This window comes from Nesoenas mayeri (genome assembly GCF_963082525.1).
Source record: "Nesoenas mayeri genome assembly, chromosome: 4".
NCBI classification, from domain to species: Eukaryota; Metazoa; Chordata; class Aves; order Columbiformes; family Columbidae; genus Nesoenas; species Nesoenas mayeri.
Window position 1 is genome coordinate 18,568,376 of NC_137540.1, and position 121,896 is coordinate 18,690,271.

At 43.4% G+C, this 121,896-nt stretch overlaps 2 protein-coding genes across 7 annotated transcripts; one reads left to right on the top strand and one right to left on the bottom strand.

Moving 5' to 3' along the window:
• Positions 1-65,874: 65,874 nt before the first annotated feature.
• NOCT (nocturnin) lies at positions 65,875-73,351 on the top strand (the record flags this gene model as incomplete). The annotated part of the gene is made up of 3 exons (XM_080343426.1): positions 65,875-66,052; positions 71,194-71,463; positions 72,516-73,351. 3 exons carry the CDS (start codon positions 65,875-65,877, stop codon positions 73,349-73,351), a joined length of 1,284 nt encoding a protein of 427 aa, XP_080199552.1.
• Positions 73,352-79,174: 5,823 nt separating this feature from the next.
• Positions 79,175-118,026, bottom strand: ELF2 (E74 like ETS transcription factor 2). 6 transcript variants are annotated; one of them, XR_013922071.1, is made up of 11 exons: positions 117,892-118,026; positions 110,224-110,418; positions 109,100-109,265; positions 90,319-90,432; positions 89,199-89,336; positions 87,005-87,088; positions 82,740-82,932; positions 82,001-82,354; positions 80,578-81,544; positions 79,563-79,756; positions 79,175-79,343 (listed from the first exon to the last, which is right to left on the bottom strand). XR_013922071.1 is itself a non-coding variant. In XM_080343523.1 (9 exons), exons 2-9 carry the CDS (start codon positions 110,293-110,295, stop codon positions 80,917-80,919), a joined length of 1,749 nt encoding a protein of 582 aa, XP_080199649.1. In that variant the 5' UTR covers positions 110,296-110,418; positions 117,892-118,026; the 3' UTR covers positions 79,763-80,916. The 6 variants fall into 6 exon arrangements, 3 of the variants coding, with proteins under 3 accessions (XP_080199649.1, XP_080199651.1, XP_080199650.1); XR_013922070.1 differs by having other exon boundaries at positions 79,175-79,756; positions 80,585-81,544; XR_013922072.1 differs by having other exon boundaries at positions 79,175-79,756.
• Positions 118,027-121,896: the final 3,870 nt, after the last annotated feature.

Sequence of the window (121,896 nt, forward strand, 5' to 3'; positions counted from 1 at the left end):
TTTCTCTCCTCTCCCATTCCCTGGGGCTCTTCTGTCGAAGACTGCATGTGTCTCCATTTGTCTTCAATCCTGTTTCTATGCTGCTTCTGATTGCCACTTATGCACACAGAGGTCTCTCTTAAGCTAACTAGTGGGGTCCTGCTGGGTAAAATCTTACTTTTTAAGAAAAAAAGAAAAAAGAAAAGAGAGAAACAGAGTAAGAACAAAGCACTAGTTTAACTTGAAGTCCAAAGCGTCTTTCTTTTCTCATACTGTATATGCTATTGTTAACTTTTATCAGAGGAACAGATATTTCAGGAATCGCTTCAGAGTTACCACCACAATGATTGATGACCGGTCAAAAGAAACATCCAGAAAGCAATAAGCTGTAAAAAGGTGGAATGCACTGAGCCTGGTTGAGGGTTGCCTAGCTGTGCCTTTCAAATTTCTTTCATCACATCTGTGACTCTAAGCACTACAGGGTGAAAACAGGCAAGGACTTTGTGGAATATTTGGAGGTGCTGATAGGTAATCCATATTGCCATTGCTACCAACCTGAGGATAAAAGATTTAAAGAAATGGAAACACAAGGACTTGTGGGGGCTGTGAAAGAAAAAAAAAGAGTAAGAACAGTGAGATTTACGTTAACCCATTGAGAGTGCACTGGAAATCTCTTTGATGAAAGATTGAAATTGCTTTGAAAGAGACTTTATTGAAGAAAAAAGCAAGTGGCGTGTACAGGGAGGGAGGGAGGTTAGCTGGGTCACTTATCAGTCTGTCTTGACTTTTCCCATTCTTCTCCTGAAATTATGCATATGCTGCATGAGTGTGTCATATCCCAAATCTTGCTCTGAAGTGAAACATCACACATGGAGGAAACTTTCTGGAATTTGATTAACTTGTGCTGCTTCAGTGTCAAACCCAAAGGCAGTTTGTGTATAGCAGGATGTAGAAAAAGGGGAGACCACGGCACAGAAGAGACTGAGCTTATACGGGGGGTATGTACACAAACATGCCTTGCAACAAAAGCCTACCCTGTCAACAAGGTGCTGGCATTTAGCCAAGACTCAGCCCAAATCCAGCTAAGCAATTATGTGCTACCTACATATATATTCCCTTCCATTATCTCAATACAGGTGGTTCAAGGTTTTTTTGTTTGTTTCTTCCTGGAGTTTATCCTGTTCTGGGTACAGAAGGAACCTTTTTCATCCTGAACTAGAAGATACAGAAGTGAGTTCTGACTAGAAATGCCTGCCAGTGAGCAGGGCTGACCAGCTGCTATTTGCCATTAGGTTCCCATTATAGTCAACAGATAGCTATAAACTAACCCAAGCAACCAGTATCTTTTGGAATAAAGGACACTTATGCAAATATAAGCTTTCAGCATTACCTCTGTTAAGCTAGCCCACTTTGATTTTGCAGGAAAAGCCTATGAAAGTTTCCTCTAACATAGCCTGTTATGGCTTTAAGAATGTGGGCCAAACTGTTAAAACACCTTAAAAATTATTGAAGTATAGAAAAGTAGAGAAACATGTAACATCAGCTATGAAAGCAATAACAGAACTTTGATACTGTAAGCCAGACATGTCTGAATTTTGATATTTAACTCATACATCCTCCAAGACTTTAATTCTTGTCTCTTTTTTTGGTGTATGTTTCTTATATTTTCCACTGCAGATCAGTGGACTGTTCACGAGAGGCAGGAACATTTCTTTGCCTTGGTTCTCTCTTCCCTTTTTGCTAGTCATTGTTAAAGGTTTGTGTTGAAAGACAACCTGTGACACTGGCTTTCAGCAGTTTTAAGGCTGTTCTGTCACACACACACCCCAATTGCACAAGATTGTTTGATTTGAGATACTTGCTTGCAATGTAGAATCTAGAAAAACTTACACTGCTATCAAAACTTAAAGCTATCTGGCACTTGAAGGGAGTTTGAACCATTTGTTGCACTACTAATCTTTATGAGGCTCATAAAAAAAATAGTCAATTAAGTTTCCACCTTGCTTGCTCCACTGAAACTCTTCACTAGATTTGTAGAGATGAATTTCAACCTAAATACACTGCAAAAGAGAGCATAAGTCAAAGTCATATCATCCTGTGAAAAGCATGGGAACCTGTTTCTACAAACAGGTTACATGCAGAAGTTTGTAGTGATTTCTGCAGATCCCACTGAGAAATCAGTAGTCTTTCAATCAAACACAATCATTATGCCAACAAAAGAGCAGGGACTGATGCTTATGACAAAGCAAGAAGACCTAGCTTCCATAAGGATGGCTGTAGGGATGCAAACTTCACCTGGATTTAGGTTTTACTACTTTAATAGTCAGGTTGGTAGAGCATGCCAGCAAAAAGCACAAATCCACTTGCACACAACTCAGCATGAGATAATTTTTCCCCTGTACGGCTAAGGATTTCTTGTCTTCCCCGTTACATGGCCTGTATGCATGCAGTATGTTTAAAAAGAGAGAAAACCTTTCTCACCAAGACTGGTAGAAAAGTGCTGATGGGAATTTTGTTTTAGCTTCTATGTATCTGGAAATATCTCTCTACTGACAAATCAGGACACCTCCCCTCTGTTGTTTGCTATTAGCATCCCCATCAATCTATACCTAAGAACTATAGTCTCAATGTAGCAGCAAACTATACAGCACAAGAGAAAACCTTCACAAAGTCCTTCCTTACTGCCAGACTTCTCATTAAGTACAGTAAATTTACATTTTCTTCTGACTCACTGCACTATTAAAATGGATGTGAGAACCTTCCTGTTCTTAGGAATTTGTCTGATAAACCTGCAACAATGTCAAACATGACGCAACACCACCCTAAAACAAGCGCCAATTCTGAACGTAATCCTGGGAACGATGAATTCAGTAGAAGCAAGTCTAGTCAAATCCGTTCACAACAGCTTCTGTGGACTTGGTCTCTTGCTGCTATGAGGTCAACCAGTTTCTGTGACAAGCATGACCACCAGTACCCCATCCAGGACAGCAGAAGCCCATGGTACAGCAGAAGGAGTGCCAGGTGATGCAGTAAATGAGTCAACAGGATTTACCCCACTTGTTAACGAGAATCACTCTCTCTAGTACAAAGATGTTGCAGGTAAGTGCAGGTATCTCTGTGAGGTACCATCCCACACTTCTGAAGCGTGCCAAAAGGGATTCATGGCAAAAGGTTGAGCCCATGAGGTAGCCAGATGAGTACCTCTGTCACAGCAAAGCCTTCATCAATTCGGCTGACTACCCTGCTGTCTTTTAACACATGCCTTCTGAGAGGCTTTTTGCCCCATCTCAGGCAGACTGAGGAAGTTCAGGTACAGTTAAGAAACACATTGGCCAGGCTGCTGCTCCTGCACACCTCTGCATAGGTCAGCAGCGCTGCTTACCATCGCATGGAGAAGAGCCAGACCCCATCACCTGTTCTCTCAGCAAAGAGAAAATAAAACAAAAAAACCCAAACAAACCAAACAAAAAACCCCACAACGTGCAAGCTGCAGTAGGGAAGGGACAACCCTCTCCATCCAATGGGTGCAAAGTAACCACCACTCCTGTATAGGAAAGCTGTGTCTTGTAGTGATCCTACCCAGATGAACGGCTGAAGAACAACAACTCTGCCCTCACAGTATCAAGCAAAGGGACACCAAAAGAGAGTTTGACCACAGAAACTTGTACGTAAAATTAAAATAGTGCCTTAGAGAGCCCTATTTTTGTTTGTAGGTCATAGTTATCTAACGGTACTCATTTTTCACAAGGATGCCTCTCTCTGCCTAACTCATTGGGAGGAGATGAGACTGATTAGCATCAGGATGAAACAGTCTCACTCAGAATCCCAACCACCCTTTGGTGGGGGCCTCTGAGGACTTCAAGCAGGGTTTGGAGATGAGAGTGAGAGAAGCTTAAAAGGACACTCTGAAGACACAAAACAGCATGTGATCAAAACCAAACTTTGTTTAGAAATTCCTCCTGATCCTCAAAAATCTCTCAGTCATCCAAAACAAGAGCTCACAATGCCAAATGATCTGCTTGATGCTCACCAGTCCCTGGATTTTCTAAAAGTTGCAGGCATATAAACAGTATGGTAACTAGCATTCACATCATGCATTTATGCTCCTCGAGTTTGAACGGCCTATTGTAACTATGTTAAACTTGTACTCTGAGAGTACACAAACCCCAAGTAACTGGAATTTTAGGTTGTCCCTTAAAGATTAGAGAAAAATATGCCTCTGCAAACAAAGGTCCAAGCATGGTAGTTGATTCTCAGCAGCACTGCTGTGCATCCACTTCCACTCTGTACAGCCACGCTCATATCTGCACCAGCTCATTTCAAGTCTTTTATCCAGCTCACACTTGCTTCTCCAAGACCATCCACATCCAGCAGAAGCCATCCCTCCACTAGACACATGATCTAGAGGCTTTTTCTTCAGAGCCACACAATTCCTTTACCCCATTCCCATCCTCCCAAACATATTATAAACAACAGAAAGGGCAAAACAGTCCAAGAGACAGTTTTAAAACCAAACAGCTTCAAAATTGTTTGAGCATTAGACCCAGGGTTGAAGATCACCTTTATATTACCTTTAATGCTTGCAAGACAAAAATTAAAAAAGGTTTCAGAGGTGTCTAGTGGCTACAACTGTCCATAGTCTGTAATGTGTAACATTTGTGCTCTCTCTCTGAGACTAGAGATGAGCTACCATATGTAAGTGAGGCAGGATAATAAATGCATTAGCAACACATCTGCCTTTGAGAGGGCATTGTTCCTTATATTTTCAGCTTGCATTAATACATCTTTCTTGCTCAGTTCACATAGTTCTTTCACAGAGAGATATCATTATCTTTTCAAGAGACAAAATAGAAGAGCATGTCTTTGAACATGGATCAATTCAGTGATATAAGGCATTATCCAGTAATAATCCGGGTTTTTATGGAACCTCAAGGGATTCAACAACTATTACACGCAACTGCTCAGCAGAGAATACCATACAACATTTGCACCTTAACAAATTATTACATCAATTTTCCATATTCTGCATGATTCTCCACTGAGCCACATTCTTTTTCAGAAAATCACAGCTTTCCAGTCACAGACAAATTTCGATTACACCAGCCAGGACCACTAAAGTAATACCTACAAAGGAAAACACAGACTAGCAGATGCACCTGTTACCAGAGTTCCTGAGGAACAATTCCATGTCATGCCCTGGATTCACACTACTGACTGCTGCCACTGAACTCAGCAACAAGAAAATACAATCCCCCGCTTTTGGATACAAACCACTAACATGCCCTCACCATAAGGGGCTGATGGGTCACCCAAGCAATGACTTAATAGGCACAAGCAAATTTAGGTCAGCTGGATGGGGTGCTTCAGGCTGCTATTACATTGGCTGCAGAGGATTAGCCACTGAAGAAAAAACAAGCATCTTGGTGTATCTCACAGCAGGCAAATAGCCTTCAGCTGTGGGAGGCATTAACAGACCCCATCGAAGTCAATGGAGCTGTGACAATTTACACAGCTCTGCCCACAGGCCTGGGGCTTCTTGCAGGGTTATGTCTCAGACCTTTTTTTTTTAAGGTCCGTTACTGCTTAGTAATGAAGAGCAAGGGTAAATGAGTTGTATTAATAGAATAACAAAGTGATAGCACGTGCAGATAATAAGTGCTGATTTGAATCATAATGCATAAAGAAAATGAATTTGTTTTATATAGTGATCAGCACACTTAAAAAATACTGAAATGTGAAATATATTAAGTTTTAAAAGACACATCAGTGGCTGCAATTCCTCAGACCTTCCCCAGGTATGAAGTTTCTAGGTATTTACTTCAACGATCCTTTGTAAGATAAAAAAGAAAAGTAGATATTTTGCTTTTCTGAAGTAAAAAGGATTGATCTTGCAGCTTGATTTCTGCTGAAGTAAGCCTGCAAGTTTCTTTAGTAATTTCACTGCCACCGATCAGGAAAAAGTACATTAAGGTTAACAAGTGTTATGCTCACTAATCTTAATCTAAACTAATAATCAACAAGACAGATCCACATATTCTCAGAAGGATTTAGTTGTAAATATGAGCTTCATTGCTAAAACAAATTAGACATTAGTTCAAATGCCTGCAGGATCTCCTTTCTTTACTATTAAGGCTAGAAAAACGCTCAAAAAAGACATGAAATTGTACTCACTTTCTCAGAAAGTCCTCTTTTCTGCTTTACAGTCTATGTCCTGATAAAAACCTCCATAACTTGCTGGTTCATTTAAAAAAAAAAACAAAAAATCTTTGACTCAGTTTATGCTATTCCTCCTTTTTCTGATACATTAATTCAAAGCAGTGTAAGTTGGTGCTCCTTTTCAAAAAAAGGTGTCCCATTAGACTCCAGAAATCTGCGAGTAGAATGTACCATCACAAGAACTTAAATTAAAGCACCTCAAAGAAATTACTCTGCTTTCCCTAGAAGCTAAGAGTCTCAGCTAAAAGGCAGCAATTTATAACAGGCATGTTTCCAACATGATTGTAGACTGGGAATCATGTTGAGATAAATCCTATTTAAAAAAAATGCTGAGAATATCTACCTTTAGACTTACATGTTTTGTCTCCTTTTTGCAATGAACTAGAAGCACACAAGGTCAGATACTGTTTCTCAGGAGTAAATGGTTTCCGAGCTTGACCTGATCATTTATGGTTGTGACCACACCTGGAAGCTGTTACCCAGATTGGGCTCTGTTCAACTTTTTTCTTCCTTGAAGCAAGTCTTTCTTCTATTTTTCTTTTTTTTTCCTTTTTTAAACTTATAATCTATATAAAGCTTTGGAAAAAAAAAAAAATAAAGCTGTTGGTTTAAAGTACTAAGCTGCATTGATAATGCAGAAGTGTAGCTTACCTTGAACCACCTACACATTTGAAAATAAGAGTTCCTTGTATTCAAAGAACTTTATTTAAAAAAAAAAAAAAAAAAAGGAAAGTATGAATTTTATAGTGGACTAAATTTCATGCTCATTTCTTTATGAAATGCGCTTATTCTGGACTAGAAATTGGTATTCATCTGATCAGATTTAAACATCTGTATCTGACTTGGTTGTCAAGGCTCTTTTAATAATCAATGAAAATTAAAGTGGCACTTCTAGGGTACAATTAATCTCATACCAAAGCAGGCATCTAAAGAAAGTTAGGTGAAGAACACTTATTTCTCTCAGGAAAGCCAAGCTGGCTAACCCAAATGTAGACAATTGCCTTGTACATGCATAAAGCTAATAAAATAAATTCCACCCAGATAAGCGTTGCTTATGAAGTGTAATTAAAAAACACACTGTTTATCCACCATAGTTATTCAGGCTTATTCTAGATAGAAATGGGAGTCATTGCTTTATACATTAAATCATCTGTTCTCCATATTCTGGGAAACTTAAAGCTCTTATTGTATTTTAGAAGAGGAGAGATGCCTGGGATGAATAATCCAAAGAGAAGACAACAGGCATACAGTGAGGCAGCTGACCTCAGGAACCTTGTTTCAAGAAAAACAGCATGTGGCTGGTGCCCAAGAGATGGTCATACTCAGGCACTAGGTGGCTCCTGGCATGCCCAGAACATTTCCCAGGCTTCCAAGAATAAACATAGAGGAAAATATTCTGGTGTGAGGGTGTGAAATTATTATCTCAATGAGGTTACCACCAGCCAGCAGCTGGACGGTATTTCCAAAGGGAACAATGCAGAAGATGAATCACGGGTGTGCTGCTCTATCCACTGCTCAGAAAAGCTTTTCTCAGTTTGGCACTCCTTTTGTAGTGATAGAAAATATAGACTGAGACAACTATTTTATACTCTTTTTTCATATGACTCTTATTTGGGAGAGGAAATTATGTGAGATATGTGCCAAAGATCACACAGCTGCAACATAAAACCTTGATGTTTGCAGAGTCTAGTCAGGACAATTCCAAGGGAAGAGTTGTGGGACTGACAGCAAGTAGAATGCAGGATAAGAATTTGGGGGGAAATGTGCTTTAGTTGGAAAAATGTGCTGTACAGTTAGTATGGGCTTTAAGGATAAATTGTGGAGATAAGTAATGTTAATACTCGTTTGTTGATCTGCAGTATTTCAGACCTTTGTATAAACATGTGTTACTGTTTAGCCTTGGGCTAGCAGCTAAACAGTAGACAGTCACTCTCTCTCTTGCCTTCCCTTCCCCAGGAGGGAGGAAGGAAGGGAAAAGGAGGAAAGACTTATGGGTTAAAAGTGAAACAGATTTAATAGAGTAATAATAAGAGTGAGCAACAACGTGAACATCATTAAATACACAATGCTGTACAATTATCCAGAGCAATACTTAGCCACTGGAACACGTGCTCCCAGCAACAAACGCCAGAGACTGGACACTGAGACCACAGCGAGTCCAGGAAGTCACAGATATCGCAGCGGCTGTAGGGAAGTCACTGCAAATGACGCACCTGGAGCAGGAGCAGAATCCCTCACAGGCGGTGGCCAGCAAACAAGAAGCCCAGCTCCTGGCAACTTCCCGCTTACAGATGGAGCGTGACATCCGTGCTGTGGAATACTTCATTGATCAACCTGGATGCCAATCTAGGTGCTGTCCCATTATGTTCCCTCCCAGCTGCTACCTTGCACCTGTAGCTGAACAGGGTAAAAATTCCTTTGTCCCCCTGACAACAGACTAGATTTCAGTGAGTTTTTACATTCTTTTCGTACTGAATTCCAAACACTAGAAAGATGCTGGAAAAAAACATTAACTCTATCCCAGGGTGCTATCTCATTAATTATTCTCACACTAAATCCAAAACAAAAGACCATGTTAGCTACTAAGACAATTTTCTAACTGCATGGAAAATTAACTCAATTTCAGCTAACTCAGCACATCACACTGCCACAGTACCCTAGAGAATAAAATTAGTGAGTGTCCTGCATCGCAATGTCTGTGCTTTTTGACAAATTATTTTTTGAAGATAACATAGTGGACATAGATCCCACTTTTTTCTTCTACTCCTAAAATTATAAGCTTATTCTGCATGTGGGCTCTTTTTGCACTACCTTACAACAAGGAATATAAATACTAAGGTAGCAAAAATGGAAGCACTATCTTCACACCTTCTCAACAGAGAGAGATCTATTTTGACTGATATCCAAAAAGCTGTGCTACCACGCAACCCAGAATTGAGCCCGAATTACATCTGCATTGCTTCTGTAATGTTATATCTACACATCAATGTCATATTCCTGCTATGGGGAAAGCGTTTGTTTTTTCCCCCATAATAACAGCAGCATTTTCTTCCTAATTCATTCTGGATATTGGAGTATTACAGGAAGGGGATGCTGTTCACTGCAGCTGGCTGTGAGACACACAGAGACTCTCCACATAATGCTATGAGGACAAGGGTCACTTGCATTACTTACAGTGTCTGTAGCTTACACTTTTCAATTAGGAGGTAATCAGCATGCTATTATGACTAGAAATTGTTGGAATGACCTTTGGACTGTTTTTTATCTGGTGAATCCCCGGGGGCAGCTTGACTGAAGGAATGACAGGAGAATGAGCTGAGCTAGACTCATGATAAATAAGAACAATTATCACACTTATTATCTGATAAATAATGTATCGTGATTTGCCATTAATCCATCACAAAACACCTACTTCAGGAAAAAGCCTGCGGCCTGACTTGCTTTTATGCATCCCCACTTAGTGTCAGGTATTTGTGTTAAAGGAACATAAAAGGAGTGTTTACTCAGAAGCAGAAAGCCGCCTCTGCATCCTTGATCATTTCAATCAAGGAGGATGAATTATGGCCCTCATAGAAGCAACAAATTGATTCTTCTGACTCACTGCTGCCTGTTTAAGTATCAGAGATCCATCACAGGAAGAGGTACTAAACACTCTACCCTCTAGCTCGGAAAAGACTTCAAAGCACTTCACACATTACACAGATTATTCTCCATTTTTTCATGGGTAAGTGCACTGAGAGAGAGGACAGGCAGGCCAATTTTCTCCAAACGCAGCGCCTGAATGGCAGAACCGGGGCCTGCGAGCAGGGCAGCCTGCCCTGGGGTTTCTCCAGGGACTCCCGTCTCCACATGTGTGCTGCTCCCCAGCTTCTGGTTCCTCACCCCAGCCACAGGGCTGGATCGGGACATTGCATCACATACTAACATACATTAAGGAAATCAACACTGATTTACATTTTCCACAGGGTACATTAGCTGCAGCCCCTCCATCAGCTGAGCTGTAATTGCTGCAGGGATCAGGGGGACTGGGCTTGAAATATCATCTTTGTTTCTGCCTAATTTTATTCTGTCTGCTTTTGTGAATGAAGATCTTTGCTTTCAAGCATTCCAGTTGGACCCCTACATAAAATGTTCAGTCCTATGAGTTAAGTATTGCCATTCATATTCGTATTAGATACTCAACTTTAATGGAAGCGGCTTAACTAAAATCACATAAGGAATCTGTACTAATGCCAGCACAAAACCAGATTATACACTCCTCTTGTCCCTGTCACAGATACCTGGCACACAGAGGTCTCTCTGAATGAAGTCAGTGTCCAGAGTAAGAACTTACTAGATAAATAATACTGTCCTCTAGGAAAAAATACAATAATGCAGACTAATCATGAATTTACTAATCAGTACCTGGCAAATGCTGAAAATAAAAAGAATCTATTAAATACATTCTAAACGTAGGAGCAAAGGACAAAACACTTTTCTGCTATGGGCTTTCATTACAGCAACTCCAATAGGCAAAAATGCATTCTAGCCCCTGATATTCAGTAAACAACCTGGACTTTTTTGAAAATTCACTACCTTTTCCCAGGATATTTAATTTATTGATTCAATGCCATTTTTAAAGTATGTGGTTTTCTTTTTTTGTTACTATTAATATTTTTTCCCTTTCAACTTATTTCTGCTTTTTCATCCTTCAACCCTGGTCCAAGTTATAGTTCTAGAATTGCAAGTTGATATTTAACAGCTGTGCATGTTTGCTCAGGCATTTTAAAAGTCTTTCACACAGCTGTTCCTATTTTTTCAGTATTTTCTTCATATATTTCATAGCGTTTGTCTTCCATCTTCACATTTCCTCTTGTGTGCAGCTGATCCTTCTAAAACTGTGCTTTACCTCCACACCAGAAACGATGAAGCCCTAAGTGAATCACTAAGTATGCAAGCTAATGAGGAAAAAAAAAAGGGGGGGTGGGAATCATATAATATCACTAGTGGGGAGAAAAACTTTTTTCCATTCCAAAACACCGGACCATTTGGCTGCTTCAGCTACTGTATTTCCCAAGTCTAACCCAGAACTCAGCAATATCTCTTTAAAAAGTGTTTGAACGTAGGCCTTCAGGTAATATGCAGTTTCAGGTAATTTACACAAAATCAGAGGCAGAAGGGGATGACAGAGAGAAAGGGAAGACTGAGGAAAAGGCCGCAGGTTACCAGAGGAAAAGACTGGAAAAAAGGAGGTTACTGGCAGTGAAAGAGTCTTAGGAAATTTTACCTTAAATTTTACTCTTCCATGATCTAGACACAAAACCCCTCACAGTAGTTAACCTGCAAAGTGGGGCTTTCTGATTAGACACACCCCTGAAAAGCCTCACTTTTATTTCTGAAAATGCAGTATTTAAAAAAAAAAAACAAATGTTTTACAATGACACTGTCACTTTTCATGCAGGTGTTCAGCTGTATTTTCTCAATGGTCAAGTCTAGAAATCTTCACGGTCAAACATATATCATCTTAAGGATGAAAATTAATTGTTTAGACCTTTCACTCCTTTGTTGAGCTCCTACCCTCTCATAAATAATTTTTGGAGGATTAGTTTGCTATTAAACATTTTTCACCAATAATCTGGCTCAGATGGAGTTTTTATTTAATGAGCTGTATTAATCATCAATCTCCAAGTTTCCTAAAGCTCCATTTTACTGGAAGAGTGATATCTTTATAGAATATTCTTGTCACATTTTTCATAGACCCATTACGGTTACACCAAATGCGTAAATGCATTTTGGGGGAAAGAGATAATCTCAGCAATAAATCCAAGATGGCCACTTAAAGGTAAGTACTTTTCCCATTTAAGTACTTTCTTTGCCATGTCTACTTTCATGCTTCTGTGACCAGCACTCTACAGTTTCAGATTATGGGGTTTTTTTCTGGGATTACCTGTGCCCAAGTATGATATTTCTTGCTTTTAAATTTGAGTGAAGCTTATTCAGCCACTTGAGGAAAATACTTCCGTTATTCCTTTTCACTACTGTATCATCAATGCTAAAGGTTGAAAAGAGTAATCTGGCAATAATTGGAAATCTTTGTGAAGAGACCTGAATCTGATCATCCTGTTCAGCAAATTCCTTAAAATACATGCAAAATTATGAGGGTCCCATTATTACATTCGGCTTCTGTTCCCATCAGCCTCCTCCATTTATTGTGTGTCAGCCCTTGCCCTTTGCAGGGAAGGCTCCGGAGAGCACAGCTGCACGGTGGAGGCATTTAACTACCAAACCATGACCAAGGCACTGGTGTATAACACTGTGGTGACAAATAAAGAAAACACACCACCACGCATAAGACTGTTGGGAGAATTCTGTTTTCTGAAATTTCCTGGAATTTCCACAGTAAAACAGAAATCAAATTCATTTGGGGTCAGGCTGTGAACAATATCTCATATTTGAGTAGAGAGAACAGGTAGAAGTGAGGTAATTTTGTTCATGTATCAGCCCATGAAAGAAAATAATCAGGAATTTGAAGGCAGACAGCACTGCCAAAGCAGATGAGCACACCCTGGCTGAGAAAGTCATTTCTCCTGTTGCTCTTTGCTTGTAGTGCCATTATTCTCACATTAAAATCCAGCAGGGAAAAATACTCAAGCAGAATGAAGCAGACATTGCTATAAGGCAAAGTGGGGGGAAAAGAAGGTTTACTAAGAAAGCATGGTCTGGCACAGCACTAAAAGCTGAGCAGCTCTTACTCAGGGCACCCTGTGTCTCCAGAGAAGTGCTGTGCATCGCAGGTCCAACTGGCATTTCTGGGGTTCAGCTGCAAAGGGCTCATGGGACCCAACAGTGCGCAACATCTCTCATGGCAGCTCCAGCACCCAAATAGTCAAGCTGGAAAGTAAAGTAACAAAGAACATGTACAGCTAATGTTTTCAGTGCCAATCTTACACACACAAATAAGAAGTGTGACAACACAGCAAATTAAAGGCTAAAGATGATTTAAATTTAAAAAAATAATGAACCAATAGGGTGATTGGGAGAGAAAAAAAACTGTATAAAATCAGGGAACAGGTGCTAGAAGGATCCCACAGTTTTTAAAGATCTAGTAGATGGAACTGATAGTGGCAATGACTTCTTAAAACTCTTTGAGACCTTGCCAAGTCTCAAAGGGTTGAACTGAAGGAAATAAGCTGCCCATCTTTAGGGAGGAAAACTCAACATTTGAAAAGACCAGAAATTAGAAACCCACATTCCGGTCACTGACAGATGCACAAGTGCAGCAACTTTGAAGTACATTGGGAGAAAACAGACCTAACACCTTGGACAGCAAAAAATGTATAAAATGCTTCTCCAGCATCTGAGCAGTTCTGCTGAGCCACTCAGGGTCTGAGTCACTCTTGCTAGAGTACTCACACTCACAGGCCTAAGCTGGTAGACAAGGGATTAAACCTGAAGTGATCCTTCTGCTGGATGCTAATTTTCATCAGCTTGCATTTCATTAAATGTCACTCATCTGCATTGTGCAGCACTGCACTACTATACTTATCCAGCCATTAATTGCAGAGCTGGTGCATGACAGCAGAGCAGCTTGCTGTCCTCTTTGCCTGCCCAGAAAACCCCCGTACCCACATAGGTCAGCAGAGCTGTAACCAGAAACAGCAGAAGCCAGAAGCTGCAGAAGCCTCCAAGTAGCCAGAATCTTGGCACACAGTGACTCTAAGTGGATTTTTGGATCTAGGAGCACTACAGGTGACAACTCTGCAACCCATTGCTCTTTTGGCCTCACTGCCTTTATCTTCTCTAGTATTTTGACCTGCCTGTCAGCCAACTTGCTCTGATTTTAGCACAATACTTGAAACAGGAGTGGCTCAGCCCACAAAGTCTGAAAAGCAGCCGCCCAAGCACAACAGTTTTCAAAAACAAACAAACAAACAAACAAACAAACAAAAATGAGAAATGAAAATTGCAAACAATGTTCAATAACTCTACTATTTTAACCAATACTTAAGGCCAAACAGAATAGATGGCAAGTGTGAGACGCAGAGTATTTGTGGAGCATTGTTTATAAACTCAGTCACTCTGAGCAGCTCCCGCTTTGCTGCTGTTGCAGCCTTGGGGTTACACGCTGTTGTTTTTCTGTGACAGCTTAACAGATCTGCAAAGCAGCTGAAGAAACAGGGCAGCTCCAGCTCTGCCCCGTGTCCCATTACAGCCCACCTTCGCTCTGCACAGCCTGACTGCACTGGAGGTCGTTGTGGCTGGAGATGAAGGCGATGCTCCTCTGAGTATCATCTGTCATTCCTGTTGTCACTAGAGAATTACGAAGATCAGCTCTATCAAAGACCCACTCTGACATCCTGGAAATAGCTTCATGTGCCCCATCAATTCTGCAAGAAACTTGTTTCAAACAAAATTCAAAGACTGAGGAGCACACACAGGTTAAGAAGAAGCCAGAAGCTTTCCACTAGCCAGCAGAGTCCACACACCACACCACCTCCCAGAAGCTACAGGTAAAGAGATCAGCATGGGACCTGATGCAGCTGAATGCACACACACACACCCCCTGCCATGACCTGTTCTCATTTCAATATAAATAATACCCACCCATCACAGCAAAACTCATCTCAGGTATGCAAAGACTGCACTGCTGTCTTCTGCATTGCAAAAGGAATACAGCTGTGCAGGGGCAGGAGGTACCAGGGGACCTTCTCTTCCCCCTGTACCTCACATATCTGAAGTAAGGGAACGATGTAGACAAAAGCCTGTGATTAACAAGCAAAAAACTCTCGTACCAGCACACTTATTTTCCATTATTTGGCCTCAAGAGGTACATTTCAGGCCTATTTGGTCATCTGCTGAAAGCTATGTTGTATTGGCCCTAATGGCTACTTTTCATAAGCCTTTTACAGACCTTTACTGTTATGCCTGCACTATTAGCAGCTTGCATCTCACTTAAAAGTATAGGCCAAATCCTACCATTGCTGGAAACATCAGAGTAAATACACTATTCTTTCCCCATTTTTAATAACACTCTCAACACTGTAAGGATCTATTGCCCTCCAGAAGTACATTGAAGGGTGCAACAAACTCATCTCATTTTCACTCCAACTGGAAACTGATGCATGGGATTTTAATTATTGATTCACTGGTGGTTTGTTGGCTTTATTTTTAAAACACACTACTCTGTGCATGCTTGTTATTGAAAACAAGCTCTGCCTACACAAAGCAACTGCAGGATCACACACTGTGGGAAATCTCTGTTTGATGTACTGTACCATAAATCTCTCGCACCTTTTAGCACCTTTCTCTGGATTCATACACGTTCTTCGTTGGTATTGTTGTGGTTTTTAGGAAATCCAGAATCAAAACAGACTAAAACCTACTCGAAAGAATTTAGAGCAGAAAATTGTTTTGGTTTAGAACACACAGCTATCACAAAAGGAGCTTTAATTAAGAGGAAGTGAAGAAACAAAAGGGCTGATCTTTCAAGACCAGAGATCAGTGGTGAATTTCAGGATCAGACGTTTCAAAGACTTCAACCACTTTAAAGTCACATGTCCCAAATTTATGTGCCAAAGGCTTCATACCCCCATCACTGCAAACAGCTAGGGTTAGACTCCCAGCTGGTGTCAGCTGACCAATGCACACTGAATTCAGTGCAGACATACTGGTTTACACAAACTAATAGTCTCGTCCTTAGATTCATATGCTTGTACAAGCTGTAATTCTTCATCCAGGTCAATAGGCTGTAGAGTTTACTTCCATTAGGACTAGTTTTCACTTAAAGTTTCAAATGATGAGATGTACATGTTACATCCCAAAGAATATGCATAGCTGCATGAACAACCTCAATTGTTCCCCTAGGTTTAGAGATAATTTTTGAGGATTTGATTGTATAAGAAAAATGGAAAAGATAAATGTATACCTACAAAATAAGAGAGAGGAAAGTGCTCATAACTCTCACGATAAGCAACAATTAATGATCTTTTCACCAGCCACTTCTGTCTTACTAACACACAGGGGAATTACAACAGTACCTGCCACAGCCTCACACCAGAATGTGGAAGCCCAGCTAGCAAGCTGATTCAGCAGATGTAATCATCTACCTTGTCAAAAATTATTCAACTGAAACCCCCTCTAGTTACAGCAGCATAGAGCTCTGCAAGTAAATTAGTCAGCTCAGAGCTCCATATTGCTGCAGCTTAGCCTGTTTCCAGCATCTAAGCTACCCAAGTGTGGTGTGTTTATATCACATGAAGGAGTAACCTTGCCCTCAGCTGTGCCCTCATGCAGTTTCTATTTGACTTCAACTTTGTACTAAGGGATAGTAGTTTATTGCTACCTCACACTACCTTCTGTGGCCAGTGTGGAAACAAATCTTCACTCTCCTCTTTCCTCCGGTGTCCTCTCACATTCTCAACCATCCGCTCAGGAGAAGAAAGGCGCCTAGCATATTTGAATCAATCCCCCATAGCGACTGCTTCCTGCTGCAGGTATGTGGTCTGAGACACAATGTCATCCTTAAAGGTTATGTCCATCCCGTTCAATTTCTTTAAGAAAAAAAGAAATTTAAAAAAAAATAATGTTTTTCTCCTGAGAGGGAAAATGACCTTTCATAGCAGAAAAACATACTAGCTGCACCATTAACGCTGAGGAATCAAGTCCTCACTGCTTTGATTGAAGAGCTGTGTGAACAGCCGTCCTCCTCTCGCTGCTGTGAAACTGGAATGCTGCTTTCTGTTCTATTCACATTAGGTGCTGTCAGTTGCACTTAATGCACTTAATGGTACATGTGCCAGTTACTGTACATTGTAAGATTTCCTTTTATTTAATAGAAGGACCCTTTTCCAGCCAAAAGTCACGACATTTAATGTGCCACATCAAGGAACGCCAGACATGATCTGCTACCAATGGTTTCAATATTACATATGTACCCATAGCTCTAGTAGGTGTATATCTTAGAGAAAACCTTTTAACAACATATGATATGCCATCATTATAAAAGTACCTCATCACCTTGCTTATGACACTCAGTTTAACTGATACAGTTCATTATTACTTAAGTTGCTCTGTGCAGAGATGTTTCTTCCTACTCCAGATACAAAAGATAAGCATTTGGCCAATTAAGCCATTTCAATAGGTAAGTATCCTTGATCACTTTCATTCACATATCTGCAGATCTTCATTCCTAAAAAAAAGCTCTGACTATATGTGGGTGAGGGGGAATACTGTATTTCTCAATTTCTTTCCTTTTTGTGACAGAAAACACAAACTTTAGAATGAATAATCCTTTTTCTTGCGATGCCTAGTTGTAAAGAGAAACTGACACTATGGATTACTGTAGGTATGTGCAGACTGTGCCTCCATTTAGCTTTGGTTTAACTTATTAAACTCTTGAATGTTACCAAAAGTATACTGACTGCTTTATAAACACTAATACCCAGGATGTTAATGGCAGGCATTAATCATACAACCTACCTGCTTTTTGAAAAGAAGATATGTATCTGGGTATCACAGACAATCCCTGGGGAAACTCAGGCACTCAAGGGGTATCTCAGAACCATAGGTTCCCGCAGACCGGTGTTGCACATTTGCTTCCAGCTTTGCACAGCTGTTGCACATTCGCTTCCAGCTCAGTAACAACAGGGATGAGTACTGCTCTGTACAGAGTAGCACAGACAGAGTAACACCTGTAAGTTATATTTCACATGCATTACTACTCGCTGCTCTATATGAAGTTATACTCTTCAAAATTGCCAAGGTTATAAACGCCTCTTTGTCTAGTATTTCTTTGCCCTAATACTATGTAACAGTGGATACTTTCCTCCCTAAAGGGCCTCAAGTCCAGCATGTTATTACTTCCTCAAGTGGGGAGGGACCGTACTCAATGATCCTTGTGCATCCCTTCCAACCCAAGACGAATTTCAAAGTCATTCAAAGTCAAGATTGATTTTTCTGTTGCTTGGTAAGCTCACAAGGTAAGTCTGGGCAAGGGTCGTCCCCCTGGATAATCTGTATCAATGAGCACAGCCTTTGGAACCAATCAGAAACTGAGCAATAAACCCAATGTGAAATGAAGGAACCAATCTTACAGAGAAATATTAAAAAAAAAAAAAAAAATCAGCCTTCAGCCTGAATAATTTCATCTTATTCAACTTTAATAACTTTTAGGATGCTTTTCAGTTAAAGATGGTCAAATGGATAGCTAAGTTGACACTGGACATTCAGGAGGCAACTTGTGTTGCTCAGGTCTAATATTTGGATGTTTAAAATTATAAGTCAGCTGTGCTTAGTCTCTTATGGAGACGTAGCCCCTCCTGCCTCATTTATGAGACAAGCCAAGTGTGGGTCCGTCTGCCTACAATACTGAACTGAGCACCCTGGCTCCCACTGTGGCCTCACCTGCTCAAGAATGGCTGTGGCTAGGAATGTTTTAGGGATATTTCAGCTAAAGCACTGGGTTGGGCAGACATGGGATCATAGAATCACTTTGGTTGGAAAAGACCTTTAAGATCATCAAATCCAACTGTTAACCTAACACTGGCAAGTCCACCTCTAAACCATATCCCTAAGAACCTCATCTACACATCTTTTAAACACCTCCAGGGATGGTAACTCCACCATTTCCCTGAGCAGCCTTTTCCAATGCCCAAAAACCCTTTCCAGGAATATTTTTTTCCTAATATCCAATCTGAACCTCCCCTGGCTCAACTTGAGGCCATTTCTTCTCATCCTATTGCTTGTTACTTGGGAGAAGAGCCCAACACTCTCCATGCTACCACCTCCTTTCAGGTAGTTGTAGACAGCAGTAAGGTCTCCACTCAGTCTCCTTTTTTCCAGGCTAAACAGCCCCCTGCTGCTCCCCACAAGACTTATTCTCCCCACACAGGGCAGGGGACAATCCCAGCAGGGCAGGCCTGGACCAGGGTCATCTGCAAAACACCACAGTATGGCTCTAACAATGCCAAGTGTGCAGTTGCAACAAATGGCACTTCACAGGCCTCCTGGCAGCTACCTACCCGGGCAGCCTGCTTTTTTAAGGAGCTGCCTGATGTGCTCTCACACGCCAGCCGGGGGTGAGTAGTTAAATTGGACAATTACTGAGTGAGGAGTGGATAATTAACAAACAGTCACCACATACATTCGGAAATCCGCAACCAAAGAGAGAAAAGGTGCCTCAACCATTAAATAAATGTCTTGTCCAGCTCATTACCTGATCAGCAATGGTTTGGAGATTCTGGGGTGCCCTATAAGCATTATAGTCAGTGCCACTTACATTACATCTTCTGTAATTAGCATTGTTGCAAATGCTAATTTATGCCTAGAAAGTAATAGCTTCATTTCTTACCTGGTGGAGAAGCAGCTGAAAGAAAGCATGCTTCTGCAGAGCAGAGGAGATTATCTGGGGCTCAATGACTGTCGGCTTTTGCATTTGCCAAAACACATCTCGCAACTCCACTAAGATGCTTTAGGAGAAAACAAGGACATTCAGATCCTAATACAAAGCAGACAAAACAGGCCTGGGAGGGAGAAGGAAGAAGAATCATATTGAGCATGCAGATCAGCCATCACCACTCACCCCTACAGAGGCATAGGAGTACTGCTACCTAGTTCATCTCAAGCAAAAGGCATTTCAAAGGCAGGAAATAAAAACCAAAATAAACTCGGAGAAATCCCTGCACCCAGCCAGTGTGTGGGGCCTGCTGCCTGTAATTCAACATTCATCCCATGGCAGCCCATGGTGGGAGGAAAGAAAGAGCTGCAGATTCAAATGGACACAGGTCGCACAGGGGTCCTGTCCTGTTCAAAGGGGACCTTGGTTACTGCTGCCACCAGCATAGCTGTGGGGGTATTCAGGAGTCGAGAAGGGGGTGTCAAATCCTGCTCTGACTTTTTCCCCCTCATAGAGGCAGCAAGGGTTTTTGTTCAGGAATAGGGAAAAAGGGCTTCTACTCATCCCAGTGAGTGTTACCCTGATGCAACAGGTGACTATTCGGGGTGGTTACTTTTGTGACTGGTCAGCCATGCTTACCAGAGAGAAAAAACATACACATTTTAGGCTGTCAGCAGCAGAGGTTTCATTGTATTTTCTACCAAGAAGGGTCCTGACAGCCCAAGCACTGCTCCAGCTAATCAACGCATTTCTGAAAGCCTTAAATAAAAGAAAGGTCTTGCTGGAAATAGCATGGGGAACTCTTACTCCCCAAGTATGTATTTTTTGTAGCAGAATCCCGGTCCCCTGCTAGCAGCCCTGCTAATAATAAGAAAAAAAAACATAAATAAATTCTTAATTTGAGGCTAGTGACACTCAGAATCTGGTGAAGGGGGAATATTACCCAAATGGAAAACAGAAATGAGCCTTAAGTGGCCTGTATTCTTCCCACCAAGCCAGACAGTGATAGGGCCTGTAGCACAAGCTCCCTTTCCATCAGGAGGTGAGCAGATGCTGTTTTATCCAGACTTATTCAGCAAAAAGGCAAAACTTTTCTCTTTCTAGCTGGTTCTCACATCTCCCAAAGAAATAATCAATGAAGGAAAAAAGGAAAATGGCAGCTGTGATACAGTCCTATCTGTACCCAAGCACAAAACACACAAGAACATCTGGGGCAGAAGAACTTTACCTCACTTCCAGAAAAAAAGACAGCAGAAGACAGCAAAAGCAGGAAAAAGGAGAGCAGTTTTAATAGTAGGGATCAGCACTGGCATCTACTATCCCCACTGTGATAAAGGAGACAACCTTTCCCTGGGAAATTTGAAGTCTGGGCTGTAGACATTTTCATCTGCCACTTAAAAAAAATACTTTTATACTGCATGTCAGTATTTTTTGCTCTCTCCCTGCCATGTACAATTGCAGTGCCAATGGGAAGAGCCCCTGCCTCCATCTTGGATTAATACAAGTGACACTTTCCTCAACTCTTTTTGTATAGCTACTGTCAGTCATATCAACTTTAAAATCTCATTTTAGTCAGAACAGCCTTGAAAATCCTGTCTGACTTCCCTGGAAGTATCTGCAAGTATTTTTACTTATTCTTATTGTCATGATGATTTTATATATATTTTTTTTAATTATTATTATTATTATTTTGGTTTTTTTACAATTTTCTCCATTCTGTAATCTGTCTGGTGATCCTATAAAGCAAGCAAAGAGCAAAGAAGCAAGCCCGAGAAGCTAAAAAGTGTGGAATAATATCTAAATATCTCAATTTTAACAGCTCTTTTCCTCTAAATGTCCTTCAAGCTTCCGATTTACCTTCTGGAGAGCTTGATCTATTTTTAGTTCACAAGGTCAGGAGACTTTTCTTTGCCAATTGCTAGACGGTCAACAGTTCAAAAGTTATTGACCAACTAGGAGAGCAATAGCACAAAACTGTTTTAGGTCTCATGACCCTGTCTCAGCCAAATGGATTGTTTTTGAGAAGCCTTGAGTATAATAAATTATATAGCCAAATAGACACATTAAAACACTGTGGCTGCAGAGAAGACCAGAAAGCACCGTGGTGATGATATGCCACATTTTAACTCTATAATGAGCATAGGTCAGAGAGTGGCTTTTAATTTACTTGGAATGCAGTTGTCTGCCTGTTAAGACCTCAGTTCCTTCACCAGGCAAGGGAAGCTAAATATATTACTCTGAAATCTCTTCACAAATTAATCCTAATGAACTCCCCTCACACCACTTACCTCCCTTACCATTAATTTTGGGACAATGTCAGGCAAATAAACATGCAAACAAAAACAAAGTAGACCCCACTGCAGCTGTTCTGTGGCCACACAAACCTCTCTCAAAGGAAAAAAAAAGGGGAAGGGCTATTAAGGGATTAACAAAGTAAGCAACCATAATTTTTTAGCAAATTGCCTATAAATCTTCTATAAAGCCACCAGAAGGAAGCAAGGAGAAACTGATAACAGGGTGCACAATGCAGATTTTCTTGCAGTGTGAAACCAAGGCCTGAGCACCCTGCACAGGCGCAGCGGGGTCTGTTATCTCTGGGGGGCCAGAACAGGTACCCCCGCTCCAAGGCAGGTGAGCAGGATGGCCATTGAGGAAATGTACAGGGCACAGCAGCTTCCCAGAGAGGGTGTAGGATGTGCCACACTGGCCTCGGATGTCAGTTTGCCAGAAAATGCTACAGAATCTCATTTCCTAATCCTTAAAGTAGCCTAATTAACTCTGGAAAGCTTTCTGGACAGACAGAAGAAAGGCAGAATGCTTTAATGACCCATTAACACATCGTTGTGCGTTTATATTTTATCAGAGCTTTAGGCATGCGGACTGAAACAGGGGAGAAGCTTTGTTGTTGGCCCAGTCCAGGCTTTGCCAGAAGGGGTCAGGTTCATTTTTCAGGCTTTGAAGTGTGTCCATTGAGAAGGTCTCAGATAGCATAAAAAGGAATAAAAGAGAAATTAAAAGAGAAGAAAACCCTTCAAGATTCTGTTAAGAAAAAGCCATGGCCTTTTTGGTTTCTCTGAAGTTACAAAGCATCCCTTAATGTTCTTCAGTCCCACTCTTTGTGCAGCTCTGGGTGGCTGTACCTGTGTCACCACTGTAGTAGGACACACCACCTACAACAGGCCACTACTTTTTATATTTTTTAAAAAATATTTCTTTCTCTGGACTGGCAGCAGCTCCCTTCAAGAAGCAGAGTCCTACAAACACTTTGAGTTTGCTGACACAAATTCACCCTGCATCTATAATGCCAGGCAGCCGCAATTGATCCCAAAATCCACTTAGTTCACACGTACAAAAAAAAAAATTGTGGATTATTAGCTTAAATATAGCTTTCCAGGTAAGGCATATTAAATGCCAGTTTAAAGAGTTTTATATTGACAGTCACAGCAGGATTTTAGTCCCTAGGGCTGGGTGTAGGAGTTTGGCAGCTCAAGACAGTCAGACAGATGTCTTCCCCTTCCCTGCCTTTAGTCATCCATGTACCTCTGCTAGTTTGTTATTCTAGGCAGCTGTCTATTTTACTGGTATGACAAGGCTTGCGTAAGTCAAGCAACTTAGATGCATACTTTATCCATTTTCTCCAGGACTGGTTTTGTTATAACACATACAAAGACAGGTTATTTTATCAAATCAGAAAAAAACCCTAAACATCAGGGAAAATACACACAGGATACGTCCTACAGAGCCTGTGCAGCAGAGAGCAAACACTACATCCCAAGTTTGTATTTTGGTGCAGTGCAATGATAACCAGCAACTCTGAAGCTCAAGGGCACATTTGGATTCCAGCTTCAACATATGGACCTACATAAGGTCACTAAAGCAAGCATCTCAATAGAAAATTCCTCTCCTGCAGCTTTTCTGCATGCAGTTGACATATATTTTTTTGATAGGGTATGTTTTCTCTCATTATTATGAACAGTACCAGAACTATCTGTTACTTGTACAATAGATGTAACTGAGGTAATTTCGATGGAGACAGAGCACATAAGCCATGGTAACAAGTCCAGAGACGCCTGTTACTTTTATCAACCCTATCCTCTCCATATAGACAGAAGTAGTAATGAATCTGTCATCAGTGTTCCCCCTCATCCTCATACCTCAACACCTCATAATCTTTAATGCACTTGCCCTCACATTCTCTGAGCCAGTTTTGATGGTTTTGTCTCAGAGGCGAGAACTCGAGGAATGGGATGCACACAGGCTCGATTTCTCTCTCCTTACCCCAAGTTCCCCATTTGTAAGCTAGAGACAAAAATTGCTTCAGAAACTTGCAGTAGATCAGGGAACCAAGCCCACATCCCAGCCTGGGCCAGCAGCCAGGGGTGTCCCCCAGCTCCGCGTGCAAATTCCACTGCAGGGGGGCAGCTTCTGCCCCAGCCCCTGGCCAGCATGACCCCCGAGCGTCCCTGTTGCTTGGAGGCCAGCGGGACTCGGGCATGGCAGCACATTTCACCACAGATCCATCTCAGGCAGTAATGTTATTAACTGTGAATTCCCTACAGCACACTCGATGCTGTGCAAAGGGGATGGCTGTTGAAAAGAAGCCAGCTTCACACAGCGAGTTGATCTGGTTTTCATCCCTTACCATCTCCCTCTCTTGCTTCTTTGTCTTTTCAGTCAATCAGAATTCTTTAAAGCTCCACATGAAAAGTAAACAACCAGCCCCAGCTCATTCCACCTCCTAATACAAGCTGTAAATAACATATTCCCTGTCATTCATATTCTGTGACTTGAACTTTATGCCGAAGGAGTTTATGTGTGTTAGCACTGGAAACGTGTCTCTAAAGCAGGCTGTGCTTAGTAGTTAATAGTTATGTGCTGCATACCTGGGCTGAGGAATCATTATACCCTCTGTGAGCAATTCAGTATTTATATATAATGATCTCATTACCTTGCAGCTATTCCAATTTTATCTAGGCTTTAATATTTCCTGAAGCAAAAAAAAGCATACAAAGGGGGTTCAAAATGCCAACTCAATCAAACTCCATATTGATGGACAATTACTTAGCTGCAGGTCAGCATAAATAGAAAAAGAAAAAAGAAAGGAAAGATTATCCACCACCTAAACCAAGTTGTCTTACCTTGCTTCACTGTCTCAGTCTGTACCTAGGATTATCATGAGCTGCTGGTACCTAAGTGATTTGGTGAAGTTTCCACAGAGCTGTGCAAATGCAGCACTGCTGCTTCAGAGGATGCTGCACACAGATTCTCCTTCAGCTTCCATCTCTGTGGTTCTCATTTCCCTCTTCTTCTGTCCCCAGAGTTTCACCCTGAGTCCTTGTCTGGATAAACTTAAACTCTTGTCACTACTTCCATATCAGGCAATTGAGCTGGGTGGAGACAGGAGACAAGAGGAAAATATTCAGAGGACAGAGGATGTGTATTCTTCTCCTGTACCCAAAAGTTCCTTTTCAACACACGGAGATCCTGGGCTTTATTCTGCTCTTTGTTAAACAAATTGAATTATTTGGGATTTCCCTCAGATATGCAAAAATACTTGATATTCCCAGAGGACGCCCAGTCAGCCTTGACATGGTCTTCACATTCGCAATCTATCAGCCCAAACCTGTCTCTTACCATACTAATTAAGTTCATGCTGTGTCACTTCTGTGCACTACACAAACATCCCATGTGGGAGGAGGTCCTTTTTTTCATTACATTAATATGTCATTCATAAGGACTAGCTGATTCCTTGCAAAATTTGTCACTTTTGTCCTCTTGCTCCCCTTGCTTGTTCTGGAGCCCAAGATTAAGACTGCAACAAGAGCACTTCGTGGTATGAAACAGATTCATTCTAGCACTGAAAATCGTAATGAGAAGGCGGCATGGAATTAATCCTGTCTCGTCATGACAATCTTGAGATTAGAGTCACACAGTCTTCCTCAAACCTGGGCACTGCAGCATCCATCATTCTCACCCCAGCAACACCTACTGCGCCACAGAGCAAAAACACTTGTGCTGTGCTCCCAGTACATATGACAGTAAAAATAAAATACAACTGGCTGCTGGTTACAAATCCCCAAATATTACTTTCTTACCTAAAATATTAAGCAAAACCCATTTTTTTTGTAAACTCAGGAAGAAAGAAGGCCCTACTGACCAAAATTTGTTACTGTCCAATCCTGTTACATGAACTGTGGGGTTTCAGTTCACTGAGCCCCAGACGTACACTCTGGCTGTAAGGAAACTCAGTAGATTTTCTTTCAAGTGGTACAATGTGAGTACACCTGAGTATATTTTTCTTAGCTTGTAGGTTCTTGGCTTGTTTATTTGTTTGAGTTTCTTTCAGAGAAACTTTAATCAGGAAATAGTAAGTATCCACAGCAGATTTTGGTTTCCCCAATCTTCATTTTCTAATTTCTGCTGTGTCTTCAGCGACGCCTGTCTCCCATCTCCATAGCTGCACATAATGGCAATGTGCAACTGCCTCAGCCATGGCAGAGGGCTCTGCCTTCTCCTCGCCCATGCCCGCTGCCAGAAGGTGGGTGTCTGCCCAGCACTGCCCATCCTCATGGCCACTGGTTGTGACCAGCCCTCATGAAAAGATTCTATATGCTTTGACTTCTCTTCCCCTTGCAGTCCTGGTGAGCCCTGGTGCCAGGCTTGGTCACAACCTGAGCTGGGGGGAAACACTCACCATGAGGAAGTGATGAAAACATTCATTGTGCATTTATGCATCTGAAAAAAGAAAAGCGGGGGAGGAAAGGTGTGTATATCAATTGGTCCTCATACAAAAACTGACAAACATTAAGGAAAAAAAAATGGTAAAATGGCATCCAGGGAAAAACTACATGTAGAAATCATAACCAGAAAACTTTAGCAACTGCAAATACATTCTTGTGTCTTCAGCTCAGAGAAGCAGGCTCTCTTGTCACAGCATCTCTCCTTACATTCAACTAACCAAGTAACGTCCCAAATCAAAAGCATTATTCCCATCCCTACCATCTTACCAGTTTCATTAGGACAGCTGGATCTTTCTGGCAGGGCTGAAAATCCTACATATGATTCAGGAAATCCCAGGAAACTTAATTAAAAAATCTCCCCATTCTACCCAAATGTTGTAAAATATAATATATGGTGCCATTCTGAAGAGATGTGAGGAGCTGCCATTGTTCTTGAGACTCAGCAGGTGGCACAGGGCTGCCCCTCAGCTCCACATACTGTCAATGTCAGGGGAAAAAGCACCGTAACAGCATCAAAGGGGAGGCTCAGACCAAGGTCATCTGAAAGCTATTCCTAACTCATAAAGAAAATCCCACGTACAACCATCATCCTAATGGCTGATAAAGTATTCATCATTAGACTGGAAGTGGTTAAAGTTTGTGTGCCCGTACTGAGCACACCAGGTTTGCATTTTTAGCTCCACTGTACAGTAGTATCATTGTGTTCTCTGACTGTTTGTGTTTTATTATTTGTTCCTATAACAATGGCTTAGTTATTTCCCTGGGAAATAGGGCTGGCCTGTCAGACTATACGAGCAGATTTCTGCTCATTTCTATTAGGTACTCGTGCACTACAAAAGCATGATAATCATAGCCTCCCCCTGATGACCGTTCTCCAGCATTACACAGAAGAGGGCTGGCTGACCACCAACAAATCTTACAAACTGCACTTACATTTACAGCAATCTCACATTCTGTAACAAGTAGTCATAAATATCAGAGTATTTATTGCAGCTGCAAAATCTTCTACACAAATTGGTGACAACTCAGCTATCTGTCTCGTCTTGTATGTTGTTAACCATTAGTTTTAACTCCTAATGACTAAAGTTCTTCACTGCACGTCAGATGACTGTGATATATCATGTGATGCATTAGGCAAAATACTAAATGCAACTTTCTGGCACCACCAGTAACATAAAAGGCATCTAGAATAATGTATTATAATAGTCTGTCCTGTTCACTGTAACCCACAATTAATTTTATTCACTTGTGCATTGTTTTTCTTTCAGATATAGATTTATTTTCAGCTAAGTTCAAAGGGTGGAAGAAGAAAATTAAGTGTTTTCATCTTTCATTAGAGATACAGCAATGCAGTCTATAACTTTGCTTTCCTTCTATAGTTCATGCCAGCACAAAATACTGGTTTAATACAAGTAAAGCGATTGCCACAGGTATTGGCCGTCATTAGATAAGAATGCTAATGAAGATGCAGTGGCACCACCTAGCAACCAGAGCATGTGTACAAGGCTGCTGCAGGGCTTATCCTCCCGTTGCACACTGCATACTAAAGCCTGCTCTGCACAATTTCATTAGGGAGGTTATGGCTGGCAGAATTAAATCTACATTATACCTACCTGTACTGTAATCACACCTTGGCTTGCTGCATAAATGTACCTTTCAAATGTGCCTATTTAAAGGCAATAAATATGACTTTTGCAAGGCAATGTAGATTGCCTCCTCCTCCCCACCCCTGCTCAGCTTAAAGATGTCATGCAGCCCTTGCCTTCTTTTGAGACAATATTTGAAATGTCACCCACTTCCTGCTTTCAGAACAAGAAAGCATTGCTAAGGGCAAAGGCCTTTGCTTTACAGCGTATGAATTTATCTTTCTCTTATTTCCTAATCCTATTATCTATATCTGCTTTATCTGTTAAACCCAAACTCAGCTGTATTCTAGTTCCATTAAAACCATCCAGCAGTGTATCTTCAGCAATCAGAAGCTCACTTCCTAATGCTGCCTTTTGGGTAATGCACTCCAAACTGCCCTTTATGTACTCTTTTCTACAGAAGCTTTTGCTAGTGCTCAGGATCCCTTTATGATATGAGCACTCTTCTTTGAATCTGTCACCTGAAAGCACTTTCTGAGTGCCTGCATTCATTAACTGAGGGAAATAAGTTGTGCTTGCAACGGTGGAGCCTTCTTAAGTGAATCCCTATTTTTCTGAAGGAGCAGACTCCTTAAAAATATAAGATCTGGTGCAGAAAAACTATATCCACTAACAACTTACTTAACATTAGTTAAGGCAGGAGTCTGGTGACCCTAGTAAAAATGGGGTTGCACTGTAAATAATATGCATAATAGCACTACACATTAGAGCTGCAATTTCATTTTGCTCTGGGTATCAAATACATTATTAGTCTATGCAGCAGCATCAAGCAATAAGGAAAGCACATGTTACATGGCAAAACTAGCTCTAAGGCAATCAGCTGCCTCCATCAGTATTCAGTTTCACTGTATTTCTGGAGCATTGCTCTAAAATTGATATTTGGACCTCCTCAGTATATGTATATCCATAGGAACATACCATAGAATAGAATACTTTTCCCCCTTTTTGCCCTTTCTCACCCTTGGCTTCCCTACTTCGCCCAAACCTGTTTACAGAGGATTTTATCCTACAGTCCTACCATTCCTGGGGGTTGTTCCAGCATTGAGTTCATGCCAGTTTCATGTGTCCATCATGAAATATGTGTTCAAGATGTGGACAGCTTTAATTGGAATATTTGAAAATAACTTAAGTCAGGAGAATAGTTATGCTCTTTCTGACCTGACTATTCATTGCATCCATTACAAGATGAAAGTGTGACTTTATGGGGCAGACAGTCGTTCTGTCTCAGGGTAGATTCTGTATCCTTAACTTAAGCCAAAAGCAGTCTTCTCATTATGTCTTGATAGCCCAAAGCCATGGGAAATAGAGAGCAGGCTGGGCATTTCAGTGCTTTGTTAAAGTGAAGGGACAATCAACATCAGGAACATTAGTGGTGGCAGAACACAAGATTGCTCAGCAGTGTATGAAAAGAAAACTAGTCATCTGAATTGAATTTTCAGCTGGGGCCTAAGAGGCCAAATTTAATCATCCACCTAAAATTACCACACAAGTCAATATTCCCCACATCCCTTTGCAAGGGAAAGAAACTGATTCTCTGTTTTTCGGTCAAGCAGGTGGCCTTGAAGCAGCTAACCAGCTGGCTGATAGCTAGATACCTTCGCCAAGACAAAAGCTAGTAGCATGATTGATTATCTTCCTATTGTACTGGAAGCAGACCCTCCTCATCGGTCAGACTTCTGAACTGCTGCCCTGCACACAGCAAAACTCTTCTGAGAGCTGACAGAGGTTTGGTCCCAAACACCAGCTTCCGCCCAGCCTCTGCCTTCGCTCCCTACTCGGTTCAGGTCAATTTACTGATAGGGAAGCAATAAAAATGCTCAAAATTTAACTTTCATTTTAGACATGCCAAAGGTATAACAGTAATATCAACAGGGCAATGCATACCACACCTTACCCATGGTGGGTACGGCACAGTGATGATTCGGGCTGCAAAATCATTGAGGGGACATACCTGCCCATGGCTGAACAGCCTCCTGCAGTGCTGCAGCATCACCAGGCTTAGCACAGCTGCCAAAAAAAAAAGAATAAAAAACAACCAAAAAAACCTCCCGACAAGCTGGATAAACCCTTCAGCCACGCGAGCTGCGCTCTGCCATGGCTGCACAGCTAGCAGTACTCAGGGTAGCGTTCAGTTTACAGACAGCCCAGAGTCTGTCTACACTACCTTGCAGTCACACTTTTGATTACTTCATTCCCTGCAGTGCCTGCTAAGATCAACTGTAGTTTTACATGCTCCTGGGAGAAGGAAAATTCATGAGTCCCATCACAGCTCCTTCTCCTCTTCAGATCACATCCTGACCTCCTTGTATAAGAGCGAGCCCTCTGGCCAGTCTGCAGTCAGCCTGTCACCAGCTCACCTGATGCGAGGTTTTGCTGGGTGGCACAGCTCTGCTCACACGCACACAGGGAAACTGTGGGGTGGAACAGGACAGTCATGGGTAAAGCCTTGTACTTCCCTGCTGGTCCTTTCATCATTAAATAGGAACACAGCCTGCAAGCCCAATGTGACCTGCTGATCTTGGGGTAGTCATGACAGTGTGGCACGCAGCCCTGGAGAAACAGAGCCACATAGTGATGCTAAATCCTCCATTTGGCTGCCGTTCTCTTCCACTTCTGGGGCCAGAGGGAAGGATGGGAGCCAGGTCTTGGGGTTCCTATGTCCAGCCTCTCACATGGAGAAGCTTCCTGGCCCCTTTATTCATGCCTCTGTTTTCAAGTGTGTGAAATGGCCATGGCAAAAAATAAGACATGACATAGACATTAAGAGAAGAAATCAAGTGTAAAATGAAGAACTCTAAGGTTGTAAGCTTGTTTTTCATTATCTCCATGTCAATCCCCTCTCCCCATCCCAGCTTGCTTTTAATCACCCTGTCTACGGAGCCTCACCGCTCTTCCCATCCCTTTCCCTCTACAGGCAGGGATGACAGTGCTGTCTGTGTATGAGGATACCATAAAATGTTTCTGAACACTTCTGGAGGCAGGAGAAGCTCTGCAAACTCCACTACAGCTAATACAGGCAAAGGGCATCCATAAATTACAGGAGCATTGTCTGGGCCTGAGGACAGGTGGATCTGAGGCAAAACATAGAGAAACAGCCGGAAAGTAGAAAGGAAAAGGAATTACTCTTTCCATAAGAGATTTTCCAGCTGTACTTCAGATGACATTTTGACTGGGAGGCACATGAAGCGAAAATGTTTAAAAAATAGATTGCTTTGGATGTGAGGGAGTTTCCATCCTAGCCAATGCAAATCTTCAGGGGAAAAACACAGGGATTTGTTACAGTTCTGTGTTACAAATGTGCAAGTCCGGAGGTTTACCTCACTGTGTCAAATTATGAAGACTGACTGTTTGCTTGGGAGCTGAGGGAGAACAGGGAGAGACCCGATCCAGCAGCTGTAGATGCATGTCTGATTAGGTGTATAATTTCTATTCCAAGCTCAATCATGAGCCTGTTCATGAGCTAATCCATCTCCCACATCACTGCTTGCAGCATCAGGCCCAGTAAAAACATAAAAGCCAAAGAATGGACAGGAGTTGAATTGCAAAAACAGCTTCCACAGAGCACAAAATGCCTCAGGTTGATAGCTGAGAATGCACTGAGGTCTCTAGAGACAAATTCTCTCATATCAGCTCTCTTACTGTGTCACAGAAACATTGCTTGCTTGGTTTTAGGTTTTAGAAAAATAAATACTTCAGTGAAACTGTGTGCCATTCATGGAAGGAGTTTGCTGTAACTGCCAGGTTATTTTTTGTATTACAAGGGGAATGAGCAAGGTATGTTGGGAATATTGGAAATAGCACAAAGGGAACCAAGCATTTACAGTGTAAATAATTATGTTGTTTCTTGTGCATATCTCTGCACCACAGATGTATGCTTTAGCTTTGCCTGAGGACACACCACAAGTCTGTACCCAGAGGTGCAAGGCTTGATTCTGCACAGTGCAGGGAGTTGTCATCATTGGGATTACTGAGATGTCAAGCAAATGCCTGCAAACTTTGCAGAACAGAGGACAGAAAATTGGATGGCCTGCCAGAGAGAGCCTCTAGTGAGTAGGAAGTAGAAAAGTAACCTACATCTGTCTGGACTCAGACATTCAGAAGTTGTAGACTTTAAACTAGCTGAAGTCTTCCAGTCCCTGTCTGCCCTTCTCTAGATTATACACCCAAGTGTGGTCCTTATATTGGGTGCAGTTCCATGATGAACCAGAGCTGGATATGGGTTCAGTTTAAAAATCAGGGTGGGGGGTGGGGAATACTGGTTTTCAGCTTCCTGAATCCAGTTCAGTGTGCAGCTGAAAAAGCAGCTCTGCCACTCAACAGAAGGGGCAAAGCAGAAGCAGGGATTTCATATGCGGGTGCTTCCCCCAAAATGCAGACTGAGCAACCTTGGAGTGAATTTGCAGGACTCAGACTCCCAGAGGCACCCTACCCACTGGTAGCAGAAAACAAAATGCAAGCCTTGTTTCAAGATAACTTCAGTATTTTCCTCTGTTTTCCATAACCAAAGATTCAACAGCTGTCCATGGTGGGAACAAAACTATTCATTTCATCTGTGGTGAAAAATGAATTATTTCCTCCAGCCCCATTTTGACAGTTCAGTACAACTACTGAGAAAACTGAGCTTCTACCTACCCCACAAGGGTAGGTAGACCGAAGTATGTATACTGGTGATAACATTGCCATTCCCCGGTAGTTGAAAAGGCATTTAGTAAATACAGTCAGATTCACTAAATTTCACTAAATACTAACTAGGTTGAAATCCCTAAGTGGGTTTAAAGGTAACTGTAAATGTTGAAAGGACAAAAAGGGTTGACAGGATTTGCCTCAGTTCTGAGCAGGGCTGTGGCAAATATTCACCAAGAAAAAAATAAAGGCTAATATTCAAGGATTTGCATTTCATCAAAACAATTATTTTTAGGTTGAAAAAGAACATCCCAAGATCATTTTCATTCACTTGGATTCCTCTTCTGAGCACAAATCCAATTAAATTTCAAATTGCAAAATACATTTCTAATCTCTCTTAGATATTTTACCTCTAACAAAAATTAGGATATCTGTATGTTTGTGGTGAAACCTGCCATGAAACTCATATTTTCTATGTTTCTCAGTCTTCCTGGATAGATAAACAAACACCAAAGGTGTGCAGTATTGTGAAAACTAAAATGCACCCCAGTCAAATGGAACCTCAAGGTTTGGTTTTGGTTTTTATTTTTTCTTGGCAGTCAGAGAGTTGTAAAGTGCTTTGTGTTCTCTGTGTGTACAGTTTAGTGAATAACAGCACTGGAATTGCATACCTAAGTACAAAATTAGTGAAACAGGGATCAAGAAAGACACTAACATGCACGAACGATGCAATTCTTGTGCAACTGATAATGCTCTATGGCATACACCTCGGGGAGCAGAAGCTACTCAGAGAAGCTATGCCCATCTCACTTTTGCTCATGTGAAGAGCACCCTGAAACATTACCACCTGAATTTTTCATGATGTATCCATCCCCAGCTGCCTTTTCCTAGAAGGTCAAACACCTGACCACAGGATTCTGAAAAGGAGCATTCCCACTCTTCCTTGCTTCCCTCTCAGTTCCAGCACATGGAAAGATTTTCTAAGTGTCTAAAAAGAAAGGAAATTATTTTCCAGAACATCACAAATGGTTTGGGGAAAAATTGCATGTCAAGCTCAAAAAGAAAAAGAAAATAATTGTGAAAACTTCTGTCAATCATAAAGTCAGGTAGCAGAAAAATAACGTTATACAAGGCTTATTGGCCTGCAGGCAGAGTGGGTAGGTGTTATCTGCAGAGAATAGTACCTCCAATTACAGGAATGGGTAAAAGACACGCTAGGAAGAGAGGGAAAAGAAGGTGAAATCCAAAGGACTCTGAGGTTGACACATCACTTCAGGTTTCTGTCCTTTCATGAGGCTGCAGGAAAAGCTGAACCAGCCAGGCTCCGGTGTGAGACACCTCCAGCATCCCCAGCATCCCCTGTGCCCCAGCTCCAGCAGCGCCAGCATCCCCCTGCGCCCCAGCTCCAGCCCAGCCACCCAAACAGCCAGCAGCTCTGGCCAGGCCAGGGGCTGAGCTGGGGTGACAAAAGAAACACCACAAAAAACTCCTGTGAATAATTCTCCAAGGGGAACAGGCCATTGGGTCAATATAGCAAAAAAGGTGGCCCCATGGACCTCCTTGGCCCTGCATCAGCACCACAGGCTGAAAGGCTAAAGAGGGACAGAATGGGAGAAGAAAAAAGAAAAGAGGTTATAAAGTTTAACTTTTCTCTCTTGCTGTCTGTGAATATGACTGTACAAAGTCAAGGTTAAGACTTCCAAGATTATCATTCTAAAGGCAAATCAAGTTACCTCCATGTATTTAAGATACAGTATTGTTTGAGAGCAACTGGGGACAGAACTCAGTCCTACATTCTGCTCATATGCTGTTACAATACAAACACCCTAATAAGATGCACACAGAATTTCAAAACCAGGTAACTCAAACCTCTCCAGGCCATAAGACAGTTCCTACCCCAGAGCTTATCATTAGCCAAAGTCAGCTTAAAAAATAGCATTGGATCTCGAGAAAACATTCAGGAAAGGTGCATCAATAAAATAAGAATCACTCACACATAAATCTCCCTTGAACCTTTTCCTAGTAATACTTAAGATGTCTGCATTTTGAGCAAGCCTTGGTAAACTCTCAGTATAAAAAAAAAGGAAGAGGAAGGTCTCTCTGCAGACATCTCTCATCCACAGAAAAGAAACCACCAAGGGTTACAGAAACCAGGAGAAACTCAAAGTACATATACAATGGTAAGGTAGGGAAAAATCTCAAGCGGAGAAAAGGGAATGAAACTTAAGCTTCAACATCTCAGCCTCAACATCTCTACTTATAAACTCCAGCCTTCAAAACACTCCAAAATCCTGACAATGCCACTTTCAACCTAGCTGAAATCAAGAGGTTTGGGTTAACTGAGAGTGGTCCAAATGAGGAGACAATTAGAGACCCTCACAGAAAAAAATAATGTCTCTCAGTAGCGAGGTTTTTAATACAGTTTATTCATAGCTAACCCCCCTCCCCCAGAAAATTAAAATGCAACTGACAATAACAGATGGGGTAAAAATTTTAATACTGTTGAAGTCACCTTCCAATTCCCAGTGGGGAAAGCACTGGCCCTGCTCCTGCCAAACGCGATGCTTGCACCAAGTGTGTGCCACCAGAAAGATAACTTGGGCCTTGGTCCATGGTCAAACGATCATCTTGCAGAACTGCACCTCAGGCCACTTGCAGCCCCATACCACGTCAGGCCTGAGCCTGCCCATGAGGTCAGAGACAACCAAGAACATCTTACCACAGCTTCTTAGAAGCTCATTGCAGGCAGAACCTGAATGACCACAAGAATAACATATTAGAGGAACAATAGTCAATCCTGAAGGCTTCTGTAGACACCCAGCTTTCATGCAATGCCAAAAGACAGTGGGCCAGTGAGTCCCAAGGTATCTCCCAAGCTCACAGTGTAGGGGTAAAGAACGCTCTCATACCACAAATCCATTTTCTCCAATAACCTCCCATCTTCTCTCCTTACCCAAACCCTAGAAGAAACACGTGGCTGGCTTGCATTGGTCAGGGCACAGCCACCCACAGACCCCACGACACCAGCCACTCGGCATCTCAGGGCTGGTTAAAAGCAGACGGTGAGAGGAATGCCATGGAACAGCCTGTTCTGGTGAGATCCCCATCTTGGTATTTGATATCTAAGGCAGCACAAGCTAAAAACAAGGAATGCTCCTGGGCGGCTGTGCAAGCCAAAGCTTTTCTAGCTTTCTATCATCCCTATTTTCCATTAATACGATTCAAATGGTGACTGCAGGTGTTCCATCACCAACTTCTTCAACAGCATCTCACAAAATCAGCTTAAAGAACCAAAAAAAATGCCTCCTGCACTGCAGCTCCCAAATCCCAAATTACAACCAATGCTTTTAGAAAGGCTGTTTTCAAGCAAAGCGTGTATAGCATTGTCTTTAGCACCATTCCCCTGTAAAATGAAATGAGGAAATATCACTAATGGCTTTTCACCTATTTTTCATTACTGTTGCTGAGAAGAACATGCTAAAAGTAATACCAGTAAGAAGAACAGGCTAAAGTGCGGGTGTGTGGCAGATATAACTCTGCTTTTCTTCACCTTCATGAACATCAGTAATTCTTTCCATGTCACATTATTATCCGGGGAAAATAAAATGTCTATGTGGCAGAAAAGAATTTCTGTTTTTCTTCCCATTCGTTTCCTACATCCAAATTCCTTCCTGATAGCTACTGATGATGACAAAACAAGGCAAAAACAAGTTTCAATTTCCTCCTTAACTATTTTCCCATAACAAAGCAGACCTCTGCAAAAGGCTTTGCTGTGTCTGGCTACTCTGTCTCAGTGCATCAGCATGAATACCTTTTTGACAAGGGTAAGGCTCATTTTTAGGCAAGGAATAACCCTCTATATCCAGTCTGGCAAAACTGTGGCTTATCCCGTTTCACTCCCCTGTACTAGCAACCCTGTGTTTCCCTGCAACCATCACATCGATGTCTTGCTCAGTGAACATTAAAGGCTTAGTTTGCCTGTTTCTTTGAAAGAAAATTAAACAGTGGGAATATGCTAGATGTTAAAAATAAATAGAAAAGAGGAAAGAAAAGGGCCTTCTCTGTTGAAAATGAAACTTTACATCTCAGGGAACAATACAACGTGTACTCTGTAGGATGCATTATGAACCCCTTATTGCATGCGGGATTTATGATCAAGGTCTCCTACAAGGATCCCTAAGGGACAAACAATTTGAGTTAAAGAAATCCTCTCTTGCAAATGCCTTTACTGCCATCTCCTGGCACTTTTGAGAAAGCAAGCACAGCCCTGATGTAGAGCAGGGCTCTGGGACGTGCCACAGCCTCATCAGGCATTCACAGCACCTTTCTAGCACTCTGCCCGGGTGTCCTTCAGCAGCAGAGCCGGGGACACCACAGCTGCTGCAAGGCGATTAACTATCCTCATATTGCTCAGTAATATGCTATTTGCATTAATCCTGGCTTTGCAGCGGTTTAAAAAAAAAAAAAAAAAAAGGCACTAACCATAGCTGTATTCATAAAAGGGCTTTGCCCTGAGAACAAACCCCCGTGAGCAGCACAGAGCTGTGCCTCACATGGAGCCCAGGGGAGGCACCCAGTGCCTGGAGCAGCACCTCCTCAGCAGGATGGGGCACCCACCCCTATGGTGACCAGAAGCAAGGCAGCTGATGGAGACAAAAGTGGCTGTGAAGCTGAACTGAACTATGAAGGAACATGCATCAGGACCATCTCCCATGGGCTTCACAGAGGAGGGCGAGAAGCAGGCTGGGACAAGGGACACCGCTCACCCTGGGCTACTTTTGTGTTTCACCCACCCAGAGAAGAGAAGCCATCCAGGCTGAACCCAGCTCTAGACAATGACATCCCCTTCATTCCTCCTTGGCTGCCCCCACAACTCTGCAACCACCTTCTGTTTTGGACTTTTCTGGATAATCAGTCCTCTCTGCTTTTGTTGAACCCCACATAGGTTAAGAGTAATTTCAGGGTGCCTATCCAGAAAAATTGATATGGCAGAAAATCTTGAAGCAGGTATCTTCTAAATACAGGTTTCCAAGGGGGAGGAGGGGGGTGGAATAGAATAAAAATAAATAAAAAATATCTATTTCTCCAGCAAGCTACATACAGGCTCAGCTCAAAATGCAAACAGTTATAGAGAAGCGTGCTTACCAAAAGCCATCAACTAGCTAGGAAAGATCTGCGATGCTGGCAAGATTGTGGGGAGCATGACTGCACCCAAGAGCCCTGAATAAGCACATAAATGCTTAAAAATAAAATAAAATAAAAAGTGTATAGAACATGAAGCCTCATTTTTGTTCACATCTGTTTTCTTTCCACTTTCAAGATCTGACATGAATAACTCAACCAAACCCAGGAAAAAAAAAATGCCATTACTGCCTCGTTAGTATCATCCTGAAATGGTCAGGTAGTGCCAAATCCTTTTCTCAGGCAAAACCCCATCAATTTGGAGATTCACAGATACAAGGAATGAAAGGATGTAGCTCAGAACAGTATAATCTTATGAAGGTACAAACATAAATAAGAAACAGGTGAGTTTAAACCATTTCACTTTGAAATTCAAAATCACTAATGGAAGGAGGATGCTCGCAAATCAGCTGACAGCTGGTATCTGTTTCTGGGGCAGATATGAGTACAATACTTTGCCCTTCCCTTGTCTGTCTGCCACTGTGGCGGTAATTAGTATGTAATTTTGATGTTTCTGTAAGAGGCACATTCACAGCATCTCCTAAGGATCTCAAAGCATTATTCAGGTCTTCTGATATTCTTGGACAGTGAACACCTTGACATAGCACAGCAGAGAACCCAAATTTCCCTTTGCATTGCAACGTTTAATGATGCTTTTTTCAGTCCAGGAGTTATCTGTGGCTTATATTATCACTCAATGTTTTGGCGAATTAAGATAATTTCTCTTTAACGTATTTATGCCTCTCTGACAAATCAGCCCTCACAAATGGTTTCGCAAGGGAAGCTGTGTTTTAACAAATGGTCATGGAAGTTTCATTTTGTGTTTATCACTGGAATATATTTTGTCTCCCAGTTAAAATACTTTTAGGGCAATTTGTTTTCAATAACCAGATGAAATCTTAGGGCCTATCAGGTGAAAGTTGCAGCAGCTCTTGTTAGGATACCTTGTAATACTATATAAATTGCTAACAATACAGCCCAAAATTCCCATATTTTTTCAGGCCAAATGATTAGAAAAGGAAGGCCTCAGTTAAGCTGCACAAATCAAAGTCAGTTTGTTTAGATCACAAACTTACACACACATGTTTCCGAAAGTTCTTCTGGGCCCTTCCCTTACTGATGGCCATAGGCAGCTACAGAAAAAAAAAGTATATTACATCCTCTTTAAAGAAACAAAGTCAGAGAAAGGATAGAAAAATAAAGGCTTTGGACAAGGAAGGATATGGTACCTTTATGATAAGCCACATAGTATATCAAAACCCAAACCACATTGTTGATGTTGATGTAATTTTCCCAGTTTTCAATAAAGAGTTGCTCTATTTTTTGAGGGAGCAGATCAGCCTAACAAAAATGAACGACCTAAAACAATTTAGTCATTTCTGGATGTACAAACACACACACATGCACGTACCCACACATATCCTGAATTCTCAGCACAGGAGCTGAGATAAACATAAATAAATGTGGGTCTAAACACTGGTTATGAACCTGTGGATGTGAAATCTGATGCCAGGATGGGGAATTGCCTTGAGTTGCCTCACTGATAAATGTACTGGAAAGACTAGCAAACCTTTCAAGGACAGCATGCTCTGTGATCAATTGGCTGGATTTTCTTGAAACCTTTAATATACCATGCAGTAAAGGGATAATAAAATAATCCCCCTGTATTTTCAGTACCTAGCAGGAATTTCAGCTGCACACGAATACATCCTGAGTGATCCAAGACAAATGTGCTGTAATGACAGAAGCATTGCTGAGCCTCGCCAGTACAAGCCCCCATGAAAAAGCATTTCCAGTCTGAAAAACAAAAGGCAGAAAAAGAGGAAGAGTTTAAGATTCTTGATCCCAGTTCTTTCAGTACCTAATCTCAGGCTCCAGCCTGTGCTTGCTCTCCTCCAAAAACTGCAGTATAAAATCTCCTTCAGCTCTACATATTTCCTATATTGTACTTATAGGGAAATATGCTCACTTAGCCATACATCTTTCTCAGTTGTTCATACAAGTATTATTTCAATATTCCTTCCCCTCTCAATTCACAGTATCAGCTACAAGGGTTGTCTTATAGCATTTTTCACTGTTATTAATGTTTGAGGAAATTGCTATAGGTAGCCTTGAGCCAGCTAATCTTGCTGCTGTTGTTTTTTCGGAGATGCTGGGATTGCCGAGATCCTCCTAGATCTTCTCCACAATGTCCCAATGGGCAGCAATGAAGTATTTTCAGATCTTGGACCCTCTCTTTAGAATAATCTACCTAGGCAGCAATAGCTGTATTCACTCTGAGCAAAAATGGATTTTTTTTTTTTAGTAGGTCTTCTATTTAGTTATTGAGTCATAACATGTCTCTCGGCTGTATTTGAATTCAAAATAAGAGGCCTTTAATGTATTTAACAATACTGCTTTAAAATGGCCTAGGAAAATCTTTGCAGTGGAATTTGTTTCCTAAGAAGATAAGAGCAGGGAGAATAATTTCTGATTTCATGGCTGGAGCACCATATTAAGAGGTCTCCTCAGCTATTTTTTAGCAAATAACAATATTCAGCTACTCACCACTTTTTTCCTCCAGAGAATGAGAGTCTACCACACTAGTTGCAGCTGAGGAACATGCAAGAAATGTTAGAGACCATCATTTACATTACCCTGCCAATGCTAGGATCATCATTGATGTTGACCGAGGAAGTTCACCAGACCACACCAGGGGAGGAGAACCACACACTGATTCCTGTCCCCTCTCGTTCTGGCTATGGCTTGAAACATCCCCTGCTGCTGGGCAGCACAGGGATTGTTACCCCCTGACATAATGCCATTTTCCTCTTTAAGTTTTCTAGGGAATAACTTGGTGCTTACAGTATCCCTTCTCCTTATTTGCTGCAGCAGACAGCATCTAATTGCCACGTGTCATCATTCTGCCTGGCTCCACATCCAAAATCCCAGGTCAAAGCTGATTTTGTTATATTTTATCCCAAAGACAAAGCATTCTTTTCCCAGTGAATGCTACACTTCAACAAGTAAATTCTTATCCTAGGAAAACAGTGTGAATTGCAAGACAGAAAAAAAGAAGCTTCAGGAAAAGAAGCCTTATTCAAAAATTAATTCATGAGCTTATGTGGGGAGCTGAAGGAAGGGAAGGAGAGCAGAGAGAGATGCACACTAGCACTCCCTGGCCTGTCAAGTAGGATGCATGCTTCACTAAGTAGTCATATGGCACTTTTCACCTTTCTAAGCAAGGATGCTTTTAAAGCCTCCATATCTGTCAGCCCTTGCTAACTCACACACCCAAAAGTGACACTGACTCTAGTATCTTCTGCCCATCTGCTGTACAGTGCTGGCCATAACTTCAGCAGCTGAGTGCCTCCTGGTAATAGCCTGCCCATCGTTTTCCCAGGCAAAAGGATTCTGTTAGTAGAAAACACTATAAACAAATATCCTAGAGAAAAAGACTTCTGTAGAGTTTCTCCGCTCTGATTGCTTTACTTGAAGCTGAGGCTTGTTATTCTTGCTGTTCCTTCAAAGCTCACTGTATTTTGATAAAGGACATCAGTGGCTGCAAACCCTTTCATCAAAGAGGCATTGACTATTTAATTTTACAGTTGTGGCTCTTTTCCACAAGGAATATAGAGAATTCATTAGTAATCACACATCAGAGAGTGCATCCACCTACATGTTCCTCTCCTTTGGCAATTGTATAATTACACAATCATCTCTTATCAAAGAAACTTTTCTATTTAACTTCTACAAAATAATTGCCCGTGGCTTTGCTTCCCTTTATCTCCCATGAAGAGAGGGAAATGCTAAAAAACACTTGTGTTGAGGGTTGTTCTGGTTTCCTTTAAACAGCAAAATACAGGACATGTGCAGAGAGAAATGTTAATCTACTCCTGAAACTGCAGAAAGTAAAACTCAACAAAAATCTTCCAGTCGGCAAGCGACAGCCACAGGACTACGGGAACAAAGAGGAGCAGGACCCTCAAACAGTCACTGTTCTGTCTCTCTATATCACTCCTCTCTCTTTTTTTAATTCTTCGTTGGCATTTTGTTATTAGTCCCCACACGGTAAACAACGGGTTGCAAATTCTGACAAAATGAACTGCTGAAAGGATTATTCATCCCTCTGCAAGATTGCTCTGTGAGCTGAGAGCTACACGTTCTGCATTCTGTGACTAAGATACAGTCCCATGTGTTTTCCCAGTTCAATCAAGCGTGCGAAGAACTGTCACAATAGTCGTTGACGCCAAGAAAATAAAATTTAGGGTAGAATGGGAAATCTGAGTTGCATTTTAATGGCATTTCGTTTGTACCTGTTTTCTCTACTCTCTGTTTATTTTATTCTTTTTTAATCTTTATTGACAATTCATTAAAGCCTTATCATCCCTCTCAACAGCAAAAGAAAAGGGAGTTGTTATGGTACCTGTCTGGATAATTGTTACTGAAGTGTTGTCAAATTCTTCGAAGTGGCTATATATCTTTCATGTCAGGCCACTGGGACTGATACAAAAACATTTCCAGGCTCCTGCAGGGTTTTGCGGGGTTTTTTTCTTGCCTTTAGAAGAAGACGTAAAAAGAACAAATAAGTCAAAATGATAAATTATGACAGAAAAAAAAAAAAATCAACATTTGAATTGCTTGATAATAGTGAGAGCGTGGGGCTTGAGGGAAGATTAGAGTAGCGTCAGGCAAGAACAGAACTGAAGATTATTTAAAAGTGATAGAAACCCACTAGGATCTGCAATCCCACCATTGTTTCCCTTTGGAAAAGCAGTTTTCAGAAGCTCCAATTAACCTTAATTGAATTCTGCCTTAGCAATATCTTGAATTTTAATTGACTGGGAAGATGATCATAAATCTCTGTTTAAAATACAGTTTGGCCATCAGCAATTCCCAGAAAGGCATTGCAAAGCATCATAGCAAAGGACTTGCCTATGCTGCAGGTAAAGTCACCTCTAGACCATAAAACAAACATTCAGAAGGGAAAATCCCAGTAGCCAAAGCCAGTCCTCTTTTCCAGGGCTCATGGCTATGAATAAGTGACTCCTGCAACCAACATATCCAAATACTGTCCACACATTCTTAAAGATTATCTATTGCACCTCCTGCTAGCCTTCCTCTGCTCTTACATTTGGCTCTTAATGTTGAGAGTTTCACTTCCACTTTAAACATAATCACATCCTTGCTTCTCTTGTGCTGGCCTCCATCACCTACATGCTTGTCTCTCCCATACTCTGCTGGTTCACCTTTAGGTCGGGTTACTTTCAATCTGGCTGATGTTCAGCAGTTTCAGAGATCCGGTGTTTACAAATAAAACTCTGCAAGGTCGTTGCACTCATGCTCTTGAATTTAAATGGCTTTCAAGTGCCTGAATCCTTTTTAAAACCTGCTCTCAATCACCTTGCATTAGCCTAAACTTCTGGTCTTTGTGAGATCTCACAAACTTCTTATCCTTCAGCCATTAAAAGATGCCTACCAGCCCTGTTGAGCCACTATGACACATGTCAGGAGCTATTTGGCCACTGCTACCTACACACACATTGATCCTGAACTGACAGCCCAACCACAGAGGGACAAAAAAAGGCAACTGTGCCCACACCACAGACTTCTGACAGGACAGTGATTTGGTAAGGGGTGCAGAGGGGTGATCCTCTGTGGGTACAGATACAGGCAGTGCAAGGACTCTCATGTCTCTGTATTGGGTTTCCTAAATGAAAATACGACGCATGTGGCTTTGTGCCATGCGAATCTGCTACACGGGAAATGCATCGAACACAATGTATATGCTATTCAGTCAAACTCCATATGCATAGTGGCCATCTGCAGATGCCTGGGAAAAGGTGGAAAACACATTTGTTCCCCATGTGGACACACAGAAGGCACGAGTTATGCTAGGAAAAAATGCCTTGTGTATGTATGTTCATGGATACACTAGCACGACAGCATTTTTCCTGATATAAGTTATTTCTCTGTTGCAAGGAGGCAAAGAGCCTGTGTCCCACCACTATAAACTCAGCAAATGCTGAATGTTCCACAATGGGGGCATGTACAGCCCCTCTCCCTGCACCTCCCCAAGCTCTCCCAGCACCACACAGAGGCACAGCCAGAGCCCAGCCCAGGCAAGGTGGCTTTAAAGAGGGACAAGAGTTCAGTCTCATTTGAAGACCTACCAAGCAGGCAGGTCTCATGGTGCTCGTGATCATCAAAGCACTTCGTAGCATGGCCATTAACCCTCGCAACACCCCTGGCCACCAGGCTATTACTGCTATCTCAATTTTGTAGACGAATGAGCTAATAGAGAAAACGCCTGGGGAGAAAAAGAGCAAACACAGACACAAACACTTCAGATATTCACATCTCTGCAATAGGATGTGGCAGGTGCTTCTAGTTCCTAGTCAGGTCAGCAGGTGGGAGAAGTCCTCAGCACCTCTGAAAAGTTAAAGGTGCTTGGTTAGAACTGAGAACAGAGGCCTTAATGACCTCCTTAGTGTTACAGTAATCTTCAGGACGAGTAAAAGCTGCTGGGGTCTTTTTCTGCACTGCAGGATATAAATCCCATTTACTTTAATAGGAATTTATGTCATGCAGGAAAAAGATAGGACCTCAGCTTCTAGTTCTGCACACAGGCAGCATCTCCTCTCTCCCTCTCTTCCACCTCTTTTTCCTTTCCTAAAATAGAAGCAGCAAGAACAGTGACTTGATACTGTTTCTATAGCCACAGATTTGATTTAGAGTGGAATGACTGATTAAAAGTTGCGAATTAGGGTGATTTTGCTGACTCTATGAAATTGCTAGTAGAGGAGGCAGAGCAGCTGAGTGACAGAACTGGAGAACACAGAGCCAAGTTCAGCTTGCAAGCAGCTGAATTGAGCAAGGAGGCCAGCAAATAATAGGAACAAGATCATGATCATATTAGGAAGTTTTAACAGACATAGAGAGAGCAAGACACAAAGGGGAAATCAGTCATCATAACAAAAAATTGCTTCAAGATCGAAAGGAAGCAAGCAAGAGACAGAAGGGAGCTAAGTGAATCAAGTCACCTCACCCCAGCAAGAAGCTGCCCAGGCACCCAGTTCAGACTCAGGCAGGGCTCAGAGAGAGGTGGAAGCAAATGCCAACTGCATGGGGAAAGACAGTTTACAGACCGAAGGACAACACTTTGTAGGGATGAGCCCAAGGGTGAGCATGTGGTGTATGTACAGTACAGGAGCATCAAGACTCAAAGCAAAGCTCATCTTGGGAAAAGCAGAATGGCTACACCTATTAGTGAGCAAGAAACAGGAATAATTTTCATATTCTGTGTTTTTACCTCAGCTTACAGAAGGTTTTTCGACTGGCTCTTGAAGAAGGGAGATTTTGTAAACTGCTGGCGATAGTATCCCTATACATCTCACAAACATTTTCCAAATAAAATTTCCAAATAAAATACAGCAGACATCTTCAAAGCATCATGGCTACACACAGAAAGAGGCCTCATTTGGAAATGGCATCATCATGTGCAAATGGACAGGATTCACAAGAGAAATCAGCTATGCAATACAACTTGGATCTTTTATTTAAATAGGAAGGTTAGGGCATGATCTACAACAGCCAATTTGGAATTTATCACTTGCCTCAGCACAAGATACTTCTTCCACTGACTGCAAAAGAAGCCCAGTCAGTCAGTTTACATCAGACATCTAACTCAGTAAAGACAGCTCCAGAGAAAAGTTCACATATGCCCACAGATGTAACCGAAAACCCATTATAAAAGCAACAGTTCAGTTCAAAACCAAATGGACTTGGAATAAAAATAAGTAATGCTTGTCTCATAGTGTCTCATTATGGTACTGTCATAGTAGCAGACAGTGGAAACTACAGTATTTATCCCAGTTTCTAGGCAAGGAGTGGTTTGTCCTGTGCCACCTCCCAGGTCAGTAACCAAGCTGAAATCTGACCCAAGCAATCTCAGTCAGCAGCATGTCAGCCAGGAGACACGCTGCCTCCCAGACGCTAAGGGAGATGCTCTGCACTAGATATTTAACCTCACAATTCCACACAGAGCCTGAGCTTTCCCTTTCTGAAAAGACAAGGGAAGACTCAAGGTGGCCATACAGTGGAAAGCTCCTTCTCTTTGAAAGATTAAATTTGAGAGAAAAGAATCTGGTGTGTGATAGCAAGGTCCTTATGTCAAGGCTGCGTGTAATGGAACCTGGTAGACTGTGGTTGGAAGCGAAGATTTAACAGTCTATATCCAAAGTGGCTGTATAAAACAGGCATTACAGTGAAAGTTGAATGTGCTCTGGAAACTATCAAATGTGTTACAGTCCATAGCTAGAGAATGCTCCAGACTGACAGTTTGGAAAGTGACTTTAATGGTGTCTGTAGAAGTGGAAGGTGACACGACGGGTAGTTTGATGTTACATTGAACACTTGGCCCCAGAGCATCTGCAATTTCCCTACATATTGATTTTGTGGTGTTTTTCCACTCGTCTGAAGACCAAGTGCTTTGCAAAGGACTCTGTCTTCTCTCCAGGACTCATCAGTTGCCGGAGAAAAATGTGCCTTTGTCAAGACCACAGGATGGTGCTGCCAGCAGAGACCTGCCTGGGTTATCTGCCACTCTAGCCATCACCATCCCTCCTTGCCCTCAGGATGCCATCACCTGAGTTAGTCAGCCACAGGCAAGGCAGCAGGCAACCTGCCTCTCCTGCAAGCAGGCTGCGTTGCTGCAGCACGCTGAGGAGCAGGCAAGCCCTTGCAGGGTCAAGTCTTCCCCGAGCTCTGTGCCACCACATCTGCACTGCCTAGTGTCCAAGCTGCTGAGCCTGGAAGGGTCATCAAAGTCCAAAGCGATAGGTGTCTACACCTAGAAGCAACCTGAGGACCAAGAAGTAGTGTGCAGCAGGAACTGTACGCATCAGATACCCACCTGCCTGTATTTCATCCCAAACCTAAGGAAGCTGCTCCTGAGATCTGCCAGGCAGTTCCACAGCTGACGGCCGCAGTCAGCCCACTCCTCCCCACACCCGCTGGCTGCCAGCTCAGGTCCCAGTGGGAGCTCCTGCTTCTGAAGAATAACTAATTGAGGCCTTTTCTCCTGTTAGCTCAGCAACAGGTTCCCGCAGGCAGGGAGAGGACAGTGGGAAAAGCAGGCTGTCCCAGTGCCCACCTCCTCCACCGGCACCGGGAGCTGCCGCGGTGGGGACCGGGCATCACGCAGGGGGCAGCGGGAGGGGGGCGGCAATGAAACAGGGCAGCCTGGGAGGCCTAAGCAGATTTTCTGATTTCAATGCTCTGCAAAGATGGCTTAGGAAGAAAAAGCAGTTCTCCAGTTGTGTTTCTTTGTGCTGGGTAAAAAGGTGCCAGGGTGTTATCAAGCCTCTTTCAAACCTGCCAATTTCACCCCAGCTTTTCAAGTAATTTTCACCCACCCCATTTTTCCTAGAAGGCTTTATGGAAAAGCGGCAGAGGGGAAGGATTATTATTTTAGCTACTCCTCCTGAAAAGCAAGTGGTTATCACTAAGAACATTTAGCGTACATTGGGTGTTTTGTGTATTTTCCTCCCCACTTCCCCCACTCCCAGAGCCGAGGAGAAAAGCCGCCTCCACACGTCCTTTGAGAGCTGAGACATTTCTGTTGCCTCCAGGGAAATCCAGCAAAGAGCAGATTTCATACCCCTGATATTTCTGATTTTACAAAGACAGAAGGACATTTGCAAGCTTTTCCCGTGTATCACAAGGAAGCAGAAAGGATTAAAAACATGGACCTGTTTTGTCCTTTTGTTCCTTTTAAGAGTCTCTTAGCCTTTGAACATACTTACATGCAAGACAAGCCAAAAAGCACATGGGCATCCCTACCTGCCACCCACAAAAGGACATCTTGGAAGTATCACCCTATTGGATGAGCAATGGGGGACAATGACCTGACAGTGACAGCCCAGGGGATGTCCTGGGCAAGCATGGGAGGGAAGGACATAAGACCAAAAAGAAAACCAGCCAGTCCCACTTTCTCTCCCCATCCCATGGCCCTGCTGGCAGACAGAGCCCAGCCCTCCTCACCCCCAGCAGCATCACCTTGTGAAACATCTAGATCCCAGTCGAGACAGCCTTCAAATATGACTATACGTTGACATATTCTACGGTATGTTTCATAAACCAGATTATTACTTTTCTGGCAACTCACTCATGAGCTACAGAGCAATGGGCAGGTTTTCCTCTTTGATGGTAACAGCCTTACATTTATGACACAGGCATATTGATTGCAACTCTGTAGCACCCAAATTCAGTTCTTTTAATAGAGGTTTTGTTGTTTTCCCCAGCATACCAAGAACATCTCTTTTAAAATATATCTAGCTTGTTTGGTATCATGGATGGTCTATTTCTCCAGCAGTAAAATATCCACTCTGTCATCAGGTTCTGAGTTGAAATCAATCCAAAAATACAATGTTAGTCCAATAATGACCCACTTCAGCAGAATAAATCATTGCTTACCTCACCGCAAGCACAGCTCATGCTGCACCCAGTCACCTATTTGGAACCCATTACTCCCCATAATCAACAGCATGGCTGTTCAGGGGGCTGCTCTCTTCCCTTTCTACACAGAAATAAGCATGATCTCACCCTGCTCCCTTTTAAGCACCCGTGGATATTTGATGCTCAGCTACAAGGGTCGCATAATGGAGGCAATGCATCTTCAGTGAAGAAAAATGACAGTCAGAATAAGAAGACTAAACCAATTCATCACTTAATGCAAAGCGTTATTGTGCTGCAACCAGAGCATCGCACCAGGATTGATTACAAACAAGATGACACCTCCCTATGGACTGTCTGCTATATTATTATAAATAAATACCCATTCATTTTTGGAGTCTGTATTACTGCGGAGGATAGATTATACCTCAGGTACACAGTAAATATCCCATTGAGTACAATGTCCCTTCGTTGTCAACAAATGAGTTTTGTCTCGCATAATGCAGTTTCGTAAACAAGATAAGGGAACAGAGAAACACCAAGAGACGGAGAGATCCGCAAAAACCTCAGCTGATATCAGGGAGCTATTTCTGTGAAGGACATGCTAAAAATTCGGTGACTTGCTGTTAGAAGGTAGTCAAGGGAGGACATAGCTGCAGAAAGCTTAACCTTGTTCCTGAAAAGGAGCAAACCCTAAAAAGCTTCCCAAGTCCTTCAGACATCACCGAAACAAAAGCAAACCTTTCTGGTTTCAAACACCTAGGGGTTCATGCTAACAAGCTCTAATGAGGCATGCTGCAGCATTTGGAAAAATAAAACCAGAGCAGTTTACAAGGCTGCGTACTGAAAAGTGAGTGGCCTGGGAGAAATCTGGTTTCTCTTTATCTCTTCCCCTCTCTGCCTCCTGAGCCATCACCTCCGGGTGCCGCCGGAGCGGTCCCTGCCCAGCACAGCCCAGGCTCATCCTGCTCTCTCCAGCCACTGCCCCGGCAAGATGCAGACACTCAAATATCTGTCAGAAGCTTGGCAAGCACAAGAAGAGCTGGTTAAAGGAATGCTGCGCCAAATAAGCATTATTGATTGACCACCTCTCTTATTTACCCTAAGCGTTTTAAGCACTGTGCATCCAGGGGATGGTATTTTAAGCCAAGAGCAAAAGCATCACCATCAGCTCTGCTCTCAGCACCTGTGCTTGGGTCAGAGCGATGCTTGTCCTGCAGCCCCACAGCTGGAGCAGTTCTCTGCTCACATACTTTGGCTGCAAAAAGAAGTACCTTCTTTCCAGCTCTGCACCACTTGGTTGGCCTTCAGTGGTTTGTGAGGACAGAGTTATTTGTGCAATGCTCTGCCAGCCTCACACAGATCATGACAGCCCCTGAAAGTCCACTCACAAGGGAAAATAAAATAATAATGGCTTTTAAGTCTTCCACACATCAGGGAATGGGTGACACCCATGCTGGGCCATCCTTACATACAGAAATAGGCTGGGGGAAAATGTCATCTCCACAATTTGCAAGGTGATTGGTAAGACGGGAAGAAGTGCTGCATGCAATTGCAGTGATTGCATCCCTTCACCTTCCAGGCAACCCAGTGCCAGGGAGATTGGTGTGCAAGGGGGAGCTCACTGTTTGCTCACATTTTGGCTACGGAAGCCCAGCTGAGCCTGTGGGTGGGCTTTAAGAATACAAAGGAAGGGACAAAAGGCCACAGGAGGAGCATGGGAGCAGGAGCATGGTGCCACCAGGGCCGCTCACCGCTGCTCAGCAGAGAGCAGCAGGCAGCCTTGTGTGGGTGCGTGGCGAGGGGACACCAACTGACGGATGCTCTCTGTCCATCTGTGCTACTCCACTCTTGTCCTGCTCACAGCCCATCATGCAACATCTACCAGCTCCTTCCAAAAGACCTCAATAGGTGGGCACCAGAGATGGGGGAATGGTGTCACAAGAAAGAGGCAGTAAATAAATAACAAATATATATTTCCACAAATGGTCAAGCTGTGGGGTTGGGGCTTTGGGGGGTTTTCCTCTCATTTTCCTTTTCATTGCCAGACAGATCTACAGAAGCCGACTGAGAAAATATCCTCACCCAGATGTAACATTTTGCACCTTTCCTGATGCTCACACCTTTCATCCCTCCTTCTCCAAGCTGAACAAGTGAAAACCTTTGAGATGCTTTTGAGTTTGGATATGTCAAAAAGAGAAAAATCCTCAACCTTCTCACATCCTCTATAAAACAAATAAGAATTATCTCATTCCACAGATAAGGAGGCTGAAAAAACAACAGATAGATTGGAGCCAAATAGAACTGAAGAAGTTGCCGAAAAGCAAGGAAATCATCCAGATTTTCAGCTGCTGAAGCGGGTGCCTTGCTGTCATTCCCCTGTCCCTGAGGAGGCCTCACGCATGCGGGAGAACAGCTCTGAAAAGCAACACTATTGTTTGCTAATGTCAGTAGTAGAATATAAAGCAGAAACAAAAGCAGTATTTTTCTTCCCATCTCTGTCCTCTCCTTTCTATATTTTCCTTCACTTCACCAGCAAAGAAACACTTGCCTATACAGACATAGAAAAAAAAAATGAAGATAATCAGGCAATTTTCCATCTCCAATCAAAATGGCAAGTTTCCCTTTGATTATAAATTCCAAATAAAATTAATATTGTTCAGTTTCCTTTGAATGTTTTATGAAAAGCAATTGCCATTTTTCATTTGTGTCTGCTGGCTTCCTCCCTGCACATTATTTTCACTCCAGGCCTTTCCAAGCATGCTTTGTAAAAGCATTAACTGATATTCATCCGACACGGAGCTGCTCTTTCCATTTCTCTTTCAGTTTAACAGAACCCTACAGACCGCAGTGAGGATGATTTTGAGCCATCACACTGTTTCATACACCCTCAGTCTCTTTTTCTGTGTGAGAGAACCCTCTTATGGAAAGATGAGGCACAAAACCAGCTCTCCCTTCACAAAGGGCACATCCTTCCAGCCCACAGATGCGGCTCCGTTGTGCCCTTATCAAGATTAAAGAGGAGAAAAGAGGCGAGTTTGGAGCTTGCATGGCTCATGACGCTACTGCGGAATATCCCCCTGCAGCTCTTTTGTGCTAATGAAGGCATAATAGGAAAATTTTGCTAAGTAGCTAATATGAGAACAGAGACAAATTGTAGTAAGACACAGTATGAACACTTTGTGTCCCTACGTTGCATCTCAGAAATACCCACAAAGTTTGCATTAGATCAAGGAACACTGCTTGCATCCTAGTAAATTTAAAAAGTATAATGGAGCCACTGCACTTGATTGCTAGGTCTACAGGCGTCGTACTGAGGGATTCAGTACCTGCCCCCACTCCACCACGAGGGAATAGAGCTGCTGAAGAAATCAGTGATATCAAACACGCAAGGGTAGACCTCTGAGTGTAATTCAAGCTCACGAGTCCCATCCAAGGTGTTACTGAATAGATAGGACCACTTGTTAGATTTGCTTCCGGATGGCAGTGTTAACTATTTCCCAATTTCACAGTATGTGAGTGTCAGGATATCAAAGGGATCAGCTCACCCCTTTCCTATGGATGTTACCCAGCTCCAAAGACACAAGAAACTAACGAACAACAAGCCACAAATGCTCTCTGCTCTGGCCTGCTCTGCACCCAGGGCTGATGTACGGCAAAGGGGGGAGGCAAAAACAGCCCACAGCCAGGCAAGGAGAGATGTTGTGAGAGTGAGGATACCTGGGCTTTTGCATTCCTTTTGCATGAGGACAGCAGTGCAATGCACAAGGGTATGCGTGTGCCATCCCCTATCAGGGAAAAAAGAAGGCCACACGGTAAAATAAAGGCAGATCTGACACAGCAGTGTGTTTTATGCTCCATTGCCTGCCAAAGTGAAAAGAAGCAATATTCCCAGTATGGTAAAGGCCAGCTCTCAATGTTCTCTTCCACGTTAAAATCTTTAAGGAGGCAAATTCTATAATTTTGAAGATGTTTGTGATGCTAAACCCACACCAGAATGTAAATAAAAAGTAGCAAAAGCCAGACTTGCCTTGTTATCAACTCTGCCAAAAGCACTGTGTATTAGTTGCGTAACTAGCTGGCTGCAGCATCCTCAGAATTAACTAAAAATCTGGAAGAAAAGGAGCAGGAAGAATGGCAATGTGCCATGCAAGAGATGTTTATTCTTTCCAGATAAGACAACAAAAACAGAGATGCTAACGTAGCCAACAAACACTGCCCATCGCATGCGCTTCTATTTCTTTATAGTCTGTTTATCCTGTCAGCTTAATTAAAGGGTTAATTAAAACTCTCCATAACCCAGAAGGGAATATTTTTGAAAAAGAAACTCGACAAAAATTGTTCCTTCATTGCAGTCAGTGGACTTTTTGTAACATACTATTATTTTCAATCTGTGCCCTGCGAGAAGGAAGATTACAGCACGCTCAATCCTACCACCTGCACTTTGCAAGAAGGAGAAGAGGTTGACTGGGCTGGGGAGATGTTTTGCAATCCAGCCCCACACCTGCCAGTGGGGACAGACAAAGGCGAGATGGCCACCAGCCTCCCACACCTCGCTTGGAAAAGGCTCTCAGGGACCTCATTTTCCTGAGCAGCGTTGGATGCCTCTTGTGAACTGTAGGAGGATAAAGAAGAGGAAAACATTCCTATTTTGGATGTAATTGAAAATACGTTTTTCAGTCACTTACACACCGTCTCCAAATAGCTTTTTTTCTCTCTCTCTAATTTAATCATCCTTTCCACTGGCTTCTGAAATTCTCTGTATAGACAGTGACATCTAGTGAAGGAAAACTGAACTCGTGCAAACACAGAGTTGCACCTGTGAGAATCGAGACAGGCATTTGGAAATGCTGGAATAGAGATCACCAAGGGTCACTTGCAAACAAGGCTGAATTACAACCCAGCAGAAACTCATTTATTCACCTAGCAACAAAAATCGAGTGCTTGCGAAGCTCTGCATTTCACTTGCCTAGGGTGAAAAAAAAAGAAAAAAAGAAAAAAAAAATGAAAGCAAGGTTCAGTTCACAGGACATTTCTGATTGCCAAAGGGGCTGCCAGGTGCCGGCTGAACACACCAGCACGTGGAAGGAGGCAGCGATGGTGGATCCCATCCTTATCAGGGTACCTGCAACAGCCACGTCTGCAGCGCCAAAACGCCCGTGGCAATCCCAGCCTTCACACCTCAGGACACGCAACAAAGCCTCTGTCCCCATCATTGCAATTATTGGAGCTAATTTGGGGGAGGAGGAGGGCAGGAGCCTGGGAAAACTTGATCGGTTGTTGAGGAGTGATGAGAACCTGAGTGTTTCTCACTGCTGCTATTTAAAAGTCACATCCCTCTCCACTCCACGACCACACAAGGCATGTGGTCTTCCCAAGAACCCTTGTTGAACCCCAGTGTGCAAACAGCTCTTAATGAGCCCCACGTCTTTTCTCACATTGGAAGAAGCATGTCTTTGACAGCAGAGGTGTTTACATTCAGGACTAAGCAAAGCAGTCGAGCTGTGATATAGGTAACAAGCAGCAGGTCTCAGAGGGGTTGTTTCATACACTCAGCACCACAATTAGCCTGAATGTTGAGAACAGCTCTACCTCCTCTGCAAGAGTTTCCCCCATTACCCTGACAAGTTAGTGATGGACACGGGAAGCAAATCCAACCTCTGACGTAGGTGCCCCTCATGCTGTGGTAAAGGTCCAGGAGAAGAAAGAGCAGGTTCCCAAAGCTGGAGGGAAGGCTGGAGCACAGACAACGTGTTGATTGCCTTCCTGAGAGCCCACTGCCTCCAAACCATGGCAAAGGTAGCTGACACCAAATGGAAAAAAGAAAAAACAAAACAAACACACAACCAACAACACCAAAACACACACCAGCTGGGAAATTCACTTGCAGTGGATTTTAGAATCATAGAATCATTTTGGTTAGAAGAGAGCCTTAAAATCATAGAGTCTAACCATAACCTAACTGTAGCACTAAACCATGTCCTTAGGAAACTCATCTACACATCTTTTAAACACCTTCAGGGATGGTGACTCCACCACTTCCCTGGGCAGCCTATTCCAATGTCTTTCCATGAATACAATCTAAACCTCCCCTAGTGCAACCTGAGGTCATTCCCCCTCATCCTATCACTTGCTACTTGAGAGAAGAGACCAACATCCTCCATGCTACAACCTCCTTTCAGGTAGTTGCAGAGAGCAATAAGGCCTCCCCTCTACCATCTTTTCTCCAGGCTAAACAGCCCCAGATCCCTCAGCCGCTCCTCATCAGACTTGTGCTCCAGACCCCTCACCAGTTTAATTGCCCTTCTCTGCACTATCTACAGTACCTCAATGTCTCGCCTGTACTGAGAGGCCCAAAACTGCACACGGGATTCAAGGATGCCTGGTTTGTCACCAACACAAGGAGGTGCTCTTGCATACGAAGCCGGTGCCTGTCATCCTATAATCTCCTGGCACTCGGGGGAATGAAAGGGGATAATTTTGCAGCCATGGAAGAAAGACAGCAGGAATAGGGGGTTTATTGCAAGGTGAGAAACTCTAAAAAGAACGGGGAAAAAGAGTCAAAAGAGGAAGAAATGAGCTAAGGGATAGGAACAGCAGCACTTCTGAGCACAGGCATTGCTGCTTTTGTGGCAGTACAAAATAAAGTAGAAGATACAACAGTGATCATGAGGAGATCGCTAAAATGTACCTTGCTGTTTCTAATCTCTGTGCAAACAGCACGGTGAACACCGCTGGAGGGATCACAGGTGCCGGCAGGTGCTGTTTTCCTGCTGGCACATCTTGCTCAGACTCAAGAAGCCCATCCAGTTTCCAGGGTGAGCTCAGGATCCCTGCGCTGGCCGAAGGCAGCCCCACACACACCCAGGAGATGACCTGGGAGCAGCACCGCATGAGTCTAAAAGTAACCTGCCTGTTGGGCAGTAATTGGAAAATGCATAAAATAGAAACTGCAGCAAACACCATTCGAAAAACAAATAGCCCCGGGGTCCCAGCACCCCCAACCTGCAGCTAAGACAAGACCACCTCTCCCTGCAAGCAAACATCAGCAGGGCATTGCAGATACTGAATAAACTATATTTCAAATAAAAAGTGCCATCACCCAAAATGATCATCATCTCGTATTTGATTGTTATAAATATATAGCACTTTTTAAAAATTAAATATAAGCTGCTGTGGAGTTCACTGTCTCAGTGGAAGGCACTGAAGGACTCAGACAGAATTTGCTGGAAAATGCACAGTGCTTTTTAACCAAGGTGTTTTGGGAAAGGCCCTGCCCTGCCACAGGCCTACACATGCAGCTGTGCAATGGGCGCAGCTGTGCTGAGCTCCCCCAGCACAAGCCAGCTTGGGCCAGACACCACACAATTAAATCAATGCAGGGCTCACACACACAAAAAGCATTCATGTTTTGAACCACATACAAAGCTCATCCCACAACCTGAAGCCAGACACATGAGCTTGTGGGGTTTTTTTTCTTTAAAACAGCCTCAGGCTATGTTTATTTCTCAGTCAAATCCCACTGTTTTCCAGGCAAGGAAATATGTGCAGAGCCTGCCTCAAGTTTTTGCAAGTAGAGACAGCTCTGCCCTTTGCCTAACACCTCACCTGGAGATGCAGCAGCATTTATCCTGCTCATCTCAGAATCTAGAAACAGAGCTGGCCTTCATGTTCCCTCTCAGTCATTTAAATTAAGATTATAGTATAGGCGGGAAGGTTTCCTTCAATAGGAGGCCATTGAAACTTAGAGTGGTACAACCACACTGTTTCATGAGTGCCATCAAACAGTGATTTCCTACATTTACCAGAAAAGTCAGTATTGCAACTGCAGAAGGTTTGGGGATGATGGTTTGTTGGCTGTGCCCACCAGCAGCAGCTGGATGGGATTTCAGTGGGTGGTGGCAAGTGGGTGTTTCTTTCTGCATGTGTCTGCCCTACCCTGTACAAAGAATAAGTGCTGACAGGAGTGCTAAACCCTGATGTCAGGTCAAGATGCTGCCCTTTGACACTGCCCTAAAACCCCCCCAGCTGGAACAAAAATCAGACCTTCACTTTGCTAGACTCTGGATCTTGAATGACACTGCAGGGGGGATGCTCAGTTTGGTCACGGATGGCAAAACAGTGGCTCTTCCCCTCCAGGATATGTGTTCAAGCCTCACTGGAGTCACTAATGATCAACCATCCCACCTTCCCTGTGCTCACAAGCATGTGTTCTGGTTCACAGGTTTGCTCTGCACCAGCCCACTGCAGGACCAGGTCACCAAGCTGCCTTCAAGCCACCCTCCGGTCCCTCCCCCGCAAGCCTCCTCCCTGCCTGGGGCTTGCTGTCCATCTCAGGAGGAATTTGCTGCTGTCCCGGACTCGGCTCGGTGGAGGGGAAACTGAGTCAAACTCAAACAAGGCCCTATTTTCTCGAGGTGAAGGGTTTTTCACTCTGCTCCCATGCGAAGCACAAGTTGTTCAAAACTGCCCCTCATCTGTCCAACATACAGAAATCCTGAAATCACCCCAAAATTCTAGTCCTTTTCTTTTTTTGTGTTTATTTGTTTTTAATACCACATTCTCAGTTCTGTTGCACAACTCTTTCACTGCCCTCGCCTTGTTAGCCAGTGAGTGCATCACTGCTTCACACTGAGATGCCAAAGCCAAAATGTCACATAAACACACACCTTTAGCAGGACCTCAGGGTCATCCCAGGCAACTCACCAATGTTTTCACGAAGTTGTCAAAAGATAATAAAACCAGTATCATTTATCTGGCTTCAGCCAGCTCCATAAGTCACTGGCTGCTCTGTGTCTTACCACCATGAGCAGGAGATGGAGGTGGCATCAGGTCTGGAAGTGAGGTCTGAGCTGTGGTGACACACCAAAACCCAGTGTGGTGAAGCACCAAAACAAGCAGGCTGAAGTTGGGGAGATTCGTGGATGGTAATGGAGGGATTCAGTATTCCCTCTAAAGCCAGCTGTGCCAGGCAGAGCGATGCTTTTATACTGCTGGAATCAGCATCCAACCGTGCCTTTCTCTGTAAACTGTCTTCTTGACTTAGAGCTAGGCAAAGTCTATTACTGAGAGCCCACATCAATCCTCTAATATCCTTGAGATACAGAGGCAAAATTAGAATTTCCATCAAAGAAAGAAACTAGAATATAATGAATTCAGAAAGCCCAGCTGCTCTCTGTGAAAAACAAGAGCAGTTTCACCCAAACTCCCATGTTTACCTGGAGAGGGACAGTACTTTTCCACATCTCATAAACCTGCCCTGGAAGGACAAAATCTATTCATAATTAAATCTATGTTCAATACATTGCAAGCAAGCAATTCAGAGAGAAATTGGCTATCAACTACATAGAACATTTTTGAAAGGTGCAAAATTCATTCTAGGTGGTATTTTCCATGACTTGTTCGCATTTCCTTGGCAGAGCAACCCCTCTGTCACACGGTGGTGAGAGGAGACAGCCCGGCCAAACACTTGGGAAGCTGCCGGTGATCAATCCTCATGTTCACGGCCAGGGATTAGCAAAACATCGGGCTTTGCCAGCTCACCTGCCCAGTGATCACTTAGTTATGTGCAACACAGTGCCCAGGACAGCTCCAGAAAGAGTGCAAAGCCCAAAAGTCCCCTTGCCACCCAGCCCCACCAGATGCTCAAGGGGACACCTCTGATTTGGTGTGTCAAGCGGTGAGGTCACCTACCAGCAGAACCAAGTGCTTCCCAGCCCAAATTTTGGGGTCCCCCACTCTGCTGAGGCCAGATGGAGCAGAGCAAAGCCTCTGTCTTGGGGATAGCCAGGATGCCTGGCAGGGCCAAGGGCAAAGCACCCCGGAGCCCTGCCAGATGGGTTACAAAAGCCATGGGGGGACACACCAGTGCAGGGGCACGTGTGACCAGTGACCGGGGCAGAGACAGATCTCGGGCAGAGGGAGCTGCCTGCAGCCCTGCCTCCGGGCAGCCCAATCACCTCACCACAGCCGAGCACACCCCCGGGGGGAAAGTCCAAGCCTCTGGCTCAGCTGCCAGCTCCACCACTCCAGCCCCTCCTCAAGTACAGATTTACTAGCTGGAAATTGCTGACTGGCTAGTTTATTTACCAAGACACCAAGGTACTGTGAAAGCAGGGTAATAAAGCGTGAAGAACAGAAGTTGTATTTATTTCCTAAGATGAACATTAACACCATTTTACCTGAGGAGTACAGTACTCAGCCAAGGATCCTCAGCATCTCCACATCAAGGACAACAGTTCTCCATCAGTACCCATCACTTTGCTTTTCAAGAGGAGCCTGGACAGCAGCAACATAGCTGAGTACATAAATATCCCATCTGTTACTTGCAGAGCAGCTTCCAAAATACAGTTATTTGGATAGGAAAATTCTAGGACTCTGATTTACAACTGTTGAGATCAGAGCAATATTTAAGTATTGAACCCCTACCACCGGAAAAATAGCTAAGCCTGTTCAAATAGGACTTAAGACAGGACACTGGATTATCTCAAGGCCTTTGACAGTCAGGTGCCCAGGTAGACCCTATTACACTTCACCTTCCACATCTCAAGCCTCTTCTGCAGAAGCACCACACATGCCAAACTACTCAGTGCCTGTGTTTACTGCAAGCCACACTGCAGTCAGTAAGTAGATTCTCCACCCCAGACCACAGCTGGGTAGGACCACAGCAAGGTCCTTCACTAACCCTTAACCAATGCCAGAAAATATTTGATAACAACTCAAAGCCATACAAAAACCAAAATGTTAAAGCTCTTTGGCACAGCCCTTCTTTCTCTTCCCCTCTCCTTCTAGCTCATACGTATCATCCTGGCAAGCTGGAACTTCAACCCCTGCTTGGAGGTTGTTTTCTTCATGCCAGAATCAAACACATCATTTTGCAATCTGCTAAAAGTGGGAGGAAGAATGGATCCGAGCCAGACCTCCCTGAGACAGAGAACACAAGGAAAAAAACAGGAGAGAGTCAAAAGTCCTCTGCACAGCCTGTCCCCCAAAACTGTGCTTCCTCTGATGCAACAGAAGACACCAAACCAAACTAGGGTCACAATCCTACTCAGAGAGAACTATTTGTACCCTGAAGGAGAGAGAGAGAGGAAGGGAAGGAAAAAAATTATGCTCACACCAAGAAGAATCTCTCATTGTGGCTTAAGATATCTTCACCCACAAAGCAGTCACTGGGATGGAGGCTGAATCTTCTGTCCCTTGGAACACACTGAAAGAGCAGCATTTGCAGCCTCCAAATAGACAGCAGGGAAAGCCCCAGCACCAGCTGCAATGAATGATGCTGATAGGCAGCCCTAGCCCCACTCCTGCCTCTAAATACCTGCAAGATCCACAGGGTCAGTACCTCCCCAAATTTGGGCTCTGCAGGGAAAAACATTTATCAAAATTAATGCTGCACAAACCCTGGGCTTTTCAAAGTGCTCACTCTACCTGCCTTGTGTTCCACTCCTACATCACCAATAATTGACACACACCACTGGGTAAGTGCTCCAGTACCCACCAGTGAGTCAGGGGGGCATGACAACCCTACCATGTCACACAGAGCCTGACCTAGAGTCCTCCAAAAACCATGACACCATCTGATAGCTCTTTAGAAGCTATTACCAAAACACTAATAGTCACATTAACAACCTAAACAGATAATGTGCCCATTTCTGTCTTCTCTCAGAAGACAGACTAAGGGTTTATTGCAAATATTTTCCCCCATGTGCTAAATGGAAATGAATTACCCTCCCCATCCCTCAGATGCTGGTGAGCATGGCAGCACAAGTGGCTGCAGTGGCTATAGGGAGAGCTATTCACACACCAATTCCCTTCAGCATTGCTTGTATTAAAAAAAGGAAATTAGAATGGATTTGCCCCAATAAGCTAGATACCAGGTCTTTGGAGCATAAATATTTATTTCAATAATTACACTAAAAGTAGGTTCAGTGAGTTACTGAGCAAACCCAGCCAAAGGCTGGCTGCCACATATAGAAGTGTTCGAAATTTTGACCCAACAGGCAGACACCTACTTCCAAATATGAAGTATCACAGAATCACAGAATGTTAGGGATTAGAAGTGACCTGAAAAGATCATCTAGTCCAATCCCCCAGTACTCTATTTAATCATCTGCACTGCAGTGTACATTCATATCTGAGATGAAGTGACATGATGTGTGTTTATTTAACAAGATGTCAGAAATGTCACTGTCATTCCCTCTCTCCTCTTTAGGTATGTGGAAGACTTTACCATCTGCTGCCCAGGCTTATTGCTACTCATTTCTCAGGGTGACAGATATTGGTTTAAAGCAGCAAAACTCCACTTTTCTGAGATGCTTTAGTCACTGAACCACTTGAGAAATCAGAGCTGAGTGATTTGGAAAGCTATCTCACCCATCTATGGCAATACTGCCTGTTTTAAACATCCATCCTCTGCCCTGCTGCTACCTCAGATGAACCTGTTTAGGAACAGTCTCCCTCCAACCCACTGACATCCCCACATCTGCCACCAAGTCCTGGCTTGCAGCTGCTGCCCAGGTGCCCAAGACCATGGTGAGGCATGGAGGGGAGAGCTGGTGAGCTTGGCTGGGTGTGCGCCGGCACTCCCAGGCTCATTGCTGAAGGAGGTGGATGCCCACAGCAGGGCAATGGTGCGGACGTGAAGGGCTCCTGGGGATGTGGCAGAGCAAACGGGCATCCCAGGGGTACAAGGGACCGCACAGGAAAGCAGCCAGCAGTGCTGGCAATGGCTTCGGTCACAGGAGAAACAAGAAGGTGCTGGGATGCGTGTGCACCATGAAGTCAGAAACCACTGCCCTCACAGACGCCCGCACTGCGCAGAGACAAACTGCCACAGGTTCTTTTGCTGTTAATCCACAGTTTGTGATATTTCAGTGATTACTGTCCACCCCCCACAGGATCATATGAACAAGAAGTGTTTCCTTTCAGATCATGCTTTTTCAAGATGAAAGCACTGACAGTGTTAGGACAGCAGCACCAAACACAGCACAGTCTCCTTCCTGACATGCGGGAGGAGCTGCCTGACCAAGGTGGAAGGATCATTATCCTCACCTCAGTACTAATCCTGAGGAAGTAGAGTTTGTGGAAATCACTGGTTTTACTACATGCTGGAAAAATGTTAGCCATACATGTATCTTTAATAGATAGCATAGTTCCACTGGGCCCGGGATTTCCACAGCATTGGAAAAGGATTAACAGTCTGTCCACTAATCAGGATGTTGGAAACTTCAGCATCTCTGGGCTAAGAACAAGTCAAAAGGTTAAGAAAAAAAGCATCTCCCACAGTCTATGCAGGCTGTGGCCTGGACACCTTCTCTCCCCTTGCTCACTTTTGCCAGCTAATGGAAACATCAGCCAGATGTGCATGTGACAGCTGGGGCAGAGAAAAGAGAGAAGTTTCTTTGGAAAGCTGAATCACATGTTCCTAAAATTAATTGCACCTTTTGTGTATTTTCAGCAGGATTTTATATTCCATGGCAGGCTATTAGGACTTTTGAATCATCCCTAGAGACGTCAGCCAAACACTGATTCATATTTTGGAGCTAAATCACCATTCTTCCCAAATCCCGAGGACAATGCAATAGGTGTGGAAAACAGCTTCATGCATCAACAGTAACTTTTATTTCTTTCAAAACCACCTTCATTATTGTCACACTGGCTCAGCCACACACAGCTTAGGAAAGACAACACCCAAACCAGCACAGAAAAGCACATTCAGTACAGCGGGGAGCAGGAAACCTTCTCTTCGTCCTACTCCTCAGTGATCACATGAGGTGGCTTGGCCTACACCCAGCTCCTTGAGTCATTATGGTAATAAACTGAATAATAAACATATCATACCTTCCAGTCATTAGTTACTTAATGACCGCTGAGCTCTCTGGACAGCGAACAGCCAGGAGGCTCCATGAAACCTGCTGGAGCAGGAGGTGGGAGCAGCAGCAGGGAGGACAAGCAGTCACCTCTGGGGACAAAGGGTTTTCCCATAGGGCAGGAGAAGCAGAATGAAGAGCCACCAGGCTCGGAAGCACCCACATGTCAGTGGCCACTCAAGAGGAGCTGAGGACACAGAGCTCAGAAGTGGGCCCAGCTGCCTCGCCTCCTGAGGAGGACTGGAAAGTCAGCAAAGCAGCTTCCCTGTCACCAAGTCCATCATTTTGGCATCTGTCAGTGGTATTGTGGCAGATAATGCAACAAAACCCGAGTTACCTATCCCCTATTCTTTGCCAAATCACAGCAGAAATGGCAGGACTGGTAGGCTAGCTCATGGAGTACTTGGATCACCAACCAGTCTTTCCTTACAGAAGTGTCTGCCCTTCTAGAAAGGGGGAAAAATAAGCTGGTTACAGAGCATCACGCACGACTGGCATGGAAATAAGCTCTCAGTCACAAGTTTGCCCTTCTGCCAAGGAAGCCCAGGCTCGAGAGTAGACGAGCCCAGTCAGGCACTGAGTCTGGTTAGAAAGGAACCAGGGCTCACCGTTCTGTGCGGCAACCAAGCCCCTGTCTCTCCCATGCAGATTTAAAGCAGAGCAGATATGAATCAGAGTTGAGAGATCGGCAAGGGGTGGTCAGTGTGTCTGAAAGCAGAGGAAGCCAAGCTCCAGCCCTTCCCTCCACGGTTCTCCCCTGTGCTGGCAGGTCTCTGTCAAGGGCAGGCAGCATGACTGCTTCATTTCACAGAAAACAAAACTCAAGAAGTTAGTAGGGTACTAACTACTTGCCTTAAAACATTGTTTAATTATCTTTCCCATTCTTTAGTTATCTTCATTTAAAATCATTTAATCATTAGAGTATCAAACATTTTGCTTAGGGAGGGGCAGATGAGCCTACACATGGCCAGGTGTAAATTTAAGCACCTAACTCTAGGACCCGCCTTTGAAACTAGCAGCTTTGTACATGTTCCAACGTACTCTCTTTTTTTAACAGAAAAGCAGTGTAGAGAGAACAACAGTGTCAGCAGAGGGCCTGTGAGACTACCATCATCTATGCTTTGACAATCAAAAAGGAAATGACGAATGAAGACAAATAGGAAAGACAGACAGAGAGATGAAACTAAAGACAAGAAAAACAGAGTAGCACAACCCTTCAGGGATGAAATCAGGGTGGCTCCTAACTGAAATCAATCAGAGCCAAGAGGGTTCAAAGCATCAAAATGGTACAGGGCACCAAAAATAAGTTATAGGAGTGAGAGGGAGACACAGAAAAATCCAAAATAGGGAAGCAAAGCAAGGAAAGAGACCCCTCCCGAGTTTCACCCTAGGGGCACCCAGAGACCCATCTTGTGTCACCCGGGGTCACCACAAGACCCCCCCGCATTGTCACCGTGGGACCCTCCCGCGATCACCCCAAGACCCCCCCCATTGTCACCCTGGAGCACTGCAGGGATAACCTGGACATCCCCCAGTGCCACGCCCAGGCATGACATCTCTGAACCCCTGGCAAGCACCTTCCAAAATCCAGGCAAGAAGTGTGGTCCCAGGTGTCGGAAGAAAGATAACGTGCCTGCCTTGAAAAGGTGAGGAAAGAGTTACCGTGGGAACCCTTGTGCTATGAAAATCGGAGCCATTCCAGTAGGAATGCAACAGGGAACGATCTGGTGAATACCAGGGTCTGTGACTGGAACAGTGACAGAGCACAGCTGAAAAAGGGACAAGGGCAAATTGGCAGTGGGCTGAGTCACCAGGAAGGCTGCATGCAGGATGCAGCAGAGAAGCAATGCACCACTCCAGGCTCTGCCAGTTCTGCGCCCATCACAGGCACCTCGATTCTGGGCTGGGGCAGGCAGGGAGAAGCTCAAGAAGAGAGCAATAGGAAAAAGAGATTTAGAAGACATGATCTGAAGGAAGGAAGTTTCTTTATTCTAGAGAAAAAAAAAAAAAAGACCAAGGGGCCCATGACAGTCAATGTTCAAGTAGATTAAAAAGCTGCTAGAAGAAGGGCAACGATCAACTGCTCTTGACATCTCCCAGAACCAAGGCAAGACGGAATCACCTTCCATTGCTGGGGAAAGCAGGGTAAGCTGTTATGCTTAGGACGGATAAGCACCAATGTTATCCTAGAAAGTCAGAGCTCTCATCACATCGGAGCACTGACCCAATGGAAAAGATGAGTCCTGTCTTTCTGATGACACGCAGCATTTGCTCCAGAAGGCCAGTTTAGTCCCCAGAGATGTGATGACTTCCTTTCCCATGTACCCCAGGTGTGCCTGCCTGTGTGCCCAACAAAAATCTTTCTGGGAGCTCTGAGGGGCTGTGAAATCCTCTTGCTGGCAGCTTAGAAAGGGGTTGCACATCACCCACAACAGCAGCCTGCAGCTAATTCATCCTGATGGCACAAAGAAAAAAAGCAAGGTTCCGCTCCAAAACTTGACTTCAGCTTGGCAGTGGAGCCCAGCCGGTGTTTGTCCTGCGCTGAAAAAACTCCTCTGTCTTGCCTCTCGTCTCCACAGGCTGTAGCTGCCCTGTGCCGAGCAGGCAGCAAGCTGGAAACACCCTGGCAGTGGTATTGAAACACCAAAATTCAGAGAGCAGCTGTTGTGCCTCGCTGCCAGTCCTCCTGGGCAGGGAAAGTCTGCGGACAAGAGGGCTGAGCACACGAGTTTTTAAGCAGACCCGGGTCTAACACCGTTCTGCCTGCCTGGTCTAGCTCCCAGAGCAGCATCTCTCACAGAACTCATCCACCACCCATGAGCGACCTCTATTTTGTCAAACACATAAAATATGCAACGTTTCAGAAAAAGTCATGTTTTCACAAGGAGAGCCCACACCGAGCCTGTTCTGACCAGCTACGGTCCCTGCCTGAATTTACGCAGAGGAAACCCAGCTCCCCTCTGCCCCCCCGCCCCACGGGAGGCCCCGGAGCCCCTCGGCTGGCGCAGGAGGAGGCAAGGAGCGGGTATCAGGCCGAGGGATCCCCAGACCCCCGCTTCGGGGGCCAGATCTCCATTATAAAGAGTCACTCCCCCATCGCCCCACACCCAGCGCTTCACAGGCTCCCATGCAGAATGCTGCTACACGTAGGACAGTCACTTCGGGGGAACGCCCTTCCCTTGCGCGGCGACGGCCGACGTGGAGAGAGGGGTGCGAGGGCTCCACGCTGGAGGCGCGCAGCCCACGCCGCTCCCGCCTGATGCAACGCTGCGCTCCCGCCTTATACAACGGCGCGCTGAGCGGCCGCCCCACGCGTGGGGGAACCCCACTCCGTGTCCCCAGTGGCTCACATGGCCACGGCTCAGCCACCCAGAACCACCCGGCGGGTGGGTGGGTGGGTGGCGGGGGGAGACCACAGGTCCACCGCCCCCGTACTGTGACGTCCGTGGGAACAGAACTCTCCCCTCTCTGACGTCACAGCGGAAAACCTCCATCGGGCGAGACCACTCCACGGCCGCGGGGGAGGAAAGAGGAGAATGAATTCGCGGCCCCCGGCGCAGCGCCCCCAGCCCACGGCAGCGCCAGGCGCGGAGAGACCGCGGGAGGCGACGCTCCGCCAGTGCCCGCGGCCCAGCTCGGTGCGGGCGGCAGCGGCCGCGGTGCATCGTTCCCCCCCGGGTGCAGGTGGTAGGTGCCGGATGTACCGGCCGCGCGGGCCGCCGCCGCGTCTATAAGCGCCGCCGCGGCGCGGGCGTGGGAGCCGCATATCGATCCGACACGTCCCGTCCTGCTCCGCCCGCCCCGCCGGGAGCATGTACCAGAGCCCCGCTCGCTGCCTGTGCTCGGCGCTGCCCGCCCTCTGCTGCGCCCCCACCTCGGCTTCTCTCCTGCCGCCGCGGTCCCGCGCCGCCCCGCCGCCCCTCGGCCCCGCCGCCCCGCGGGCAGCAGCAGCGGGGGGCCCGCCCGCCCCGGGGGCGCTGCCCCGCACAGGTGGGTACTGGGGGGACTGGGGCACGGGGGTGCCGGGCCGGGTCACAGCCTTGAGGCTCCGGGAACGCTCGCTCCGGGCCGCAGTCAGGGCGGAGGCATCTGGTTTCTCATCCACATCACCCCGCAGTGCTGCGTGTACCGGGGCTTTTGCTCTCTAAGTGCGAGCGGGTGACATCCAGCGACAAAACGACCCGAAGTGCTGGCGCTTACGAGAGGCTCTGCCAGGCACCCTGCCCTTGCTGCCGCAGGGTTTCGGCGAGGGCAGCTTCCCTCCCCTCCGTGCCAGCCCTGGCTGGGCGACAGGGAACGCTCTGCACCCCGGTGCAGGCTGGCTGGCTGCGTGGAATAAAACCGCATACACATGGGGTAACTCTCTAGATGTCTGAATGGGTCAGCGTGTTTTTCCCACTATCAAAAGTGTAGTGCTGGCTACTTGAACCGTTCTCTTCCAGTGTTGTGCTTTGTACAGGATGTACTGGACACGCAGTGTTTGTTTTGTTTGGTTTATTTGTTTGTTTGTTTTCTGCTAGAAACAGTGTATGGGAAAAGCCCAGCTTTACCTTCAGGCAGGCAAAGGTGATGATGCAAAACTATCAGGTTCCTCTTTGCCTATATCGTTGGGTATCAGTGATTTTGCCCCATTCTAATTCCCCGAAATGAGACTTGGAAAGCATTTGAGGTCCCACACGTCCTTGGATGCATGCTGTGCCTGGAGTCCATGTGAGGACAACGCCTTGGCATGCACCGCGCTCCCTTCCCTCTGCCCGCTGACCTGTGACGCACCAGCCGGGCCCCTGCAGTTCAGATGCAGCCTTAAGCCATGTCTGTCAACAAGCAGCTTGACTCTGACTGTGGCTGAAAATGCATACCCAGAGGAGAGGCTCCTGGTCAAAGCTGGGCAGGCTGCTGCTGGTGGGATATATCTGGGGCTGTATTACTTACCTGGCATGCAGGAAATCCTCCTTCTGGTCCTCAGTTGGGGTAAAGTGTTGGTGCTGTTACAGAAGGGGTCTATGGGTGAGGCTGTGTTAGGGTGCTTAGAACTTCTCCTATTCAAGGAAGGCCAAAATGATAAACTACAGGATTGATTGAAGCTTTATGGAGCTCCAGTGAAGAGGAGCATATGTGTCTGAGAGCCGTCTGCTGGCAGAGTCGAGCTCATGGTTTGAGCGCTCATGAGGAAAAGGGTTTCCAGAGCTTGTGCCGGGTATTGATTCTGTGTCTTATTCTGGGCAGGATTTGAGGCTCCCTCTTTCTGGTGTTGCCTGTTGACTAGGCAGCACCTCCTTTGCTGTGACGAGCTCTCTGAAATTCCCTATATGAGGTCCCGACTCCCCTGTGCGTAAGGCTGGCCTAGATGCCGAAATCAGGACTCAAACTCTAAGCAGCAGCAACCGCTGCTTTGAATGCGGGTGTCCCGGGGCTGTAATCCCGTTGCTGGCCCAAACAAGGCTGTACATGTAGTATGATACCCTGTAGTGCAGAATTTGTCACGTGGGCGTGTTCTCTGCCAAGTTTCTCCTAGAACTGGTGTTGCAGGGAGGTCGCCTCCTGCCACTGCCAGCCTCCTCGGCCATGGGGGCTGATGGAACTACAGACCGGGCTGCAGGTGTGGTGGAGCCATTCACCTGGCAGAGAAATCCCCACGGTGAACAAGGTGCGGGCTTTCAGTCAAAAGCAGTGCTGGGAGGCAGGAGATGAAAGGAAGGTGAACCAGAATGCTGCCCACCTTACCCAAAAGGTAAGGGCCATGGCCCTGATACCGCTCTGCAAGCCCCCTGGTCTGCCTGCATGCTGCAGCCCTCATCTTTGAAGCAAAGTCTTTAAAACAAAGTCTGTGACTGCTTGTTGACTGATACACTACAAGTTTGTCTCCTCTCTGCTATGACTGGATGACAGAAGAAACCTTGAACTTTGCACTGTGTTCTCCTGAAGGTTAGGGAACAGTTTAAATTCCTCCCCTGTCCTTACTGTGCTGAGGCACCACCCTTGCTGAGAGGAAGGTTTTTTTATTTTAAGTATCTTGAGTAGTAATTGGTGAGCTGGCGTTCCCTATTGCAACATCACACCAAGTGAATCATGTCCGTGTTCACCATCCGCTGCTGAAGTGCGTGCTCAGGAGACCGCTTGTTCTGCGTACATCAGCACCGCTGTGTCACAGCACTGGCAGCAGATGTTATCCCAGCAAGTCACAGGTCATTTAACTCCGACTGTAAGGATCCTGGAACGGTGACCTTGGACTTGTCTCACTGCCTTATCTCACTGCACATGTTAAGCACTGCAAAAATACTAAACAGATTTTGTTTGGAGTTTCAATGTTCAGGTCGCTGGTCTGGCCCCTGTTCTACAAAATAATCCAGTCTGTGCTATGATGGTTTCAGCACTTTGGGGGGAAAAAAAATTGTGCAGTTCATTGGTCAACTTAAGCTGGAGTCTTCCTGCAGGAGTCTCCCTTCAGCCAAGGGCTCCCAAGCCACCTGCCACCAGCCTGAAAGCATTTGATTTGCAGCACAGGCTTTCACCCAGCTTTCCCTGGCTTCTCAAGAGACAGAAGCTCTTCTTCATTCCTGAGACATTTAATGAGTTTAAAAGCTGTCAGACCTGTGTTGCGGCTGAGCTGTAGTACATCCCTTGCAGGTTAGGCTACGCCTGTCTCCCCATAAAGAGCTGGATACCACATCACCCCAGGGGCGAGGAGATTTGGACAATGCTCTGGCTTTTTTTTTTCAGCTTGGCAGGTGCATGACTGAACTTAGACTTTGTCCTACTGTAGCAGATGTAAGCTGCTCAGAGCTTTAGGGTAGTCTTTTGCTCCAGATGCATTGCACCCAGCTTCTCCCTGCCGCTACCTGGTCCCTTTCGATGCTCTCCCTGACTCAGGTCAAGCAATGAGCAACTTAGGCTCTTGCCAGTGGTTTCTTGGAGCAGAATAACTCCCTGTTCATTCATTTGGAGGGCCCTGCATGAGCCACGTTCATCCATGGCACGGCAGGGTCTGTGCAGAAGGCATTGCCTCTGCGTGGGCTTCCCACTGCCTGGCGCGTGCTGTGCCAGGAGGGAAGCATGAGAGGGGGGGTGGTTTTTTTTGGGGGGCCAGAGCTGTGTAGGGCTTAGGGCTCTGAGCTGCTGACAGCACCCCTGAGGGAGCAGAAAGCACTGTGTACTTCTCCCCAGTTGCAGCACTTAACTGTGAGTTGTACCTACCCCAAAAATAGGTGAGGAGCTCCCTGTGGAGCTTTCATTAAAAGCTCTATTGATTTCTCTGAGTTTCTGCATGGCTGCCTGGCAGCTCTGGTAGTGTGTAACCTGGACCCGTCTGTAACCAGCACAGAGCGTGCTTTCGTTCCTGCTTCCCAACCCCTCATGACTGTGTCAGGGTCCGGCTTAGGGATTTCATGTTTGTGCCCATTTCCCTCACTACTGAATGGCATTTCTTTTACTTCAGCTGCACTTGGCTTCTTGACTAAAATTGTAAACCAAGAAAGACTGCAGAAACTGAAACGCATGAAACACAGTTTGCTTAGGAAGACATTCGTGCTTGTGAGCCCAAGCTCACATCTCGGTTCAAGGAACTCCTGGTATTTTAACTAAAAGGATGGATATGGGGGTGGAGGTGGGAAGAGATGTCCTACATCCAATTTACATTGCCAATTTGTGACTTAGAATTGTTCAGAGGCAGTATTCCACTGGCTTATACATCTGAAACCAACTGGTTTTTAGTGTCTTTAAAAGTACCTCTTTTCCTAAAGACAGTGATATGAGATTCCTGCTGCAGGGTCTTTCTTTTCTCTTTTACTCCTTCTAGGTATGCTTATTGAACTTTTAGGGCATCCATCCTCCTCCATCCACTTTAGCCAGGTCTGTCACTATCCTAGGTCTGTCACCAGCTCTTATGATTGGTAATGCTACAGTTCAAGCTAGCAAAGGCTGAACACACAAGAGTGCTGGGAAGCACCTCGCACCTACTGCAAGATACGAGCACAAGATGACAAGTCTCTTCCATTCTTAAGTAACTCAAAGATACAAATAAACTTACTTAAAAACCAGTATGGGCCAATGCAATGCCACACAGAAGTTCTTTTGCTCAAAGATTCCTTCCCTTCTATTCTGCCCTGGTGAGACCACATCTGCAATATTGTGTCCAGTTCTGGGCCCTTCAGTTCCAGAAGGACAGGGAACTGCTGGAGAGAGTCCAGCGCAGGGCAACGAAGATGATTAAGGGAGTGGAGCATCTCCCTTATGAGGAAAGGCTGAGGGAGCTGGGTCTCTTTAGTTTGGAGGAGACTGAGGGGTGACCTCATTAATGTTTATAAATACATAAAGGGTGAGTGTCATGAGAATGGAGCCAGGCTCTTCTCGGTGACAACCAATGATAGGACAAGGAGCAATGGGTACAAACTGCAACACAGGAGGTTCCACTTAAATTTGAGAAGAAACTTCTTCTCAGTGAGGGTGACAGACACTGGAACAGGCTGCCCAGGGGGGCTGTGGAGTCTCCTTCTCTGGAGACATTCAAAACCCGCCTGGACACCTTCCTGTGTAACCTCATCTGGGTGTTCCTGCTCTGGCAGGGGTATTGGACTGGATGATCTTTTGAGGTCCCTTCCAATCCCTAACATTGCGTGATTCTGTGAAGACTACCTTTGCAAAGTGCCGTAAATTGACACAACAACGAAACTCTTGCACAAGAGGCAGCACTGACAAGTTGCTGCAGTGCAAGCACTGCTCTTCCTGCCCGTATTTGAAGGGAAGTCGAGCCTCCAGGCACGCTGCCGGGGCAGAGCGCTGGGCCTGGAGAAGTGCTAACACAGCCTCCCTTCAAGTCCTTGCCATGCTTTGTGGTAAGGGTGGCACTTCAGAGCAAAACTTTCCCTCCAGAGGAAGTGTTAGTGGTGGTGGAAGAGATCTTGTGGCGTGCACAGCCAGGCCAAGGACTTGCTGCAGAGATGTGTAGGAATATTACATGATGAGACTGTGGACAGGACTAACCCTGTCTCTGCATCCTTCTTTTACCTCGGGTTCAGGAACAGGCTCCTGCATAAACCACAAATTGCTGGTGCTGTAGCAAGGTTGTCCATGAGGCACCCGAGCGGTGGGAAGAGTCACAGTGGACATCTCTAATGCCAGCTTTTCCTTTCCAGTGTGTTCCATGGGAAACAGTACCAGCCGGCTCTACAGCGCACTTGCCAAGACGCTGAGCAGCAGCACCGTGTCCCAGCACCAGCACTGCCTGGAGCAGCTGGACTCGGCCCGGCTGGATCCCATTGATCCCAAGGATTTGCTGGAGGAATGTCAGATTGTTCTGCAGAAACGGCCACCCCGGTTTCAGAGGGACTTTGTGGACCTGAAGAAAAATGCTGCCAGTAACCACCGCCCCATTCGGGTCATGCAGTGGAACATCCTTGCCCAAGGTAGGAGTTGCCTGTAAGCCTGGGGTTTAACCTTGAGATCAAAGGCAGCAACAAAATCCTTCAAATGCAGAATTGTCTATACAGATGTGTCTATGTAGTTAGGCGTGCCTGGGACTGGCAAAGGGAGGGAGGTGAATTACCTGAAGCACAACTGACTGAGTGCCAGGGAAGGGAGATTTTCGCACTTGAAAATAAGAAATAGTGGCTTGCCTTCTGTTCTGCAGGAAGGAAGAAAAGGTCTCTCTTTGCATCTGTGAAGCCAGAGGCAGCTCTGAATGCCTGTCTTACCTGAACACAGTGTGGTCACAAAGCTGTGACCCATCAATTTTAGATAGTTGTTAACCTCCAGAAAAGACTCATCCTTCTGAAAGTTTTTTCTTTGTAAAGGTTCTCTACAGTTTTCTCATTAGCGTATTGGTGAGCTATTCAGGGATTCGCATCTGTTATGGGAATTCTTAATTCTTCAAAATAATTTTAACTGATTGTTTTCTCATTCTTAAGGTCAAGGCTGGGCTTTGACTTATGCAACAGCCTGATCTTAAAATCTTTAGGGGTGGGAAATCCTCCCCAGAGGGACTGACTTAACACTGTGCAGTTAAGTCACTCCTATAGCACTGCGGTTTTTTTCTTAGCCTTAAGCTGTGGCAGCCACATGTGGAAACACCACGGTGTAGTGGGTTGCAGGAAGAGGAGGAAGATGTCTTTAATCTAGCTTGTGCCTCTAAGGGGAACTTAGAGAGACTTCACTGTTTTGAGAAGGGGTTCTCAAACCCATTGACAAGCCTGGCACCTTTAAAGTCAGAAGCTACTCCTGCAAAACCCATCACCTGCATGTAAACTGGTGTGCACATGTTTTACAGAGAAAACAAGGAGTCGCAAAAGCCTTGGCTCACTTTCCATTACAAGTTCTGTTGCTGTGAAAGGCTGCCGGCTCTTGCGCTGGCTCCCGAGAGCAGTGCCTCGCCTCTGGCCTCTGCAAAACCTGCAGGAAAACAGTCTGTTTTAGCTATTGGTAACTTTTTCTTTTCCTCCCCCCTCCCTGCTAATTTCAGCTCTTGGAGAGGGTAAAGACAACTTTGTTCAGTGCCCCATGGAAGCTCTGAAATGGGAAGAGAGGAAGTGCCTCATCCTGGAGGAAATCCTGGCGTACAAGCCTGATATCTTATGCCTGCAAGAAGTTGACCACTACTTCGACACCTTTGAGCCTCTCCTCAGCCGACTGGGCTATCAGTGCACGTTCTTCCCGAAGCCGTGGTCCCCGTGTCTGGATGTGGAGCAGAACAATGGGCCAGATGGCTGCGCCTTGTTTTTCCTCAAGGACCGCTTTGAGCTCATCAACAGCGCCAACATCCGGCTGACCGCCATGAAGCTGAAGACCAACCAGGTGGCCATCGCTCAGACGCTGAAGTGCCATGAAACTGGAAGACTGTTCTGCATTGCTGTCACTCACCTGAAAGCTCGCACTGGCTGGGAGAGGTTTCGGTCTGCTCAAGGCTGCGATCTTCTCCAGAACCTGAAGAACATTACCCAAGGCGCCAAGATCCCTCTGATCATCTGCGGGGACTTCAACGCGGAGCCAACTGAGGAGGTCTACAGGGAATTTTCCAACTCCAGCCTCAACTTAAACAGCGCGTACAAGCTGCTGAGCCCCGACGGGCAGTCAGAGCCCCCGTACACCACCTGGAAGATCCGGCCCTCGGGAGAGTGCCGGCACACGCTGGATTATATCTGGTATTCCCAGCACGCCTTGAATGTGAACTCAGCCCTAGGCTTGCTGACTGAGGAGCAAATTGGGCCCAACAGGCTGCCGTCGTTCAATTACCCTTCCGATCACCTCTCTCTGGTGTGTGACTTTAGTTTTAATCCAGACCCCGACAGACTGCTGTAGTGTGTTGGAATGCCACCTGGTATTGCAGTGTCTTAACTCACCACTATGTTGTTTTAGACAAAACTTTTGAAGCTGGAAGCTGTTGAAGGGTGAGGAAGTACTGTTGACTAAACATTATTTTGGGCACTTGTTCAGAATTACACTTGCCATTCAGTGCTTGTTAATCTGGAGCCTCCAAGGGAGGAAGAAAGGTGTCAGTGTTCTCCTCGGGGTGTTCTTGCCATGTCAGGGTTTGCAAACCAGAAGGCAAATGAGCTTTATCCTTTTACTAACTCCCATGTCTAAAGATTAAATCCTCCTATGAATGTGGAGGACTTAGTACTTAAATCAAAACATGTGTGTTTGTAAAACAACTTGCTCTGACAGCATGCTAATTTTATTCATTTCATGTTAAGCTTGTGCAAGTACCAAAGGGAAAGAGGCTTGACTCCTCAGTGAGATTATCTTAAATGTTTTTCTGTTGCAATACACAGGAAGCATAATGAGTTCAGACATGAACAAATCTAAGCTCATACTAGTGTTGTCTTCTCATTTTTTTACATGACTTGAGATGACAATTTCATTAAAAGTGAATGGATAATAGCAAAGTGTGAGGAAGACCCGTTCCAGTAAGAGCAAGTGAGGAAACTGAGACAAACTACTTTACATAGTGTAGGAATATCCTCACTTTCCCAGATGAATGTGCATGTCTGTCACACACAGGACCTGCAGGTATGTACACACAGTGACTGTTACCTTTGTCTCTTCCCTGCTTCCCTCCAGAGGACACACCTAACCAGGGAGTTTTTCCTCCTCTGCTTCAAGGATTACTTTTCTAAATGGTTTAAATTTGTAGTCTTGTCAATCTTGCTGTTTCAGTAAAGGGCCAGTCTTCATGTTGGAAAACTTTATTTTATTTATCTTCAGAATCTAAAGCTACACTGGAACCTGTTAGAAGATAAAATTTATTTATTGAGAGAAGTTGGTGATCCTGCCTCCAACTTGAAATCACACAGCAACAGTGTTAAGGAGCCTTTTTCTGTGGCCCAGGGGAACTCTGGCTAAGCACCTAGGCTACAACAGAGCTGTGTTTGTGTGCATGGTGCTTATTGGTATGGCATAGGTATTGCATATATGGATTATAAACATGCCACTGTGCCAGAACATGAGGTACAGAGGGAGGGAAGAGAGACAACAGTTGGAGTTGGACTGACATTGACATAGTCGGGAAAGATGAGGCAGAGCAAATAAAGCAGTACTTCCATGTAAAGTAAGGCCCATAGTAACTCTGAAATGTTCCAGGTGTTTATTAATAAAAGTCTTTGGAAAAAAAAAAGTCTCTGCTGCCATCTTTTTCATTTCCCTATCATAAGTAGATGATCTGTCACAACTAGTGAATGTTCAAGCTTCAAGTTAGTGGTGATGCTGCCCATTCCAGAGTTCTTTCCTCCAGCCCCACAGTCCTAATCTTACAAACTGGAACAGCTGCTTTACTTTCACAGCAAGTGCTCTTTCTTAAACTTGAAATGCCCTAATTCCGCAGCAAGTCTGTAGGGAGGTACCTCTAGCAATGTTAAGCTGCTCTCTCCCCCTAGCTAAAGCAGCAGCCTAGAGTCTACATTACTGTAAGTATTACTCTTCCCAACAGTTCTGTGGAGCTACAATGCTGGCCAGTACATTTTCTTATAAAACATCATTTGAAGAGCAAGAAACGTCACAGATGTGTGCTTTGCACAGCCCATAAATTATTGTACTTGTGTTGCTGGTAAGTGAAATACTGGGTCTGACAACTGGAAGTCCCAAATTCCCACACAGCCATGCTCCCTTTCAGGCAGACAAAGGAAGTGCCATGTTGTGCAGCTGTGACATGCTCTGCCTGTGTTCCTGACCCTTGCAGGGTAAGAGTGATGATCTGCTTCCATGCAGAGCCTCTAACCAGCTGGGGACGCAGGACTCCTCTAGCAAATGCACACTGGAAATTCCCCAGGCAGAAAAGATTTTGCAGCCAAAGAGCCTGACTTCCTTGGTATATACTCCTACCAAACAGATGGTGACATATCAAACAGTACCAGCCAGGGCCTCCTTCAGCTGTGCTTTCAAAAAGAGCAAATCTGTGTTGTGTCCCTGGAAGCCAGAAGGGTGGCTGCTTTGGGGGAGGTTCTGGGCTGGAGATCCAGACGTTCCTAACAGCCCACAGAACAGCATATCCCTGAGCATCCCTGCTGTAAGCGTTTCATACCAGTGAGACTGAGACAGCTGGCTTTTTGTAGTGCTGGCTGCAAGCAGTTGCTCTCTGAGGGGATGAGATGCAGTGCTTCTCCTTTAGGGTTGTCTTTTCTCAGGATCTTCCCTCAAATGGGTCTTTGCAAGGAGGAGAAATAATACAATTGCCTGTTAATGGAGGTATCTGGTCATCTGTAGCTAAACACTTCTAAAAGCAACACAACAATGTAGACCTATATGATACCTTTAGTAAGTCAACTCCTTGCTCATCTACCACAGAAAGTCACACCAAAAGCTGGAGTTTCCATTCAAACCCTTTTGGCAGTTTCTGGAAGAAACTACACTTGTGGTAGGATGATGTAACTTGAGAGCAAGGGCAATACTATACTCAGATCTATATTAAGAAAAAAACAAATCAAACAAAAGAACCACCAACATCAAAGGGCCCTCAACTTCCATTTTATTTTTGCATAAAGAACCCAGTTTTCCTAAGGATAGCTGAGGATGTTGACCCACGTGTCACTGCTTCACCACTCCCAGAGCACAAAGCCACAGCACTGACTATGATATGCTCTGTTTACCAGCAGGAGCCAAACTATAGCAGCTACAACACTCCACTGTCGCTCTCACAGGGGATGATATTTGGTATCTGTATGATTCTTATGGCATTTTACTCAGACCCTCACTTTCAGTGCTAACTCTTCTACAAAAGAAACCAAACTGTGGAGAAACAGCACAATCTATGCGATACTGCCGTCACTGCGGAGCTTTTCTGAAGTGGAAAGGGCTGGGATTCTTATTTCGCCACAGACATGTACATGTTCACTGCTTCATGTCCTTAAAGGGCAATTTTGAAGGCGAGGGGAGGGTGGGATAACTTTGAAAAGGCTGGAGACTCTCCCCGTCACACAGCAATACTTAATATTATCACACTCAGAAAATCACACATCCCTGCTACAGCACAACAGCAAGCCCCTTCTGCTTTATTGTCATAAAAAGTAGACAAGACACAGAAATTTAACTGGTTACTTCCCAGTCAGCTTCAGCCTTTTATTTCAGTACTAGCTATAAATTTTGCAGCCAGGCTCTTTTGGAAAACTTAAGAGAAATATTGCTCTTGCTTTGTTTAACTCAGCAAGAGGCAGGCCTGCAGCACTGAAATGCTTTTGCCTGCTATAAATATCAGTACAATAAATATTTTTCACAGGAAGAAGGAAAGTTTTTTCCTATGTAGCAGTGTGACTCTTACAATAAAAATGTCTTCAAAGCTCTTCTTGTGGCTGTCTGCCTTATAAGCGCACCAAGGCTAAAGAAAGTCTCAACAGATGCTTTGCTCTAATCTTAAATAAAAGCTTCATTAGCTTTAGTAGTGGCAGTTCTCCCTCACCCTCAAGGCAGGTGAAGGAAAAAATGACCTGCTTATTTAATTTACTGAAAGAAGGAAGCTGCTGCAAGCTTATTAAAACACTCTCTCTCTTAAAGAACAATTAGGTCAGTAGATACTGTCACTTGAATCGCCTTCACTTAATAAGTTTAATACCTGCTATTTGAACTGCCTCTACAAGGCAGAAATTGAATTTAGCTTGTTCTGCCTGTGAGGATCTTCACATGCAAAGATCCATGCTGCACCTGTCAGTGAGAACTGAGGCTACAGGCACCCCTCCGCTTTCTCATCACCTCCTGATTGCCTCTGGCTCACTGATCCTTCATCAGCTCAGATGTAATTCTCCAAAGCCGATCAATTAGCAGAGGATCCCCAGAGCTCAGCCTTCCCCGCAGCACGCTATACCCTGACCGCCTGAGTTGTGCCAAGCCACAGAAACCTTCACCTCAATGCTAAGCAAGATGGGCTTTCTCCAAGAGAGCAACAAAACCAGTGGTTTCCGGGATGGGATTCCCCTTGCAACTTTTCTTGTCATAACCCAGAAAATTTGAGGCTCAGAACTCTGTTCCACGTTGCCATTCACAATCAGGTTTCCTCCTGTGGATTATACAGCATTACCCTGTCCCTCCTAAAGCTTAAAATAGTAGTTATTTGAAAAATAAAAATGATATGTTTGTATTTATATATGTAAAATCACTTGACACCATGGCTGTGTGTGCCTCAATGCGTTCTGTATAAAAGTGTGCTCACTTCACACCAGTTCCATTCCACTCACACAACTAGAAAAGTTATTACTTGCCAAGGATGACTTAAGCCTGAACTCTTCTACGTAAGCCATAAGCTTCAGATGTAAAAGCTAGTGCCACTTTCACACGTGGACAAAATAACAGATTTTTCAACAGGATTGCAGAAGTCTAGTATAGCTAGATACCATCTTCTTCAATGTTTTAGTGTCCCTTTCTCCATTTCAGATGTTACAAACCTGATCAAAGCTCTCATCCTGAGGTCACATCCTCCAACACCACCAGTAAAAACAGTTCTTGCCCACACAGTAATTAATTATGTCAGCATAAAGCAGCATGTTGAAGAGCAAGCTTGCACAGACCCAGAGAATTATGTGCATTTTCAGTTTCAGGTGGGAATCTTGCCACTCTGACACCTGGCTGTAGAGGGAGAGGCTGCCTCTTGTAAGAACCTAGATTACACACCGCTTCTCAAGAACAATCGCACCTCAGAACAACTCAGGAACCCCATGCACACAAAACAATGCTGAAGAGCTGTGCTTTGGCAGATTGGCTGAAATCACTCCCTGACTGTGACAAAAAGCTGGTCTGTACTTACAGCTAACACCTAAATTTTAAAAACCAAGTGAGAGGTACAAAGGCATACCTGGAAAGGTCAACAAAATGCGGCTTTGCTGTTTGAAGCCAGGTTAAGTACCATTTCCATTTCAGTCACAGCGCATCCTCATGCACCTTCAGACTCTTGCAGCACGTAACTAACTTCTGAAACGTGTCCTTGGGCAGCCGGGACACGTGTCCCTCTTGCCGGGTAGCACGGGGAGAGAGCCAAAGGGCCATCGCCAGTTCGGTGGCAAGGCACAACACTGACGACAGCAGCGTCTTGGAGCACGGCTGTGGGCTGCAGAGATCTGCGCCTTCATTCCTTCCATTTTTGCCATTACACGATGAAGTCTTGGCTCTAACTTAAGAGAAGGAGGAGGACATCAGCTGAAGATCCTTTTCTATTTCCAGGAAGATAGTCTGTCCCCATTTGACTTCCAGTGTATCTAAATTAGGTGTCGGAAAGGTCTTAACTAGAAATACTCTGGTGATATACATTTCTGAGAAACAGCATTTCTCTTTCATATACAATCAAACAACAGCCATTCAGAAAAGGTTATCTTACAGAAAATACTTAAAAATGTGGCTTTAAAAACACTATTACTTTTCTCTCTTCTTGACAATGTGGTCCCCATGGAAACAGGGTGAGCTACCCTGCACCTATTTTAAGCCAAACTCTTGCACATGGACTGCAGCTATGGAGTAACTGATGTACTGTCTAGTTCTCACCTAAGCTTCACCCTGTATTAATGTATCATGACACTCGTAATTAAGTGCAATGATAAATGGGAAAGCTATTTAGATACTTCATGCGGAAAAAAACCCGAATATCTACCTAAAGTCATGTATTTGTGGCTGAAGCCAAAATATTAACAGTTTGAAATGTCACTGGCAACATCATCAAAAGGACAAGCAGCGTAACTTGGTATTTCTTTTTTCACAGTTTCTACCTACCACTGCTTTCTACTTGCCTCTAGGAGACCAACAGAGAGATCAGCACACTTGAGTAGCCAGCTCTGCTCATTTCTACCTTTCCTTTGCAACGCAGCCCTAGGAAACAAAGCTGTAGGTGGAGGAATAGTCAGGTACTTCACAGAGCTCTAGAAGTTATTGATTCCCAGAATCACTTAAGCGAACCCTGTCTTCTTTGCATTAAAACAGCTGGGAGCGCACACAAAGTTATCACCTGCGGGCTGGAGGGCAGTAACTTCTGAAGCTACGGAGGTTATTCCACCAGCACTAGTGTGATTAGTCACAACACAAGAACACGGCGTACGCTCACCGTCCTGAAAAAGTGCCTGAGGACTATACCCCCGTCAGAAGTTACACCTCACCAACTACGGCAAGCTTCTCAGATACTTCAATGAAAAAAATCTTTCAGTGTACTGTGTGGGAGAGTTGCTCAGCCAGTCGGAGTGCCGGAGTAGTGAGGAGTTCCAAACTTCCACACTGTATCAGCTATCTTAGGCTGAATGCCTGGAAGATTTCAAATAAGCAGAAAGAAAGGTTAATAGGTTGAAAGGAAAAAAATAAAATAAAAAGCAGACCAAACGCCATTAAATTTAGTTTCTATATTTCAGTAAAACCTACTTGAATACACTTTGAAACAAGAGTACAACAAAATAGAATATACTTCAAATGTTGAATATACAAACTATTATAGTTCATTCTGAACACTGGTACTTCCCTCTTAACTTCCAACTAAAAAAAATTTACAGGTTTAGAACTACCTGACAAAAGCTCATGCTGGGTGTGACCTTTCAAGTGGCAGAGTAGAGCTGAAACTGAAATGTATGCATGGATGTCAAGGCTAAGTGAGAGACACAGGCATGGTATGGCAGAAGGCGGAAAGCCTGCTGCTGTTTTGTCCACAATTAAGAAATTTAGACAGACTTTTAACTACCATACAAAATATGTTACATGTAATTCTATAACAATACTGTGCTAGGTACAAGATTTTTAAAAAATTTGTTTTAATAAAAAAGCTTTACACAAACAAGCCATTAGCTTATTTCAAGAAAGATAACTGAAAATCAGTCTAAGGCTTTCATTTTGAATCTGCTTAAGCTGTATAATACAAAAATCCCTCTAGGTCTCTGTCTTCTTTTAGAAGCTCTTTAATCTTCTCCTTTATTTCACATTCTACAATACCTAGTAGCAGAGTTTTTCACATAGCACCAGTTGAGTACTGTGGGCACACAGTAGTAATTGCTGGTAGGCATATAAAATGCATCAAATTTGACATTTGTAACAATGAGACTTTCCTCTCCCCCTGAAACCTAAAAACCAAGGCAAACCTCTCACAGATCTCTCTTTTAGTGTTCCAGGTCTTAGTGTAAGTCGGTAACGTAGTGAACTGTTTGGTCCCTTTTCAGTCCCTCTGTCTTTCCTTCTCCATAGGTTCAGCTGTTTCCCAACTGGAAGAGGCAGTTTTTGTCAGCGTATCAATGTGGTTCAATTCCCACTGAAACACGGGAAAATAAGCTTTTTTCCAGTAAGTCTTCAACATATCCACGTTTATTAACATTTCAAAACTCTCCTTTTCGACTTGGTGATCGCGTCCACTTCCCTCCCCCAATGTCAGTATATTCAAAACCGTAACAGTCTAGAAGTCCATGCTGGAAGCAACCTATTCTTCATTTCTCACACGTTATGATTCCTTCTGTTTTCATTGTTACAGGAAGGGCAATAGCTGAAGGCGTGCTAACTACTACTACGTGGGTCACAGTCTTGCTTCCGTCTGCTGGCTTCTCTTCTTTTACCAGCTGCAGCGTTTTCACCTCGCGTTCCTGTTTTAAAGCTGCTGTGTCTGATTTAACTTCTGGAGTTTTTATAACCGCACTAATCACCCTGGGAGAAGTCTGGCCTGACGCCTGCTGAGCAGGCACCGATAGTCTCATTACTGGTGTCCCATGAGCTATGGACACCGGGGTTAGTGCTCTCACAGCCAGCGGGGTTCCCACGATGTTAATACTTCCTGACCCAGTCAGGCCCGGTTTTGTTTGCAGCTGACACTGCGTGAGCTGCGTGGCAGGGATGGTAATGATTTTGGCAGGCTGCATTGTGATTTTGTCTCCGTTTTCAGCAGAGGTTGGCATCACAGTAGGGATTGTCTGGATTACTACCTTCGGAGTTGTTGCTGTTGTTGGGCTTGTGTTGGTTATTAACGGTGACCCTGCATTTACTGACTGCACTGCCACGGTTGAGATTTTTTGTCCCAGAGAGGTCATGACAACAGGCACTTGCATTGCCACACGTACAGTCCTGCAAAATGAAGACAGATGTGCATGTTTAAGCCAAAACACAGGGCACTGTTAGAGATGAAAAGAGGGACAGACAAACCTAGGGTTCACAGATTTCTAACCGGTTTTTAAAGCAAAACGCAAACAAAAAAAACCCCACAACAACATCAACAAACCACCACACAAACCTTCTGTACATCTAGCAACAGGACCATGGAAATTCGGCAGTATTCTTTTATCTTTTTTCCCCCCTCCCTCTCTACATAATTGTAAAATACGTTCGAGGGCGAGCACATTGACAGTTGGCTCTGAACTCACAAACTAGACTTCCATAGTATTCTATTGTTACACCACTGCTTGCAGATCAGAAACTATTTCCAACATATAAAACATAAACCAAAAAACTAGAAGACAGCTTTCTAACCAAAAACTTCCTTGTCATTAGCAAACAACCAGCCCAAGCCACGTTACTACAAACCTGGGAGCTGTCGTTGCTGGGACAGTAGTAGTGGTAGTTGAGGGACGAGAAGACGATGTGTCATGCACTGGTGAGGCAATATTCACAACTCTGGTGACTGCTTTTTCTGTTCTGGTACAGCTTAACTGCGAGGAATTTTTTCCTCCGCGTGCAGAGGTTGCTGCTTTTAAAAGGTTTTCTGCAGATAAAGACACTCTTTCCAATGACTTTTCATCTGTAGGCATTGGCAAATCTTCATTGCAGGACTCACTTTTGTCATCGTCTATGACAACTATATTTTTTGGCATCTCCTTAAACTGATACACAAGCCTCTGTCCCTCAACTTTTGCAAGGATTCCTCTTTGATAGTAATATCTGCAAGAAAAGTACAATTAGGTAGTAACCAGCACAGTAACAGATTTTAAATAAAACCCCATTCTAGGCTAACAAGAAAACCCCAAGTAACCACAGTAAAACCCACAATGTGAGAAGGTACAGAAAGAAGCTGGTGGAGCATACTGGCAATATATCTGAAGGATCTAGTTGAAAAAAAATCCAACCTTTTAAACAGGAACTAAATTGCAAATTAACTGGTAACATAAAAAGCAATAGGAACTGTAAGCCTCTGATGCTTTTTGAACAGAAAAGTCAGCAAGAAGGCAAAGCTTTTAAAATTTCAGAACTGTTATATTGCTATAGGTAAAATTAAGAATGAGATTTAAAATTATAGTAGATAATTTAAGGATATAAGAGTTTTTACCTCAGAGCTCTTCCCATAGTCTCATAGTTCATGTCAGGTTTGTTTTTGTGCTTTCCCCATAGTTTGGAGACAGCTTTTGAGTCCACAAGTTTAAAGATTCCCTTCTCTCGCTGAGTCCATTTAATATATCGAGGACAAGTATTTTTGTCCTGGAGAAGGTCCAGAAGAAACTCCCATAAGTATGTTGTATTTCCTATAATCAGAAAGCAGTTAAATATTAGAAATCCACTTTTAAAGATAACAGAAAGTTTTCCATACATAGTTAACTCTGAATGACCTGCAAATGTTACACAGCAGATGGTATGTAACCTGCACATATTCATTCATTCTGTTTAGTAAAGCTTCCATAAATGTTTACATTCTGAAATGAACTAATCCAAGTGAGCTGGCTCCATCACACAGGAGCCTCTTCAATCCAGTGCCCATTCTCAGTTCTTGGAAAAAAGTGTGGGAGGGCATTCCAAGTCACTACAACCAGCAGAGACACGACAAGAGCTCAGAATTTTTTTCTTATATTTGCTTAAACAAGGGTATGGAAATGCCTGTGCATTTTATGATGCTGACAGACAGGAGGATAAAAATATGTAATTTTTAAATAACAAACCGTCTCAACTGTGGTAAGTTTGTAACATAATCTGCTGTCCAAGCCCTGGAGCACTCACACAGATCAGTGACAGCCCCATGTTATGACCCTTCCCAAATATATGTTGCAGAGTGACCAATGTCCTTCTGGGTGTGAAGCCAGCCCAACTTCTTGCTACAAGTCTTCAAGTGGCAGAAATCCTATGCACCCTTCTGTAATGAGGGGGATACAGAACAAAGTTAGCCTACAAGAGAAGAATTTAAGGTACTTCTCATCTACTCAAGAAGTGCTCTGTTTCCACTGGAGAAGCCTCAAGATGGGATTTGTGATGGTGACTATCAGGATGGCATAAAACATAACATGGGTGTTGTCTGCACTCCGAGTGTACCCTGTGCATCTAGGGAAAGAGGAGGAGCAGTGTAAGATAAAAAACAGATCGCACTCCAATTTGTACAATTGAAGAAGACTCCTCATGTTATCTGAGAAGGAAGAATTAAGAGCTACAAGAATAACAACCTCAGAACATTAATCCTAATTCTTCACTTGATCATGCTTACAGGGTGTCATGGGCCAGGTAAAAATGTAATAATTTGGGGGGGGGAAAGATCATTTAATTCCTGAGATTTAGTAGCCCAGCATAGTACTTGTTATGCCATGCTGACTGTTGCAGACTCCAAGAACTTAGCTATCTTTGAAAAACCTCAAAGGGTAAAAAGAAATACAGTTTCATCTTCTGAAAGACCACTTCATGGACAGAGAATAAATGTATTTTACCACATGCTCCAATAACTGACTCAAGACCTACCAAAATCCAGCTTCTGCTAGATATCAGAGACATTTGAATAGGATCTATACAAGGAAAGAATCAACAAGAGAACTCAGGAATCCTGAAATGGTCTTAGATTTTAAGGAATTAATCCTTGTTTTTTTTTCTCTTAGCTCCTCAGAAACAGAATTTCTGGGTCCACCATCGAATGCTATAGGTTTGCAATGGATTATTTGAATGGGCTTCGATATTAGGAAGTAAACGGGAACTTCAAGAGAAATCATTCCTGAAAGTGCCTCATTTTTCTGCAGGTACAGTGCTGCAGCCTCAGCATTTTTTTCTTTTCCCTAATACTCTATATTGACTTAAACAAGAACTTTTTTCCCACAGGAGGACTATGCAATACCTATACTACTCAGAAGCCATCTAGTGCCAGTAATACCCGGTGATACTTCAGGTAGGCTGCTGTGTCAATAATAGCTGTTACGCATTTAATACAAAAAGCTTATTTTAGAAATGTTTAATACCAGTTTGAACCATCTTGTAAACCCTTTGTCCTTAGAACAAGACTTTCCTAATAAAATTAATCCAAGCCTACAGAATCCTGAGGAAGAGGAAGATAAAGACATGGTAGTAAAATATATGTGAACAGGTTTACATTCTTGCCACACCTAAGCATCCTGAAGTCCAGCCTAGGAGACAAATACATATCGCACCTTGCTCGGAAGACAGAAGCCTTATTTAATAGCAGACAGCTCTCACCTCCACCTCTGGAAGGTCTCACAACAACTGAGCTAGACATGATTATTACCAATCTTAACTTCAACGCAGAGGAGGCTTTGCGCAATGAAAGAAGTTTTCATGGCTAGCTGATTATTCCAGCTGCCAGCTGCTTGAGAACGTTCGCCATCATCTCCAGCTAGCAGGACTAATGGCCACAAAGTATGTGAACTATACAAGGCATTGTGTCTATCAAGGAACTACTGCATTGGTACCAGCATCTATGCGGAGAGGCTCAAAGCCAGTTTTGCTCCCTACACTTTAAAAGGCTTATTTATGCAAATGAGTAACAAAACATGGAAAGGGAAACCATGCCTAAACTGCCAATCCACTATGTGAGGACAGAAAAAACACTCTCTCCCTTCAAGAAAAAAACTCAAGAAGTCTCGCGTTCCTCCTGTATAATAAACTGAAGGGAACAATCACATCAGCTTTACAGCTGCTTCACTTTGCACCAGAAAGCATGAGGAATGCACACAGGACTGAGTACCTACATGGGCAACAAGCGATCCCCTCTCCAAATATGCACAACCAGCTGTCCTCCTCCTCCTCCGTGACTTATCTCTGCTGACAGTACTGAGCTCTAGGAATAATTCCTGGTTTTGCAAAAAACATGCTGCATGTAAAATAGCCTCTATTTGCAAATACTTCTTAAAAATAAATTTTAAAAATAAATATAGTAACAAAGTATTTTGCAGGACACCAAGTTAGCCTACATAAGAAAAAACAAATTTTAATGCCAGTTATAGTGTAAAATATGGAATGACATACCTTATGAGAACAAGAGATATAAGGAGCCAGGGCCCACAGAAATTAAAAAAAAAAAACAAAACCAAAGCAGTACCAACTCCCACTTTATACAACAAACAGCTATAGAGTTAATTCACCAGTACAGACAAAAACTAGAAGAGACAGAAAACACAGGCCTCCTTTCTCAAAGCTATTTGTGCAGCCAACTAGGAACTGGGACACTTTACAAGTACTGTTCAGGTAATGCAAAGCTGTAATAGTGAAATCAGAATCAGAAAGCAAGCTAAGTGGGCTTTAAGAATACACTAAAAAAAAAAAAAAAAAATCAAACAAGATGTACTTTTTAATGCAAAGGTCTGATCTTCACTGAGGTCCACTGCTACACTCAAATCCCAAGATGTCAGTGGCCAATGCAGAGAAGTTTAATTACGGTTTGCTCTGGTCTTCATGGGCTAACATTTGAGTGACGTCAGCACCGTTCCTCCTGGGTCTGCTGACAAATGCGACGACTCGGGAGCTGTACCCAGATAAGGAATTGAACAAACAGCAGAGAACCTGCTTTCAAACAAATCCCAGAGTAACAGGGGAGCTGCCCCCTGCCCACCCCTCCAGCAAGAGTGCTGCTGCTGCAAGCCACCACACTTTGTTTCTGCCAGCCATAGCAACCTCTACAAACAACTTCTGGTGCAGTAACTGGGGAAGAGATCCACATTTTTCACCCGTAACCAGGGGAAGAGCTGACACACTGTACGCCAACTCCAAGGTAACCTATGAGCAAACACCCTGGTCTGTCTCCCAGCTGGGTGAAGAGCAGGGCCTTGGAGACCAAGAAAGGACCCACTATTCAGCAGGCGAAACATCAGGAAATTATGACTCTCCCGCACAAAATCCCTCACTCAGTCAGTACAGAAATACATCTTCATTTGTTTCTCCCCTAGGCCAAAGTGAATCTATTAGTCAAGCAACATATTCCCCCTGAAGTTTGTAAATCAATTAAGAAAACATATTTTCAACCACCACCGCTACAAATGCCCATAAGCTCCTTCTACTTGAGAACAAGCCTTTCAGCAGTAGCTTAACAAATTACGTGTCTAGCAATAAGTTAACACACATGACAAAAGACAGCATGAGTCAATAAACACAAAGGAAATTAAAAATCAGTAAGCCTATTAACTGCAGAGCATATTACAGGACACTTCCAGAGCAGTTCCACACATCATTATGCTAGATCTTGTACAAATTCAAAGACATTGAATAAAATTAAAACTCTAATGAAGTCAGTACAAAGTAATCCACCACACTTTTCAAGATCTGTATTTTTCCTGTGACAGACATAATACATACATATGGCGTAACTTTAATGACTCGATAAATGGAAAAATGTACCTTTGCCTTCTCTAGGTTTCTTCTTTATACCTAGGTCTGGAGACCCCTCAGATATAGATTGTTGGGACTTGGGTTTACGGCCAGCTGCACACAAAACACAGGGGGAAAAAAGCATTAATCCTATGGAGAATATAAGTATTTTATAGTTTAGCTTTGCCAAAATAAGCAGTTCATGCTTTTTTTTTCTCTCCTGCCATTTCCTTGCTACAGGTATGGATATATTTAAATTCTAAAGAATACTACTACTGCACATCCACTTTAATTAATCCTTTGCTTGCTTATTTCATAGGCAGTTTTAACTCATCTTCAGACGAGCTAATGGCAGGTAAGGTAAGCACCATATTTGCATTCTTTTAGTACAGTGTCTTGTTTTACTCTGAAAACAGGGGCATTAGGAGGAGACTCCTCAGCAGGCAGATGGCTTAGAGCTGCCAGTTTCCCTCCCGTGCCAGGGAAATCCTCTCCCAGCAAGACCTGCGGCTTCTCTGTGCCTTTACACTTGGGTGACCTTTTTACTCAAGGTGAACAGGCCCAGGCAGGGCAGACGATCATACCCCAGGGCAGCGGGTTGTAAACAATCCGTGCTTCTGCCTTCAGTGAAAGGCAAACAGCAATGATTAACTCTCCTTCCTCGGGCACAAGAGCGTTAGTTTTGGCTTATGAACAATGTTCTTCATCAAAGGCTGAATTACAACAGGCATTAATTATGAAGACGAAAGTTAATGCTCTGTAACTACAGGTGAATGATCTTACACACTTAAGTGCAGGGATTTGGACTCCGTAGTAGGAAAGAAATATTTACAAAATAACCTTCATTAAAGTTCAGAACTTCCTGAGCACAGTTCTAGAACATAATCTACCCAGTAATGAGCATTCAAACAGACAGTGGAATACAAATGAATAGTTTAAATCCAGTGTATGGCTACAGCTGTGAAAAAGCTTTAATCATAGCTTTCATTCTTATGTAATTTACAGTGGAGTTACAGTTATCTGTTTTGTGCACGTGTTTTTATTAAATCTAAACCTCACAGATTTCAGATTTGTATCACTTTATCACTACATTGCATTTTTTTCCCCTCTATATTGTAAGTAAATATTCCATCTTAGCACATCTGGAAGCTCTAATAAAACAATATTCCTATAGGGATGTGAATTGCATTGGTGCCTGTAAGAAAACTGCCAGACCAGAGAGAAACCTCACCAGGTGTCAACCTCTTGTTTGGTAGCTGAATGCTTAGAACTCAAACACTGTTCTGAAGTTTCTTCTCCAAGACATGCCAACCAGACAAGACCCTTCTCACAGAATCACAGAATGTTAGGGATTGGAAAGGACCTCGAAAGATCACCTAGTCCAATCCCCCCATCGGAGGGGGGGATGAGGTTACACAGGAAGGTGTCCAGGTGGGTTTTGAATGCCTCCAGTGCAGGAGACTCCACAAACCCCCTTGGGCAGCCTGTTCCAGTGCTCTGTTACCCTCGCTGAAAAGGAGTTTCTTCTCAAATTTAAATGGAACCTCCTGTGTTCCAGTTTGAACCCATTACCCCTTGTCCTATCATTGGTTGTCACCGAGAAGAGCCTGGCTCCATCCTTGTGACACTCGCCCTTTATATATTTGTAAACATTAATGAGGTCACCCCCCAGTCTCCTCTTCTCCAAGCTAAAGAGACCCAGCTCCCTCAGCCTTTCCTCATACGGGAGATGCTCCACTCCCTTAATCATCTTTGTTGCCCTGCGCTGTGCTCTCTCCAGCAGTTCCTTGTCCTTCTTGAACTGAGGGGCAAGAAAGATCTTACACTGATTTTGTAAACTGATTTATGGTTTTGTAAGCTAGTGTTTAACCTGCTGTTTCACTATAAGATCCCTGAGTCTACCTGCTCTCCAAATGTATCTGTATTTCAGACACCAACGGTTACCCACACAAGTCCTCTGAATCCTTCTCTACCCTTCCTCCACTCTGCAAACAATGCTTTAAAAACATGACAAAGACATGATTTTGCTTTATGGCTTGGAAAAGCCCATTCTCTTGCTATTTTTTTTCTTGTTGCACATTCATTTTCTAAGAACTCACACTTCAGATTGCAATCAGCCTGATTACATGAGCAGAGAAATCAGATCATCTAACCTATCTCCCTCACCATTACAGCACTGCACATCACAGAGTCTGAGATCACTGCTGTTAAGAGCCATCCATACCTTTTTTCTTTTTCATTGGTTCATGGATGTCAGGGGAAGCTGGAATGGGAGATGCATCCATTGGTTCAGATTCCTCTGTTGACACCTCCACCACAGTTTCTGTGATCACGTCAGGTCTCATGGCCGCGTGGATAAATTCTGAGGGAAATAAAAAAAAAAAAAAAAAGAGTATCTGATTAAGTTTCTGCCTCATTATTGTAGTGTAACTTACATGAAATTATTTTAAAGCATACGCAATACTATACCAAGATTCTCTTCCAACAACCTGCCACCTAGAAAATCAGTCCAATCCCCAAAAAACATGCACGCTTGTCAGTATTGTTAGGCATAAGACAATTATATCACACCCATATTCTTTAGGACTAAACTCAACTTTAAATGAAACAAATAAAGATCTTGATCTTTGATCCTTATTCCTATCTCCATTTCCTATTTTTTAGCTTTCGGGTTTCAGTTTGACCATTATTTCATCCAACATGCATTAAGTAACTTCAGAAGGAACATCAAGTACGCATCAAGTTTTGGTTTTATTTTTTTAACTGATAACACTTCGCGACACAGCGTATTCAGATATTCTTTCTAAAACAGAAACATAGGTAAAACTATTTTTCCTTTAAAATAACTCTCTTATTTTAGCAATTTAAAATGTCAAATTCACAGAACCACAGAATGGTTGAGAAATGACCTCTGGAGGTCACCTAGACCAAGCCCCTGCTTAAGTGGGGCCACCTAGAGCCAGCTGCCCAGCACCATGTCCAGGTAGCTTTTGAATATCTCCAAGGAAGGAAACCCACAGCCTCTCTGGGCAACCTGTGCCTGTGCTCAGTCACCCTCCCATTGAAAATGTGTTTCCTGATGTTCAGCTGGAGAAGTCCATTTTAAACGTGTAGCTATTCGAGGACCTCTACCCAAAACCCCTCTCAGATAAATTATTTAATCTCTAAATATGCTTGTTACAGCATGGAGAAATCTGTAAAAAACTCCAACAGATCAGTAGTTTTGAAATAAACAAACATTTTAAGCAGCATACGACTCTCCACAGAAGCAGGTTTCCCAATTTGCTTGTTTAATTAGTGGAAGAAGAAACAGCTCACAGAGCAGAAAAGTGTAACTGACATACCAGGACTCCTCGCATCTCTCAAGCAGGTAGGAGACTCCATATGAAGCAAGGCCTCCGCAGCTTCAATTGTCTTATCCGTGCAGTGTACATTACTTCCATGAACCGATGCTTCCACTGTAGGACGAAAAGAAAAAATTAATGAGACGATATTACTTATAAAAGTCCACATTGTATCGCTGTACAACTGTACTACTCAACACAAAGATCCCAACATGGTCTTCACACCTTTTATACCTTCCTGTCAACAGAAACGTTAGGGGAAGACACAAGGCAAGCAGAACCAACACTGTTGCTTTTCAGATTAGCTTTCTGCTTCACAACCAAGGTCCTCATTTCTATGAGATGTTCAAGAGCTAACAGAAGCAGAGTTCTGGCACTTGTCTTCTGCCTGCAAGTCAAACAGAGCAGACCAGACTGTAATGAGGATGGTTATGAACTAACACAGCAGAGGAGGGAAGTAGTACCATCTCCAACTATTATCCCATTAAAATCTAATGGTCATCTCTCTTCTGATTTTCAGTCTATTCGGATAAGTATGTATCTATATAGAAATACATTATTATTTTGCGAAACAGATACATGATTTCATTTTCTGACATTAAAAATACCTCTGAGTTGGGTTTAGCAGGCTTGGTTGTTAAAAAGCAAAACACAAAGCATAATAAACACTATACAGGGGTTTTTTTATAAGCAATAGCTAATGGAAGAAGTTAACATTTTTTCAAGTTCTGAAAGTTTATGAAAACTAAGTAATTAATCAAAAATAATTTAGAGTAACTTCAACAGAGCAAATCTAAATTTTGATACAGCGCAGATCACAGCAACTTGCACACAGCAGTAACACTGAAAAAAGAAATAAAAAACAACCAAAAAAAAACCCCAAACAAACAAGCAAAAAAAAAATTATTAATTGAAACCATAATCCTTATTCAAGGCCAACTGTATTCTCCTCAGCCCTGCGAAGGTTTTTGAAGCAACGTCTGCAGCAGCACCTGTTGCCCTCATGCCCGCTGTCCCAGCGGAGGTGGGCCGGGGCTCTCCCGCTGCTCTTCCCATGTAAGGCCATGTGCTGGGGCCAAACCTCCCGCCCCGCACAGCTATCTTTAGCGTCAGCGGGGTCACCTATCTCCAGCGCCAGAGAACTGAAGAGGATCCGGTAATCGTTCTCTATGAGAACTTCAAGGCGCCTATCCCTGTCACCAAAAATGGCTAAGAAACAACTTGACGTTTGTTTAGAGAAAAAACCTGCTAGTGCTGCTTCTGATTTCAGAGAGCACCGGATACAAACAGTTTCATGTGGGCACACGCTGGGGGAGAAAACCTCCCGGCACATTGCACTTTAAACACAAGGAATAAAAACTTGAAAAACCTACTAGCCAGTAAGCTAAACACATAAACCAGAAGCTGGAAGTGAACAAAATCTGGAAGACGCACAAATGCAAAATTCTAGGTGAAGTGTGAAACATCTCGCTGAACCAGCACAGCTGCTCACCACAGCCCTGTCCCAGGATGCTATTTAGGGGGCTTTATCTTTTGGAAGAGTACGTGGCCTGATAAAGCTGACATTCCACCACTGCTTCACCCCATGCTGGGAGCAATGAAAGCCTACCTAAGAGCACAGGAAAATCACGCTAAAGGAAAGGGTCTCTACCACACGTTCTCTCCCTCAGATAATTGATGGCAATCAGCAAGAGTTTTGCACCATGAGCCCTTTCCCAGACGCAGGTTCCAGGTGCTCCCTGTGCCCGGGCAGATGCCGTTTCTTCCCCGAGCAGCAGTTTGGGGATGTCTCAAGTCAGAGGCTGAAACTGCACTGAAACTGAGTGGCCCTACTGGAAACCCTCTACCTAAACATTATTTCTTTCTAAAGAGACGCTTCAGTTGCACAGAAATTGATGATGAAGTTTCCCCTCATCTATCAGATAAAACTGCCCACTGTTAATCAAAATACAGGAACAACTATACAGCTAGTCAGTATTAATGTATCAATTCTATGCCAATAGTGAAATTAGAAAGTCCAAGTCAGCATTTAACATATTACTATTCTAAAGCATGAAACGGGATTTAAAGCAGGTCAGCAAAACTTTCCCATTGCCTCTCCCACAGCAAAAGCTGTACAATTTTCATTTCTGTTTCTGTTGGTTACCATTTTGGGGATAACTGGTTAGCTTGCTTCTGTGCGGATATCAGATTCAATATATAAAGGATTTATATAAAGTAACTCAAACAACAGTTGCCAGATTTCAATTGGAAGACGGTACTGAATTAGCTTACTGAAGTCATCTACCTCCAAATGCAGTATTTTCCTACTTTTGTATCCAAAGTATTTCCTATAGATAACAGTTTAGATGCTGCACTACAAGTAAAAGGTACTTAGCAGAGAATGGGAACAAAGCAAAAAAAGATAACTGAAAGCCATCTTTGTACTTTTTTCAGTATTACGGCATCCTGCTGAGGGGCTAGAGCACAGGGAAAGGAGACACAAACCGCAACATCAGGGATTAGGATGCAATACCATCACAACAGAGCCAAGGAACCACCTGACCTTTGCCCTAAGTAACCCTTCCATTACCAATACAAACAGCACTATCTACTCCTCAAAAGCTTCTGACGTTTGAAAATACAAACTTCACAAACATTTTTCCAACATGAGTTACTCAGGACTCCACTTAAGTTGCCACCTAAAAAACATCAAGCAAAAAACCAGTACCATTCCTGGCTTTGGCTGGAACAAAACACATGCTGTCTGTCTACCATGACAGTTAACAAGCTAAGCTAACACTGCCAAAAAGACATCTATTAAAGTACTTACTAAAACAAGTGCTATTGCCAAGCTTGAAGTGTTCTCAGCTAACTGCCTTCTCCTTTAGACAGTCCATGGTTTCTTGGAAAAGTGTGAATTTGTATCTCAATACAGATTTTACATAAAATGTCTTTTTGCCATGCTAGGAAATGTCTAATCAATAGAAGACAGCAAGTCAGAGTGCTCAGTCTGGAGGAATCATACTGATGAAAAAACACAACTAGAAAAGATATCCCAAAGACAAACCGGGGCAGGGGGTTGCGGGGGGGAGGGGGTTGGGGAATTCTCTCAAAGAGGGGATGGGAGAAGGGAAAACCAGGCGGCTGTTCTTGCCAATGACTTGATCGAGTGTCATCAGCTAAACTACACTGGTATCGCAACACTTGGTAGCACTTCTCACAATAAAGACTGGAGGGGCAGGGAGAACAAACCAAAGGAGTAGGATTCCACAATAAAAACAAAGCCAAATTCAGCCAGAAGCCATCACCACAGAAAACCACTGGCCATTATTTACTATGCAGCACCTTTCAGGCTCATACAGCTTGTGCTATAGAAATATACATCATCTCAGCAACCTTCATCTTCTCTCAGTACATCCAAGGCTGTGATGCACAAGTGCAGTATCACAGTGGGCAGAAAAATTTCTAAACAAAGAATAATGTAACTCATTTCTCTAAAAATGCCCGATTCACAAATTGTCTATTCTATTTACACTATGAACTATGGTACCACTGTGCACATATAAAAGACGCCCTAAGCTAAAACACACTGTATTGCTTAAGTAAACAACTTATGATGTAGGTCCATTACCTTATATACTCATTTCAGGAAGAATACCGCTTGCCCAAATCAAGCAAAGTAGTTTACATGGATGTAAGTAAATTTTCCAGACTTGGTAACGGAGTAACATGAGGACTGCCGTTTACAATCTAGAACATGTCAGAGCTAACACTCATCTTTCATTCTTTCAAACTAAACCTCATCTTGCTTTTTTTATTAAGAAATTTTACTCCTTCACACTTTTTAAAATATTTCATTTAAAAAGCCTCTGGTCTGTTGTCATAAAAAAAAATCCTCTTAGAAAAGAAAATCATTTCAATTTTTAAAATGCAAATGGTTAACTAGGCTAGCTGATGTCTATCCTCACTGTTGACCTAATGTCTTCTAGCTCCACTTTCTAAACTAATAGCATGTACAGTAGATTATTCAAGGATGTCAACAGCTGTTACAAAACACCAAACTTGGTAATTAAGCCTGACAGGGCTGTACTTTGGTTTTACAGAAGAGAATACTGGCAACATATCCATTCTGTAACAAAACCCCCAGTTTTAACATCAAACAAGAGTAACAAAAGGAACTAAAGCAAGTGATGAAAGGAAAAAATGAAATGACACTTGAAATGATACTTTTTGAAATTGTGGTATAGCTCCTCTCTCTTCATCTGAAGACCTATCAACGTCTGCCTTAAAAGGTCAACACTTAACTGTAGTACTTCATTTACAATAGCTTATCCTTTAATACTATCAAGCAACCAGAGCAATACTTTAATGAAGAATTCATGATTCCAAGCATGGAACTCAGTCAAGAGTGACTACATATGTGCTCACAGACCTCATTAAAGTTTACTGCTGTTCACATGCTTGTTTTATCTCAGTATTTAAAAGACCACAGTAAATAGCAATGGAAGGTAGTAACAGTGCTTAAGCCACATTTTAATTAAAAACAGCTGCATTGCCCACATAGGTAATACCCAGAAATCTTTCTGTAGGCAACACTTGACTGGAAAAGAGGGCACTCTGAGTTTACTACTTGTTTTATGGCAGACAGTTGTTCAGAAACTGAGGAACAACTCCTTGGGTTTTTTTTTTGAGTACTTCCGTAAGCCTGGCTTTGTTAGTTCAAAAGACTTCCAGCTGCACACAATTTAAAGATGATACAACACCCACTGCATACTGGCACTCAATAATGAAGACAAGAGAAATAATCTCAAAACATTTGTTTCCCCATCAGGTCTACGTTAGTAGCCCAATAATGAGAGAAATACGAATTACAAACCCAAAACATATCTTTGTAAAGTCATTTAGGAGTTGTTCTTACAACCAGCAATTATGATAACCTTAAGCAGTAACAATTTTTGTCCAGCTCTCTTCCTAGTCATCCAATGTTCTGCAGTTCTGTCAACACTTGAGGCCAGCTGACACAGGAAAAGGCAAGTTATAATTAACATAATCCCTTAGGATACGGGATTCCTCTCTTAAATTCATGTGATACTATCTACACACATAAATAAGTAAACAGCTATGGTATCCTGATAGTACGATGATGGGAATACTAGATGTGTGTAGGTATCTGTATCCCATACTGCAATGCAAATATAACAACAAAAAAAAACCAAAAAACAAGGAGTTGGCTGGGCTAAGGGCATCAGAAAGAGTGATACAAAGGTCATTTGTTATTTATCTAAGGGTTTGCTCACAAGCAATCTAGTTACAGTGACTTAAGAAACTGTTAACACAATAATCCACTACTTAAAACACTCTCTATTCATCAACAATCAAAAGTAAAAAACAACTAACTGAAATCTCCTACAGTTGTGAGCCCTGCAGAAACGGGAGAGTGTTCTACCAGCAAAGTGAAGCTATCTTCTCCATCGTACACAAGAGTGTCTAAATGCTTATGACATGCTCTACTTTTTGTGTTCTGCAGCAAAACAGTTCCCTGTTGCAGGGCTTTTCAGTGTGTGTTTGGGGTTTGTACTTCCTCCCTTCAAAAAAACGGGGGTGTTTTTCCACATTAAATAAACCATTACGGAAATCAAGTGACTTGCCCCCTTTTTTCAAACTAGTATGTTAATACATTGGTAAATGACAGAGCATTTACCTTTGGCACACATTCGGGCTCATACAAACCTACTACCATGTCAACGTAAAACCATTATTAAGGTATACTTTCCATTTGTGAATGTCAAGGCGTTAACTGTACAATTACCGATAACATCATACACTGTACTGCTACACATCGCCTCCGAGGACTACTTCAAATAGTTGAGCTACACCTTGTAAAGACAAAAATAAAATCACAGTTGGTAAAACTTCCATGGAGAACGGAAGGCTTGGCATGGTATTTGTGTTTTTGAGCAGTGTAACTTTGCTCATGTTTTCTTTGGGGATGTACCACACTTAAACACGGCCCATAACCACTGGAGCGCTCCGTTGTCAGAAGTGGCAGATTTAACAAAACCAAGAGGCCAAACCGTGCCCGGTTCTGAACACGCCACCCACAAGGTGCCAGACTTCGGGTCAACGGCCCTGCCCGGAGAGCTCGGACCCAGCGCCTTTCCCGCCTCCGCCGGCCGTGCCTGCCCGGCCCCCCCGTCCCTGGCGGGGTCGGGGCGGGGCGGGATGTCGCTCCTGCCGCCCCGCCGGAGGCGCCCGCAGGGAGGGGCGGCCACGTGCGGCCCGCCGGCGGCGCCCCCACTTCCGTGTTTACACTCCGCTTCCCTCCAATTCCGTGCGCGGCCCGTCAGCGCCGCGGGAGCCGCCACTCCGGCGCCCGCCGCGCGCCCATTGGCGGCCGCCGCGCCCCGCCCCGCCCCACCGCCCCGCGGCCGCCAACGGCGGTGGTCCCCATTGGCGCGCGGCGGCCACCACGCCCCCTCGGCGCTCGGGGGACCCCGGGGAAACGCGCCGCTTCCGCTACGCAGCGCGCGTGGGGGAGGGGGCACCGCCCCCCGCGCCGCACACGTGGGCCGCGGCCCCCGCCCGCGGGCGCCTCCTCCCGCCGCGCCGCCAACGCAGAGTTTAAAAGGGCACCGGGGAGGGGGGGCGAGGAGGGGGAGAAGCACACGGGTGCGCGGCGCCCGGCAAGGCCGGGTCGTGGCCCTGCGCCCGGCAGCGGCACTCGGCCGGCCCGCTCAGACAGCGTGGCGGCGGCGGGAGGAGGGGAGGGCCGGGGGAGGTGGGCGGACGGACGGACAACAATCTCGCACACTTCCTGGTTCTCGCCCCGACCGCGCAAACCCCGCAAAACTCCGCCGCCCGCCCCACCGCAACTTCCGCCGCGGCGGTGGCCGTAGCGGGGCCGCCCGCGCCGGGGGCAGGTGCCGCGCACCGGCGGCCGCACGCCGTGCCGGCGGCTACCAAGGTGATCACTTCCTGATTGCCCTCCATTGCTTCCCCGCCCGCCAGAGCGCGGCGTGAGCCGCGGCTCCCCTCCGTCCCTTCCTCCGCGTCCCGGCGCTGCCGCCGGCCCGACACCCCGGACGGCAGCGCGGCGCGGGCGCGCGGGGCAGCTTACCGGCCCGGATGAGGAGGTCGAGCTGGTTCGTGGGCCCCTCATGCAGGGACGTCGCCATGTTTACGCCGCCGGAGCGGCTTCACATTGACCGGCGGGCGGGCGCGCGCCGAGCGCGCGCTCGCGGGAAGAGCGGCGGCGAGGCCGGCGGGGCGCGCTCCCGCGGCGCGAGGCGGCGGGCAGGGCGGGCGGCGCGGGCACCGCCACGGCACGGCGGCGGCGGCGGGAGCGCTTCCTGCGGGGCGGCGCGGCGCACGCGATCCTTCCGCCGCCGGCCTCAGACAGGAAGTGCCGCGCCGGCACTCGCCGCCGCCGCAGCGCGGGGCCGCCCGCGGGCGGGGGAAGCCGCCGGGGCGCAGGTAGGTCGGGGCGCGGGCGGCGCCTCCCAGCCCCGCTGCCCCGGGGTGCTGCCGGCGGCGGGCGGGCTCCGAGCACGGACGCGCGCAGATCCGAACGCAGCCCCGAGCACGGACCGCTGCCTTTCCCTCGTCTCCCCGCGGCCGCTTGCCGCTTCTTCACCGCTGCAGCCGGGCAGCCTGTGTACCGATAAAGCCCTTTCTCAGTTCGCAGTTTCTCTCCGGATAAGCCCAACAGTCCGCACCACAAACACGCGAACGAGGTTTCTCCTTGGGAAATCCCTGCGCTCCCTGCAAAACACTGCCAGAAAACTCCAGCCTTCTGCAGCACCGTGCACCTGTCTCCCGGCAGTAGCGGAGCTGACTCCAAGGGAACCTTAGATGCCTTTTCCAGGTAGCCAGAAGCCACATCGTTCAGCAAGTCTAGCCTCTGAGCAAACCTTTGCAGGGGGAAAACTGTTGCATCATTTTCTTAATTTAACAACAAACAAAAAACCCACACAAACAAACCCCACTTTTTAGGGTTGCATTCTCTCCATTTGAAGAACAGCCTGCTTTAGCAATGCCTTTCCTGCCAGGCCTCCGCTGAGCTGCAGCTGGACAGAAGCAACACTCGTGCAAACACCCCTGAGCTTCCCAGCGCTGTGCGTTCTCAGGCCAAAACTTCAGAGCTGCGTGCGAAGAGCCGCTACGCCAACAAAAGCAAAACATATCCCACAAGGAGCTGTGGCACAGGCACTCCTTCATTAACACCACACACCTGACCAGCCCTACACGGCTAAGCCGTTATTAAGAAGCAACCACTCATTGCCCAAAGCAACTTGCCGGGTGTGCAGCAGTTTCACAGCCCCGTTAGAAAAGGGCACCAGCTGCATCCATCTGACAACAAGGAATCTTTCTCTCCCTTTCCAGTTTTAGTAGTCCTAGGATCTAGATTATGAGCACGAATTCAGAAGCATTTTTTCCCACCACGGAAACCACAAAATAATATCCAACATAAATCACCTCCAACTGGTAAATTCAGTACGTCAGACTTTTAACAGATCAGGTTCCTACTACAACTCTCAAGGCTTTTTAGGAATATAATGACCATATTAACATACACACACAAAAAAAAATGCAGGCATTTTGTAGACTTCACTCATCTATTCCTGGCTGCAAGGCATTGAATTTGTTTGTCATCTCATCAGATAACAAACAAGGCCTGCAAGTGAGATGATTGGTTTCAACATTCAAGCCACGGTATCTAAAGGTAGGTCTGTGCTAAAGTTTTGCCAGCCGAGCTCTTTCCAGCCAGGAGCATGGACAAAAAAGGCACTCTCTAGCCAACCGTGACAGCAACAAGCGCTCATGCAGACACGGCTCTGCCAACAGCAGAGTGCTCCTGCCAGCTCACATTATTCAGAGAAGTGGAACAGCCCTGTTAACAAGAATTCCTTTCCTCAGCATATTTCCACTAGGGGACTCTGCTGCATTCTCCAGCAGACATTTTTCTAGCAGAGAGGGGCCCAAGGACAAGTAAAGGCCTTTTAAGTAGGCACACAGTTAAATGTGCAGTAAAACTTCATAGCCCTTCATTAAAACATCCTCAAACTGAAGCAGAAACCCCACATGGTGTAGCTTGGGGAGAACAGTGCTGTAGATTCAGCTTACATACTGAGTACTGAAGTAGCTAAGTACTCATGGCACTTTGTCCTGTGTACCTACTGTTGTTAAAAATAATAATTTACCCACATTTCTCTTGAAGCAGTTAGGTTCACAGCACTAAAATACAATTAAAAATATTTTATCAGTTTAGATCCAGATCAAAAGTGCCCCAAGACACTAAATTACTTTGAAAACCCAGTCCTGTGTCTATAAGAGTTCACACTTATATACTTAGGAAAAGATGCATTCATAGTTTGCTGCCTTACTATTTGGTATGCAATTCAGCAAGGATTATTTACTGACTGCAACTTCCAGTCACAAAGTGAAGTGTTTGACTTATATCCAAGTCGACCTCTCTACGCCGTATGGGTAGAACAAAGTTTTGCCTAAGATATGTGGACCTGAATAAGCGCATTCAAGTAATCCGCATGTGTAATTTTGACAAACACCATGTGTCTGAAATGAATAATTAAAAAAAAAAAAAGTAAAAAAGGCAAGCACTTGGTTTAATACCAGTTTTCTAAGTGACATTTATTTACTACTGCAAGCACAGACTTAGCACAGTGTTTGCCAATTCACACGAAATGGACTGGAACAGCTGCACACATTATTCTGATTCTTCATTCTCTCTGATCTCTTTGATAGAGAGAGTATCACTGGATGCCCAAGGGATTCCAGTCAGCTGGAAAACATCCAAGCCTGTGCACTTTCAAGATTAAGATGCAAACAACTACAATAAATCTATAAAATTACCATTAAAACCTGTGCAAACTTACTTATACAAGTATAATATAAAAACAAAACATTGTCTTCAAGGGGGAATATGATTTTCTCCAAAAGTTCTGCAGTTCTGTTGTTTAAGCTACCCAATTTCCAGTATTTTGTGCTCGACACTACTTGTCATGCTAATAAAATCTTACTATTTCATGCCAAAAAAGACAGTAAATATGGAAAAAACTTAAACATGCACTTATCTTTTCGAGCTCTTTTAAAGCCTCCCTTCTAGGCAGAAGGCTAACAAAGAGGGCTACAAAATCTACTCAAAGAGTGGTGGGTGGCCCAATAAGGTAAGAAATATCTACCATAATGTAACAGGACCACATGAAATTGCAGATTAACTGGCATGAACAAAGTAGAAAAAAATATATAGAAACAGATTCCTGAACAGCATCATTCTTTGTAAGACAGAAATACATTTATTAGCCTACTATTATTTTTTTTAATTACTGTTAGAGTGTACAGAAACTAAGTTTTATTGCAATTTTTTTTTTTACCAGAAGCTCAGATGTCAAGGCGGCCAGGTAGACTTACATGCCCATCACATGTTAAATCTATCAACTCCCAGGAAAAAAAAAAGTCAACATGTTCTAATATGCAGGAAAGGTACCATTTGAAACTATACTTATGACACACATGGATGTACTAAGTGGTCTTAAGTAATTTGAGGACAGTAACAAATAAGTGCATTTTTAGCTCACAGCACCACCATCCCTGTGCACTTCAGAGTCTCTGGCAGAGAACACAGTTGGGCAACAGGAACACCCAAGTGAATTGTACCTCCCTACTTGAACAAACACAGGAGTAAAATATCAATCAACTCATGCTTTCTTTGTTAAGGGATATGAACAATGTTGTTTACATTCAAGGAAAAAAGCTTCACTTCTTTGCAATATACACCAGATAAACTTCGTAGTGATTATTCTGAAAAAGTGAAAGACAACTCAAGAGAAAAAACTGGATGTGAATAATTGCATGCAAGACAGCTAATGTATAAATTAAAAATATGAAAGAGGGAAAGGTGTCAGATTTGCAGAAGTGGATGGGAGTGGAATTATCAATTACCTTAAGCACTTCCTTGAACAGTCCTCAATACAGCATTCAGTGGCTAGAGAGGAACTGTCAGTCTCCTCTCCCATAGTTGCCTATGCAAAGTTTCCTTTCCCACAATTCTGACAAATATGTTTAAAACATTCTCTGGTAATAGACTGCAGGTTCCCTTGGAAAACTGTTTCACAAGCTTTGTTACTTGAAATGCTAAATGTACAACGTTCCAATGGCACCTTTTTCCTTCACTGCCCATCACTGACAGCAAACTGTGAACCAGAAGGAAGAAAAAAAGGAAAAGGCGTATTTAATTAGCTTTAGCCACATAGGATTCCAGTTGTATCCTAGTGCAACAAAGCTACCCTGGGAAAAGGCACTTATCATAAAGCACATAAGCATCATCATTACCATCCACAGTGAATTCCAAAGTAGAAGACTGCAAAAGTAACAGCAACATAACCACAAAGCATCCCCGGAGGAAGCAGGGAAATACTGAGGAAAGGCATCAGTGACCATGCTAAGATTATCTTCTTGACTATGCCATACGAAGTCTAATAATACCAAAGCCACAAGTTTGTCACAATCTACACCTTTAAGCAGACTTAGGATCCTGGTGTCCATTACTATTCATATGGCAATTAGTAATTCCACATAGAAAAGCAAAGTATTTGATACTACCTTTGACAAACAGAAAAGGAGTTATTCAAAATAACAAGTGTCTAAATTCTAGCATTATTACTTGTGAATGCAGAATAAGATAAACTTGGCTGTCTTGAGGAGAAATACTGATATATGCACTTCCCTGCCTTACAGTGAAATTCTTTTATTTCAAGGCAGCCTAGCAGATTATTAGAAATCAGGTATTTGCATAGCACATTACATGATTTTACACATGAACTATGCCACTGTTGAGCAATTTCTCTGTTCAACACCTAACATTTACAATTTCTTAAGACTTTTCTGCTAACAACAAATATCTATTCTATAAACTCAGAGAATCTTTGAGGATAACATTTATAAACACATATGGCTTTATTGTGATGCTAGTATTTGTTGTCAACTACAACCTCCCTTAATATGCAGATCACCTTTACAGATTATTGCTTTCAAGTCTGTCACTATAATTTCGATCAACGAAGACCACTAACTCTTGTGTGCTCATACCATGATGTTTTGGGCAAGTCATATTGCACTCTAATTTCAAGACACAAACCACAAAAATTTTCAGCTTAATTAGTAAAATGTTGTGGCTGAGTCTTCATAGTAACATTCTACAGTTTTTCACTCCTAGTTGGAACTGGAGTTGGGAGTTCAGAGTGTGCATCTGTACATCTGAAGTCCAACCCATAATGCCCATACTAGCAGGCCATTCAACTAGTCTCACATCAACTTCAGAAAGCATAAATTATCCCTGAAAGGTGTAGTCACATTAGACTATTACAAAATACTTAGCCTTGCAGTGTTCTTTCAGTATGGAGCACTGAATGCAACAAGGCAGAAACCTGAAATCTAGAAAGAACTGGACACCACAACCAGGCTGTTGTTGTTATGTAAAAATATTATCAGCCATTGAGCAGCTGCACAGCTCTTTTCATTAATTTCTCAGAAAAGGAAACACCAGCGAAGATGACATACAATTTAAGTTGTGGCTGAATTTTGTTTCGGAATTAAGAATGTTACTGAGAACAGATGCATATGCCTTTGGTGCAACTGCTCCAAGTGCTATGCAACAGCACATGCAACCAGAGGAGGATCATTTTGTTTTGCTGTCATCAATATTTAACCAGCAAAAATGCAATGGATTTCTGGGCAGAGTGAGAACTCACACTGATATAGCAGCAGCAGGGTGTCAAAAATAAAATTATCTCACATTCAAAGGATAAATTCTTAACCCATGAATGTGTTACAGACATCTAATTCTTCCACTAGAGCAAGTACTGCATGCAAGTTTTATCTTGCTTTTATCTAGCTAATGGGCTCCACCTTAGCTCTTTGATGAAGACAGTACCAAGTTAAGCTGAGAGTTTCATCAAGTTTTTAGAATGCCCAAGCTCTTGTTTGTAGTCAGCACAGTCTTCTAAAGCAAACTGCTCTCCACTTCAAAAATTCTCATCAAGCCGCCAGCGTAAGGAAAAGAAGTTCAATGAACAGGACATGTCAGCACTACTAAAACATACACCAGATGTCCATGTTAACTCATTTTATGTAAGAGGCAGTTTAATCAGAGTGACAGAATGAATGTTAACGTTGTTCTGTTTATCCTCTACATACATTGCCATAATCAAAGGTAAGATTCTAACCAGATCTAATACTGAGTTCTTAGTATACGATAGTTAACAACTGATGAAAACTTATCTCAGATAAGCAAAAGAGTTCACAGGCTCGAGTTCACATAAAAGAAGTCAGAAGGAAGCAGTTTTAATCATAATGGGAGAAGAGAGAAAAAAGCAGAAAGAAGAAAAGATAATAACTAAAGACTTTACGTAGCTACACAAAGATTGTTCCCACCGTGAGAACAATATAAGTAGTAACCTGAAATTTACTATGTAAAAGAAGATTCACCTAAAAATGCATATTTTATTCATGCATTTGTTTAAATTAGGGGAGGAGTTAAGCCTAAACTTATTGTTTATTAAACCTCCTCCCTCCTTAAGGATGGCTATCAATTTATATGGCAGTTTCAACTGAACTTCCTGGTGGAAAAAAAAAAATTGAGAGATTATAGACAAACATACCATCATTGTTCTCTTTGTAGCTCAACATTTTTCCATCAGATCATAATCCCAGAGGGGCTCATTTTCAGATCCCCATTTTTTCATGCCAATCTTCTACCCCCCTGTGGCAATAACATTTTTAGAATTAAAACAGGCTTTCAACTTGCACCACAGGGAGGATTTCTGATGGAACATCAAATAAAAAAATGTGATAGTTCACAAGTCAAATGGTATCTTCTCAAAAGCAGTAGTTTTGTTTCCTCTTTAATCTTACAGTTGTGAGGAAAAAAAATGCCACACCTGTACTTGATGCTTTGATGATTAATAAAAAAATAAGGACAGGGTGGGAAATACTGTTAATATGAGAAGTTAGATTGACTGAATCAATTAAATCAGGGTCTCCATTGGCAGAATGATTTTGGCGTACTTCTCATAGGGCTGAAGCTTTACTTTTGCAGCAACATTTGCTTAATAGCTGCCTACTGTTCAACAAGATTTGTAAACAACAAGTAACATTGGTTTTGCTAATTCATCATTAGTGAGGTAACACAGAAGAAAAGTAGTACCAGTGCAGGCATGAGGTGAGTACGGAGTTCAGAAAGTACTAACCAATTTTAATGACAACGTTGCAGATAACTTAGCATTTCTAAAACAGCATTATCCTACTTAAATATTCATCTAATGACTTATTTGATTAAGAGACTAGGCTTCATCCATGTATAAGATCTGCAGATCATGACTGTGGTACCATCAGCACTGCGCATATGGTAAATCCAAAAATTAGATTACCCCATTAATACACATACACATCTACTTTACGCATAGGTCCTATGTCATGACAGACAAACAGACCTATAGTAACTGTTAATTGGAGACTGACTGTTGCTTTAAAGACAGCAGCTTCTGCTGTTATGTTAACTATATACAAAGGTTTTGCTGAATAAATCCTAAAATTGAAGGGCTAATTAATTGAAGGGACAGATAAGGAAGCCAACAAAATGTGGATATTATTAAAAAAAAAATTGTTAAGAAGGATGTATTGTTTAGGATACACTTTCTCTGATGCAGTAACCAAAATTTTCAGACTGTAACTCAGTCCCCAATAGTCTAAAGGTACCGCTTCTAAGAATAATACCATACACATCGGAATAGAAATTGGAACACTATGTCAATCTAAAGCTCATACTTTCCTTCTCAGACATTTTAAAAGGCACTCAGTACTTCCACTGAGAATGTCATATGTCACCCGAAAAGATCAAAATGCCTTACATTTTGGGTTTCCTAGAAAACTCCTTTATCAAGATTTTTTTCTATTCCAAGCAGACAGGCAGTTTTTCCTGGCAAGGGACAAAAAACTTTAGCTTGAATCATTGAGTCTTTCTGGTTTGTTAAAAGACTCTTGGGTCTTACTTTTACAGTTAATGGATTAATTTTATAGTTAAAGAATTAATTGTAATTAATTATCCTTGATTAACGAATCAAGATAGATTAGCCGGAAACAGATCATAAGGAGTTGGACAGGCAAAAAACCCAAATACCACTAGAATTGACTAAAAATTAATCAATATTTATAGATATAGTTATTTATAACGATTCTATGTCTTATGTTCTTTGAATAGCGGTTTCATAAATGTGAGAAGTTTAATAGAAAACAACATTATGGGTCCTGATTCTGCCCTTCGATCAGCACTGACAGTCCTTGCAGACCACACAGCCTCAAAACCAGTCACAGAATACCAAACCACAAACGGAACGACTCCATGCACAGCATAGACCATCTCTTTAGTGTCCTAATTAAATATTACCACATCAGTTTCCCCACTACATTTATCACAAAGTATCCTTAATTCTGAAGGTTAAAATAATGCTACAGTTTACTAAATTATGCAACTTGAAATTAACTGCAAAGTAGCTTGGGGCTCTTGGAATATATATGTTGTAACACTGAAAAGCACATAATTCAGCAGTCACTGGAATTGCCAATGGACCATCACAAGAAAAAAAAAAAGAAATCAGGCCCATGGCCAACAGTAGAGATACTGACAACTGGGCATAGATTATATTATGTGGGTAGGTATCATTTCAAATACCACCAAGGCTTCTTTAAGGTGGGTTTTTTGTATTTACCATGCTGTCTATATAGTCTAGAACTACAAAAGGTAATAAGTCTACTCATTCTTGATGCAACTACTATACATTTATCAAATAATGTGAATTTTTTGGTAGCAATTCTGACATTTATGAAGTAGAATCAGATACTAATTTAACAACAATTCATTTTTCTTCCAAGATGCACAGAACTCAAACTGTTGCACCTATTTAAATTAGGATTATTACCATAATATGTATGTGCTTCATAAAATCAGCATCTTAAAATGCTCTTTAAATAAACATTTTTATACATTCTTTACTTGTTTCTGCTTTAGTCTGCTTTCTCATTAGCACGGCACCTTTTATCACCTCTCCAATACCAAATTGCTCCCTACCCACAGCCCAGGATCTCTTCCCTTCCACTACAAAAATAAAATATAAAAAACACGCTCAGATTCACGCTCCTGCAACTCACTGCTAATAATGGCACACAACAAAAAGAATGTTTATTGGGCCTTTGTACTTTCTCTCCACCCATTTCACCTCCCTGCATAAGCAATGAATTTGGGAAGACTTGGCAGTGCCAAAACGTGTCAGTCAAAATACATGCCCCACAGGCCTGCCTCCCTCAGAACAGGCCAAGCCAAGCACTTCTTCCACCCACACTAGATACAAGTTCTGTGCAGAACCGTTACTTGCTGTCATGCATATTTCCACCACAAAAACTGCACCGGATTAATGGCATATATACTATAAAAATACTAATGAAAAGTTGGAGTATGAGAAAGGCTGTGCAGAGGGAGATTACCTCTCTCCCCAAAGACCATTTGGAATCACAAACAATAATAATCATTAGTAGCTTTAAAAATTCTCATTAGATTTTTGTTTCTCCTGTATGCTACTGTAAATTGGCTTTTTAGCACACTTTAATTTTAATATCAAAACTATTAAAACAAGGTTTTAAATATTTGAACTGATTTTAATATTTTATTAAGTTGTTACACTACATTTTTAAGGACATATTAAAGTGAAAGTTATTGTGACATTAAAAAAACACATGCAAAACCCCCACCAAACTATCTGCAGACAAGACACATATCTTAACTCACCAAAGTATTATGTAAATTGTCCTATAGATTTTAAGACTGTACTATCAGATATCAAGACTTGGAAGTTACTACATGATTGACTGTTTGAGCTGTAGCTTAAAAATTTCCACAGAAGAGCTACAGGTTTTAAATTGTAATTTCCACCAATTTATTGTGGTCATAAAATGATACTTAAAAACAGAGTTCATTTGCAGTAGCTCTTTATCCCAAAAGAACTGTTCTGTTAGCCATTAATCTACCAAAATCTTACAATAAACAGCATACTTAATGTTTAAAAACCAACACTTCTGAAAACAAAAGGCTTCAAAGTATAAGCTCTTAAAGTTTTTCAAAACAAGTTTAATATACAAATCTCAGCTTCTTGGGAAGAACGTCCTCACTTCTCACCTTAACAGTTTTATTACCATAGTCAAAAATTTAAAAGAAAAATACACATTCCATATATTTTCTTTACCTGAATGTGCTGAACTTTTAACTAGTTTATTTAATTTTAAGCATATTTGAGTAAACTGCAATTGCAAGTATTCTCACAAAACCCGAACCATTAGTTCACATAGATCTTACAAAGTTGATGCATGTGATTTTTGATGCAGTGCTGACATTAACATCCAGATTCAGAAACATGTATAAGCAATTGCATATACTGTATAGGGATAAATCTGAACGTAAATCTACCTAATCTGATGGGAATGCAAGTGTATTTCCTGAGCCGAAAAGTTAAGAGAGAGGAGTCTGTAAGCTTCGTTTTGCTTGCCTGACATAATGAACCCAAACTCAAACTCTAAATTAGGCAGCCCAAGGATAAAAACATAAGCTACCCATGCTCTAGTTGAGCGGCCTCACCAGTTCAATATCCAGTGCCAAACAGGACCCATCCTCCCTTCGGTTGCAGCTCCAGGTATTTCCCCACCCCAGCACTCAGCAGGCCCTTGGCTGAGCCATGTCAGCACACTAATCCAGCAGAAAGTTAATCCAATAAAAATACAGAACAGTTGAGGGTTTCCCTGCTATTTTTTCTTGCAAAATTAGCATACTGAAATGGCAAAAAAAAGTTCAACAAGTATACGTAGTAGCACAAGAAAGCAAGCAGGAGGGACAACAGCAACTACAGCACAGCAGCAGCCTGGAGGTCAGATGTCGTTCAGCTCCAATAGGAGCACAACTTTTGTTTCTTCCAATAGTTTAAAGAGACTTGGGCCCCTCTCACAAAGTGTAAAGCTCCTGATGGCATTCATTGGAGAGAGGTGTACAGGAAGATACACACTTATCTGTGAATAGGTCAGCTGCTTTAACACCGAAGCTCTACTCCTTTCTTCATTCGTAACTTGTTATTTTACCATATAGCTGAGTTAATTTCAATCTGTCAGACACTTCGCTCATAAAAGGACAGTCCAACAACTCCATTCCCCCCAGACACACGCTCCTGCCACTAAACCAGCAATAAAACTGCTCTTGGACCCAAAGGGCAGGATAGCAAGGGACAGAGCTCCCAGGAAGGGGGAAGATTTGGAAAACAGTAAACAGAGAAACACACTCCATATTGTCTGCTGCCCTCCAGTTAGTTGGCTCAGACACATTGTAAAACTAAATTCTAACCAGCTTCCTGGCTTAGCTGATTTTTAAAAACTCCAAGTGTAGTTGTCTTGTTAACCCCCTGCAGAAGCAGATAACAAAGACGTTAATGAAGATCTGCCTACTCTTGAGAACACATGGCGTTACAGCGCAGCACCCTAAACCTAAGGAGGCATTTTTACCTGCCAAGCCTCAACTCTGTCATGCCTCAACTCCCTCACCACTGAAGACTAAGTAAGACTAAGTTTAGAGAGAAGAGATGTGAACCCAGGTCAGGATCTCCATCCTGTGGGTAAATACAAAGTCACGTTCCTCACAGACTTCCAAAAGTAAGAAAATCTCATGGAAAAACAAAAAATAAAGTAAGTCTACCTGTTTCCACAGTTTCAGTCTCAATTTCTTGTTCCTCTGCTACATCTTGCATCAGGTAAGTCTCGTCATCATAAACCAGGACCTGAGCAGCGTAACCCTGTTCTAGTCTGGCACTAGGAACTGGCTCCACAATCACTGCGGGGAATTCAGACACTGGCTCATTTTCCTACAGAAAGAAAAAAAATAATCACTCTAAACAGTGCACTGTTGAACTCTACATTGATATTTTCCTCTTATGTTCTTACATATTTTATGGAATAATGATGATAATTTTAAAGACTTTCAAGGGAACTTTCTTCTAAAGCAAGAGATTAAAAACAATAAAAAGTAGCTTATCATCCACCTGAGTGACCTTCCTGAATCTCAAGGACATTTTCCTGATTTCAAGCACTTAAAATTTAAAGCATCAGACAGCTTTAAGATATTGGGAAAACAGCAACATTTCTAATTATGACATTCAGCTGTGGGAGGTGTTTCTTCTCCCTCTGCTCCATGAAATGTAATCAAGTCTTCGTGTGTGTACTGCAACATACCTATATCTGACCTGTGTCTTATGAAGATTCATGTTTTGGATTAAGTATCTAAGTCACCACAAAAGAACTGGCTACTTCAAAGCCCATATGCCTATCTCTACTTATTTAAAGATCAAAATGTCTGTAACATATTTAATCTATTAAGAAGTGGAACACTGCCAGTTTCAATTTACTACAAGCTACAAGATAGTAGAACGTTATTATTTGTTGATAAGAATGCAAAATATTAGCAAATACATTGCATTGGCTAACTTTGAAAACCGTCCTTGTATTGTTCTGCTCATTTTGTTCTACACCTCAAGACACACCGGAGATCTTTGCTTTAAAGAGATGCTTAGGATAGAATTTAATTTTGTAAACCCAGCCTACAGTTGTACTGCAAACTTCAAAACTTACTGCTTCTACTTCCCTGTGATAGTAAAATCTTCTAATAAAAGATATTTGAAAAATGGGCTGCTCTCTTTCTTCTTACACAAAAATCTCTAGTCCATTTCAGTTGCTTTCACAGCAATTTCACAGTGAATTTTTCTTTCAAATGGTGATAAAAGGTGTAAAGTTTGTTAGTAAATAAACGCTATTTATTTTTCTAACCTCTTGATTTTTTATGCCATTGCTGTCGAACTCCAGGCCAGGGCCTCCAGTGTCAATCACTGCTGATGTCATGGTGCATCCCCTGAAGAGCTTTGAGAGCTGTTATCTACGCCGAAGACAGTAATGTTGATAGCCTGAGGTTATCAAAGGCTTAAATTCACAATCCACTTCTGTTAAACAGCTAGGCAGAGGTGGCTGAAACACAAAATAATTTTAAGTTATTCGCATAGTTTACATTCAAAAGTCTTCCAATGCTTATGAAAGCTTTGCATGCTACACACCCCTACAGCAAAAGACAGCATCAGTGAACGCAACAGATGTGACAGAATATGCTGACCTTGGTAAAGTTAACACTGAATACTGCCATACAACACAAGTTTCACACTAATTTTTAATACTGAAATAAAACAATTTCAGTTTGGTTCTTTACAATTTGTTAGTTTTCACACAATTTTAAAAACAAATAATTTCCTTATATATTTTCTGTCATCCAAAATCATTAATTTTTCATTGAGTGAAACATCAACTAACTTTCTGAGACATACATAGGTTTAAGTTAGTACAGCTTTTCTAAAGTCACTGTTTTCTTATTAAATTAGAAGGGGGTTTTTAAATTACATTTTCTTCTTTGTTCTATTACTTTCATAGTAATTTCACAAAGCTATAGTTTTATAAAATTTCATAACTAGTGTCATAAAGCTTTCAAAGACACTGCCTTTTTAAAGCAATGCGCATGTAATACACATCTCACAAATACACACCTGATTTCTAATCTACTGTCTTCTTTGAAACAAAAAGTATTGTAGCAGTTCCTTTTTTTTTTTTTTTTCACTAGAGAATAAATTCTTATGAGTCAAACAAATAGTAGTTCCACATCATAATGCCTCAAACTGGGTATGCCATGGACTCATTGAACTTGTAAAGATATATAACCTTCATCTTTGTGAATTTCTTTAAAACTAGATTAACAGCAGAGCTTTGTTTCTAAACAACTGCTATTTATTTATTCTGAATAAATATTATTACTCACATCCTGTCTTTGGAAGAGACAAATAATCTGTGTTCATAAACCTTGGGCTGTGAGGAGCAGTTTACTACTTCAAGATGCAAACTAAGAAGTTTGGCTTCTTAGTTGTACAATGGAAAGCACATATTCCACGTGAGACCTAAGAACCCAATCTGATATCAATTACCCTTGCGAGTAACTCCACTGAGATCAATCCTTTGTAACAGAACACAAAATTTAGCCCAACATTTTTAATAAAATCCATTCATTTAGTAAGCCAGCACAGAGGTCTGCAAGAAAACAGCATCTTCCAACACATACTGAAGAAAAAACTTTACAGTTACTATTCCAGTGGGTAAACTCAGTAAGCCTGCTTTTCAATAGCAAGCAGTCAGCTTAAACTAAATTAATACTGTGCATACAAGGAAGAGCTAAGTTAGATTCATGCAGAGCAACTGGGTCTCCTATAGACATGGAAATCTCCATATGCATAATAGCTTAGGTATACTAGTAAAAATTAAAATTACTGTTCTCCCTAACTGGATATCAACTAAGCAATAAAGTCAACAACAACAAAAAATGCTATGCAAAAGTTCTTTAAAAAGTATAATATATCAAGGTATTAAGGATCCTTCAGCGTGCCATAAAAATATGCTCAGAAAGACATCACTTATGTTGCCATATCAACTTAGCATAAAAAGTCAGCAGCCAAACCCTGAATGGCAGGTTACTACAAAAACACACCAAACAAAAATAAATAAATAAATAAATAATCAAATAAACCAACCTGACACAACAGATATTCATATTCTTTACCCTTACACACAAAAAGTAGAATGAATTCCAATAGCAGCCTTCTAGGCAACTAATGCTCATGAAATAAAGCTGAAGAATATGAGACCATCTTAAATCACTGTCATAGTAGTGGCAGAATAAGCACAATATATATCCCAAATAAAAGGAAAAAAAAATGCAATTTAGAAAAAAAGAATTAACGCTTGTTGCTTACACAGGCACTTGACATGAGAATGCATGACATGTACCTAAAACCATTTCATTTGTAATAGCACAAAAAAAAATCCACGACGGAACACAGCAATACTTTATTTTCCACTGTTTCATTTGTAAAGCTGGCATCACTTTTTGATTACCAATATTTTCCTGGATAAATAAGAAAGCAAAGACTTCCACTGCTCACCAAACAAGATTCAAGCTGGAAAGCAGTTACCAAGCATCCTTGGAGCCATACACACCTGTCACCCTCTAGGCTTTTAGCACAAAAAGCCTACTCCTTATCTGCCTATCAACTACCATACTATTTCAAAAGTCTTTTTGAATTTAAAAATACATAATGTAGAAAAGCAGCAGTTTATGAATACAATAAAATAATTCATCAGAAAGGGGGTGGGGGGGAAGAAAAATCGCTTTTACTGGAAACAGACTTTTTCTTTTTCTACAGTTTTCCATCTATATCCATGTTAGTTGGATACTGCCAAGCAACCACGACCCAAAAGAGAAGTCCAAATAATGGAAACTGTATCCAACTTTGGAAGCACAGCCTCCAACCAATTTCAAACATCAGCATTATTCCCGCAACTCAGACTTATATCTATGTAAGAACATACAGCGCTTCATGTAGTACCTTTGCATAGCTTAAGAATGTCACAAAGCTAATTTAGCTCTCATGCAGTATATTAATGCAAATAAACAATCGTATACTAGACCAGGTATACTCTATGTTCATATTTTATGTGCTACAACTCCACAGAGGTGGCAAAACAGCTGCCAAAATGTAGCAACTGAAAGCACTTAATACTGTGTACTAGATCAGATTATGTCAAAAAAACTGTTTCTTCGTCTCCTAGGTTACAAGAAGCTTAGACGACTTTTGCGCTGATTTATCTCTATATGAATTACCAATTACCTACACAAGTGAAGACAGGGCAATGCTCGAACACAAATTATAATCCTCATTTTCCAGTTCCTGCAGTAATTCATAGTAAGTAAGAACTGTACAAGGGAAAACACACAGAAGAATGAGTAAGATGCTAAATCTTAGCATTCATCAAAAGGACACTGTCTTTGAACTGATGGCACGGAACAGTCTAGGCAAGGAATAAATGAAAGACTCAGAGTCTTTATATAACAGGATTTGAACTTCATACCAAGAGTCTTGATATTCAGCAACCTCTTAAAAAACCTGACAGAGTGGGGAAAAAAGGCAAACCCACTGGCCAGCCAGCGGGAACTTATAAAAGAGTTTCAGTTCATTCTGGTTTAGAAGTTTTAAGTTAAAACAAACACATAAACACACCCAAGCGTATATAAGACTCCAGCAGACACACGCTTCTAAATGAAGCAGCCAAGTGTTTGCAGTCTTCCCATTCTCCAAGCAGCTTGTCCTCATGGAAGCCTTTTCACTCCTCCTCCTTCAAATTTCAGTAGAATACTGAATCAGTTCCCCACCCCCTCCCTAGCAAGTCACAACCAATCTGACTTCTGTAAAAGGAAGAGACTGCCCAGCCACGTGCAGAAATCAGTTCCAAAATTCACATTTCCCAACGCTGAGACAAAAAGGCCAAAAGACAATTCGATTCTTAAAGGAAGAGAGAATTCAGGTTTGTAAGAAACCAGGTTATCCTCAGTGGTACAATTAGCCAGCTTAGAAGCAAGTTCAACATACGACCATTTTTGAATTACAGAACAACATGAAGACTTAAGAAAAAAGAAAAGAAAGAAAAGCCCACACGCACACACACAAAAAACCCACTACAAAATTAATTCCCCTCTGGACACGTGCATACAACAAAGCAAGATATGAAATTACATCGGAGCGGAAAAAAAAATCTAATCTTTCCAAAAGAGATGACCGAGTCATTTTGTTACAGATCTGACATCCACTCCTGTTCTTCCTGCTCATGGAAAATGCAGAGAGAAACTAGTTCTGAAACATATGGAATATCCCTTATTATAGGGAAAACAGCTTTGCTGCGTCATCCATTAGTTTTATACCTATCTCATGAGAAAATAAAAATAAGTCTAGGTGCTCCTACCCTCAAAAAAAACCAAAACCACAAGTCTGAATACTGAAGCCACATTCTTTGCCTCAACAGCAAGAAGCATCTGTTTATTGCTACAAAAGACACAACAAAGTTTCAAGTTTTTTATACAGTTTTCACTGGTCAAGAAGACCAATTACAGCATGTAGGTATTCAGAGGCTACAGGGCTCTTGTCATAAAGGCTGCAAAATACCACATAGTTTATTCATGTATTTAATATTATCTTTATATGGCCTACATGTATACAAGTGTCTGCCTATAAGAAATCCAAACCATCCTTTTACATTTTCAGCAGCGACTGGAGAGGGATAAACCCACTGCAAAGCAGAGCTGTGATGAATGCATAGTAGTCACACAAAAACCAGAATCTTAAATCTATCCCCTGTGTATAACTGCCTATTGAATTTATAGAGAAGCAAACATGCAGCTCAACAGAATTAAAAATAATTATTGAAGAAACGGTGTCAAAAGGATGGCAGAGCGTCACCTCTACTAGGCCAGACTCAAAGTGAAGTTACTTAAGACTGCCTTCAAAACAAAATACTAAACATAAATCTGTGGATGGTTTTAGTACACTTTTATTTAAATTATAAAACAAACAAACAAACAAAATCAATGCTTGAAAAAAAATATGTAGACACTCATACGCACACATGAAAACAAGACAAACATGCAGAAGATGGGGCAGCAGTGACAAGAGGCAGCTGCTCCCACAGCACTCAGAAGAAACCTAAGAGTACTCGGAACAATGTCCCTCTTTTATTCAGCTGGCATCCCAAATCCTGAGGAGAGATTTACGCGGATGCCTACACAGATGCAACCACAAGAGTGGGACTGCAGCCAGCAGTAGCATCACACAGAACTTTTTTTCAAAAAGGCCTTTCTTTGGTTCAATCAAAAAAAAAAAAAAAAAAGCTAAGGAAGTCAGCTTGAAAATTAAATTAGTTATACGTACAGAAACACACAAGCCAAGATCACTAAGGAATCCCAGTGACTGTAACAAGGCTTCCTAAGGGTAGAAAGGTGGTCTTGCATAGGCAGCACCCCAATTATACCAGTGAATGTCACTGTCACTCTGATACATGTAAACTGCTCATAGCACACCCTAGAAAATAAAATTTTTATGCCAACTGAAACTTCCTTTTAAAGACATCTTCCCAGCTACTTTTTACCGCACTGGCTAACTGATTCCCACCGGTATTTGCAGAAGAAACGGTGAATTAACTTTTTTATTTTTGAAACTCAGAATGAGTCTAAATCTGAAAAACTAAGTTACTGCAAAAGCTGATGGAAAAACAAAAAAGCCTTGTAAATAGTTAAAGAATCAGGGGGTACACTCAAGAAGATGATAGAGAGCAAATCTTTGCCTCCACAACATCAGGGGGACAAAACAGAAAATCCATGCAGTTTATAGTACCTTATAAATCACATGAATCCCTAAAAATTGTAGAAAAGGAAAACAAGATCAGAAATTGGGTAAAATAATTATTCTTGGCCACATCATACTTCAGAAGTTTACATACAACAAGACAATAATTTTATTGCTGAATACACAGAAACTATCACGCTGTATCAAATTAATGACGTATCAAATCCAGTATGAAACTAGTAACTCCTTCCATACATATTTAATTTTGTAATCTGACCACCCAGAGTTTGCTCTGAAACTCTGAAATAGCTAAAGCTGATGAGCCCAAAAACACAGTAGTTCCTAATAACTGAAAAACTATTAACGTTCTGCAAAAAGCTTTGTGGCTCCTGCAGGCTTCTCCTGGACATTCCCGTATTTCATCATATTAACGGGCTCTCTTCTCACTGCTCTCTATTTAAAGATCCTCTGAAGCCTTCTCTTTCCTCTGACAGAAGTCTCATACCCGTACCCCTACTTTGTATCAGCACTCCTCTTTCCAGTGTGTCAATTGTTGGTCCTTAACATCCACTTCCACTCCCCCACAAACCACAGTGGAGCACAATTATTCATCGTTTTACATAATAAAAGCGTAAACACAGACTAAATAACATAGTGAGGATGCACATTCAAAACAAAACACAAACATAAAAGAAAGCTGTGTAATTCATTTTATAGGATATTCTATTCTAGGAGGTCAAAAGAGTAAGTTGTAATATTTAAGTTAGACAGCTTTATGGAGGAAAAGCCCCTGAATAGCTTACACAACTATTAAACACAAAGATGCAGCTACAGTCCACAGGACCTTCTGAACCAGATATTACTGAATCATGAGAGACGGAAAGAGGATGCCATACAAAGTAACTATGCTGTTCCCAGAAGCCTTCCAAAGCAATCGATCCTGTCCGCTATCAGAGGTTAAGTGAGGGGAAAGGGAGGAACTACTTTTGTGTCATTTCAAAGTTCTAGCACAAAACATGCAAACATGCTATTTCTAATTTTGGGGGTTTTTTTAGGTCACAGAAACATCTGAATTGCTTTCAAATTTTATCATTAGAGCATCGTTTTTACGAGTCTCGAGAATAATGCTTATACCCGGATATCCCTGGGGTCAACTTTATTTCACCGTGTTTGCCTTGACTAACTAGGAAGCTCTCAAAGTCTAATGCACACCCACTAATCAAAGTGTCAAAAAGCTTTAAGATTAAATTGCAAAGGTAAACAATTATCAGCACACTCAGAAGGAAGGCAGCTTCAAAGCCTGACAAGAGATGAACTCAGCAGATGGGGAAATCTTATCACAGATGGACTGTTTTTATACTGTCAGTTGGTAAGCTTTAGCAGTCTTTGCTAAATAAGTTAAATGGTTAAAAAAAGTCGCAAGGAACATGACAGTGACTAGCCGTAAATGGAGGGAACATGCAGAATGAAGAACTGAATTATTTAAGTGAGAAAAAGAAAATCCATGAGAGAACACATCCAGAAAGACAACAACAGATAAACACAAACACCAGAGCTAACGCAGTGCAACATTCTACAGGCACGGTGAAGTGCAATCAAAAATTTGCCAGACTTAAGCTGTTTAGCAAGGGTGCAGCCGGAGCAAGGCGCAGGGCGCTTTAGGGGCGGAGGGGAGGCTGCAGGCCGGCGGGGCTGCCCCACGCATGACAGCCGGTGACCGGCGCGCCGGGCTGCCATGTTCTCCCGACGCCCTGTGTAAACAAGGCGCTGCCCCCGCGGCGCTGCCCGGCCCGGGAGGGGCTGCGGGGCCCGGCCCGCCAGGCCGCGGCCGCCTCGGGGCCGTGTTTACCCTGACAGCCGCCGGGAACCGCCCGCCGCCCCCAGCGCCCGCTCGGCCGGCGGGCGGCAGCGCGGTGCGGGGAGCGGGGGCAGCGGGCGGGGGCAGCGGGACGGCCCAACGGCCGCTCCGAGCCCCGCGCGAAACCGAAAGTGCAGCTGGGGAGGGGGGGCCGGGGGTGCCGCCCGAGCAACGCCCGGCCCAGCGCCCCGCGACCGTCACACGCTCCCCGGCGGCCGCCTCCGGGCCGGGCGGGTCCCGCGCCCCCCTGGCAGCGCGGCCGCCCGCTCAGCCCCTCTCTACCTCCCTCCCTCCCTCCCTCCCTCGCAGGGCCGCCTGTCAGCGCCCGTCCCGTCCCGCCCGCCGCGGCGGCAGCAGCCGGCGCCGCGCCCTTACCGTGCCCGTGCGCCCCGGAGGCCGCGTCCGTCGCCCGCCCGGGCCGGCAGCAGGCGGCGGTGGGCGCCGCCCGGGCAGAGCCAGGGCCGCCCCGCGGCGGGAGGGGCGGGCGCAGCGGCGCAACCTGCCCGGCCCGGCCCCCCCCGCGCCGCCGCCGCCGCCTCTGCACATGCTCGCGCCTCCCGGCGCGCGGGGGCGCTGCGGGCATGCGCGGCCTACCCGCGCCTGCGCACGGGCCCGGCGGAGGCTCCGCGGGAGCGGCGGTGGGAGCGGCCCGGCTGACGGGGCGCCCGGGGTCCCGCGGATCCCGCTGCCGGGGGTGCGGGGCTCTGTGGCTCCGTGCCCAGCGCTGAAGCCAATCAGCCCCTGGCAGACGGGGCCTCGGTGGCGCTCAGCGTCAGGAAAGGGCGAACAGTTACCTCCTTCCAAAAAACCTCTCCCGCCGTTTGCGCGCAGCCCCAGAGGGGTGATTGTTTCCTGCAGTTAATTTTGGTACGTAAGAGAGTGAGCTGTCCCTGTGCCTGTGGAGCTGCGGAGCCGCAGGCGGACAGAACTGCCTGAAACGTCACCTCAAAGTTTTATTCAGCCGCAGCCGCCTCCTGTAGAGGTTTTGAAATCGGCCAGATTCTTAATGCAGCGTTTGTTATCCCCTTGTCAATATGAGATATTTCGTTGTCAGAGTCTGCTCACAAAAAACGGACGTATCGAGTACATCGAGAGGTTTAGGACAGAACTAGTCTCTTCTACAAATACCGGGCTTTAACCACTACACCTGTCCTTTGAACGTCACAGGAATAGACAGAAGAGCTTTAGCTGGACAGGAGGCATTACATTTTCATTATAGACCAAAAATAAAACCGCATTGCAAAGCCTCTCGCTCAAAAGAAACTCTGGACTGAAGGTTTTCTGCTCAAAGTGCTTTGAGCCCCCTGTGCCTGCCCATGGAACGAGTCTGACACTTGGCTCCTGTTCAGCTGGAGCACACAGGCAGGACGCAGACACATGCACGAAAGCCCCTCTCTCCAACACCTCCGTTTCCATCTGAGCATCCACGTCTGCTGCTCCCCTGGCACTCCCGTTCGTCTCCTCCTCCACCACGTCTGATTTCCAAGACTCAGTTTCTGCCTTCAATGTATTCGCACCCACAACTCCACAGCTCTGGCTCCTGCTCCCTGTACATCTGAACTGGACATTTCTTTCCTCTGTATCTTTGGGGCATCAGCTTCCTTTCTTAAGGAAATGAAATCTTTGGGGCATCTTTAGGCCCTAGAATCTGACTGGCTTTTATAGGTTACATACAAATTGCAGTTTTCCAGGATATTATAATATGGGCAGTCATTTGCCCGAGGAATGCCACAAACATCTCCCTGACAATTACCAAAAATATCAGGCTGTGCCCTGGAGCATGGAAACACTGGAGACTCTTTCCTTCCAAAAAACATGTCAGGCAATATTAATAATAGATGGTGCTACCGGCAGCCTTTTTCTGTAAGTGGCCACTACTGAGGTGTAAACTTAAACTTAGCAGTCACTTTTTAATAAAGCAGACATCATAGCAAAATTGAGGTCTTACCACACACTAAGCTGCCAGACATTTAATAAGGCATACGCTTGGATGTCATTAATTACAGAATTTTCTACTAGTTTACACTAAGCAATATCAAATTTCAGTTGTCTGTCTGCTCTTTAAAAGGTGAGAGTGATCACTTTTTGATCTTTCATATATCTTTAAAAGGAAGTACCGAACTACCTGGGAAAAAATATAATTTATTAGCGATATAGCTGATGTCCACATTGCTGCTAGAAATTATAGAATAGTGTTCAGTGTTTGCATATTAGAAAACGTAATTATTTTAATGTTTTAACATACAGGAATGCAAATTGTATAGGAAAGGTGTAAAGTTAAGATCTCACAGACAGTGGATGATGTGAGTTCACATTTTACAGGCCTTGGACTTTGAGATAGCAGTTGACAATATAAAATAAATGAAGAATACCTATAGCAAAGAAAAGAACAAATAAAGAAAAGGGTAGGATATTGGGAGGAAAAGAGGGTTAAAAGGGTTAAAGGGTTAATTAAAGGGTTCCTGGTAGAAATTGCCGTGGTTTAGACTGGAAATAAGCCTGGCTGGGTGGGAGTTTTACACCTTGATACCAGTGCCTTTGCAGCCTGGCAGACCTAAGTGCTGTCAGCTTCATAGTTAATGCTTAATTACTCCTGCCTTGACCTGCTCACTCTTTCAGTTATTTTTTTCTTATTATTATTTCCATGGGCCCAAGTTAAAATTCAGAAAAAGAAGATGACTTCTTGCCATGATACTCTTCATGGAGAAGAAGAGCAGACAGCTTATTGCAAAATGTAGGCCCGTTGTCAGCTCAACAAAAGCGATTTAAACCAAAGCTGCCTTGGACATCTTGGTAGCTCCTGCATGGAGCCACTGGACATGAGGTCACACAGCCACCACTTAGAGGTGCTCTGGAGAGAGACTTTAAGTAGTCCCTTCTGTAATGCTGACACTTGTTCTCCTGCCACCCAGCCTGTGCAGTCCCATTTATTCAGTTTTTCTCCACAATCTGTTTGTTTCTGCCTCCTCTAATCCAGTTTGTTTATGTAGCTCCCACTTCTCGCTTTTGCTTCTGTGCAGCCATTTCCAGGGGAGGTTCAGCAGCACCTCTCTGGAGGGGCCATGCCAAGTGCCATCTGAATGCAGAGGCCTGTGCTTCTCCGCACAGAAAAACAGCACTGGCTTCCAATAATCACAATGGTGTCTTAATTTCTTCCTCTGCTGCTGCTGCTTTTCGTTTGTTTTTTGTTTTGTGGAAGTTGTGGTGTTTGTTTGTTTTTTAATGAAACTAGATTAATTCTTCCCATAGAAAACTGTATTTCTCTTAGGAACAGCTCTTTTTTATTTACCTTAAGCTAGTGGGAAAACTGTGCTGAAAAATATTAAACTTCAAAATGACAAAAAAGCATTTGGATCATTTCAGCTGAATGATTATTTTAAAGTTATATAAGTGGTGCAACTGTTAAAAAAAAAAAAAAAGAAAGAAAGAAAACAAAAATGAAAGAAGAAGAAAAGGGAAAAAAGAAATAAGGAAAAAGGAAAAAATAAAAAAAATAAAGAAAGGAAGAATGGTGGCCCTTTTCAGCCACTCAAGAGGTAGACCTGCAGTCAATTCAAAACTGCACTTGCTGGGATATTGCTGTGCAATAGCACGGGGTCAGCAGTTCAACAGATGCTTCTCTGCCCCTTTTGCATACAGAACACTGCAGTCCACATTGCTTTTTAACGGTTGGCCCTCAAAAAGACTGTAGCCTATCTAATTCTATATGCTGAGCTTACTGCCTTTGGTGTTCACATGAAAGGGGAAAGTTACACTGATTCAGACCCAGAAGAAATGGCCAAGAAATGACCCAGAAGAAATAAGGGAGTTGGGGTCCCATGACCTTTCTGTCAGTCCGTCCATTCCGTAAATCATTATTAATGAAGTAGCAGGGACTCTATAGGTGTAAATAGTTTTTATTTTCCTTCCTAGGAAAGACTTGCAGAATATATGGACTATTTGGTGAAAACACTAGAGATAGAGTAATGATAAAAACTATTGTTAATTTCTAAAATAAAATGTCAATATTTTTGTTTTATTTGTGGGTTTATTTTCTCTTTTACATGAACTCTCAATAGAGTACATGTTGTGCTCATAAAGTCATTTAAAAAAAAAACCCATTTTTGCTGTGCCCTATTCCAACAACACTAAATTAAGACACATTTTAGCCTGAGGAAACAAGCTTTATTGAGACATAGTTATCTGTGTGTCTATCCATCTCTCTGTCATTTCTTTCCCTTTGGCATTATTTGCCAATTTCAGCTCAATTTTATAAAAGGCAAGAGATCTCAAAGATAAGTTCCTACAAGTTTCGAGAATGCAAGTATCGGAGCAGGGGAGACCCACACCCACGTGTATCCCCACCAGAAAGCAGCTATTTTTTATGCTGACTCACAGCAG

Coding starts and splice junctions, on each gene's coding strand:
- ELF2 (XM_080343523.1), bottom strand. CDS start 110,295: ATGACATCAGCAGTGATTGACACTGGAGGCCCTGGCCTGGAGTTCGAC. Junction 82,933..87,004: donor GAAACCTAGAGAAGGCAAAG/GTACATTTTTCC, acceptor TTCTGATTATAG/GAAATACAACATACTTATGG. Junction 81,545..82,000: donor CCAGCAACGACAGCTCCCAG/GTTTGTAGTAAC, acceptor TTCATTTTGCAG/GACTGTACGTGTGGCAATGC.